Source organism: Falco cherrug, unplaced genomic scaffold (genome assembly GCF_023634085.1).
Source record: "Falco cherrug isolate bFalChe1 unplaced genomic scaffold, bFalChe1.pri scaffold_108, whole genome shotgun sequence".
In the NCBI taxonomy this organism is placed as follows: Eukaryota; Metazoa; Chordata; class Aves; order Falconiformes; family Falconidae; genus Falco; species Falco cherrug.
Window position 1 is genome coordinate 73,795 of NW_026599301.1, and position 141,714 is coordinate 215,508.

Below are 141,714 nucleotides of genomic sequence, written 5' to 3' on the forward strand. Positions count from 1 at the left end.
ACACAGCAGTATCTGCGAGGGCACATCAGGGGTAGGCTGTCCTGCAGAGGAAGGGCAAAGCAAGAGCCACAGCAAGGCTGGCAGGGTCTGTGACCACACAGGCCAGGGATCAGCCCCACAGGCCCTCACCAAGAAGAGCAGAAGAGTTCTGGGGACAGTAAGCAGAGTGCGCCAAGAGTGCAGATCACCAGGCCGGTCCATAGGGATGGGCAGGTCTGCAGTCCTACTGGGCCGTCACGTCCATGGGTGAGGGTCAGGGCTGAGAGCAGTGAAGGCCCAGCACAGGCCTGGCTGCAGCTTGAGGCCGTGGCAGCATCGTCGGGCTCCGACGGATGCATTCCCTCTTGGAAGAGAGGGGAGTAACGCCACCATCACTCGGAACAGCTCTGTGCAGTTGGCCTTGCCCAAGGTCACCCCCTGAAGGCTGTCTCGGGCACGAGTTGAGCAGGAGGCAGGTGGGGGTTTGCTTTTCGGAATGGTGTCTTTGCTTCCCAGGGCACAATGCAGTGTGAGGTGGTGCGGAAGAAACCCTGTAACTTGTTGCTTACTAATATCTGACTCAGTCCGTCTTTCCCTTGTCATGGAGGCCCAGAAGTAGAGTTCCCAGAAGTGCTTCTGAGGTTGCTCTGGGTGATAGATTCTGGTTTTTAATTTTGCATCCTTTCTGTCTAATAATAAACAAACAGTTCCTGTTGTGCCCTTAACACTATATCCACAGGACCCATCAGCACTCCCTTATCTTCCAAGCCTGAAACTGAATTTCAGCCCAGGCAGCTACCAAAGTCCCTACCAACTAAAACTGGGTAATCACGGGGGGGTTTAATACCATTCTGAAACATTTGACATTGCACAGGAACTGTAGGGTCTCCTGGTCTTGGCTGGGGAATGACCTGTAAAAAACCCAAGTTTTTGTGGCTGAGCATGCGTGCACTTGAAAAAGGACTAGAGAAGAAATACTTCCTCCTGGAAAGAGCACAGAGATGGATTGTGTTTACTCTGTATTGCCACCTTGTAAATAAATTCCTGCCTTTCTTCTAATGTTTGGAAGAAAACAAATACACCCAATTAAAAAATGCATTTTGCTCTCCATTCCCCCATTAAATGGTCAGACTGATTACAGAGGTGCTCTTGAAATGGCTGCTGCTCATAGCCATTTCCCAAAACTCATAGAATTCAGGTTTTGCAACCTGAATTTACTTGGCTGTGTTTTCAACAAAAGTCTTTTTTCTGTCTTTTTAAAATTATTATTTATTATAGCTTTTCCTTCTAGGGATCATGTCTACAATAACAGAACGCTGCTAATACACTGAGGATCAGCTAAGGAAAGTGACTGTACATCAGCCACTTTGGTCGGCGAGAACACTGCCAGAGCGAATAGGCTTGATAAAGCTGTGAAGGCTCATTCCAGAAAGCAAAATGAAGGTTTTAGGAGCTGTACCATTATTAGCGATGAAGAAAAAGAAGGTATTTCAAAGGGCTGAATCTTCTCCCTAAAAAGTGGTACCAGATTCCTGTCCTGTTGTCATCAATATTTTCACTGCTAATCACAGTGAAGTGTGTCCCTCTCTCTGATTGAGGATTTCTTTCCCATCTCTCCGTTTTTCACAAACTCATTGGCAAGAGACAGTTTCTAAGAGGAAGAAGTGTGCTGCCAAGGTGTTCCATGAGTCAAACCATCTAGGGTATACTGGACTGTGACATCACCCCAAAACCTTATGGTAATTATAATAAGGTTTCACCACGCTGAACTACCTAGCGGCATCACCACAGCAGTAGAATAGGAGGATGGTTCCCAACTTATCTACACCAAAGGCGTGACCTGTCTTTTGATTTCTGGACCACGTTTCCATACCCTCAGTGCGCGTTTGTGTTCTTTTGTGGCAGTGCCAGCTCGGCCACATTTACTGGAAAGTAACTTTCTGACCCTGTCATGGCAAGGCAGGTAACTAGATGGTGCCTACAGCCCCCCCCAGCCCCCCTCCCGCTATATTAACCCTTGCTGTTTGTTCCTTTGGCATCCATTTGCCCAGGGCTAACGATGGCACACAAGCAGGACTGCTCAACAAGCTAGGAGGCAAATTGCTCGCAGAGCTGTTTTGGCCATAACTCCCTGACGAGATGCCCTTGCCCTGAACGACAAGCGCTTCCCAGTTTGAGCCATTTGCTTTTAAAACCGACTCGCCCGAGCCCCCCAGCGTGCTCGCAGCGCGGGCCCCGCCGGGGCCAGCGGGGAGCTGCTGCTGCCCGGTACGCCGGCACCCCCCGGGCTTCCCGGCAGCGGCCCGAGTGCTCTGCGGGGGGCGCAGCGCCGCCGCCACCCGCCGCGCCTCTCGCTGCCCCCGGCCCCGCTCGGCAGCGCCGCGGCCGGGCACCGCGCAGGAGCCGCCGGGCACCGCGGGGCAGGAAGTGACGTCACTCGCGCTGGACACGCGCCGGAGCAGACCCCGCCCCCGCCAGCAGAGCCCGCCGGCCGTTTAACCGCCGCGCTCGCCGCTGAGGGAGGCGCTGTCCGCCGCTGCCGCGCTGAGGAGCAGCCTGTGCGCTCGGCTTCCCGCCCTCTGGTGGTTCGCTCCGTAGACAGCCGTACCGGGCCGCTGCCCGGGGCCCCGACCCCCCGGTCCCTGCCCCGGGGTCCCCCCCCGATCCCCCTGCCCCGGGGGCCCCCCCGATCCCCCGATCCCCCTGCCCCGGGGGCCCCCCCGATCCCCCGATCCCCCTGCCCCGGGGCCCCCCCCGATCCCCCTGCCCCGGGGCCCCCCCCGATCCCCCGATCCCCCTGCCCCGGGGCCCCCCCCCGATCCCCCGTCCCTGCCCCGGGGGCCCCCCCCCGATCCCCCGTCCCTGCCCCGGAGGCCCCCCCCGATCCCCCGTCCCTGCCCCGGAGGCCCCCCCGGATCCCCCGTCCCTGCCCCGGGGGCCCCCCCGATCCCCCGTCCCTGCCCCGGCCCACCGGCTGCCTCCCGCCGTCCCTTCCCTGAGGCGGGACCGTGCCCGCGCCCCTGCCGCGGGATGAAGAGGTTTTTCGGGTTCGGGAGGAAGAAGAAGGGGCAGCCGGCAGCGTCCGGCAGCGCCGCCAAGCCCTTCCCCACCGGTGCCTACGAGCTCCGGCTGCAGGAGCTGGGCAAGCTGCACCGTGCGGCCGCCCGTGGCGACCTGGGTCAGGTGCGGCAGAGACTGAAGAAATGCGGCATCGACGAGCGGGACACGGCGGAGCGGTAAGCGGCGGGGGGGCAGCAGCGCCGGGCGGTGCTGGGGCGGGGTGCGGGGGGGGTTGCGGGCAGCGCCGGGACCCGCAGGTGCAGCTGCAGCCGCCGGCAGCTCAAGGGCGCTGGGAGCGAACGGCAGCATCGCTGCGGGGAGCCTCAGCCTGGGCGGGGAGCCAGGCCTGTGCTGCCAGGAGCCCTTGGAGTCGGCCGAGCATCCCCCGTCTTGCCCCGGCCCCCTCCGTGCCCTCGTTCCCGGGGGTGCTGCCTTGCCTGGGGGCGCAGGAGCGTCAGGGGGCCGGCAGCAGCCTGGCCGGGGGGGTTGCAGAAGGAGCCTCAGGGCCATTCTCCAGGCTCGCTTGGAAGGCAGAGTGCATGCACCTCCGAGGCCTCGGCGTGCGGGGTTAGTAGTTGAGCTGAGCAAGCTGCACTGCCTCAGCTGGAGTAAAAGAGGGTAAGCACTGCGTTTAGGAAAGGGTAAATGTGCTGTGTATTGGTGCTGTGTGGACGGTTGCCTGATGTGCCTTTTGTGACTGTGATGTTGCAGCCAAAGCAACATCAGTCTGATTTTAGGTGGCAGTTACTTTGCCGTTTGCTCTGTGGCCTTGGTACAGCTAATTAGTGCCTTGGTTTGGAAAATCTGGGCAGTGCCATGCAGAGGGAGCTGCTGCTTCTGGCAGGTGGTGTGATGTGTGCTTTTGAGTCAAGCACAGCAAGTACTTGGCAGTTATATTTTAGGGAGAAGCCCTGGGCTGCAGCATAGCTCCTCATGATCCACCGTAAGCATAAGGGAATCAGCTGAAGTTTTTGGGTCTTGGATGTTTTGAGCTGTTAATGCCTTTTCTGAAAAGACTCTGAGTCAAAACATCCATGACATTCAGAGGAGATGCTGGTTTAATCGGAGTACTTCAGCATCCTGGGCTGTCTTTTTCTGAAGACTGGACTTTTGCCAGCCAGCTAGCTTATTGCCCTGAAAACACCTGAAACTGTCTAGATTTGTAGGAAGGCGATGAAGAGTGCAGCCAGTCAGCACGTGGGCTGTGTGCCTGAGTGTTGCCAGCCAGTATTTGTTTATGCAGCTGCAGGTGGGGGATGCCATTTAAGGTGGCTTGAGTGCACTTCTGTGCATAATTCAGCTGCCAGAGTCAAGGTGCCCGATGGCATTTATGGAAATAGTTCGGAAAGTTTCTCTCTTTTTCTTCTTACTGCTTCCTGATTCAGTCAGCAGTCAGTCACCAGCTCTTAGCAGACCCTGGTACGAAATTTCGCTAGTTTTTGCGTTTCAAGTTCATCTTGTCTAGAAAGCTTCTTTTCCTCTGAAGGGTTTCCTTCTGTGTGCCGGGCAATTATCAGTGTTATAACAGGACAAATAAAGTCACAAACTGTAAAAAACCAAGCCGGGGGTGGGGGGGGGAGAGGGAGGGAAGAAAGAAAAGGCAGCATACTATGATGAGCACGGTGGTGGTTTTGCCGTGATAATGCCCAGTGCTGAAAAGCGAGGCTGAGAGCAATTTGGTGGCCAGAGCCTGCCTACTTGCTGCAGCCACTGCCCTCTGTACCAGCCATGAGGGTTGCAAGGCCACCTGTGCCCTCTTAGTGCTTGTGGGTGTGATGTGTGTTGTGAGTGACCACCAGATGCAGTTGCGTTTCAGGGCTTCGTGTTGGAAGACTTGGTATCATTGGAAATAGAGGTGAAGAATAGGAAATAATGCAAAGTAACGGCAACAATGTGTGCATTGGTTGTATGAATATCTCAGGTTTGCTGCTCAGGATTTCCAAAAGCAAAATCCTGCACCAGGAACATGGCAAGGATCACACCAACAGGTTCCTTCCATAAAGTGGGTCCTGTAGCCCATAAGACCTCCCGAAAGTACGCTTGATACAGCATCAGTTAGGAGCAGGCAGCTTTCAGAGGTGGTCTAGCAAAACCTTCAGCCTCACTGACAGAGACGGGCACAACTCTGTAGTTGGAAGCACTGTGGGCACAATGCCAGCTAGTCATGGATCCTGGGTCAGAGCTCATCGCTAAGGGAGATTGACCCTGTCAGCTGCCTGTCAGACTGAACTCCAGCGCTCTCATTGCTTGGCTTGTAGCTGCTGGGTTGTCGGCTCAAGGGCCATTCAAAGTGTGTACTGCCAGCCTGCTGTTTCCCAGTGGGGTTGTTTCGTGGCTGCTCAGGCATCAGCAGTTCTCTTCTACTCTGTAGGTGATCAGCGTAGCAGCAGCAGGAGCAGGAACAGAATCTGGGCAGTGTCCCCAGGGCTGGGTGGCAGAAGAACTTCGGTGTTACTGGAGGCCTCTTGCAGGGACAGGCAACCCTGAGCACTGGTGTTCTCTGCCAGCCTGTTCCCTGAAGTGGATCTTCTGTGGAGCACAGCAGGCCTCGCTCCAAGCAGAGCCGTCTCCTGTTGACGGACTGAGAGGCTTGGTTGAGGAGGACAGCAACAAGTCCAAGTTTTCTGAAGGCTTTTCTGTTTGCAGAACTGATAGTGACTACTTGACGTCTGTCATGCTTCCTAGTGGTTGGTAGTAGCAGCTTTCAGATGATTGTGGACTCCTTCATAACCAGTTCTGGTTAGCTTTCAGATAATCTCAGTCAGTCGTTTCTTCAGAGATGAAGAATCCCGCATGTTTCCATGGGAATTTCTCAAAAAGTGGTGGTAGTTGCTCTTGAGCTACTCCTCTGTCAGTGCTCCAGTCTGTTCCCTGTCTGTAGCAAGACATTCCAAATTCTTTGAAGTTTTCTGTATTTCTCTCATCCTCATCTTTGTTGCAGTGGAGGAGGATGTCAGCTGCCCTGTAGCAAGTATCTGTGTTACAGATTACTGTGTTTCTGCATCACCTGCCACTGCATTTGTGTACCTCTCCCTTTCCATTCCCCCTTAGCCAGGGAGCTGTTGTGCTCCTGTCTCAGCAAGGTACCCAAACAATTGCAAGGCTAGTTGAGCTTTCCTAAATACAGAGAAGGACCTGCCTGCAGCGATGTGGTTCAGAACCAGTGCTGGTGTTCCCCTCAGTTCTTGAGGAACTGTGGGATTGTTACTGCATCTCCTTCAAGGGAGGAAGGTCCCAGCTGTTTTCTAGCTTGTTTTCTGCTCTGTTGGGACAGGTGTCCTGCAGAGCAGCAGGTGCTTTGCTTTTGCACAGAGTGAAGCTTGTGCTGATTTGTGCCTCTGATTTAGGGGGAAACACATGCAAGGACTTTCTGGGCAATTTCTTTCAGTATAAGTAGGCTGGTTAATTGACATCAGACCTAAGATGTTCTGTGGTTTGAAGGAGGGGTTTTTTGTTTGTTTTTTTTTCCTCTGGCAAGGCTTTAACTTGAAGAAAAGAGTTTCATTTTCTTATGCTGGTCATGTATTATGGAAACACAGTATTCCCTCCCTGGAGAGGACTTCCTCTGTAGTAGGCTTATTATGACTATCGTAGTTACACGTATCTGAAGGGTCGGGTATTACTTTCCTGTACTCAGGCTTACAGCGTTCTGCTGTCTGGTTTGCTGCATGTAATGGGGGGCACTTTGGTGCAAGTGAGTACTTGGTTTTGTTGCAGTAGTAAGCAAGCTAGAGAAAAAGCAGAAATCCTCGAAGTGCAGGGAAACGCTAATACTCTTTATATAAAGCCCATCTACATCTCTGAGACACTTCTGGCACGTGAATAATCCTAGAACTTAGAGGGTTGCTTGCCATAGTTCTCAGATTCCCAAGCTTTGGTCTTTTTTGCTGTGCCACAGGTGTAGTCCTGCTGGAGGCAGTGACCACCACCTGGGCACAGGAATCTGTGCAGATTAAGTTCTAGAGTGAAGGAAATGGCAGCTTACTAAGCAGATGCTGCGGAGGGGTTTTGCTGGCCAGTCTCGGGTGTTTGGTGCGCAACTGCTGTTACTGGTAACAGAATGAGAAATCTTTTCTTAAGCTTGCTTTGTGCAAAGTGAAACTTGTGGTCATAACAATTTACCACAGCCTGAAATTATTTCTCTAGTTGTCTGTTTGTGCTAATTTAATATGTTTAACTTTTAGGACACCTCTGCATCTCGCTTCTGCGAATGGCCATGTGAATGTTGTTACATATCTCGTAGAAAACAAGTGTAAACTAAATCTTACTGACAGTGACAACAGATCACCACTGATGAAGGTATGTGGAATATGTTATGCTCTTTCAAGTGGGGCTTGTCAACTGTGCATTAAATGAGAGGTGGCTGGAAGGATTCTTTACACAGCTCTGTGTAGAAGCATGCATGTTGTAATCAGCGTGGAATAGGCATATGTTAGCTCAGCTTTGAAGGTGCTCTTATTTTCCAGCATTGGGAAGCTGGGGCAATTGTAACAGAGTGCTGGCAGTTCTTCCTTTTTTGCGTGTTGTTCCCAGGCTGTACAGTGCCAGCAAGAAGAATGTGTAGCTATTCTGCTAGAGCACGGTGCCAACCCCCATCTGGCGGATGCTGACGGCAACACTGCCCTTCACCTTGCTGTCCGATCTCCTAATACAACCGTAGCGGGGCTGTTACTTGAGCATAATGCCAATATTGATGCTCGGAATAAGGTAAATTTTTGTATTTGTTGAAGAAGTTCTTTCAAAAAGTTGTACTAGTATTTCTCTTGTAGGGTTTTTTTTCTTTTATTTTTAAATGTATTTATCTGTCCTTTCAGGAGGGAAACACTCCGCTTATTCTTGCTATCTCTGAACGTCATGAAGATATAGCAGAGTTTCTTCTGCAGAGAGGAGCTGATGTGCATGCTCGAGATCACTGTGAAAGGTGAGTGGTTTGTCAAAACTCTGCATGGGTCTCTTTAGTATTCTTTAGGTTGGATTAATCAGAGGCATGAGAGTGAGCTCTGAAAAAACCCGGGGAGCCACACAGCAGCTATTTCTGTGTGACTTGTGAAAGCACATCTGCGCTTGGCTGTTGTCATACCTCAGTGGGTGCTTTCCTCGTTGAGGGTTACAAGAAGGCATTGTCTGTGGTGGCCCTTCTGGCAGGAAACATGCTGTTAGCTCAGCAGCACTGCCTCAATTTGAAAAAACATCTCCTGCATAGTGGCGTAGTTTGTACGTGAGTGTTGTCTATGTGGAAGCTTTGTCTGAAGATCGAACGTTTGCTTGTTTTGACTCCCTCTTGCATTTTATGGTTGCTCTTAATATTTAATGAAAACTGCTTTTTCTTTTGCTCATTCAGTAATGAGGAAAGTAGTTTTTGAGAGCAAACAGGAATAAAAATAATTACAGTGTCTGTGTCAAATGATCTACTTCATAACATATTTTTGGTGTTTCAGAACCCCACTTATGACTGCAGCATCTGGTGGACAGCTTAATTTAATAAAAGTTCTTCTTCGATATGGTGCTGATCTTTTCCATAAAGACAGTAACGGATGGACAGCTGAGGATTATGCTGTTACTCATGGATATTCTAGGTAAATTTTTGACTTTATTGTTAGAATAGGTTGTCAGTTGTCAGTGTGGCTTTTGAATGTTTTTGGTAATAGCAGCAAGGTTTAATGGTGTGTTGAAAGCTTCAGGACAGACAGTGCTCGGCGACGTCTTCTGATACGTATTGTTCCCTGTGTCTACTATTAATCTGGATGTTGAAGAAAATTTCCGCCCCGAATTGTCTGTTAGATGTCAAGTTTTGATGCTAAACTTGCACCTGCCCAATACAAACTCTAAAACATGTCTGCATCCTACAGTTACCCAGAGGTAGAATGTGGCAAACTGAAATGCATGTCAGTCCTCTCCTCAGACCAGCACCATTGTCCTTACTGACTTCCACTGCAATGAGCAGGAACTACCAGCCTTTTCTTTCAGAGATCTAACATATCCCTTTTGTTAAAATCTTAAGCAGTTTCACCCCTCTTATGGATAGCTTTGTACCTGTGCGTATCCCTTCTCTAAGGTGGTTATGTGTGCTTAACAGCTAGGCTGAAAATATTGTGCCGAGCTGGAGCTAATAGCTTCATAGGTGTGGATATGCACCTCTAGAGTGAACGTGACTGTAGTGAATATTGAAGTAGGTAGTAGCCGTGCAGTAAGTTCTGTGTGTATTACTCTCAGTGAATGCATACAAGTATATGAATTCCTACGGCTATGAATACGTGTAGGGTGGATAAGTGGCTGTTAACTGTTCTATTAAACTGTATAAGCAAGTATGTGGTTGTTTTTACCAAATACGTTTCTTCTCTTTCCCTATATAGTCTTTGTACACAACTGGTGGCATACGCATTCTGGGGAGACAGAGACGAAGGTGGTGCACAAGGCGACACAGTACCTGGCATTCCTCACCGGGCCGGAGCTGCTGGCTTGACGTTGGGTGCACCTGCTGTGGACAGAGGAGGTAGGATCTTTAATCACGCAGGAGCTCACGAGGAAAATCACTGTGGCCTTTTCTTTAGGGGGTTTGTGTTGTCAGCGCTCGCTGTGTTCGCCGTTGACTTTAGGGGAGGCATCAGGTGGAGTAGCACAAGAAGCTTTGTGAATATGCTGACTTGTTGCTGGTTGGAGGTGCTTCTTGTCAGGGGTGAGGACAGCTGCGGTTTGTGTGCTACGGGCCCACGTACGGGGTTGTTGCGTTCTGCCTGCCAGATTGCCCATCTGTCTAGGTTTTCATACCGAGAGAGAAGGGGGACAGGGAAGGAACTAGGTGAGTGGTTTTGGGTTTGGGGTGTGTACTTGTACCTGTAGATGGCCATTCAGATTGTGAAAACAAATTGCAAAAGGTTCATCCTGAGTAGTTGTTCATCTTCCTGTGATTGGGAAGCAACAGATGAGTTAGCAGGACTGTACATGTCTTGTTGATTTCCACTGAGTTTGTGCAGTGGTGTTTTAATATTAATGGTTTCACCTGCACTAAGCTGCTTTTAGTGAGTTGTCTTATTTCTCAGCATCAGTTACGGTTGTTTCTGTGTAGGTGCTGTAGAGACATACTTAGGAAAAATCGTCTTGGAAAAGTCACTTGGTTAGAAACAATAATGCAACTTCTGTGTGTACTGTATCTTCATGGACATAGTTTGATTCCAGTAAAAATAAATAACACTTCTACTTCCAGTAATTTTATGAAATAAACGTTAAAAAGTCCATATTAACTTGTGATCCAGAAAAAAAATTGAATTGCCTTGTTATCAAAAAATTAGCTCCTTCAGTGAGTTCATTTTAAATTAAAAAAACCAAACAAACAACTCCTTAATTTTTAAGATCCAGTCTATGCTTATGAGCTCATATAGCCCTAGAGGAATCTTAGAAAACTAATCTTTTAATATAGATCGAACTTCTTGTACTTTACATCTCAGGCCCTACAGTGGGAAGTTCTATCCTTTCTGTTTTTTTTAAGGGTGTTACATCAGAACTTTGTGGCAAATGGGCAGCAGACAGTGTTCAAACACAGTTTATTACTCCTTTTTTAAATATGTCGTGAAATATGAGCAAAACATGGGCTATTTTTCCGAGTTCACTTTTCCCAGATAGGGGAATTTAATTTAGAGCCAAACTTTGTTCCTTTGACTTGGGACTAGTTATTTTGATCTAGTCAGCGATGTGTAAAGTTTCTTGATAGACTGAAGGAAGATGCGGAGGTTTTTATATTTTATTTTATTTTTGGAAAGGGCTTGGTACAGGTAGTTTAATCAACAAAATGTTGCTTTTACCCAAACAGCACTCTGTGGCTGCCTCCTGTGCACATAGATAATTGCTGTGGTACCACATTGTGATGACTGACAGGCCCGGGTTATTTTAAAATATGTGGCTTGAAGAATAATACTGTTGTGTGATTCCAAAATTGATATGCCCTCAGGGAAATAGGGGTTCTTGAACCAAGTGATTTGCTCGGTTCCTTGAAGACAGTAATACTACTAGCATAAGTCCACAATGTTATGGGAAATCCTCACTTGAAGAGGCATAGTAAGTGTGAAGAGCATATTTATGTGGGTTAAGGACTTGGGAAGAGAAAGTGTGCTGTGTTCTCAAACTGTTCATAGTAGGGCTTGTTTTTCTTGAGTAGTACGAATCTTTTTCTCCTTGTGCTCAGTCTCCTGGAAAATGACCCCGGCCTGTTGAGTGAGAGGGATTAGTAGCATGCAGGGAACACTTGGTGGCATTGATTCTGCGGTCTCTTGCTTGCACACACAAAGCACAGGTCCTGCATCCTGAGTCCCTTTGACAGGCTGCAGTAAAAGCTTTGAAGCCCCTGTTAGAGGAGAAGCTAGACTGATCTTGAGACAACGGAGGAATACCCACTTTGAATTCTTTGTTTTAATCTTGCTCTTCATTCCTATTTTTCTGGGATCTTCAATGTAGTCCTTCCTCCTTTTGCTACTTTTGCACTTGTTGAACATTGTTCAAAATACTCGCCTCTAGTGAGCAAGTCGGTATATTTAAGAAGTTGGCTCATGCTTATTTGAGTGTATACTTTTTGTCAGAACACGAACCTTTTTGTTGATTACAGACAGACTTGCAAAAACCTCCAAATGAATGGCTTCCACCTCTAGCATATCGAATGACAGACTTTTCAGATTTGAAGTTGAAATTTCTTTGGCAAAAAGTAATTATGCATTTTTTCTAAAAGCGAGGGTTCAGATTTCTAGTATGTCTTCAGTGGCAGCTTTTTTTAGCTGCTGCACTGCGTATTGGTGTATTGTTCCTACAGAAACCATTGGTTTTTCGTCATAGAGCTCTTGGAAAAGAAACGAGTGCTTCAGTGTGCTTTATATCTGCTGTATCACCTTTTAAGAAAATTGAGAAATGGAGAAGGAATGAGAAACAATCTTGAGGTCCTTTTTTTCACTCTTACGTGTGTGTTTTTGATAGGAGTCCTCTTGCCACGTCCATTCCATGTATTTGTGGTAACATCAATATAAGCAGGACTCCCTGTTGCTCTGAGGCAAATGTTACGGCCTTGTCACACAGACGTTTGGTGTTGGGTAGCTGCAATAACAGAACCACACCATTCTTACTAAGTAGGATGGGTAGAGCAGGCAGATGGTGATTTGTATTCTAAAGCTTCTGTTCCACAGCACATAGACACGCGTACACACACAAGCACACATGCATGACACTCACAGCAGTCAGTGCACCCGTTCTGGTCCAGTTGTGGCCTGCCCTATAGCCCTGGGGGAACAGGGTATTCACTCTGACTGCTTGTCATGCCTGCGTTCTGGCTGGTGGCGTAGCTTCTCTCTGTGAACAGTTCAGCATGGTCAAATCAATATATGCAGGGCTTTTACCTCAAACTGAGGTAGGAGGGGGCTGTGTCTGCATCAGGCGCCATCTGACACAACCGGCTAGCATATCTCCAAAGTTTGTTGGCACCTACAGATTTTTGGGATGCTTAGACGGAGGGATTTTAAGTGTGCTGTATGTATAAAACACTCTACAAATACGAAGGAATTGCATTGGTAGTCAGTGCTGGGCAAGGACTAGTCAAGCTGAGAGAAATGCAAAGTTGGCAGGACAGTAAACTGCCACGAATCTGTTTCGGTGTTTCAAAATATTGGAATATAGGTATTCTACAATGGAGCAAGTAAATGAAGTTACACTGTTTGACACTGTCCCTTAAGAGTAGAGTTCTGTAGGTTGTGATAGGTTTGGCTTCTACTTCTTGTAACTGTAGAGTAGGCTGATGGTCACAGTACATTCTCCCATTGCTACAGCTTTGTTAATGTACTGGTTAGGTTTTCTGAATTTCTGGGAATTCACATTTATTCTGGTGTCCTTGTTTGGTCTGTCCTTGAAAAGGCTTTCCCTAAATGGATATAGGAATGCCACAATCTCCTAGCCAGACATCAAGAACGGGAAAACCAAAGAAAGGTATTCTATACAGTAGCATTTCAACTGTGAAACATGTTGCGTGATGTACAAATACTAACACACCTGTGATGTTTATTATCTTGGAGGTCTCTATTCTGATGGTTTTGGTTTTATAAATTAGGTTTGAGAGCAGGCTTGGGGTGCTTTTTGTTGGCATGTTTTGCACAGGTCCTTTATTACTGAATTGAGTGATTGCTTTGTGTCATTAGTGATAGTAAATAATATTATTTAAAAAAAAAAGCTCTTCTGTTACTCCAAAATGAAAATGGACTTCAATTAAAGTAGAAACAAGTGATCCCTAGATACTACTTTTCTAGATCCCACTTCTACGGTAGGGCATCAAGATCTGTCTGAAAACTATCTCATAAACTTTCTCTCTTGCTTTTTAAAGGAGAATGGGAACTGGTTTTGATCATTGCTTGAAGTTACTATACATGGAAAGCAAAAGTTCAGATAACTTACTCAACATGATATGCCCTTTGTTTTCTTTTCCTTTTAATGATTTTGTCTAAGACCTCGGTTTGGCTCTCATCATACAACTTTATAGAAGGCTACCAATCTCCTATTTATAAGCAACTTCATTTTGTGATGATAGTTAACGAGAACTAATTATCGAGGACTTGAGGAGTGCTGAAATAGATACGATGTGGAGGCTCTATTTGTTTTTTTCCTTTCTGTCCTGGGAATTGAAGAGGCCTTTTATTTCATCTTAGTTGTTGATAATTGAGAGGTTTTCGCACTCTTCAGGCTGGATTCCTAGAGTTCAGGTTTCTTTAGTGCATCAGTGGTGTGCTAGAGTGCGCTATGGTTGAGTTTGCAACATGTGCATCTGGGCCACGCTGCCGTTCAGAGGGATCTTGACAAGCTGGGTAAATGGGCTGTCAGGCCTGTCTTAACAGAATTCAGCAAGGGCAGATGCCAAGTCCTGCACATGGAAAGGAACAACCATTTGCTACAGCACGTGCTGGAGCTGCCTGGCTGGAGAGCTGCTTTGCTGGGAATAGCCAGAGGGTCTTGGCAGAAAGTGAGCTGAGAATGAGCCAGCAGGGTGCCCTGCCGGCTGAGAGGGTTAACGGTGTCCTGGGCGGTATGAAGAGCAGCGTAGCCAGGAGACTGAGGGAGGGGATTGTACGCTGCTACCTGGCAGTCCCTGGCTTGTGTCCAGCTCCCTGGGTATAATTTTGAGCCCCCAGTGCAAGAGAGAGTGGTCTTTCATCCGTGAGCGAGTTCGGTGGAGGGCCATCAAACTTTGCCAGGAGCAGGACTACTTGCCTTTTGGGGAGAGACTGGGGGAACTGGGCTTGTTCAGTGTAGAGAGGAGATGACTTTGAAGGGGACCCAGCAGCAGCTTGCAGCACGTGTGAGGAGAAGCCGGAGACAGGTGCCTCCCAGTGGTGCGTGACAGGAAGCAAAGGTACAAGAGGCATAAATGGAAACAAGAGAATTTCTAATGGAATGTGGGCAGCTTCACCATGGTGAGAACAGTAAAACAGAGAGGTTGTGCAGTCTCCCTCCTTGAATGGTTCAAGATCAGACTGGAAAATTCCTGTGAGCCTAGTCTGACCTCAGAGCTGAGTCCGCTTTGAGGAGGCGGTTGGCTGAGAGACTTGCCGAGGTCCCTTGTGACCTGATTTATCCTGTGGTCCTGTGTGCCAGTTGCTTTCTTAATTGATGAAAGCTTGGAGCGTAGTATAGATTGCCCTGGTTACGCCTGTCTTGCCTGTTGACTATCCTTTTTGGTGCAGCATAGAGACCTGCTGGGGATTTTTCTACCTGAGGATAGGCATTAGATCTTGGTTATGCTTTTTGATGTTTTTTACCTTTTCAGGATAACCTGTAAGTGGGTAGAGCACCAGCTAGTAGAGTATATAAACCAGTAAAATCTCTGTCAACAGTGTGTGCTTGTGTGTGCAGTATGAGTACTTCAGCAGTTCATTTATTTACTGTCTTGCTAAAGCACCAGTATTTTGTTAACTGTTTATTAACGTAGCCTATTCATGCTATGCTGGGCTTTTTTTAGTTTAGAGGTAGTTCTTAAACTTTTAGGTATAAAAGTTCAAAGGAGATATAACTCTAGTCTTTTTTGTTTTGTCAATTCAGTGTGACTTGAAAAAGCAGTTGTTTGGAAAAGCATTCATTCATTCATGCTGTCTTATGTAAAGTTGACTCCCCAAAGTTTCATTCTGCTATGACATGTAGAGTTGTCCAGGTTAAATGTTTGTATGTGCTGGTTGGTTTTTAGCATGCCAAATCTAATTTCAACATGTCAATTAATGTTTGAACAGCAACAGACGACTTGTCGCAAGGAGACTCAATCGGGTAAGACTTTAAACATACCCAGCACATACCTGAGGAATGATTGGAGAGACGCAGTACTCATTTTGCTTTACTTTTTAAGAAGCTTGGAGAAAGAGGGGAGCGATGTCAGTTGGCGTGCTTCTGAGGAAGAGCTCGATTTTTCTCCCAAGGTATGGTGTATTTACAGTAAATGTCCTGTAAAAATAAGTGATCTGAAGGCAAGTTTTCTGGGGGATTGAAAGAAACTACAGTTCTAGCCAATATTGTTTTCTCCTTAGAAGCAGTCTCTGACCTGCCAGCCTTTTTTCTGCTGTGAGTTTTTCCTAAAAGACCTGTAGCTGTGGCAGAGCATGCAGCAGATTTGTGGTTTGAGGCAAAAGAGCCATAGGCGACGAGATAAACCCCCACAGTTTTGTTTGTTCTTGGTCATTTGAGTCAGATTTTAAGTTTATAAGTTACTAATATAACCTGCTCTGTTCTTCCTCAAACACTGTTAATGTTTCCTGTAGATTTCGTGATAGAATCCTAACTGATAAAGGGCACTTTTTAATGAAGATGTACTGAAATTCTTCATCACCTAGTTCTCCTCTCCTCCTCCTCAGGTTACTCAAGAGTGCTCAGCGGATGAGTTACTCAAACGGGTCATCTTTTTTTCTTCTATTGAGATGGCATTCTGTGCTTGCATGTAATCTCACACTGCATGTTTTCCCTCTTTTTTTTTTTTTTTTTTGAATATGCTTAGGCAGTATTCTTTTTGTCAGCTACAAGCTCTCAGGCCTATTTTTTTTTTTGCTAGTGTTCTGAAGAATTATTAACTTCTGCAGTGATGTCTGGAGCATCAGTTCTGTTGCTCTGGGATTCTGCAGCGATGAGGAACAGGTGTTCTAATTCAACCTACTCTGCAATACTGGAGATGCAAGCATGTTTGGTTTTAACATGATTTCATTTTCTTGCACTGATTTAAATATAAATTATGCATTTTTTGGGCATGTTTTTGAAATTTCAGGATATTCTGGTGAGTGTACTTGCAGGGACTAATTAACGCAGTAAGTCTAGGGTTCTTAACAGTTACTTCCCTTGTGCACACTTGCAAGTAAGCATCCAGAAGCTGCGATCTTAAATATAACTGAATTTTACTGAAGTACTACAAATATTAAACCCGGATTTTTTAGAACTGCTATGCATGTAACCATAGTTTTGGGCACAATTTTCAGAAGGGTGCCTGCACGGTATTTTGGGGGGTGAAATACTCACTGAATTGCATACGTGAGGAGTGTTTTTGTACTTAGAAGTACAGGATGGAGCCAGCACATGACCATTATCAAAAGGACAGCCTGATGACATTTAGTGTTCAAGATTTGATGTGAACAAAAGATTTGTTGTTGTCGTTAGTGGTTTTTTTTAAAAAAATAATTGTTTTTTGGCTTCTTTATTTACAGAAGCTGCAGAAGCCAAACTTGACATTCTTAATGAATGTTTCCCAGCAGTTCAGGAAAAACAGTAAGCTATTTGGAAAAGATTGCATAGTATGCTAATATATAAAAGTAGATTTGCTAAGTCGTTTTTTAAACATTTCTTTTCCTATGGTAAATGAGAAAAGTAGCATTTTGAAAACACAGCACTTAGTCACTTCAGAAAACGTAAGTCATGTTGTTAAAACGAAGCTATTAATCCCCTCCTAAGCCTCTGTCCCTGGCCAAGTCCTTCCTCCATCCTGCCCATCCTTGACTTGGTTCCTTTTCCAGACATTCCCAGATTACTCCATTAATCTGGTAACATGCCTGTTGCCATTTCCATAACTCCTTTTGTTGTTTTGACATAACTGCCATGTCTCCAAAGACGGTGAATAATGAAGTATCTTGCAAGTCGGTACCAAAGCAAACTGTCTTTCAAAATCTAAATAATTTGCAAGATAAACAAGAAAGTTGGAACAAGAAAAGCATGATTCGGGTGAAGTTTCACAGAAATGATGACTCTGAGATGACAAACTGGAAAAAAGAGACACCTCAGCTTCTCTCAGATAGTTGTGGTCTTAAGGAGAAAAAGTCAAGCTTCAGTAATGGCTTTGAAAGTGATAATAGTTCTTTGTCAGCAGGAAAAAAACCAATGCTTGAAAGTCAAAGACCAAACTCTGTCTTTCTTGAACATGTGGATGATGAAGATACAGAAGAAGAGCAATGTGAAGTAGATAATAAAGTGTGTGAAGCGCTGAAACAAGGAAGTGAACACTTGTGCTTGAATAGGCATGAAGAAAACGTAAGAGCAGCATTTCACTCGAGCACCAAAGTAAGTTATATAAGGATGATTCAATCACAAAGGTATTTTCTAAGGGTAATAAAGGTAAGAACCAAAAGGTAAACTGGATTTCTGTTAATACTTCACGTATATCCATCTTTTGATCTTCCTTTTTTTATATTAGAAAATGCCTTTACTCCTAGCCAAAGCAGTTTCTTAGGTATAAGAACAGCGTTGGGCAGTATTTTCAATATTTTTTTAATTGGTTGCAGTGGTTTTGCAGGAAAACAAATAGGCAGTATAATTTTTCTGAAATAAATTCAGTTTTTCTCAGCTGTATGTACAGTTTTTTATCTGTCAAGATTTATTGCTATTTAGTAAAATACCTGGTGTGATGGCTGAAAGTGAGGAACCAACAAGTTTGAGTCAGATTGAGAGCAGGAAGTTAGTGATTTTCCTGGAGCAAAGTAGAGGAAAAGGAGCGTGTTCCAAAACAATGTAACTGAAATGAAAGCTAGAGTTAGGCTGACAGGAAGAATTGCTTCTCAGGAGCTTTGCAGAGCCAGGGCTAATGACTTAGGGCTAATGTCATTGCTGTCTCCTCAGAGATTCCCATGGAAAAACTGAAGGTGTTGTAAAACAAAGCTCGACAAAGTTTCCCTGTTGTCTTACACAGGAAAAGCATTTTTAAAGTTGTCGATGGGTGGCTAAGAAGGTGCTTGTTTCTGCTATTTCCAGCTGTTTGGTCAATCTCTTCTAGGAAAAATCACCTGAACGGGAAGAAGAGGAGAAGGAGCAGGAAAAGGAAAACACTGGTGAGGAGCTACGAACTGCAGTTGTTGAGGGTGTGAAAAATTCTATTTGTAATGATAGCCATCAAGTCCACAGTGCTTCCAAAGACGACACTGGTGAGAGAAGTGAGTTAGTAAATACTGATCCCAGTTCTTCCTCTATAAATATTAATGCACAGTAAATGAACTGAAATGGTGCTTGACTTCTGAAACAGTAAGTTTTTCCCTTGCCTGTGAACCCTAGTGGGCATTGGCAAGGAGGAAAGTAGCTTTTGTTCCTTTTCGTTCGTTCCTGAAGAACAAATTGTGGCCTTGGATTCCAAACGATGCTAAATGGAGCAGGTGTCATTCTTGGTTTTGTTGCTGTGTTCTCCCTGAAGCGATCAGAACAAAACGCACGGTTGAAAAAGAGGAGGATTAGAGAGTCTTGGTGTGACAGTAGTATTCCCCTTTCTGGCCCGTGCTGTCAGACTGAAAAGTTGTGATTGCTCTTGGCTGAAGCCTGGGAAAGATTTGAGTCAATCTGAGAGAAAGCTGTTCTGTTCCAGTGCCTCACCTTGTCCAGTTTTAAAACGTAGAAAGTCTCTCCAGTGCCACACTTGTGTGTGCTCGAAAGCATTGCCCCGTCAGTCAGGGCTGAGCACTCCGGTACTCACCTCGGGTCTTGGAGCAGGAGGAGAAGGCACACTTTGCATTGTCTGTCTGCAGAGAGTAGAGTGGTGTGGTAGATGTTACCAGAGCGTGTGTAGCTGCTGATCAAATGCTACAGAGCGGGCCTGGCAGAACCTGCTGTATTCCAGGTGTTGTGCCTATACGTGCTCTTCTGTCGGTGCATTTTAGCATAAGCCTGCATTTGGCACAGTGTAAGTAGTCCTAGCTGAGGCTGGAACCAGCAGTTCCCCTCTGCTAGGACGGGTGCCCTCACTGGTCCCTAGCTCCTTTCCCGTTTTTGTGTGCGTGTCTCCACGAGAGCGAATCCTGAATCAGTTTTACCTAACGGACTAGCTTAAAACAGAGAAATGAAGATAGTTTAATCTGGCCAGGAACCTACTGAGACTGAGCCTTGCGTGTGCCTAGTAGAGAAGAGATTGGGATGTTGGCCCCTGAGATAGAGACAAGTTGTGTGTTTGGGGTGAGATTTTGGGCTGTGAGCCTCTCCTCTTTTTAAATGGCAATGCTTAGGTGTCTACCTACTGGGAAGGTGCAGGGTAAAAACTGCTAGTCAAGGAAGATCTTTTCTGGTAGCGCTACAAAAGGAGCATTGTTTCTTGCTGATCTTAGCGTGAAGATGTGTCGGGTGGTGTTTCTATGGTACTTCTTGTACAGTGGATAGTGGTAGTCAGTGGAAAATTCTGGAGCTGTAGACTGGAGAGCAGGTGACCTAGAACACTATGCCACAGGGCTGCAGCGTGGGGGAGCCTCTTCCTGAGCGTGACACAAACCCGTGTTCACTGCTGCTTGTAGCTGTGTCAGCTGTTGTGCATAGCCATCTCCTGCTGGAGAGGAGGCAAGAGAGGTGGCGATCCAAAGGAAATAGCGTGGTATGTTGTGTGCTGGGTGTGAAGAAACCCTCGAATTCAACACTCGCTCCTTAGTTTGTCCTCAGCAACAGAACCGCTGTGCACCTTTTGGGCGCAGGGGTGATGGGGAAAAGCAGAGTGAAATAGAAGGGCTCAGTGTCTCCCCTCTTCCTGCGTTTGTAGGTGCCCTGACTGCAGTGGGAGCAGAGGAAGAGGAAGATGCTGAATCTCCCTGGGATTCTGAGGTATTCCCTGTGAAGGACACCGGGGTTCCCAGTGGGGCGGGGGTGGGGAGCGAGATCCAGAAGCACTCGGAGCTTGGGCCCTGCCGCGGCTGAGGCTTATTTCCCCTTCTCCTGGTTCTGCTGTATGTTTGTAACTGGGGGCCCTTGAAATACTTGTGCTGTGTGCTAGCTGCTCAGCGAGGCTTGGGGTGAAGGTAGGTCGAGCTAATGATTTGGGTCTCGTGGCAACTGGCCCTTGCAGTTGGGTTTCTAGTACAGTATTGCGGCAGTGAAGTTTCTTGCTGCTTAAAATAGTCTGAGCTTCTCAGCGGGGCTGGCGGGATTGTTGCTTTTTCACCACACAACTCTGTTCCGCTGACGTGTTCAGTGGTTGCCCTTAGGGTCTGCAGCCTAGACGATGAGCTGCTTTGGGAAAGAGCCTTTCTACCTTTTTGGCCCTTTTTGAGAGTAATGTTCAACAGAGATACCGCACGTGCTGGCTGTGTTTGCCCTTTTAGTTCTTCCTGTCTGTGGTAATGGGTTAGAAGAAAGCGAGCAGAGTCTGTAGCTTACGCCCTCTGACTTTTCTTGTGAGGAAGAAGGAACTCTTCCCCACCCGCTTCTTAAAAATACAAGGCTCAAATGCTGCTGCGTTGTTTTGGGGTTTGTTTTTTTTTGTAGAGCCTTGGTTTCTGTAAGCTTTGTCTTGCTTGTCTTTGTTCAGCCCTTGCAACCGGGAGTAGCAATGTGTTCGCTCCCCACTGCAGGACGTGTGCCTGGGGAACATCAGCACAAATTTGAGTATCGGGTACGAGTTCAGTCGAAAGTTGGGCCCCCCCCAGACCTGCGGTTACGGGTTCGCAACCCACAGCTCGAGTTACCGTGTTAATTCTCTCTTGCGGCTGTGCAGTTTGCCAGCGTGACAGACTAGTTTAGATGAGTTGTGAGGTTTTTGCCCAAGATCTGAAAACACACAAGTCTGCTGTGATTTTCCAATATACTGTGCCTTGACGTGCCCTTTCCAAGGGGCTGATCAAAGGCTTTTGTGATTCCATGCTGTGCAAGTTGGCTTAGCAGGAACATTTTGCGTAGAAATGAGTTGAGAATTTGTACCGATGCTCACGCCTGTGTGTTACGCTCTACAGACGGATTCTGAAAGTCCGGAAGAAGGATCACCTGGTGTGTTGCTTCCAGCTGCAGACAGACACGGAGCACGCTCGCGGATTGTTTCAGGGGAGCGCCACACTGGTAACTTCGTGGTGGACTAAATGTTTGTCTGTAAACACGTATAGGCTGAAGTGAGCTTTTATCGATGTCTGCCTTAGGAATGCGCTTACGGTGTGGGTGCGCGCTATAGCAGTGAAGTGCTTAGTATTTGTTAATTAACACCAGCTCTCACGGCGCTTGCTGGCAAGTTGTAAGGGAAGTTACCTCGTTTGCGTTGCGTGTGTCCTTTGGATGTGTTTGTATCTCCTTGGGTTCGGGTTCTTGTGGCATAGTGCTGAAAGTGTATGTGGTTTAGGGCTGACCTGTCTGAACACCTGAACGTTCTTGGATGATAACGTAGCAGGAGAAAGCTATGATCTGGCCAAGCACTTTCCCCCCGTCTTAATTTTTGATACCTTGCTGTTATGCTTTGCCTAGGAGCTAAAATGTGACTGAAAGTTCAGGGTTTGTTGTGAAGGGCTTCTGCCTGTAGTTTGTGCCGCTGTCTCTTGAGCATCTGGAGTGTAGAATGGCAGGGAAGTTTTGCTGTTGGCGTAGAACTCTCATCTGAAGGATTTCTCCTTTACTAAACGGTCAGTCCTGCTTGTAGTGTAAGTATGATAGAATAGCTGAAGAAGCGTATCCAGTTTTAGTTTAGTAAGCTGGAAGCAAAACTTTAAAAGCTCCTGGGAGCTTGTAAATCCCCTTGCTGAGTAGTTGTCATGCTTTGTATGATTCTACTAAGAGAAGTTTAAAGTCAGCGTAAAAAGGAGGTAAAAGGTGATTACGCTAATCTTTCTAAGGTTTTTCTGTACTGCTAGACCACCAAGTTTACTGAAATCAAATGCTGTTTGCTTTTTAACCGCTTTTGTAAACATGAAAATTTTGCTGTGGAGCCCTTCTTAGTAACATTTCGTGCACTTCTTTCATGAGAGGACTCAAACTGTAAGATGACTAAAGCAGAGGACTTGAGAAATATAGGTGGGCCAGTAGATTGTGTGGGTTTGTAAATGATTTCCATGTTGGCCAAAAAATTTTTTAAAAATTACATATTTGGAACTGTGCTATAAATGCAGATTACAACCAATTGTAAGGTGTTGGTTTTTTTCCTTTCCACACAAGCTAGACCCGAACAACCTGATAAGAACTAGTTTGCTTCTACCTCATTGAATGATGTGTATGAGGTGTCTGTGTCCGCGCCCACGTTTCCTCTGTCCCATCAATGGAAAGGAAAATACTCCTCGACATTAAACACTTGTAGGATAATCGCAGTCGTAGTGCTGCTGGCCTGTTTTATGGTAATTCGTTACAGCAGACCAGCTTTGGCTTTTGAAATAATCTTTGTAGAAGGCAGGATTCAGCTCCTCAAAATAAGTATTTTGATCTTGTTGTTGTGTTAACAAGCATGTCCTTCCTGCTTCCTATGGATTGTCCTAGTTCTGTGAGTATTATTTCTTAAATCCAAGGCGCACGATGGGAAGCGTGCGTTGTCCATTTCTTGTATACCGATACAAATGCTGGATGTTGAAGTGGATTGAATGTTAAGTATCGCAGTCTCGATGGAATAAAGCTTGCGAGTAATACTTAGTTGTAGAAACTGCTGATGTTGAATGGAGTGAAAGGTACCTTCAATTAAATGAAGTAACACTTCCCAAAACGTTTTTTTACCTCCAGGCATTTTGGAGAACCCCGACAATTCCCAGGTAAGTATTTGTTTGTGTCAGACTGACTACTTGTCCTGCTCGTTAAATATTATGTAGTTACTTTAAGTTTGATTTTTTTTTTTTTTTTTTTTTTTTTTTTTTTGTCGTCATTGGGTTGTCTTTCATAGCTGAAGACCCCTGCATCTGTTTTGGAAATGAATGAAACCTCTCCTAAAAAAATGCAGCAGAAATCAGGTAATGTTCACGGCATGTAGTTCTGGGTTTAGCTTCGTAATCTTTCTAGACGGGAGTATTTAATAAAGCATCTGATTGATTTGTTTTGCGGATCTGTTGGAGGAATTTGGTTTAGGACACGCAGAAGATGTTGAAGGTGTTCATAACAATCTCTTTGTAGTGTTCTTTTATGAACAGACCCATTGTACTTGCAATTTTCTTTCTAATACGAAATTAATGGCTCTAGCAAGGCATCCCGGGAGCAGGTGGTGTGCTGAAATATACCTCGGTGTATGCGTTTGCTCCCTCCTCTAGCCTGCTGTTCAGCACTGTCCATACCCTTCCATGATGTACGCTTCCTACACCGTACTTGCTGTCATCTCCCCTTTTCAGGCAGTCCTGAAAGTCTGCTTTTCTTTCAGGGGCTCAACCCCCACCCCCCCCACCCCCCCCCCCATTCCTGATTGTCTTGGTCCTTTGAGCATGTGCTGTGGCTGATTCCAGGCTAGGGGGCTGTAGGCTAGGCTGTCCAGGAGCTGCAGGTGAGCCACAAAGGGGAATTCTTGGGCTCGTGCCGTAGCTGTAGTTTGCAGGAATTATTACTTGCCTGGCTTTATCTCTACCTGTCTGGCAGTCGTTTTGAAACATGTACAAACACGTTCCTCTGAGGCTTCCCTCTCTTGTTTCATGGAAAATGACCAGCAGGCTCAGAGGCAGGGGAGGGAGGTGAGGAAGAGAGGCAAGATGGGAGGAAATGAGTGTCAGCGTGTTGTCAGGAATTCTTTTTTCTTTGGAAACAAGGCTAAAGTTGAGGCGGCTAGCTGGTCGGCTATGTATTGGGGAGAGGGTATGTAACCTTAATGGGGGTTTTTTGTTTCTTTGTTCTGAGGTTTATTGATTTGTATAGTTGATAATTTGTGTTGTATTTTGTATTAATCACGCTTGTTAATCGGATGAGAAACAATTTGCCATTCAGGTTTTAGAGTTTCTGCAATTGGCTATTGACAATATAAACCAGAGAGAGGTGAACAGATATGCAGAAAAGTAAGCGGACTTGGAACTCTTTGTATTCTCTACTTAGAAGTTACAAGTTCTTTGGCATCTGTGCTTTAGGCGAAGAAAAAAACCAGTATTGTTGTTCTTTTGACAATAATAGAGATGAAACTTCTCTCTAGGAGATGTATCTTCCTCCTTCTCCTCTCGCTCTTCTCCCTCTCCTGTATTTGCAATGGGTAAGCAACAGGTCCTCTCTTGCCCTTTATTTTGCAGTGACGGTGTTCTGGTAAGACACACAAATACTTGTTAGAGGTTGTTCAGTTAAAACTTGAGTTTTGGTTATGCGTGTATTCCACAGTAATGTGAAGCGTAGCCCCACAACGGACCGGTATGTTACGATATTCCCGACACAGAAAGGTTGCCTTTTCGTGGCTCATTTCATGGCGGCTGTTCTTCCTGCGTGGCTTTATTCAGCTGCGTCATGCTGGTTTTTAGCCATATGTTACCTTGAAGGTCAGGTGCCAAGAAGTAGGTGTAGATGTAAAAATTTCTTTCTTTCAAACATTTTATGTTTGGATTTGGGTTTAAGGAATTTAGGTTGCTTCGGCAAAGCATCATGATTCCTGCAGCACAAATATTTCTGACTCTAAAAGGGTTGAAATGCCATCCTTGACAACTTGATTTCCTAAATCTGGAGAACAGGTACAGTATCTTTCACAATTAAATGTTCAGTGAGGGCTGGAATTTCCCATTCTATTTACTTTGTTACTGTCGCATAGTAATACATTCTTAAAATCTCTTTTTGAGGCAAAGTAGTGGTGTTCTCGTGTTTTCTGTATAGAAGAGTAGCTGCTGTCCACTGCAATCTGCAAAAAGTCATTATGTAAGAGAGTTTATGAGGAGGGAAGCCTCAGAATAGAGTGGAGAGGTGAGGACTAATTGGAAAGAGCTCAGATGACCAGAAGTCATTTTTCAATGCTAGCTAGAAGAGCAGACAGAGTAAAAGGTGGGGGATTCGCATCTTTTTGTGTGCGCTGCACTGCAGGCATCCGTTAATAAAAATGCATGGTAGCAATAGATGACAGGCAACAATACTGGAATCTGGTTTACCCTGTGAATTTTTTATATACGTTTTTTTGAATGGTGGTCTCTTCAGAAGCCTCGGAGTAGGGTTCTGCCAGTGTTTTGACTAAGAATTTCTCCCTGTGCTAAAAGCGAAGAACTCTTGACAGCGAGGAGTCATCCTCTTTCACAATGTTGACAGAAGCCAATAGAAGCCAGTGTTGGCAGAAAATAGACTCGTGAATTACTGCTCCAAGGAAAGAAGAAATTTTACTTGCAACAGCTAATGGGAGAAGTCCTTATCTTTTTAGTTGATGTTTTTGAGTTATTTTTCCAGTGGTTGGAGAAAATAATTACGGACTGGAGTTACTGACACGATGAGAACTGGAATTTTGCAGGTAGAAGAACACTGTAGCCTTTCACCTTTCCTGCTTCTTCCTTGTTCTGTACCCATCATACAGAAATGTCAAGATTGATTAAACCCTATGGAAAAGGGTTCTTAGGGGCTCCAACGTTGTTAAAATCTTACCTAAAAAGGGAGACTTCAGGCTCAGATAGCTGCTGCTGAAAACTTTCCCGTTGACCGTGATGGGCAAGGCTGCAGAGGAGTTAAGGGTTGCTTTTCATTCTAGCAGCATGGCGCCTAGTTTTGAAGTGACTGCACTCTGAAACAGAATCCGAAAGACGAAGACACCTACGTACTCTGAACAGAGAATGTGACTTGCATCCTTAGAAGGCCCGTACAAAAGAAAACCCTGGGTGCTCGCAGGTCTGCTTTTATCCAGCTTTCAGGCAGATACGGTTGACCAGAAAAGCTGGTCATTCAGCCTGTGCTGTGCACAGGGGAGGTGTCACAGCTCTCCTGCATCCACAAAATATCTAAGTCTATCTTCTAAGCAAAATTGTGGTGCCCATGTTACATGATGGGAGTGATGGCGCATATCAAGTTGTATGGTAGGAAGCTGCCTGCATTTTTCTGTTTGTGACCTGAGTGAACACTGGTGAAGTGACAGAAGAAGTCTGGTAAGCGTACCTTCATGGAAGCAGAGTAGGAGCAGCCCCGTCTGTCTGACCGACTGACCACCCGCTGCTGTACTTGGGTGGAGAGGCTCCTAGGAGTAGCACATAGACAATGAAAGTTTGTGAAAGGAGTCACCTGCAGGAGAAAATGCCAAAAGCGAGGTTGGCCCTGTGATTCATCAATAGTAGACCCTTTTGTATTTTTATGATCTTCTGGATTTTCTTCCTGTCTTGCTCGCTTTTCTTGTGCGAAGAATGTTGCGTCCCTCTCTAGCAGCAAAGCTTTGTGCATAGCCGTCTCCTGCTGGAGAGGAGGCAAGAGGTGGCGATCCAAAGGAAATAGCGTGGTATGTTGTGTGCTGGGTGTGAAGAAACCCTCGAATTCAACACTCGCTCCTTAGTTTGTCCTCAGCAACAGAACCGCTGTGCACCTTTTGGGCGCAGGGGTGATGGGGAAAAGCAGAGTGAAATAGAAGGGCTCAGTGTCTCCCCTCTTCCTGCATTTGTAGGTGCCCTGACTGCAGTGGGAGCAGAGGAAGAGGAAGATGCTGAATCTCCCTGGGATTCTGAGGTATTCCCTGTGAAGGACACCGGGGTTCCCAGTGGGGCGGGGGTGGGGAGCGAGATCCAGAAGCACTCGGAGCTTGGGCCCTGCCGCGGCTGAGGCTTATTTCCCCTTCTCCTGGTTCTGCTGTATGTTTGTAACTGGGGGCCCTTGAAATACTTGTGCTGTGTGCTAGCTGCTCAGCGAGGCTTGGGGTGAAGGTAGGTCGAGCTAATGATTTGGGTCTCGTGGCAGCTGGCCCTTGCAGTTGGGTTTCTAGTACAGTATTGCGGCAGTGAAGTTTCTTGCTGCTTAAAATAGTCTGAGCTTCTCAGCGGGGCTGGCGGGATTGTTGCTTTTTCACCACACAACTCTGTTCCGCTGACGTGTTCAGTGGTTGCCCTTAGGGTCTGCAGCCTAGACGATGAGCTGCTTTGGGAAAGAGCCTTTCTACCTTTTTGGCCCTTTTTGAGAGTAATGTTCAACAGAGATACCGCACGTGCTGGCTGTGTTGGCCCTTTTAGTTCTTCCTGTCTGTGGTAATGGGTTAGAAGAAAGCGAGCAGAGTCTGTAGCTTACGCCCTCTGACTTTTCTTGTGAGGAAGAAGGAACTCTTCCCCACCCGCTTCTTAAAAATACAAGGCTCAAATGCTGCTGGGTTGTTTTGGTTTTTTTTTTTTTTTGTAGAGCCTTGGTTTCTGTAAGCTTTGTCTTGCTTGTCTTTGTTCAGCCCTTGCAACCGGGAGTAGCAATGTGTTCGCTCCCCACTGCAGGACGTGTGCCTGGGGAACATCAGCACAAATTTGAGTATCGGGTACGAGTTCAGTCGAAAGTTGGGCCCCCCCCAGACCTGCGGTTACGGGTTCGCAACCCACAGCTCGAGTTACCGTGTTAATTCTCTCTTGCGGCTGTGCAGTTTGCCAGCGTGACAGACTAGTTTAGATGAGTTGTGAGGTTTTTGCCCAAGATCTGAAAACACACAAGTCTGCTGTGATTTTCCAATATACTGTGCCTTGACGTGCCCTTTCCAAGGGGCTGATCAAAGGCTTTTGTGATTCCATGCTGTGCAAGTTGGCTTAGCAGGAACATTTTGCGTAGAAATGAGTTGAGAATTTGTACCGATGCTCACGCCCGTGTGTTACGCTCTACAGACGGATTCTGAAAGTCCGGAAGAAGGATCACCTGGTGTGTTGCTTCCAGCTGCAGACAGACACGGAGCACGCTCGCGGATTGTTTCAGGGGAGCGCCACACTGGTAACTTCGTGGTGGACTAAATGTTTGTCTGTAAACACGTATAGGCTGAAGTGAGCTTTTATCGATGTCTGCCTTAGGAATGCGCTTACGGTGTGGGTGCGCGCTATAGCAGTGAAGTGCTTAGTATTTGTTAATTAACACCAGCTCTCACGGCGCTTGCTGGCAAGTTGTAAGGGAAGTTACCTTGTTTGCGTTGCGTGTGTCCTTTGGATGTGTTTGTATCTCCTTGGGTTCGGGTTCTTGTGGCATAGTGCTGAAAGTGTATGTGGTTTAGGGCTGACCTGTCTGAACACCTGAACGTTCTTGGATGATAACGTAGCAGGAGAAAGCTATGATCTGGCCAAGCACTTTCCCCCCGTCTTAATTTTTGATACCTTGCTGTTATGCTTTGCCTAGGAGCTAAAATGTGACTGAAAGTTCAGGGTTTGTTGTGAAGGGCTTCTGCCTGTAGTTTGTGCCGCTGTCTCTTGAGCATCTGGAGTGTAGAATGGCAGGGAAGTTTTGCTGTTGGCGTAGAACTCTCATCTGAAGGATTTCTCCTTTACTAAACGGTCAGTCCTGCTTGTAGTGTAAGTATGATAGAATAGCTGAAGAAGCGTATCCAGTTTTAGTTTAGTAAGCTGGAAGCAAAACTTTAAAAGCTCCTGGGAGCTTGTAAATCCCCTTGCTGAGTAGTTGTCATGCTTTGTATGATTCTACTAAGAGAAGTTTAAAGTCAGCGTAAAAAGGAGGTAAAAGGTGATTACGCTAATCTTTCTAAGGTTTTTCTGTACTGCTAGACCACCAAGTTTACTGAAATCAAATGCTGTTTGCTTTTTAACCGCTTTTGTAAACATGAAAATTTTGCTGTGGAGCCCTTCTTAGTAACATTTCGTGCACTTCTTTCATGAGAGGACTCAAACTGTAAGATGACTAAAGCAGAGGACTTGAGAAATATAGGTGGGCCAGTAGATTGTGTGGGTTTGTAAATGATTTCCATGTTGGCCAAAAAATTTTTTAAAAATTACATATTTGGAACTGTGCTATAAATGCAGATTACAACCAATTGTAAGGTGTTGGTTTTTTTCCTTTCCACACAAGCTAGACCCGAACAACCTGATAAGAACTAGTTTGCTTCTACCTCATTGAATGATGTGTATGAGGTGTCTGTGTCCGCACCCACGTTTCCTCTGTCCCATCAATGGAAAGGAAAATACTCCTCGACATTAAACACTTGTAGGATAATCGCAGTCGTAGTGCTGCTGGCCTGTTTTATGGTAATTCGTTACAGCAGACCAGCTTTGGCTTTTGAAATAATCTTTGTAGAAGGCAGGATTCAGCTCCTCAAAATAAGTATTTTGATCTTGTTGTTGTGTTAACAAGCATGTCCTTCCTGCTTCCTATGGATTGTCCTAGTTCTGTGAGTATTATTTCTTAAATCCAAGGCGCACGATGGGAAGCGTGCGTTGTCCATTTCTTGTATACCGATACAAATGCTGGATGTTGAAGTGGATTGAATGTTAAGTATCGCAGTCTCGATGGAATAAAGCTTGCGAGTAATACTTAGTTGTAGAAACTGCTGATGTTGAATGGAGTGAAAGGTACCTTCAATTAAATGAAGTAACACTTCCCAAAACGTTTTTTTACCTCCAGGCATTTTGGAGAACCCCGACAATTCCCAGGTAAGTATTTGTTTGTGTCAGACTGACTACTTGTCCTGCTCGTTAAATATTATGTAGTTACTTTAAGTTTGATTTTTTTTTTTTTTTTTTTTTTTGTCGTCATTGGGTTGTCTTTCATAGCTGAAGACCCCTGCATCTGTTTTGGAAATGAATGAAACCTCTCCTAAAAAATTGCAGCAGAAATCAGGTAATGTTCACGGCATGTAGTTCTGGGTTTAGCTTCGTAATCTTTCTAGACGGGAGTATTTAATAAAGCATCTGATTGATTTGTTTTGCGGATCTGTTGGAGGAATTTGGTTTAGGACACGCAGAAGATGTTGAAGGTGTTCATAACAATCTCTTTGTAGTGTTCTTTTATGAACAGACCCATTGTACTTGCAATTTTCTTTCTAATACGAAATTAATGGCTCTAGCAAGGCATCCCGGGAGCAGGTGGTGTGCTGAAATATACCTCGGTGTATGCGTTTGCTCCCTCCTCTAGCCTGCTGTTCAGCACTGTCCATACCCTTCCATGATGTACGCTTCCTACACCGTACTTGCTGTCATCTCCCCTTTTCAGGCAGTCCTGAAAGTCTGCTTTTCTTTCAGGGGCTCAACACCCCCCCCCCCTTCCTGATTGTCTTGGTCCTTTGAGCATGTGCTGTGGCTGATTCCAGGCTAGGGGGCTGTAGGCTAGGCTGTCCAGGAGCTGCAGGTGAGCCACAAAGGGGAATTCTTGGGCTCGTGCCGTAGCTGTAGTTTGCAGGAATTATTACTTGCCTGGCTTTATCTCTACCTGTCTGGCAGTCGTTTTGAAACATGTACAAACACGTTCCTCTGAGGCTTCCCTCTCTTGTTTCATGGAAAATGACCAGCAGGCTCAGAGGCAGGGGAGGGAGGTGAGGAAGAGAGGCAAGATGGGAGGAAATGAGTGTCAGCGTGTTGTCAGGAATTCTTTTTTCTTTGGAAACAAGGCTAAAGTTGAGGCGGCTAGCTGGTCGGCTATGTATTGGGGAGAGGGTATGTAACCTTAATGGGGGTTTTTTGTTTCTTTGTTCTGAGGTTTATTGATTTGTATAGTTGATAATTTGTGTTGTATTTTGTATTAATCACGCTTGTTAATCGGATGAGAAACAATTTGCCATTCAGGTTTTAGAGTTTCTGCAATTGGCTATTGACAATATAAACCAGAGAGAGGTGAACAGATATGCAGAAAAGTAAGCGGACTTGGAACTCTTTGTATTCTCTACTTAGAAGTTACAAGTTCTTTGGCATCTGTGCTTTAGGCGAAGAAAAAAACCAGTATTGTTGTTCTTTTGACAATAATAGAGATGAAACTTCTCTCTAGGAGATGTATCTTCCTCCTTCTCCTCTCGCTCTTCTCCCTCTCCTGTATTTGCAATGGGTAAGCAACAGGTCCTCTCTTGCCCTTTATTTTGCAGTGACGGTGTTCTGGTAAGACACACAAATACTTGTTAGAGGTTGTTCAGTTAAAACTTGAGTTTTGGTTATGCGTGTATTCCACAGTAATGTGAAGCGTAGCCCCACAACGGACCGGTATGTTACGATATTCCCGACACAGAAAGGTTGCCTTTTCGTGGCTCATTTCATGGCGGCTGTTCTTCCTGCGTGGCTTTATTCAGCTGCGTCATGCTGGTTTTTAGCCATATGTTACCTTGAAGGTCAGGTGCCAAGAAGTAGGTGTAGATGTAAAAATTTCTTTCTTTCAAACATTTTATGTTTGGATTTGGGTTTAAGGAATTTAGGTTGCTTCGGCAAAGCATCATGATTCCTGCAGCACAAATATTTCTGACTCTAAAAGGGTTGAAATGCCATCCTTGACAACTTGATTTCCTAAATCTGGAGAACAGGTACAGTATCTTTCACAATTAAATGTTCAGTGAGGGCTGGAATTTCCCATTCTATTTACTTTGTTACTGTCGCATAGTAATACATTCTTAAAATCTCTTTTTGAGGCAAAGTAGTGGTGTTCTCGTGTTTTCTGTATAGAAGAGTAGCTGCTGTCCACTGCAATCTGCAAAAAGTCATTATGTAAGAGAGTTTATGAGGAGGGAAGCCTCAGAATAGAGTGGAGAGGTGAGGACTAATTGGAAAGAGCTCAGATGACCAGAAGTCATTTTTCAATGCTAGCTAGAAGAGCAGACAGAGTAAAAGGTGGGGGATTCGCATCTTTTTGTGTGCGCTGCACTGCAGGCATCCGTTAATAAAAATGCATGGTAGCAATAGATGACAGGCAACAATACTGGAATCTGGTTTACCCTGTGAATTTTTTATATACGTTTTTTTGAATGGTGGTCTCTTCAGAAGCCTTGGAGTAGGGTTCTGCCAGTGTTTTGACTAAGAATTTCTCCCTGTGCTAAAAGCGAAGAACTCTTGACAGCGAGGAGTCATCCTCTTTCACAATGTTGACAGAAGCCAATAGAAGCCAGTGTTGGCAGAAAATAGACTCGTGAATTACTGCTCCAAGGAAAGAAGAAATTTTACTTGCAACAGCTAATGGGAGAAGTCCTTATCTTTTTAGTTGATGTTTTTGAGTTATTTTTCCAGTGGTTGGAGAAAATAATTACGGACTGGAGTTACTGACACGATGAGAACTGGAATTTTGCAGGTAGAAGAACACTGTAGCCTTTCACCTTTCCTGCTTCTTCCTTGTTCTGTACCCATCATACAGAAATGTCAAGATTGATTAAACCCTATGGAAAAGGGTTCTTAGGGGCTCCAACGTTGTTAAAATCTTACCTAAAAAGGGAGACTTCAGGCTCAGATAGCTGCTGCTGAAAACTTTCCCGTTGACCGTGATGGGCAAGGCTGCAGAGGAGTTAAGGGTTGCTTTTCATTCTAGCAGCATGGCGCCTAGTTTTGAAGTGACTGCACTCTGAAACAGAATCCGAAAGACGAAGACACCTACGTACTCTGAACAGAGAATGTGACTTGCATCCTTAGAAGGCCCGTACAAAAGAAAACCCTGGGTGCTCGCAGGTCTGCTTTTATCCAGCTTTCAGGCAGATACGGTTGACCAGAAAAGCTGGTCATTCAGCCTGTGCTGTGCACAGGGGAGGTGTCACAGCTCTCCTGCATCCACAAAATATCTAAGTCTATCTTCTAAGCAAAATTGTGGTGCCCATGTTACATGATGGGAGTGATGGCGCATATCAAGTTGTATGGTAGGAAGCTGCCTGCATTTTTCTGTTTGTGACCTGAGTGAACACTGGTGAAGTGACAGAAGAAGTCTGGTAAGCGTACCTTCATGGAAGCAGAGTAGGAGCAGCCCCGTCTGTCTGACCGACTGACCACCCGCTGCTGTACTTGGGTGGAGAGGCTCCTAGGAGTAGCACATAGACAATGAAAGTTTGTGAAAGGAGTCACCTGCAGGAGAAAATGCCAAAAGCGAGGTTGGCCCTGTGATTCATCAATAGTAGACCCTTTTGTATTTTTATGATCTTCTGGATTTTCTTCCTGTCTTGCTCGCTTTTCTTGTGCGAAGAATGTTGCGTCCCTCTCTAGCAGCAAAGCTTTGTGCATAGCCGTCTCCTGCTGGAGAGGAGGCAAGAGGTGGCGATCCAAAGGAAATAGCGTGGTATGTTGTGTGCTGGGTGTGAAGAAACCCTCGAATTCAACACTCGCTCCTTAGTTTGTCCTCAGCAACAGAACCGCTGTGCACCTTTTGGGCGCAGGGGTGATGGGGAAAAGCAGAGTGAAATAGAAGGGCTCAGTGTCTCCCCTCTTCCTGCGTTTGTAGGTGCCCTGACTGCAGTGGGAGCAGAGGAAGAGGAAGATGCTGAATCTCCCTGGGATTCTGAGGTATTCCCTGTGAAGGACACCGGGGTTCCCAGTGGGGCGGGGGTGGGGAGCGAGATCCAGAAGCACTCGGAGCTTGGGCCCTGCCGCGGCTGAGGCTTATTTCCCCTTCTCCTGGTTCTGCTGTATGTTTGTAACTGGGGGCCCTTGAAATACTTGTGCTGTGTGCTAGCTGCTCAGCGAGGCTTGGGGTGAAGGTAGGTCGAGCTAATGATTTGGGTCTCGTGGCAACTGGCCCTTGCAGTTGGGTTTCTAGTACAGTATTGCGGCAGTGAAGTTCCTTGCTGCTTAAAATAGTCTGAGCTTCTCAGCGGGGCTGGCGGGATTGTTGCTTTTTCACCACACAACTCTGTTCCGCTGACGTGTTCAGTGGTTGCCCTTAGGGTCTGCAGCCTAGACGATGAGCTGCTTTGGGAAAGAGCCTTTCTACCGTTTTGGCCCTTTTTGAGAGTAATGTTCAACAGAGATACCGCACGTGCTGGCTGTGTTTGCCCTTTTAGTTCTTCCTGTCTGTGGTAATGGGTTAGAAGAAAGCGAGCAGAGTCTGTAGCTTACGCCCTCTGACTTTTCTTGTGAGGAAGAAGGAACTCTTCCCCACCCGCTTCTTAAAAATACAAGGCTCAAATGCTGCTGGGTTGTTTTGGTTTTTTTTTTTTTTTTGTAGAGCCTTGGTTTCTGTAAGCTTTGTCTTGCTTGTCTTTGTTCAGCCCTTGCAACCGGGAGTAGCAATGTGTTCGCTCCCCACTGCAGGACGTGTGCCTGGGGAACATCAGCACAAATTTGAGTATCGGGTACGAGTTCAGTCGAAAGTTGGGCCCCCCCCAGACCTGCGGTTACGGGTTCGCAACCCACAGCTCGAGTTACCGTGTTAATTCTCTCTTGCGGCTGTGCAGTTTGCCAGCGTGACAGACTAGTTTAGATGAGTTGTGAGGTTTTTGCCCAAGATCTGAAAACACACAAGTCTGCTGTGATTTTCCAATATACTGTGCCTTGACGTGCCCTTTCCAAGGGGCTGATCAAAGGCTTTTGTGATTCCATGCTGTGCAAGTTGGCTTAGCAGGAACATTTTGCGTAGAAATGAGTTGAGAATTTGTACCGATGCTCACGCCCGTGTGTTATGCTCTACAGACGGATTCTGAAAGTCCGGAAGAAGGATCACCTGGTGTGTTGCTTCCAGCTGCAGACAGACACGGAGCACGCTCGCGGATTGTTTCAGGGGAGCGCCACACTGGTAACTTCGTGGTGGACTAAATGTTTGTCTGTAAACACGTATAGGCTGAAGTGAGCTTTTATCGATGTCTGCCTTAGGAATGCGCTTACGGTGTGGGTGCGCGCTATAGCAGTGAAGTGCTTAGTATTTGTTAATTAACACCAGCTCTCACGGCGCTTGCTGGCAAGTTGTAAGGGAAGTTACCTTGTTTGCGTTGCGTGTGTCCTTTGGATGTGTTTGTATCTCCTTGGGTTCGGGTTCTTGTGGCATAGTGCTGAAAGTGTATGTGGTTTAGGGCTGACCTGTCTGAACACCTGAACGTTCTTGGATGATAACGTAGCAGGAGAAAGCTATGATCTGGCCAAGCACTTTCCCCCCGTCTTAATTTTTGATACCTTGCTGTTATGCTTTGCCTAGGAGCTAAAATGTGACTGAAAGTTCAGGGTTTGTTGTGAAGGGCTTCTGCCTGTAGTTTGTGCCGCTGTCTCTTGAGCATCTGGAGTGTAGAATGGCAGGGAAGTTTTGCTGTTGGCGTAGAACTCTCATCTGAAGGATTTCTCCTTTACTAAACGGTCAGTCCTGCTTGTAGTGTAAGTATGATAGAATAGCTGAAGAAGCGTATCCAGTTTTAGTTTAGTAAGCTGGAAGCAAAACTTTAAAAGCTCCTGGGAGCTTGTAAATCCCCTTGCTGAGTAGTTGTCATGCTTTGTATGATTCTACTAAGAGAAGTTTAAAGTCAGCGTAAAAAGGAGGTAAAAGGTGATTACGCTAATCTTTCTAAGGTTTTTCTGTACTGCTAGACCACCAAGTTTACTGAAATCAAATGCTGTTTGCTTTTTAACCGCTTTTGTAAACATGAAAATTTTGCTGTGGAGCCCTTCTTAGTAACATTTCGTGCACTTCTTTCATGAGAGGACTCAAACTGTAAGATGACTAAAGCAGAGGACTTGAGAAATATAGGTGGGCCAGTAGATTGTGTGGGTTTGTAAATGATTTCCATGTTGGCCAAAAAATTTTTTAAAAATTACATATTTGGAACTGTGCTATAAATGCAGATTACAACCAATTGTAAGGTGTTGGTTTTTTTCCTTTCCACACAAGCTAGACCCGAACAACCTGATAAGAACTAGTTTGCTTCTACCTCATTGAATGATGTGTATGAGGTGTCTGTGTCCGCACCCACGTTTCCTCTGTCCCATCAATGGAAAGGAAAATACTCCTCGACATTAAACACTTGTAGGATAATCGCAGTCGTAGTGCTGCTGGCCTGTTTTATGGTAATTCGTTACAGCAGACCAGCTTTGGCTTTTGAAATAATCTTTGTAGAAGGCAGGATTCAGCTCCTCAAAATAAGTATTTTGATCTTGTTGTTGTGTTAACAAGCATGTCCTTCCTGCTTCCTATGGATTGTCCTAGTTCTGTGAGTATTATTTCTTAAATCCAAGGCGCACGATGGGAAGCGTGCGTTGTCCATTTCTTGTATACCGATACAAATGCTGGATGTTGAAGTGGATTGAATGTTAAGTATCGCAGTCTCGATGGAATAAAGCTTGCGAGTAATACTTAGTTGTAGAAACTGCTGATGTTGAATGGAGTGAAAGGTACCTTCAATTAAATGAAGTAACACTTCCCAAAACGTTTTTTTACCTCCAGGCATTTTGGAGAACCCCGACAATTCCCAGGTAAGTATTTGTTTGTGTCAGACTGACTACTTGTCCTGCTCGTTAAATATTATGTAGTTACTTTAAGTTTGATTTTTTTTATTTTTTTTTTTTTTGTCGTCATTGGGTTGTCTTTCATAGCTGAAGACCCCTGCATCTGTTTTGGAAATGAATGAAACCTCTCCTAAAAAATTGCAGCAGAAATCAGGTAATGTTCACGGCATGTAGTTCTGGGTTTAGCTTCGTAATCTTTCTAGACGGGAGTATTTAATAAAGCATCTGATTGATTTGTTTTGCGGATCTGTTGGAGGAATTTGGTTTAGGACACGCAGAAGATGTTGAAGGTGTTCATAACAATCTCTTTGTAGTGTTCTTTTATGAACAGACCCATTGTACTTGCAATTTTCTTTCTAATACGAAATTAATGGCTCTAGCAAGGCATCCCGGGAGCAGGTGGTGTGCTGAAATATACCTCGGTGTATGCGTTTGCTCCCTCCTCTAGCCTGCTGTTCAGCACTGTCCATACCCTTCCATGATGTACGCTTCCTACACCGTACTTGCTGTCATCTCCCCTTTTCAGGCAGTCCTGAAAGTCTGCTTTTCTTTCAGGGGCTCAACACCCCCCCCCCCTTCCTGATTGTCTTGGTCCTTTGAGCATGTGCTGTGGCTGATTCCAGGCTAGGGGGCTGTAGGCTAGGCTGTCCAGGAGCTGCAGGTGAGCCACAAAGGGGAATTCTTGGGCTCGTGCCGTAGCTGTAGTTTGCAGGAATTATTACTTGCCTGGCTTTATCTCTACCTGTCTGGCAGTCGTTTTGAAACATGTACAAACACGTTCCTCTGAGGCTTCCCTCTCTTGTTTCATGGAAAATGACCAGCAGGCTCAGAGGCAGGGGAGGGAGGTGAGGAAGAGAGGCAAGATGGGAGGAAATGAGTGTCAGCGTGTTGTCAGGAATTCTTTTTTCTTTGGAAACAAGGCTAAAGTTGAGGCGGCTAGCTGGTCGGCTATGTATTGGGGAGAGGGTATGTAACCTTAATGGGGGTTTTTTGTTTCTTTGTTCTGAGGTTTATTGATTTGTATAGTTGATAATTTGTGTTGTATTTTGTATTAATCACGCTTGTTAATCGGATGAGAAACAATTTGCCATTCAGGTTTTAGAGTTTCTGCAATTGGCTATTGACAATATAAACCAGAGAGAGGTGAACAGATATGCAGAAAAGTAAGCGGACTTGGAACTCTTTGTATTCTCTACTTAGAAGTTACAAGTTCTTTGGCATCTGTGCTTTAGGCGAAGAAAAAAACCAGTATTGTTGTTCTTTTGACAATAATAGAGATGAAACTTCTCTCTAGGAGATGTATCTTCCTCCTTCTCCTCTCGCTCTTCTCCCTCTCCTGTATTTGCAATGGGTAAGCAACAGGTCCTCTCTTGCCCTTTATTTTGCAGTGACGGTGTTCTGGTAAGACACACAAATACTTGTTAGAGGTTGTTCAGTTAAAACTTGAGTTTTGGTTATGCGTGTATTCCACAGTAATGTGAAGCGTAGCCCCACAACGGACCGGTATGTTACGATATTCCCGACACAGAAAGGTTGCCTTTTCGTGGCTCATTTCATGGCGGCTGTTCTTCCTGCGTGGCTTTATTCAGCTGCGTCATGCTGGTTTTTAGCCATATGTTACCTTGAAGGTCAGGTGCCAAGAAGTAGGTGTAGATGTAAAAATTTCTTTCTTTCAAACATTTTATGTTTGGATTTGGGTTTAAGGAATTTAGGTTGCTTCGGCAAAGCATCATGATTCCTGCAGCACAAATATTTCTGACTCTAAAAGGGTTGAAATGCCATCCTTGACAACTTGATTTCCTAAATCTGGAGAACAGGTACAGTATCTTTCACAATTAAATGTTCAGTGAGGGCTGGAATTTCCCATTCTATTTACTTTGTTACTGTCGCATAGTAATACATTCTTAAAATCTCTTTTTGAGGCAAAGTAGTGGTGTTCTCGTGTTTTCTGTATAGAAGAGTAGCTGCTGTCCACTGCAATCTGCAAAAAGTCATTATGTAAGAGAGTTTATGAGGAGGGAAGCCTCAGAATAGAGTGGAGAGGTGAGGACTAATTGGAAAGAGCTCAGATGACCAGAAGTCATTTTTCAATGCTAGCTAGAAGAGCAGACAGAGTAAAAGGTGGGGGATTCGCATCTTTTTGTGTGCGCTGCACTGCAGGCATCCGTTAATAAAAATGCATGGTAGCAATAGATGACAGGCAACAATACTGGAATCTGGTTTACCCTGTGAATTTTTTATATACGTTTTTTTGAATGGTGGTCTCTTCAGAAGCCTTGGAGTAGGGTTCTGCCAGTGTTTTGACTAAGAATTTCTCCCTGTGCTAAAAGCGAAGAACTCTTGACAGCGAGGAGTCATCCTCTTTCACAATGTTGACAGAAGCCAATAGAAGCCAGTGTTGGCAGAAAATAGACTCGTGAATTACTGCTCCAAGGAAAGAAGAAATTTTACTTGCAACAGCTAATGGGAGAAGTCCTTATCTTTTTAGTTGATGTTTTTGAGTTATTTTTCCAGTGGTTGGAGAAAATAATTACGGACTGGAGTTACTGACACGATGAGAACTGGAATTTTGCAGGTAGAAGAACACTGTAGCCTTTCACCTTTCCTGCTTCTTCCTTGTTCTGTACCCATCATACAGAAATGTCAAGATTGATTAAACCCTATGGAAAAGGGTTCTTAGGGGCTCCAACGTTGTTAAAATCTTACCTAAAAAGGGAGACTTCAGGCTCAGATAGCTGCTGCTGAAAACTTTCCCGTTGACCGTGATGGGCAAGGCTGCAGAGGAGTTAAGGGTTGCTTTTCATTCTAGCAGCATGGCGCCTAGTTTTGAAGTGACTGCACTCTGAAACAGAATCCGAAAGACGAAGACACCTACGTACTCTGAACAGAGAATGTGACTTGCATCCTTAGAAGGCCCGTACAAAAGAAAACCCTGGGTGCTCGCAGGTCTGCTTTTATCCAGCTTTCAGGCAGATACGGTTGACCAGAAAAGCTGGTCATTCAGCCTGTGCTGTGCACAGGGGAGGTGTCACAGCTCTCCTGCATCCACAAAATATCTAAGTCTATCTTCTAAGCAAAATTGTGGTGCCCATGTTACATGATGGGAGTGATGGCGCATATCAAGTTGTATGGTAGGAAGCTGCCTGCATTTTTCTGTTTGTGACCTGAGTGAACACTGGTGAAGTGACAGAAGAAGTCTGGTAAGCGTACCTTCATGGAAGCAGAGTAGGAGCAGCCCCATCTGTCTGACCGACTGACCACCCGCTGCTGTACTTGGGTGGAGAGGCTCCTAGGAGTAGCACATAGACAATGAAAGTTTGTGAAAGGAGTCACCTGCAGGAGAAAATGCCAAAAGCGAGGTTGGCCCTGTGATTCATCAATAGTAGACCCTTTTGTATTTTTATGATCTTCTGGATTTTCTTCCTGTCTTGCTCGCTTTTCTTGTGCGAAGAATGTTGCGTCCCTCTCTAGCAGCAAAGCTTTGTGCATAGCCGTCTCCTGCTGGAGAGGAGGCAAGAGGTGGCGATCCAAAGGAAATAGCGTGGTATGTTGTGTGCTGGGTGTGAAGAAACCCTCGAATTCAACACTCGCTCCTTAGTTTGTCCTCAGCAACAGAACCGCTGTGCACCTTTTGGGCGCAGGGGTGATGGGGAAAAGCAGAGTGAAATAGAAGGGCTCAGTGTCTCCCCTCTTCCTGCGTTTGTAGGTGCCCTGACTGCAGTGGGAGCAGAGGAAGAGGAAGATGCTGAATCTCCCTGGGATTCTGAGGTATTCCCTGTGAAGGACACCGGGGTTCCCAGTGGGGCGGGGGTGGGGAGCGAGATCCAGAAGCACTCGGAGCTTGGGCCCTGCCGCGGCTGAGGCTTATTTCCCCTTCTCCTGGTTCTGCTGTATGTTTGTAACTGGGGGCCCTTGAAATACTTGTGCTGTGTGCTAGCTGCTCAGCGAGGCTTGGGGTGAAGGTAGGTCGAGCTAATGATTTGGGTCTCGTGGCAACGGGCCCTTGCAGTTGGGTTTCTAGTACAGTATTGCGGCAGTGAAGTTTCTTGCTGCTTAAAATAGTCTGAGCTTCTCAGCGGGGCTGGCGGGATTGTTGCTTTTTCACCACACAACTCTGTTCCGCTGACGTGTTCAGTGGTTGCCCTTAGGGTCTGCAGCCTAGACGATGAGCTGCTTTGGGAAAGAGCCTTTCTACCTTTTTGGCCCTTTTTGAGAGTAATGTTCAACAGAGATACCGCACGTGCTGGCTGTGTTTGCCCTTTTAGTTCTTCCTGTCTGTGGTAATGGGTTAGAAGAAAGCGAGCAGAGTCTGTAGCTTACGCCCTCTGACTTTTCTTGTGAGGAAGAAGGAACTCTTCCCCACCCGCTTCTTAAAAATACAAGGCTCAAATGCTGCTGGGTTGTTTTGGTTTTGTTTTTTTTTTTTTTGTAGAGCCTTGGTTTCTGTAAGCTTTGTCTTGCTTGTCTTTGTTCAGCCCTTGCAACCGGGAGTAGCAATGTGTTCGCTCCCCACTGCAGGACGTGTGCCTGGGGAACATCAGCACAAATTTGAGTATCGGGTACGAGTTCAGTCGAAAGTTGGGCCCCCCCCAGACCTGCGGTTACGGGTTCGCAACCCACAGCTCGAGTTACCGTGTTAATTCTCTCTTGCGGCTGTGCAGTTTGCCAGCGTGACAGACTAGTTTAGATGAGTTGTGAGGTTTTTGCCCAAGATCTGAAAACACACAAGTCTGCTGTGATTTTCCAATATACTGTGCCTTGACGTGCCCTTTCCAAGGGGCTGATCAAAGGCTTTTGTGATTCCATGCTGTGCAAGTTGGCTTAGCAGGAACATTTTGCGTAGAAATGAGTTGAGAATTTGTACCGATGCTCACGCCCGTGTGTTATGCTCTACAGACGGATTCTGAAAGCCCGGAAGAAGGATCACCTGGTGTGTTGCTTCCAGCTGCAGACAGACACGGAGCACGCTTGCGGATTGTTTCAGGGGAGCGCCACACTGGTAACTTCGTGGTGGACTAAATGTTTGTCTGTAAACACGTATAGGCTGAAGTGAGCTTTTATCGATGTCTGCCTTAGGAATGCGCTTACGGTGCGGGTGCGCGCTATAGCAGTGAAGTGCTTAGTATTTGTTAATTAACACCAGCTCTCACGGCGCTTGCTGGCAAGTTGTAAGGGAAGTTACCTTGTTTGCGTTGCGTGTGTCCTTTGGATGTGTTTGTATCTCCTTGGGTTCGGGTTCTTGTGGCATAGTGCTGAAAGTGTATGTGGTTTAGGGCTGACCTGTCTGAACACCTGAACGTTCTTGGATGATAACGTAGCAGGAGAAAGCTATGATCTGGCCAAGCACTTTCCCCCCGTCTTAATTTTTGATACCTTGCTGTTATGCTTTGCCTAGGAGCTAAAATGTGACTGAAAGTTCAGGGTTTGTTGTGAAGGGCTTCTGCCTGTAGTTTGTGCCGCTGTCTCTTGAGCATCTGGAGTGTAGAATGGCAGGGAAGTTTTGCTGTTGGCGTAGAACTCTCATCTGAAGGATTTCTCCTTTACTAAATGGTCAGTCCTGCATGTAGTTTTTTTTCTTATTTTGTGTTAAGATTGTTGTCACAAGTAGGGTGATTCAAGATGCACTTTAGGTGTAAGTAAGTAATATGAAGTCATGCTGTTTATAGAAATGTGTGGTTTTTCACTGCAGGTGAGAACTCGGGATCTACCTTTCATACGTCATCATCAGGTGAAAAAGAAGACATGAAGGATGGCATTGAATATTATGGTGTGCAGGTATGTAAACCCAAATATTTTGGATTGCAGTCTGATTCAGTAGGCTGTATTATACACTAAGGTAAAGAAAACTTACCAGTCAGTGAATAATGCTTATGGGACGTCCTGTAGGTGAAGGCTGCGTTACAGTCTGAAGGAAAGCTGGATACAGTCTTCTTATGGTGGGGTAAAATCCTTGTCACTATGTCGGATGCTTGCTGTTACACTGATTTTTTTTTCAGTTGGTTTGCTTAAATTTTGAGGGGTGTTTTTCCTCTTGTGCACTGCTGAGAAACAGTGCGGGCAAATGCGGGTTTTATTGCCTGTGCAAAATGCACGTTCAAGTGAAGAGGGAGATTTGTCTGTAATAGGCTGATCTGTTTGATGAAACATGCCGGTCTTCCTCTTTGTAAGACAAGGATCAAAGAGAACACCTTGAGATGTGGTGACCTTTCTGAGGCTTCCCCAGCCTCTGCAAAATACGCTCTTGTTTGGCCACGCGAAGTGTTTGAAAAGGGTTTCTCAGAGGGTATCCTAGAGGGGAATAAGGCAGGCGTCCCGCTTGTGTTGGGCGTGCGGGGCAGGGCTGCACAGCGGGGTCTGGCGTCCTCTGGAACACCCGAAGGGACAGCGTAGCAAATGATTTCCACCCCACAGCCGGGCATCACGAGAGAGGGACGTGCCTAATTCTAGCAGGCAAAGCGCAGGACTTAAGGCTGTTGCAAGGCGGTAGTAGTTGGCCAGTGAGCTTGGGAAGGGGGAGGGTGAGACAGGTGGTGTCTGGCTGAGGTGCTCCTTCCCTCTTGTGAGCGGAGGGGTCTTTGCCGCGGGGGAACAGGGCCTGGCTGACGAGAGGAGCGTGAGGGTCTCAGCCCGCTGGGACACCAAGGCTGCAGGCCCTGTTCAGAAGGCACCACGAGCCGAGGAGGCGTGTGGGCAGGACTGTGACACGGGGCAGAAGCAGTCGGAGCTGTTGAGAAACAGAGCGTGGGGACAGGGGCTTGAGGGGGCTGGGTAGGGTTAAGGCGTGGTGCGATTTTCCTGCGAGCTTGGGTTCCTGATTCCTGGGGTGAGGGCAGGAGCAGGCAGGTTTCCCTAATAAATCCTTTCCTTTGCACCTTGGAGTGGAATTTATTATTTCTGAAGCTTGGGTGAAGAAATAATCCTCCCTTAGCCAGTTCTCTGTGTGGTGAACGGTAAAAAGCTTGTCATGTTCATTCCCGTTGGGTTAGCTTAGGTGGCCGGGGACTGTGCAATGCCAGACGGTAGAGCGCGATGGAGGGAGGAGGGTGGGTGAGGAAAATGTTGGCAGTTTAATGAAAAATGGTATTAAAGCAATAAAGCGTGAAAAATAAACATGCTCTGTGACAAATGCCGGCGGTTACAGAAAGCAAGCAGGCTAAAAGGTAAAAGCAACCCTAATGCCTAGGCAAACCTAACCCAAGAAACTGCTGACTCTGAGTCCTTCTCTTGTTAAGAAGATGGTGTGCAGTGAACCTTTCATTTAGTGTCCCTTGATTTTTGTAGTGAAAATGGCTTTCAAAATGCCTTATTTCTATTATAGGATGAGTTTGCAACAGAAATTGCATAGATTAACTGTAATATTTTTTCTTGATAATCTTTCTGTCTGTACCTGTTTACTTAAGGATAAATATATTTTAGAAACTACCAACTTGATAGAAAAACCAGCACATGAAAATCACACTGATAAGGCAGAAATTTTACATCAGAAATTTCACAGCAGAAAATGAGGAATTGCACAGTGCTGACAAGCAGTTAAGTCCAAAACCTTGGGAAGAAAGATATGCAAGAATGTGAGTTGAAAATGAGAAAAGGGAATTGAAAACAAATTGTAAAAATGTTACAGCAGAGCTAAAGCAGCTGCCTGGTGAAATTCATGAAACTGGGAAAACTCCTTCCCTTGTGGAAGAAATGTCAGAAGATGGCTTCAGTGCTGAGCTGAAGAGTTCTCATGTTGTTTTGTCTCATGCAACAGAATCAAGTAACAACTTAGAAAGTAAAGGTGAATTTGGAGATACTAAACTTATGCTAGGTGGAAAAGTACCCAAAATGGAAACTGTAATCCGAGTCTTGGTGTCCTTTCTGATCAAGATAACTGAAATGCAAACATGGAAGATACCTGGAGTACAGATGAAGAAGATTGCACAACCAATATCAGTGATACAAAGATGCCTCTAGCAAAAGGAGAGAGAGAAAAAAAGCGCCTCCTATGGAAACGGAAGAGAATGAAAATGGAAGTAGTAGAAATGCAGTGGGAGGTCCTGAATACTCCCCGAGATACAGCTTTAAAACAAGTCTTTTGGATGACATTTCTAATATTATTCCTAAAATAAGACAGTTCCTACACGTGGTGAAAATGCACTTCTTGTAACAGAGAGGGAACTTGGAAAAGACTCTGGATTTAGTGATGATGTTCCCAGGGACTGCTTTATCGACAACAAAATAGGAGAAACAGAAATGGAAAGTCTTTTTGCAAGTGCTCAGCAATCATGTGTCATGCTGAAAAGGAATCTTGATGAAGAACTAAACCAAGATACGGGAAGATTTAAGGGTAAGGTAGGAATGCTGCAAATAGTATTCCTGGCTTTGGAGAAAGAGAAGGTACAGCTGCCAGAAGAGGTGGTTCACCTGCTACTCTTTAATCTCGCTCCGGATCAACGGTGCTGCTCACTTTAGCTATTCGTCACGAAGGGGAGATGCTTCCTACAAACTGGGGTTTGTTCTAATGGAAATAGGTGACTGGTGAAGAAAGAGGGCAGTGGAGAGTTGTCTTTTCCCCCATTTTTGGAAAACGGAATGCATTATTGTTCCAGTTTAACAGTAGGTGGCACTTGGTTCCAGTGCAAGTAGTTATCTCTTCATTGCCATAAAAAGAAATCCATACAATTACATCAGTTCTGATTCTGAATCAAAGAATGAAAATAGCTTCTGGACAGGGTCTTGACTACTAATTCATGTGCTGTGCTATCTGCGTGGTGTGTCTTCATTGCCTTTCACTAAAATTCCTCTTTCCTGTGAAACCAGTTGTGTTTGTGGGTTTGGGATCTTTTTTTCTTTCCTCTCCTTGTTCGCAGATCCACTTGATTTTTTTCTGGTGGTGTTACAACGAACATTGTGCAGTCCTCCTAACGCTTTGTCCATCAGTAATGTTTTCACTTTTTTCTTGTTCCTGTTTTAAGAGACACTATTGTTTTCTTTCTAAGGGCTGTATTTTTGTTATGTCTTGCATGATGAGTGAATTCAAAGTACTTTCAATGGCATAATACACTTTGTAGTGTAATTTTGTGAAAATGCTTCTCTATGAATTAAAAAAAATCATTTTATATTATTTCAGGGGTAAACCCTGAATTAATCAATCTTGGATGTGGTGTTTCTGTCTTCTAGAAATACGTGAAGCTTAACTTTGTTTTTATAGGTTAAGAAGGCAAAAAGCAAACAAAGATGTTCAAAAGTGCAGGCGGTGGCAAAACAGGAGTGTGTGGATAAATTAATTAACATCACTAATTGTCAAATGAAACAAAAGATTACTGTAAGGAAGAATGACTGTTTGAAAATGGAGAGTGAAAACACGATAGAAGAAAAAGACAAAAGGAGTTTTTCATCTGGGGAGAGCTCAAAATTGATTAAAGTGCCAATGAAAGGGTAAGCTAAGGAAATAATCTCTAGCTCTTATTTGTAGTGCTATGTAAGTGTCTTAGGTTTTCTGATACTGTGGTAGTTGAAGTAGTTTCCTCAGTGGTGAAAGCCATAGTGAGTAGTCCACTGCTTCTCAAAAAATGAAGAAAAATTCTTTTTTGACAAAATGAAGCGCACGATGGAGGTTCAAATTTATTGCCTGCTCTAAAAAAAGAAAAGGGGAAACCAAAAGAAAACCCCCACCTAAATTCCTGTGATTTCCATGTCAACACTGAGGTAAAATGCATCTTCAAAACCAGAACTGAAGACTGGAGAAAGCAGTTATTTTTGTAGGAAAAGGCCACCTAGAAAAGAAAAGTAGGAACTTGGGGTTTGCTACTCCTCCCTTTTCTAGGTGATTTTAGTGATCTCTGTGCAGTTGGTGTTTTCCTTTTCATTAAGTTAATATGCCCTTTGTCAGGAGAGGGGAAAAGATGATATTACCAAACCAATCTCAAAAGTCTAAAGAAGGCACACGTATTTTTATGCAGACCTAAGCAGGAGCTTTTTCTGTCTGTCCTTCAAAGGAATCTCTGCTCTAGGTGCTTTCTGTACCGTGGCTATTGGGTATAGTCCAGCTTAACCTGGATCTAGCTCAGATTCCACGTGTCCCCCTCACTCCTAGGGGAAGGGTTTTAAATACTTGGGCATATTCCACGATCTTTACAGTCAAGTCTGTGATTTTATCATAGATATTTTTTGTCTCGGTTGTTTCTGGACATCATCTTAAGTATGTCTGTTTCACAGAAATATTTTTTATAAACCTATTCACTTGGTGATTTTTTTTCTTTCTTTCTGTGTAATGCAGTAAAATTGCCCTGAATGCCAAAGGTGCAAAGGAAAGTAAAAGACAGCCTTCAAAGCAGAAGGCTCATCAGCAGATGAGCTCTTCCAGTGGCAATCATGGTCAAGTACCGGATGAGAGCACTTCCAGTGAAACATCTGAGGATGAAGGAAGGTGTGCATATAAGGAATGTTGAAAATAAAACTTACTTAATGATAAAAATTGGCCTGAGAGCTAGAGGCTAGTTTGGGTTTTTGTTGTGTGTTTAGGTTTTTTGTAAACCTGACGCCTATGAAGATTCTTGTTCTTTCATGTGACCACCTGATGTTCTTTCTTGTTCTTTCTTGTTCTTTCCTGTGACTACCTGATGCGCTTTGTGTTGACAAACACTTCACTTTTGTTTAGAGTGCTTTTGAACATGCTGGCCAAGTCAACAATGAGGTCACGTGCACAAATTCTGATTAATTACATGAGTGTGTGCACAGGCATAGAAGTATTTCATGTGTTTAAAAAGGGTGAGGTATCTCAGTTTTTTTCACTGCAGGTACCTCAGGATTTTTTTGCCCTGCTCCCCGCTCCACCTTTTCTCTTGCAGCTGTTCCCTCCTGACTTCTTGCCCACCCTGAACTTACTTGTGTGGGTTGTGGCAAAGTGCGAAAGAGAAGTTGTTGACACTGTTCAGCCCTAGCTAAAAATCTGGTGTGTTAGCAACACTGTTTTGGTCAGAAATCTAACGCACAGCCCTGTGTGGGCTGCTGTGAAGAAAATAAACTGCATCCCAGCCAGACCCAGGACACCAGAGAATCCAAAATTACAGTTCTTTGACCTGTAGGAGAAGGATTCTCAGTACTGAAGAGAGCTGAACCCCTGGTATTAAACAGGGAATGCACGTAACCGTATAGCTCCATGTCTGTAGCTGTAAGATTTCTGTCACTTTGCGTGAAGTTTAGGGAACAGTTATTTCAACTGTTTGCTTAATATCTTGCGGAAAAATTAGCCTTCCAGTAGACATTAATAGCACACAATAATTGTTTCAGTCTTGAACTATATCTAGCAAAGTTACTATACCAGATTTTAGTTTAATTCAGTTCTGCAATTAAGTTTTCAAAGCTACGGTAGGTATTATTCATAATGCAAAGTAAGCATTTCAGTACTGAAATATATTTCTGTTTTCTAGACCTGCAGCAACAACCAGGAGTGAAAGGAACGAGGTACTGTAAAACTAGTTTCTTGGTAAACAGTCTCTATCAGCTTTTAATCACTTCGATGGGAGCAGTGTTTATGTAGTGATCAACCAGATGTACAAATTGCTGCTGGTACGCAGCTTTATTGTATTTGAGACAAATCTGTGGGCTGTGAAGGAGAGAATGAATCATTCCTGCATTTGTAATGGTCTGTAATACTAGACAGTGGAATTACAGAAAGTACTGTATTTTTTGTAGGTCAGCATACCAATGGAAGTAACTGATGGCCCTGGTTTAACTCACTCATCTGACCCAACTTCAGAGGATGTCCGGTTAGAAGCTTCAGCCTACAAGGAGACTATGCTGCTGTTGGAAGAGCTTAGCGTGGTTCATAGGGGTATGTTTTCAAGTCTCTGTCTTCAGCTGTTACAAGTTCCCCTTAAAACATGATTTCTTTGTAGGCACTCCTAAGTATTTTAATTTCATATTTTGATATAGTATCTCTTTGTGACTAGAGATCCCCCTCAAAAGCTGTGAAACTGTCACCTAACCTGAGATGTTGCCTGCATTACCAGCCGATGTGCCTTACGTTATCATTGGTTCTCTGTCTAGTCAGAGCTGGAGAAGCAGTTTCTTGCAAAGTACAGTTCAGCTCCTTCTAATGCGGTCATCAAAAGTCAGCAAGAGCTTTTTCTTCTTTATATCCCCTTGATGTGGTTTAAGCCCAGCCACACCTAAACACCTAAGCACCACACAGCCACTCACTTGTTCCACCCCAGTGGGGTGGGGGAGAGCATCGGAAAGGGAAAAGTGAGAAAACTCATGGGTCGGCACGAAAACAGTTTAATAGCAAAAGCCACGCACGCAAGCAAAGCAAAGCAAGGAATTCATCCAGCACGTCCCATGGGCAGGCGGGTGTTCAGCCATCTCCAGGACAGCAGGGCTCCGTCACGCATAACAAATACTTGGGAAGACAAAGTGCCATCACTCTGGATGTCCCTCCCTTCCTTCGTCCTCCCCCAGCTTTATATGCTGAGCATGATGCCGCGTGGCATGGCACATCCCTTGGGTCAGCTGGGGTCAGCTGTCCCAGCCATGTCCCGGCCCGGCTCCTTGCGTACCCCCAGCCTGCTCGCTGGTGGGGTGGGGTGAGGAGCAGGAAAGGCCTTGGCTCTGTGTGGGCGCTGCTGGGCCATAACGAACACATCCCCGTGCTACCAACCCTCTTTGCGGCACAACTGTAAAACATGGCCCCGTACCAGCGACTGCGAAGAAAATTAACACTATCCCAGCCACAACCAGCACCCCCCTCAACAGCTAATGACAAAGAGTACAGCAAAATAATGGCTTTGCTTAAAAATAATAAGTACATATATATAACAAATTTCAACTGTCATACGATGCTTGCATATGTGCACAAGGCATTATATAAACATAAGCATCACTTACTAGGGCTCTTAAACTATGCTAAAATTTCATTAGGCAAGTGTTAACCTTGGCCGAAGGCCAAACTCCCCCCCCAGTGCTGCCACTGCCCCTCCTTGACAAAACGGGGCGAAAAAGCTGGTGGGTCAGTGTGAAGGCAGGGCTGTCACTTCCCAGTGACTGTCACTGGCAAAACAGACTCCACCGATTAAAATACATTTGGATAGTGAGAAACAAAGACCCCAAACCTGAGAAGGACACGTCGGCACCCCCCCTGCTCAAGCTCTGCTGCGCTCCTTCCCTGCCACCTCCCCAGGCAGCGCGGGGAGGCTGCGGTCGGCAGTCGGGACGTAGCAGTTTCTCTGCTGCTCCTTCCTCGTCCCTTTTCCCTGCTCCAGTGTGAGTCCTCCCCCAGGCTGCAGTCCTTTGGGGAAAATCTCCTCCAGCCTGGGCCCTCCATGGGTCGCAGGTCCTTCGGGAAGGATCCGCCTGCTCTGGCACGGGGTCCTCCGCAGCACTGCGCTGTGGGTATCTGCTCCAGCATGGTTCTCTCCGGGGCTGCAGGGGAATCTCTGCTCTGGCACCTGGAGCAGCACCTCTCCCTCCTCCTTCGCTGACCTGGGTGTTCGTTTGCGGGGCTGGTTTTCACATGCTTTTCCCCTTCTCTGCCCGTGTGGTGGTTTCGCCCTTTCCTACGTTTGTTTTTCCTGAGGAGCTGCCAGCACGGCTGAGAGGCTCAGCTGTGCCCTGCGGTGCGTCCATTGAAACCGTCCATGGCCAGCACGGGGCGACCCCTGGCTTCTTCTCACAGGGACCTTCCCACTAACCTGCCACCTGCACCTAATGCAGCAAAGCGTTGAACAGCTTATACATTGGGCAGTATTTGTGCAGCTTTGTGTCTTTTCTGTCTCAAAACAGGTTCTGCTACTTTGTTGAAAATGCAAAACATGCTTCTTGAATATGAACAGAGAATAGAACGTCAGAAAAATCGGAATAAAGCGCTCTCAAGAGAAGTGAGGAAATTGGAAGATGAAAGGGAGGAGTCACAGTTCAGAGCGGAGAAGACTCAAGATTTGAAATCCGTGTTGGCTCACCAAGAAGCGGAATGGAAAAGGGGTATCCAAAGCCTTAAGTATGTAAATTGTGGTCTGATAATGTATTATCTTGTCAGTGGTTTTGTTCCGAAAGACACTGATGGTGCAGGCAACAGGATGAGAAGTTTCCAGTCTTTTGGGTTTGGGTTTTTTGAATCCCGTGGGCCAGTTATGCTATGAAGTACATAATGTGAGAGGGGAAAAACGTCCGGATACCAGCTCCATGTACAGTCTTCTGGATGTTGTTCTAACTTTGTTTTCTAGCAAGAAAAGAGCAAGAGAGTGTGTACGGGGAAATCAGATTTATAAGAGAGATCTGAGAGATGGTTGGGTGTGGGTTTTTTTTTCGTTTTGTCCTCGCAGCTTCAGTTGGCCTATAATACTAGGATTTCTGGTAACTCCACCCAGTGCAAGTCAAACCAGAGCTTAGAGCATTTGTTTGCTTACCTGTTTGTTTGTTGGAAAGGTCAAGTTTGGGATTGCCCCTTTCCCCACACTCCTGAGCTAGACCCGGAGGTGTGAGGTTTCTCATCGCTGTTGACATCACGTCAGACAGGGGTGGCCAGCAGGCACCGTAGGCAGTTGAGCAAGGACAACTGCAGAGCCCTGGCCTGGGAGGGGAGATCTCCTCGTGGTGATCCCCGGTGGGATGGCGTGGCTGGGGAGCTGGCCCAGCAGGGCCAGGCGGCCCAGGCAGAGAGCGAGCTCAGCAGGAGCCACCGTGAGCTGGCAGCTGGGGCGGCCCGCAGCGGCCTGGGCTGTCTGGGGGGCAGCAGTGCCAGGGCACTGGGGGCAGGGAGTGCCCACCCCTCCTCAGGGCTTGCTGAGCTGTGTCTCGAGCCCGGGGTCCGGTTTTTGGCCGCCCAGCCCAGGAGATCTTGCCCAGCCCGTGTGAGGTCGGCAGGGAGATGCCGGGCTGGCGCGGGGGCAGGAGCACCAGCCCTGTGAGGGGAGGCTGCGGGAGCTGGGCCTGGGGGAGTTGGGCCTCCCAGCGCGGGGGAGGGGAGTACGAGGAAGACGAGGCCGGTCCCAGCTTGGCCTGGGTTTGACTTCAGCAGGTGTTCAAAATCCTCAAGCATCTGTCAAGTATAAAGAAGTAGTATTTTCATTCTAAGTGAATTCTCCAAGCAGCGTTAATTTGTACTTTCGAAAGTTACACTTTTTATGAAATTACACTAGAAGTTATATGTAAAGCTTTTTCCTTGCAATATACGCCATTCAAATACAAACGTTTGTCAGTCTTTCAAGTAATTTTAGTGGTGGTTGATTCTTGTTTTGCAGAATTTCTAAAGCAGGCTTTCAATTGGCAGTTCTTCCCTTACGCTGACACTTGATTTTTTAAATTTTTTTTTTTGTTCACTGTTGCGAGTATATGGGAAAAAATAGTCAAAATAATGATCAAACACAAAGCTGCTTGCTTGTTTGGGTACCGTGGGCACACCATGGACCGTTTTTTACCATGTCAGTGCTTATTGCTGATTGTTTCAGTTGGTAAAGAAGCTGACCTTCCATAAGGCTTTCCTTGTAAGTCAGCTTCAAAATGAAATTGCTGTAGTTTCTCCCAGAGGTAGATCCGACTGGGGTTTAAAACTGTTTTTAATCGTATTCAGCTTAAACCCCATGCATTTCTGAATCTGGTTTTGAACACTGACATCCTTCTGGAGTAAACAGAAGCTGCTTGTTCTGCCTGTGGTCAGCAGTTGTTTTAGACTTACAGAAGGCTTGCTGAAAAATTGTTGGGTCTGCCATAGGTAAGTGGCGTGCTGATTCACCAGTATTGCTTCTGGTCACTGAATCCGTAATGTGTAGGCAATGCTCAGTATACTAAGAAAATGTATACTAACCATAGTAAAAGTTTACGATGCTTTGATCTGATGAGACAACAAACTCCTTTTTCAGCAAAATGGCTGTAATATGAAGATGGATTTTTTAAATTTTATTATAGAAGTGTGCACACTGGTGTGTGTTTCCCTATACAAACTTACAAATAACTGATAAATCACTCAAAGTTTTTTTTTCTGTATCTTGTAAACTGATACCATGCACAATGGCATGAAGTTAGAATTCTTTAAAAAGTTGAAAAGTACAGTAAAAATATGAACTCTGAAAACGTTTAACATTTTTTATGGTTTGAGTTGTCTCTGCAAGTTCATCATGTGGAATATCTACTTTTATATCAGTGCTTTTGTTTCTCAAATACTCCGTTAAATCCCAGATCTTCTTTGAAACAAGAAGAAGAAAAGAGGCTCAGAGTAGAAGTGCTGTGTGAGAAAAGGAGAGAAGACCTCCGAAGGAAAGAAGATCAATGTTGTAAAGAGATGGAGGAGAAACAGAAACTTGAGTTACAGTCTAGGAATTTAGAAATGGAGTTAAGAACACTGAGAAGGCTCTTGAAACAGGTCTATTAAATAATGAATTAAACTCTTTGTCTTATTTTCTGCTTCTTTTCAATTGTATTCCAGTATGCCTAGAGAAGGAGGCGCTTTGTTCACGGAAGAGGCGTTGGATAACAGTTGTCAAATTTTGAGAACAGTAGAGTACAGTTGGTTCACAATTGGGTGGTTGGTTTTTTTTTTTTTGCTTTGCAGTTTATTATTCCCTTTTTCCTTTTTCAAAATTTAGGTTTCATTTGTATTTCAGGCAAAGCCTGACCTTTTTTTGAATTACTACAAAACATCCTGTATTTCGCCTTCTTAAATTTTCATAAGAAAATTTAAATTTATTTATTTATAGGTGGATTATCATAACGGTGGGGAATCAAAAATGTTTTCAAGTATGCAAGGGAGAATGGGAAGATGTATTGCTAGCTCTGTTTTTTCTTAAGATGCAAGCAGTTTTATTGTATTACTGCAGGTTGAAGAGGAACGTGATGAAACACAGAGACAGCGCTCTCAGGAAAAGAGGGCCAGAGCCCTTCAAGAAGGAATTTTGAACAACCACCTTGGGAGACAAAAGGGACTAGAAGAAGAGACAAGAAGATCTATCGGAAAAAAATCAGAGGTAAGCAGATTTTTTTTCTAATAAATTACATTTCACCATGTTTGTTTTAAAGTCATAATAAATCTTACATAACTTTTTCTGTTTCTTGATGTTTATTTACTGTTTACCAGTGTAACTTATCTGGGTAAATACCTTTCTTGTTTTCTCTTATGTCTAAAAGTTCTGGAAAGCAGCATCACTCCTGTATGTACCTGAATTACTTGTGCAAGTCGGAAGCTAATAGAAGACACTATTTACACCGTTTCTTAACCTATCTGTTATTTTCCATTTCATAGACATTTTGTCATCGCTTTTTAGGCTTTCTAGCAGTGAAACACCTAGCTACCTATGGCAAGGTTGACCAGGAAGAAAGTTGTTTGACAGTGTTTGTGTTTCCATTGCTTTTATTTTTTAATTAGTTATTCCCTTATTGAACTTACTTCAAGTATGCCTTTCTTTGCCACCTCCACATAACTAAAATTTTATGATCGACTCTCAGCAATGAATTCAACTCTCTGTAAGAGTTAGAGTAACTGGAGGAGAAAAAGCAATCATAAACACTGTATTAAAAAAGATCTTGAAAAGAGTTTACTGAATTTCCTAAAGAATGTGCAGTGCCTTGAAGCCTTTTTGTTCTTGGCTGTGCTGCCCAATAAATGTAGGGTGAATGTGTTTAAGTGGGAAAAAGTTATACATACAATAAAGAGGAAATATACAGGACTATTGCATTCCGGGGGTGATTGAGTCTTATAGCTAACTTTCAGTAATACAAAAGGATAAGTGTTCAGAAGACATTTGAGAAGGAAAATACCCTTTCTGGCCTTGTTTTTACCAGATCTGTAGCACAACTAATTCAACCTTAAAGGCAGTATTATAAAGGCATGCACATACAAGAAAGCGCTGTCATTTTAAAAGCTTTGGTTGCTGGTTTAAGGGGGGAAAAAAACGTAACTGTATATTTGGGATGTTCATTTAGGTTTTAAGGCTATGTTGCACTTCCGTTGGGTACGTACGTTGTACATGTGCATGGGTTCACAGAGTAGCTTATTGCCTGAAACTTCATCTTCGAAGTCATGCTTCGGTACTAGAAATGTTAAAATGCAGTTTATTGCTGCAGGTTTTTTGTAGATTCATTTCCCAATTGGCTCTTTATTCATTTTCCCTGTCATTCAGGAATCCAGCACTGATAGAGAACAGGATCTGTTGTACAAGAATCAGTTACTACAAGATGAGATTGCTATGCTAAGGCTAGAACTCACTCAAGTAAGACTTAGGCACCAGGAGGAACAAGGAAAATATTTAAAGGAAAATGAGACCTTGAAAGAAAAAAATGAAGCTCTCAAAAAGGAACTTAAACTGCACAAGGAAGCATTAAGACAAATGTTTTTTCAGTTCAACGCGGAGCTGGACTTAGTAAAGAGAGAATCTGCAGTGCTGACTTCCAAACTTGAGCAGACAAACAAAAGCAAAGACAGACTAGAGACAGAAATTGAATCATTGCGTTCCTCCCTGAACGCTGCAGTTCAAGAACTTGAACTTCATTTGTCATCAGAAAGCAATGCTGAACGAAGATTTCCCAGAGAACGTGATGAATGCCTTTGCTTGCAAGTCGAGCTCCATCGTGACCTCTCTGACGTGCAAGAAACCAACAAGAGCTTGTCTCTGCAGCTGTGTAAAGCTAAAAGCAAAGCTAATAGGCTAGAAAATGAGCTTCACCAGTTGAAGCAAATGCTCGGAGAAAAAGCTTTGCTTTTAGAAATGACAAAAAAGAATTAAGTCAAGGCCAGTGTCGGGCAAAGGAATGTGATCATGCTCGACAACTTGAGAAAGATCCAGTAAGCAAACTTGTAATAAAACAGGAGTCCCTGCAGGAGCGATTGGCCCAGCTCCAGAGTGAAAACCTTTTTACTCCATCAGCAATGGGAAGAGATGCAGAACAAGAGGATCATGAAAGAAAAAATAGCGGATTATGGGCAGGAGCATTTTAATGACATTTTCAACAAACTTAGAGCTGATACAGAAAAGCAAGTTTATCTAATAGAAGAGCGAAACAAGGATTTAAATGCCAAGCGTACTGATTTAAGGGAACAAGTCTTTAAATACGAGACTGACGTAGTAGAAAGACAGGTAAAGTATATGCGTAGAAAGAACAATTTAAAGTTTGTCCGTTCTTGAAATTAGTTTGTTCCTCCAATGTATCCGGTGTAAGTTACATGCATGGGACCAAAGAATACTCATTTGTTCTGGTTTGTTATGTTTCCCTCGGAATTGCGGAAAGTTTTGGCAACGGGGATATTAGTCCTCAGATCTAAGCAGAGAACAGAAAAAAGGTATCCAAGTCTAAGCTTTGATCAAGAAAGGTGATTCTTCTCTAGAACTTTTTTCCATCTATTTTCCTTAGTCCATGTTATGCCCTATAGAATAGTCTAAAGTATTTGATGGTTTTGATGTAAGTATTGCACTGATGACATGAATGAGAGTGGTATAAAAGGAGGAACCATCCAATACACGAGGGCTGAGAAATGAAGATGCAGAGAAGTGAAGTGGTTGGGGCTAGATTTATATGAAGCTTCTATAGAGGGGAAAAAAGAGGTTCTCTGTAAGCTGCTATCAAGATTGAAGAGTATTAGTAATGTCCAGCTGTTGATTTCTGTATGTGTTTTGAGGGTTCTGAGGGGCCTGCCTGTTCCTCAAAGTTCATGTCAGACGGTGACCTTAAGCTTTCTCTTCTATGATGTGTAGCCACACTCCAGCAGTACTGTCAATCATTGTAAACTGTGACTTGCTTTGTATTCTTACTACCAAAATAATGGGTTCCTTTTGAAGATCATGTGAGAGAGTGTGTGTGTGTATATGTATATAGCTATATATATATAATGAGCTATCCAGATTTTTGTAAACCTAATCTATCAGTATTTCTAAAACGAGCTGAGTAAGAAGACTACAAGAGGATGTGATTCAACATACCCTTAAAGTGTATCTCAAAGGAGCTTTCAGATATTTGTATTCATTTAATTGTATTTGTATAGTGAAGAAACAGAAGAAAGAACAATCTAACACAAAGTCCTGCCTTCAGTCACCGGAGTAATATTTGCAGTCAAACTGTGGCTCTTAGATCACAACAGATTTCTTTGGGTTTTGTTAGGCAAAAAATACCCGATTGCAGTGTGTTCCTGTGTATTGTTCAAGGAAGAACAATACCTGAGCCTTTTTTATGTGTTAGGAAACAGGAATCCTCATGAACAGCTGCTGATAGTCAAAGGTGCTCAGCTGAGAAAGATGATGAGAGGTCATCATCTGTGCAGATGCCTGCTGGTGGCAGGCAAAATTTCATACTTTTGGGTTCAATCTAGACAGGTCTAACCGTATAACAAAATAAGTTAAAGGCATACTTCGTGTTCTTAGAACTTTCTTCATGCTAATTTAACTGTTTCGTTAGGGCATGTTTGGACAACTGCAGCAGGAGCTTGCTGCTGCACTTAAAAAGCAATCTATGCCAGAAGCTTCACTTGAAGTTACTACGCGCTACCACAGTGACCTGGAGAGAGACAAGCTGCGCTTGCAAAAGGAGTTGGAAAAAAAGGTGAAAACTAAGGTAGTTAATGTCTGTAACTATATGAATAAATCTGAGTGTAGCTGTTGAAAGCAGGAGCGAATGTTGTCCTTTTGCACCACCTTTTGCAGTGTTCTTACGAAAACTGAAGTATAGAGGGAACCAGAGGAGCTTTGCAGGAAAGCTGTAGGGTGATTCTGTGTGTGTGTGCATGTCATCTTATCCCCCAAAGTTGTAACCTCATCCTGTCGCTTCTAGAGTATTCCTTCTTCCCACCAGCTCCAGCTGCTGTTCTTGGTTATGGTTCCTAAGGTGTGTTTTACACTCCACACCAACCTTGGCCATAGGTCTTGGATGGGTGGAGGAGAGCTTAGGCCTGTTTCTGTGTAAGTTACTGCATTCTCCTGCGCTCTTGTCTTTTCCGGCCACCTTACTTTTTCTTCTGCCACTGTTGCTTTCACAGACGCAGAAGCAGAACATGCTGGCTCTGACATCCAAGGACTTGCACAGCACGTGGGAGGAGCACTTGAAGTCAAGATCCCACCTTGAAGAGCGCGTTGCTCAGCTGGACGAGGAGAAGGCTGAACTGTTGCAACAGGTGAGCCCAGAAAATTCTCCGGGCACCGAGCCAATACCCAGGAGAACCACGTGCACCTTCTGGTCAGGTTCTTACATATCATTGTTTTCTGTTATCCCTGCCATTCAGGCTGCGAGTACCTTATCGTTTGGGGGTCATGGAGGAAGCAAATAAAAGCTAGATGGGTATCCTTGTGTAAGTTCTGGAGTGGCTCTGTTGGGAAGAGTTCCCAGTGTGGTTTGCTATCAGTTGAGCACATCGAGCAAGGCCACAGTTCCCAATTCTTCCTTGGATTTTGTGTGGTCATCTTCTGACCCCTTGGTTTCTGGGCAGGTTTAAAATGCTTGATGTTTCCAGTGCGTGTGTGGAGGAGCTGCTGTATGTTTTCAGCGTAGCGGGAGCTTAAAAGCCTTGCAGAAAAACATACTGAAGGAATGCTGGGTAAATGAACGAGTGCTTGGGAAACAAGCAGTGCCTGCCAGTTGCCAAGGGACAGCCTTCCCCTTTTCTCCTTTTCTGTAGAGGGAAAATGGAAGTACAAAGTCAAAACAGCTGCCAGCTCTCCTCTGGTGTGGCTGAGAAAACACCAAGAGGAGGAAAACCAGCATGTGGCTAAGTAAATGGCCACACAGAAGAGGTGGAGGTAATGGCCGAGGGGAATAAAATGTTGAAGAACTCCAAAAGATCAGATTCCTCCACAAGCCCCTGCCTGCTGGTTGCTGGAAGATCCCATGAAAGCTTTGGATGGATCCATGTTCTCCCATGAAGTGCATACCTACGTAATCCCTACTATGAGCAGAGGCACTGCCAAAAGTGTTCTCCAGCATCTTTTCCACCTGTTATGTCTAGAAGAGGATGGCCTTTGCTTCAGCGAGGGCATCTGTTTCTGTAGTTACGTATTGGTCTGTTTGATGTGAAACCTGAAGGGATGGAATATCCTCAGGAATTCCGTCCCATGGCATTCTGTGGAACGTGGCTAACGGATAGAGACGTCCGGCAGCTTCTCTGTGGAGAGCGCTAGATGCACAGACTGTACGTAGGTATTTTTCCTGTGCTCTGTTTGTGTGATACACTTTCAAAAGAGAAAAGAAAGATGTGAGAGTGAAAGAAAGGAAGTGAAGAAGCTGGTAGAGTTGAAACGCCCAGCTGAACTACGTCTGGCCCAAGAAATGAAAAGAAACCTCGATCTGCAGAAAGACTGTAAGAGGGACGGCTTTTTAGCGTGGTGAAGAGGTATCCCTGCGTAGAAGTCATGTTTTATTAAACTTTAGTGTAAAAATAGGTGTACCTAACTGTGAGCAGATGCCGGCCTCGTGTTAGTTCTTGCAAGGTACTTCTGTACACCACCCCCTAGTTTTCACTAGCTGCCAAAACAACTGCAGGTGCAGGTTGCCCTGCAGTTCTCCTGGGAAAAAGGGAGTCTTTCATACCTCTTTTCAGGTGAAATCTGGACTCTCCAAGTGTATGTGGCACAGGAATACTGTTTTTTCCTGGTAATTCCTAGTGTGTCAAGCACGTTAAAGATGAAGCAAGCTGTGTCTGTGCTGTTTACATGAGAGTATGTGAAAAAGTCCAGTTTTGTTCCTTTGCTTCATTGTTTTCATGACTAGTTTGCTGTGCAGGTTGAAGAGGCTGCTGAGCAGAGCTACGAAGGAACTAAGGGTGTATGAGGAGAGAGGGGGACTGTCCCAGCTTAATTTGCAGGGAGAAGTGAAGAACAGGTATTCTGAAGTGGTCAATGAAATTGGCAGATTAAGAACAAAGGTGAGCTTTATTTTGTTTGGGTTATTGTGGTGTTTTTTCTTGTGAAACCTTTGTTCTTTCTTTATACTTCTTTTCATATTGTTGACTTTTTTTCTTGGCTGTATTTCTGAAATTATTTGGCTGTTTTTTGATGTTCCTTCTATGGTCACAGTAGTAGGCGACTGTAATACTGATGTAGCTCTTAGGGGTAAAGACGGAAGTGTTACGTACACAGCAGTATCTGCGAGGGCACATCAGGGGTAGGCTGTCCTGCAGAGGAAGGGCAAAGCAAGAGCCGCAGCAAGGCTGGCAGGGTCTGTGACCACACAGGCCAGGGATCAGCCCCACAGGCCCTCACCAAGAAGAGCAGAAGAGTTCTGGGGACAGTAAGCAGAGTGCGCCAAGAGTGCAGATCACCAGGCCGGTCCATAGGGATGGGCAGGTCTGCAGTCCTACTGGGCCGTCACGTCCATGGGTGAGGGTCAGGGCTGAGAGCAGTGAAGGCCCAGCACAGGCCTGGCTGCAGCTTGAGGCCGTGGCAGCATCGTCGGGCTCCGACGGATGCATTCCCTCTCGGAAGAGAGGGGAGTAACGCCACCATCACTCGGAACAGCTCTGTGCAGTTGGCCTTGCCCAAGGTCACCCCCTGAAGGCTGTCTCGGGCACGAGTTGAGCAGGAGGCAGGTGGGGGTTTGCTTTTCGGAATGGTGTCTTTGCTTCCCAGGGCACAATGCAGTGTGAGGTGGTGCGGAAGAAACCCTGTAACTTGTTGCTTACTAGTAGCTGACTCAGTCCGTCTTTCCTGGTCTTAGAGACCCACAAATGGTTTTGAGGTTGCTCTGCGGCGAATGAAGAGACGGGACGCAGCTTGATGCAAGCAAATGTCAATTTATTGTACAGAAGCACACGTTTTTATACACTTTCAGAAGCTGCGCGTTTTAAACTAATTGGTTCTTGAAGCTAAGCCTTGCATACTAGGCAATCCCTGATTGGTGGTTAACTACCAGCAATTAACAGCAAGGTGTTACCTTTCCTTGGCGCCATCCGTCTCCCACTCCCCTGTGCTCTGCAAACATGCCTCATCATGTTAATTGTTGTCTAGACAAGCTCGAGCACATTCCCCTCAGCTAACTGATTGCCGCGCATGGTCCTAGTTTCCAGCCCGCTCCTGCATTGCTCTGGCCGTTCGGTAGCATGTGACCTTTTAGCTGCTTCTCCGCTCATTACTGAGATAGCTGTGTTTCAAAGTTATGCTCCTTTTTAGAAGATATTATTGTAGAACGAGTCGACTGCCTTGACAGTGGCTCATTTTTAGTTCACAGGTTAGCAGCATATTTGTGTTCCTGTTGGAAGAGTTATTTTGAATGACAGGGAATGGAATTACGTTTGGGCAATTTTAAATAAGTGTAAAGTTTCTACGTATTTTAGAGACTTTCAAGTGTTGACTCTGCTGGTTTCCCCCACTTTTTTAAAAATAAAAGATGATGGGATATCATGTTTTATGGTTAATAGGTATAGACGATGGCTGTTTCTGGAGGGGGAAAGAAGGGGATAGAGCTGTAGTTGACCATTGGGACCTATGGGAAGTCTGATATTTCCTGGAAATCTTTTGAAAACAAACTGCAGCTTTGACCTAAAGAGACTGTCTTCTGCCACCACTGCTGCAAAAGCGGTGTTCTGAACTGCTACTTCCAGATCGTTTAGCGTAATGGAAGAGAAGGGTACCCGTTTCTTGCCTTGTCAGTTCTGTGACAAAGCTTTGACCGTGTGACAGCATGTGACAATTCCTCTGAAGCGTGACACATGGTTCTTTTTCTGATGAAACCAGAATGTGGCTGTGATGTAACTGGGTATGGGTGTGTTTGATTTCCTATGATCGTATGAACACCTCGCAGAAGAATAGCCCTAGTGCTTTTCAGCCTAGCCCTGCGGGTGTCATGCCGCTGGTTTGGTACCTCTCGGTCCGTGACCCACTGCAGAACTGAGGAAGGATGGGAACCTGAGGAATGCTGTCAGAAATTATGTGAAAGCTGTTCTTGTTTTAAAAGAAGAGCCTGGTTTCACTTTTGTGATAAATAGTCTTGATGGCCAACTCCTTTACCAATTTTCACAGATTTGACTAATTTTAGATCCCTCTGAGTTCCCTGTTTTTTTCCCCTTTCCTGTCTACAGGTTGATGAACTTTCCCAGCAGCTGGAGATAGAGCCTAAAAAAGGCATGCAGCTAGAAGCACAAAATCATGATTTGCGAGAGGAGTTGTCCACCATGCGTGGGAACCATGAAAAACTGGAGAAGAGCAAAAGCCAGCTGAAAGAAGAGGTGGCTAATCTCAAACACCATATGGAGACTAACATGGTGGATCGCAGCCAAATAGAACAATACAAAAGAGAGGTGGAAGAACGAGCTGCACAAGAAATAAGACAAAAACTGCAAGAAGTCAACCTGATTTTGCAGGTAAGTTAATTTCTTATGTGTGTCTGTTATAGACTTCTGTTTTGGTTGTCATTTTTGGGGGCGGGGGGTGGTGCCTGATTCCGTGTGTTATGCTGTACTTCTGTTTTTCCTGAAGGGCAGTGGGAGAAGGGAATATGGTTGGGCAAGACGCTTTCATGTGCGTGCAGTGTGCCTGCAGGCCCTGAATCAAAAACTTGCCAAGGTAGAATTTCATTTTGCAGTTCTTGGAGGGGTATCACTGTCCTCTGGTCTTGTTCTCATTGTTTATCCTTGAATGGGTATTGCAACTTAGAGTTGTCACAGCCAGGCATACACATCTTCCTTAGTCATTGCACAAGGGGCAACGCTCAGAAAAGAAGTCACCAAAGCTGCAGGGTGGGGGCTGGGGGTGCGGCATCTCCATAATTTCTTTGAGGAATGCTATGCCCTGTCCTACAGAGATTGTGTTCTTCCATCAGTAGCTTTGATGAAGAATAGTGCTAAGATGGGGGTTCTTTCTGAATGAAAAGAATCATTTAGTGTGGTAGTTCCAGGGTTCTGCCCTGGTCGCTGATGGCAGTGAGGAGGCACAGTTGCCTCGCTGAATAGAGCTGGGCCCTTGAAATTGGGTACGTGCAATTGACTGGCGAGGGGAGTTCTCTTTTTCTTTGCGGTGGTTGAAAGTGTGTATCTACTTCAGATGCAGGCAGCCTCCCAGGACAGATTAGAACAAATCAGAGCCAGTCGTCATGCTTTGCTGACAAGCCAGCTAGAACACAGAATTGGAGACCTCGAACGTGAATTGGACAGGATAAAAAATACCCAACGAGACAGTATTTTTCAAAAAGAATCTGTACAGGCAGAAGCGGAAAAGTACAAAGACCTGTATCTGGAGGAAGTTAAAAATGGAAGGTGCCTAGGAAATAAACTGGAAGGGTAAGTCCATGCATTTTTGGCGTGATAATAAGATACTACTTTTTCCTCAAGCAGTTTTCTTCGTTAAATACCTTTTCTACATCTGGTCAGCATTATGCATAAGATAGCATATTTGTGATGAAAGTACCTTAAGGCTCCCCCCTCTTCACTGGAACTATCTTCGTTTCTCTTCAGTGTTCCAGCAGTAACACCACCGATCATGGGCATTAATAGGATATTTTTGAAGTTGAGTTTGTTTTAACAGGCAGCCTTTTTGCCAGTCTCTAATCTCCTCTTCTTATTCTAAGTACGGCAGAAAAGAGAATGTCATGTCCTTTACTGCTTGAATAAGGATAGGCCCTTCAGAGAACGGCATTTGGTGCTATGAAGAAGAACAACAAAAATCTTTTGGCTTCCATTTTAGCCGCATGTCATAGGTTTCAGCTTGCTTTGGGAAAGGAAGGGAAGCCCAGAGTTCTTACGCCGGTGATGTACCTTTCAGGAAGAGCTATGTAAACACACGGTGTGCACAGACTGCTTTGAGGCCTTAATGCTGAGAAGTCCAAAGAATTGGTTAACTCTTGCTGCTTCCTGCAGGTAGTGTGGCTACCTAGAAATAGGCTCTTCAAAAAACCTCAGATCAAATTATGGACATTTTTTTTGAACTCTCTTAATCCCTTCCACTTTCAGAAGTCAGATAATAGTCAAAGACCTGGAGGGTAACTTTGCGGAAGTGTTATTACCAAAGATAATTCTTTGTATGCTTCTGAATGTTTCAGAGCTAATGAGAGATGAGCAGAAGCCAACGCTAAGCTCCTTCAGGAGTGCCATAGAAGCAAACCTTTAATTGCAAGCAGCGCTGTCAGTGGTCCAGTTCTGTATTCAACTGAACTGGGACATATTAGCAACAATCCGGCACTGAATAGAAGTCTAAATCTAGGAGGAAGCTTCCTAACCCCGACCGGGAATACGTTACCATCAAGAAACAGAGTTGAAGCCTATGTGGCTAAGGTAAGCGTTTTTAAATACTGTTCTCAACTAGTGTTGAAGAGTATCTGTAAGCAAGGTTGTGCTTTTCAGTCTAAAGTTAGAATCCATTTCTAGTTCCAAACCATATGCTCTAATATGCTACACCAAATTGCTCATCAAACCAGTATACAACTAGGTGGTAGAAATGAAGACTTCTGGTCATTAGGGTTATAAAATTTCCAGAAGCGCTCAAAGACCAAAAAATACTGAGTTCTAAATGATGAACTGCGCAACAGGTTTTTTTTGCAAGTTCTCTTTTGCAAGAGAAACTGTGGTGAAGAATACTGTGGCATAGGAAGCTCCCAAATAAGCTCTTCAGTAAAATTTAATGCGGATGCCCCATCCCTGGCAGTGCTCAAGGCCAGGCTGGGTGGCGCTTGGAGCAACCCGGTCTAGTGGAAGGTGTCCCTGCCCATGGCAGGGGGGCTGGAACTGGATGATCTTTAAGGTCCCTTCCAACCCAAGCCATTCTGTGGATGACCTTTTTTAAAACAGCTATCTTTATGATGAGTGCAAAATCCCATCAGACTTCTTTGTTTGAGACACCTTTTCCCCCTTCACTGATGTTCATGCTAGCAGTTTCTTCACCGGAACTGGTTTTAGTACAATACCAACAAAGGGATGCTTCAAAACTAGGATGGTATGAACAGGGCACGTTACTTCTCACTTGAGTGCGGGACGAATGCTGTGCCTCGGAGGCATTTGATTTTGTGGGTCCTGCTATGTGGTGTTATATGTAACTGCTCCTCAGGAAGTCTACAGAGCTTTCTAATTTGGTAAAAAGCTGCAACCTCTGCAATACCTCTGGTCAAAATATGCCCTGTAATTAGCAGTCAGCATGATAGCACATCCCTCACAGAATGGTAAACGTGGTATCATGAGACTTGGAAACAGATGTCAGTAGTTGTAATCGGTTTCCCACCTAGCATAGGACTGAGGCATGGGCAAGCTTACCTGTTCAGTCAGTGTCTGTCCCTCGCACATTCTGTTGTTGAATGGATGTGAGAAGCATTTGGTCACCTTTAAGCCTTACCCTGGTTCAGTGGTCCCACCTACATTGGAAAGAATCCATTTAAAATAACGTGTCTACATACTGCACCTGGTTTAAGAAAAAGAAAAAACCAAACCAAACAACAAAACAAAAATAGACAAAGCAGTGTGTAGGTAGTGCATAGCAGCGGCAGTTAAGAGATGAACTTTTCTGTATCGTTGTGAATGTGGTTTTTGTGTCAGAGGGGTGGACATAACACTACCTAAAGAACGTGGGAGGCAATTAGTACTGTACCACCTGCAGGGATTATTCTGCACGCAAGCAGCAGAAAGGAGGCGAAATTCAGGGATCCACTGCAAAACTGAAGTAAGGAGAAAGCCAGGACAAGGGAACAAGAGGGACAGGGAGCAGGGAGCAAGTGAGGGCAGGGAAAAAAGAGAGAGAGATGGGAGCGAGATGTTACAAGAAGAAAAAGGCAAAGGAGGAAACCATCCCACTTCTAGGAAAAAAGCTGTCCTAGTTTAAAAGAAAAGGGTTTAACAGTTGTGGTTTCTTTTTTTGAAGAAGAAACAGGAAAAAAAAATAACCTCCCTGTTACTAAATCCAGCTGCACATCTTTTTATGGTATTTCTTCCTGTAATCACCAGTTAGGGAACGACTGAGACTAATTGTAGTGTCACTGCTTGTAGCCTCGAGTCACCTGACGTTCAGTGTATTCAGGGAAGTCTTAAAACCTGATCTTCTCTGGAGTCCTTCAGAAGAAAGGAACTGAGTTCTCAGAGGTGCAGTAGTTGCTAGAGGACTAGGCGAGTATTTCGCTTAGAACTGCGGGCTTAATTGTTCTCAGTCGGGTGCAGTATGTCATGTGCATAACATGCATCTGAGAAAAGAGGCTTGAATTGCAACATAAGACTTTGAAGTCAGGAAGTAACAAAAGGGAAAAACTGCATGTATCCCTCTGCATACAATAATGGGTGGCAAATCTCAATCAGTTTCCAAATGCAAAATCACCAGATGCACAGTCTGTGCTGTCATTTCCGCAGGAGTCCCGTGCCATTCAGGAGGCAAGTTGGAGCATGAGGGAAGAAATCAGAGATTATAGTGTTAGTCTATTTTGAAATGCTTTGCTGGTTGTGCTGCCTGGTATTCTGTCTGTTCACCAGACTGTTTCAAAGCAGAAGAATTTCTCTGACTCTAAGCCTTTTCTTCACTTCACTGTTTACTTCAGTTATGCCTCAGCTTTGTTTTGCCACTAACCTGGTTCCCTTCTACAGAATTTGCCTTGCCTTTAAATTCAGGATGCGCAGTGCTGCCTTGGCTGGAGATGACAAATGTTTCTGCCACTGAAGCTCTAAATGACAGGGAGTTAAGAAGCTGAAATTGCAGTGTGCCTCAGGCAGTCCTTTTGCACTACTTTTTTTAGTCAAAGCTCTCTGCAGATTTGGTGTTCCTTGTAGTAGCTTCCTCAAGGTGAGAAGGGCTATTGGAAGTAGGGAACATGCCAGCCATTCTGAAGAGGAAGATGTTTGTGTAAATTTCGTTTGTGCACAAGCTTTGAAATAGCTTCAGGGGCAAAGAGGTGAAAATAGTTCACACTGCTCTTATTCAAAATGATGGTGATCATTGGTCCTGCAGCTGTTGGAAAAAACACTGGTAAATGATGCTGACAAGAGGAAGGAGTGCTCCACTAGCAAGTGGACACAGTTTCTTCTTTAGACTTAACTAAGGAATTTGGTGTTTAAAGGCTTGAAAGATTGCACCGTTTTCCTAAACATGAGGCATGACTATCAGTGATTACACATAGAGCCGTACATGTTGAAGATGGTAATATCACAAGTTCAGCAAAAAATGAGCGTGTTATTCTTAAAAGAGCATAAAGAAATGTGTTCCATTCCAGTATAGCCCCTTCCCCTTTATCAAATATATACGCTACAGAAATGAATAACCTTGAAGTGCAAAAGGATCTTTAAAAATAGAAAAAAGTTCATATTGGCACAAGCTTATTAACCAGTAGAATCCCAATCCCATGCAAATGTCTTCGGGTTTTTTTGGTGTTTTTTATTTGTATTAGAGCTTCAGTAATGTGGAATAAATTACAAGTACTTGACAAATTCTGTGCATGTCATTAGACAGTGACTGTAGCAACTAGCAATTCAGCATTTCAGACCTGCTCCCTTAGTCCATAGCCTAAGGCAAGGAATGTCTCCTGCAAGTGCTGCAAGGAGGTTTTGGGACTGGAGTCCTGCTGTTAGGTTTAACAAATGTCAAGCTTAAATCCTAACAGCTGTGCCAAAGGCTGGTGAAAATGAACGTGCGTGTCTTGACAGACAAGAACAGTGAACTCTGCAACCAGGGTGAATCAGTGGGTAAATGAAACCAGTTTAATGTGGGAAGGGAAATGTCTGCTTCCTCTTCATCTTTCAATTTCTGTTCCGTTTCTGATTTGGCTTTCTGCACTCTTGTAGCAGTCTTTGTTGTTAGCTTTTTTACTTGCTTCATTTACATGTAGGCCACGTTCTTGTTTCTCACTGAAGACCTGTGAACATAAGGCCATTTTTCTTTCTTCTTCAGCTCCTTCATCAAAAATCTGTCCCTCTCTCTTCTCTGCAGCCAGATACATGGCAAGGTTTGCAGCCAGCATTGTTTAATGTTGGGATGGTATTTTATACTGGAAATGTTGTCTGTTTACGCTGTTAGGTTTTGATTAAAACTTACTGATGTATTCACATTTTCCTAACACTGCGCATATTTTGAACTTTAGTTTGTCCAAGGGAAAGAATGACTGCTGCAGGGGACTTCTCTGCTTTATGTATTTGTAGCGCAAGGGCTTCGGTGGTAGTTAACCGTCTGTGAGGTGTAGCGCAAGGGCTTCGGTGGTAGTTAACCGTCTGTGAGGTGTAGCGCAAGGGCTTCGGTGGTAGTTAACCGTCTGTGAGGTGTAGCGCAAGGGCTTCGGTGGTAGTTAACCGTCTGTGAGGTGTAGCGCAAGGGCTTCGGTGGTAGTTAACCGTCTGTGAGGTGTAGCGCAAGGGCTTCGGTGGTAGTTAACCGTCTGTGAGGTGTAGCGCAAGGGCTTCGGTGGTAGTTAACCGTCTGTGAGGTGTAGCGCAAGGGCTTCGGTGGTAGTTAACCGTCTGTGAGGTGTAGCGCAAGGGCTTCGGTGGTAGTTAACCGTCTGTGAGGTGTAGCGCAAGGGCTTCGGTGGTAGTTAACCGTCTGTGAGGTGTAGCGCAAGGGCTTCGGTGGTAGTTAACCGTCTGTGAGAGGTAGCGCAAGGGCTTCGGTGGTAGTTAACCGTCTGTGAGATGATAGTCTATGGATTTAATCTGTTATAATGGAACTTTGAGCTCTAGGAGTAGGCTGGTTTACCCTCCTTGCCACTTCTGATATACAAAAAGTTCTTGGTGGTCGCAGCAGTTGTGTCTAGGAACTCAACTTCAGAACAGTACTGGTACTCCAGACTCGGAGCATCATTTCACGGAGTCTTACAGGATCCAGCTTACTCTGTGCTAAAGCAGCCTGTGTGGATAAGTAGTAAGTCAACACCACTTTCTGAAAAAGAACTGTTGAGAAGGTGCCTGCTGCAAATGAACACCTGGTGTGTTACCGCCTGAAGAGGTGTGCAGTGAGGTGAGAAGTACCTGCTCAGGAGGTTTGGGACACTCGGCTGTGATGCCTTTCCCAGGGGTTTGGGGGGAAGGAGAAAAGTGGAGGCAAGTTAAGGTCCTCGGAGGTGTATTTTGCCTGGCTCTTCATTCATTCCCTTGTCAGAAATCAGTGTGTTGGCTTTATTTCCGCCTGTTTCTCTTCCCTCAGACATGGATGAGAATCACAAAGACGTTGATGGAATGAATAAGAGGAAAACAAGACCTTTTTCTTCTCTTGATTGATTTGTACATGTTGCGGAGGGTCCTGTGGACCTTCTAGTCATTGTGAAGACTCAGGAAACCAGGGAAAGTGGTTTCTTCTAACACCACTAAGTACTACGACTTTGCTTGGGCTTGGTCCTGGGTTTGGGCCGTATTTTGGTCTAGGCATTAGTTTTCCTGCTTTTCTCTGTTACCTGTGTCTCGTCTCAGGAGTTAGGGGGTCCTTTCTCCCCAGGATTTTGCTTCTGCTTGTACCTGCTTGAAAACAATTAGAGATTTGGGGGGTCCTTTTCCATTGTTCATGCAGCTCTGTTGGCACAGAGTATTTCAATGAAGTATCACAGAGTGGTGCTTCTCCTGCAGGATCCGGTGAATTTGGTCCCAGCTTTCCCTGTGTTCCTGGAGAGAGAGCCCTTCCCTCCGCTTCGCTGGTTTACAGCCCCGCTCCTCTGACCCTTGCAGTTACTGCCTGTTACTGCTCCTCTTGTGAGGGTAAGCAGAGTGGTTTCCTTCCTGAGGCTCTTGCTCTCTCTGTGTCCTGTTGAGTACCCTGTGCAGTGTTTCCGTTCTTCTTCTTGTTGTTACGCTGCTAGGTGGGTCTGCTCATTTCATAAAATAAATGCTCCTTCCCCCAGGAATTCAGTACTAAAATCAAGAGAGTCACAGAAGGAGTGAGGGTGGAAAGGGGCCTCTAGAGATGATCTAGTCCGACCTCACCCCTGCTCAAAGCAGGGTCAGCCGTAGCAGGTTTCTCACTGTTCTGTCCAGCCAGGTGTTGTACATCTCCAAGGATGGACCCTCCACAACCTTTTCTGAGCAACTTGTTCCAGTGGCTGTCCATGCTTACAATTTTTTAAAAAATAATAATTATAAAATCCTTGTGTTAAAATTTCCTCTATCTGGATTTGTGCCTATTCCTCTTGTTCTTTTGCTTGGCACCGCTGAGAAGAGTCTGGCTCCATCTTCTGTACTCCCCCCACCAGGTACTTATACGCATAGATAAGGTCCCCCTGAGCTTTCCTGTTCTCCAGCAAAGAAACAGTTGCAGCTCTCAGCCTCTGCATATAGCTCACAAGGTCCAAGCCCTGCAGCATCTTCATGGCCGTCGTAGCCCTGGAAGCTGTATGATACGTGTTTGGAAATTCACTTCTGTGTGTCACAAATTTGATGGGAAAAATGTAGGAGTAGCAAGTACCATCAAACGTAAACAACAGCATATAGCGCTTGGACTGTGACTCTTAAATTAGGAGATGTGATTCCTTCTTGTGAAGGCTTCTGAAGGCAGAATCATAAGTGAGAATAACTTAATTGGTAACAATACCCACTTTCTAGGGGAGAAGAGGCGTAAGTGCTCCTTTGCAGTGATCCAGGCTGATTCCAGCTACATAATAAACCCCACAGCACTCGCTGCGTAGAAGCTGTAGCTGCGGTTGTTTTTCTTAGTACACAGTTTGCAAGAAAAAATTGTGTGTGCTTTTATATTTTTATAAATGTGTGTCGTGGTATTTGCAATAACAATAAAGAAGTTTTGGCGTCATCTGTAGGAGCTCTTTCAATTTCCCATCTTAAGGTGGAGAAAAGAAGAATATTGGCACACGCTTTTTTCTGTACAAATGGTGTATGTCAATCCTGCAGCAGCTGCTGGTGCAGCTCTTCTCTCTGTGAAGTTGCAGAAGCCAGCCTCAACTGGCTGATTTGTCCCTGTGGGTGGCATTTGTACATATCTCGGCATGTAGCTGACATTCTGTTCGTGTGTTTGATGATAAACTTCAGCCGTACCTTCACTGCTATAACTGCGCTAGGCTTTCTTGCTTTCTTCCTGTGTATTTTGTTAAATGCCCAGTAATAATCCAGCTGGCGAGTTACAAATTGTTTTGTTAACGTTGCTGAGCAATGAGGCAGCTGCAGCCCGACTGACCAAAAGTTTCTCTTCAAGAAAAATCAAACCCCAAACCAAGGTGTGTCTACTTGGAATTATATTTTTAGGTTTTCTCTCATTATGTGTGGATTTTAAGAATGTTTTAGAAGTTTAATATTAGAAAAATGTGACTGTTAAAGTATTAACTATATTTTCTGTATAATTCTAGGTACGGCAGGAACTAGATGAAAGAATCGCTAAAGAACTTAAACAAGGTAATGTGTCACTGTTAGGGGCATTTTTAAGGAAAAAGAGGAGTGTTCCTAACTCCTGAATGTAATGGCTTGAAAGCTGTCAAGTTCCTGTGCTAAGCACAGGGAGGTTTTTCTGCTAGCTTTCCAGTTTAGACTTGAATGTGAAAATTTCCTGCTTACCAAAAGATTGTGTAGAATGTTATGCCGTTGCCTGAAAAAGACAAGTGCAGAGAAAACTAACCCGCTTCCTCTACACGGGTGCACTTGGCTTAAGCTGAAGTCACGTTTTTCTAGAGTGAATCCTTGAGCACAAACATCAAACGTAAAAGAAGCCCTGAGAGAAGACGTTTATAGACTTCAGCCATCGCTGCTTCTTCCATGTGCGTCGGTTGCATTCCGCACTACATCATACCGTGCACATTCTCTGCTGTTGGGTCTGGATTTTTGCTGTTTCTTGTCCATTGCTTGTATTTGTAGCTTATATGTTGCAGTCTTTTTTGAATAAGCAAGAAAAATATAATCAGTGATGAAAGATACCCTTTCTTTGGGAAAAGATCATTTAGTAGCACTTAGGCAAACATCAGATGAGTTGAATGCTTTTAACACATAGCATGAAACATGCTCTATAATATGAGGCCAGGTGTCGAAAGAGGAATTCCACCTGTTTCAGGGTAGTCGTTCCTCCAGAGTCACTGCTTTGCTTTGCAGTGACTGGTGCTATTTCAAAGCAGGTAGCCCCTGCGAGAATTTCCTTCTGTTCCTGCATGCTTTTGGTAATACAGAGAGTGTTCAGCTGTAGCTTCGCAGCTCGTTCCGTGTGTCCGAATGGACACAAAGCCGTTGCATTTCATCCGTGTGCATTTTGAACCTGACTGTGCATCTGCTAGGTGTCATAGAGTGTGTTTGGTTTCAGGACCTTGTCGGAAAAATGTGGCTGGAGAAGAACAGGAAAGGTGGGCTTGCTTTCGTTGAGTATGTGTTTTTGTGGAGGAAAGAGGGTTTTGCCAGGGTGAGTTACAAAGACGCCCCTCAAAGAAAGTGCCAGGCTAGGAGACTTGTCCTGGCCTGACTGCATTGCAAAGGTGTTTGCGTTTTCACCGGCGGATTCTTTTTAAGTTTGTCACAGAGAAGGCAGAAGCTGGTTTTTAGGAGCAGAGTTCCAATAAATCACTGCTTTGAACATTCAAGGAAAACAGATACTGGAGGTTCGTGAGGTCTGCAGGGGGGCTCAGTTTAGCACTGGTGCAAGCAGGAGTCATTTGTGGATTCCCTGAAGATGTTCAATGTGTAGCCTATAGAATTTCTGTCACTGGCTTTAGAAATACTGTTGGCTGGTAGGCAAATGTGGAAAAAGATTGTTTCTTCCTTTGTGCCTAGCCCTTTGATTGTTATGTCCCCTTGGAAGTTTTTAAATCTCTTTCTGGACTGTAGTCTCTCCAGTTATCCATGATGTTTTCATAGTGACTGATTTGGCCCTGTCTAGTGTAAAAGCAACACCGGAATGTTGTTTCTCTTCTCCCTAGCCACTGCTGAACTTGAAGCTGGATCTGCTGGAGCTTCTCCCATGGTATCTTCTGACGGATCTTCAGAAAGTATCCACGTTGACAGGATCCCCTTTGCAGGGCAGTACAGGAGCACCGCGATGTTTTAACCAAAAATTACCTGATTTGAACAAAATGCTGGGAAAAAAGCTCTGGAAATCATTTTGTTTACATAGTGCGTCTATAGTTTCTCATCCCACAGTTCAGATGGGAAAATGTGTTTACTGCAGTCCGAATGTGAATTCTAAGTCTATTAAATGGATGTCAAGCACATTGCACTTGCCTGTTGGTTTATTGATGCATAGGTGTTTTATTTTGCACTCGCCACAAGAAGCACACCTATTTTTGTCGGACTAGCAGAATGACTCACCTTGATTCTTGAGCGTGACAGAATTGTCAAAATGTTTCTTGTTAACGTAGAAGCATTATTTTTTCTCCACTGATGTTCTGTGTTTTAACAAAAGCATTCCCTTTGTTCTGCTTAATCCTTTCACCCTATGTGTTTTTAATGTTTCCAGTGTTACTTTAATGCTTAGGACATCATTTGATGTGATTTGAGCCTGCTGCTTCAGTCCAGATGCCGTGACTGCTTCTGCCGATAAAGTGAAATCTTTACCAGTGGTCATGCTGGAGGACGGGGCACTTCACATTGCTGTCACCTTATGCGCCTTAGGTTTAACATTACTGTGAGTGTGTAGCAGTGCCAAGAGAGTTACGTGGTGGGTTTGGTATGTTTGTTTTGGATCACAGGACCACGGAACGGCTGAGGTTGGAAGGGACCTCTGGAGGTCATCCGTTCTAGCTCCCCTGCTCAGGGAAGGCCGCCCAGAGCTGGTTGCCCAGGACCATGCTGGCTTTTGAGTATCTCCCAGGATGGAGCCTCCATGGGCAGCCTGTGCCAGTGCCCAGTCACCCTGATCGGAAAGAGGCATTTCCTGACGTTCAGCCCCAGCCCTCCGTGTTTCCGTTTGTGCCCGTGGCCCCTCACGGTATTCATCTTGGGGTTTGTGTTAAAGGCCGCTGCAGCTGTAGACGTTCCCAGTTACTACATCGGCAGCTGCGCTGTACCTGAAACACTTCATGTGCGGGAAAAATGAATGTTAAAATACTAACTTCCAGTCTCCTCAGTACTTTCCAAACCTTGTATGATAGGGCAGCCAATCTTTTTGTTGCTGCTAGCAGCTGACGATACGGTGGCGGTAGCCCAGATGGTAGCCAGTGTTCTGGGACATTTGTGTCAATAAAAGAGCAGGTTTACTTATTTCAGGGAGTTACCTGTTACTGAAGATCTGCGTTGTCATTTCCTGTGCACAGAAGTCAGCAGTGATCAGAAGATGACAGAACAAAGTCCCAGTTCTGGGAAAGGAAGAATGGTTGTCCCGAGATCAATTAAGACTGGAAAAATCTGGGGGTTTTACCCACTAATTCAAGGACCTGAGTTAACAGGCAGTGAGGAAAGCAATGAATGTTGCTGTGACGCTGTTCCTCTTTATATGAATACATATTTGTGAAGTTAATATACTGTATTTAATTCCAGGTATTCTGTTTCAGCTTGAAATTTAATAAACTTTGTCATCTAATATACATCTTTGTTTTATCGTTCCCCTTCTTGACATCGCTTTCTACCCCTTTCCCTAACCGTACAGCTCTCCAGAGCGCTCTGCTCCTTTCAGCTCTGTTCGCCGCTGCACCTTCAGCCTGTCCTGGAGGCCAGGCAAAAGGCCAGCATGTGTGTATGTCCTTTTCCACAACTGTGTTAAGACCCCAGGCTGGTGTTGGGGTACTCGTGATCAGTTCCCAGACTTTCCCTGTATTTTAGAGCAGTCCTCCTTGTGGTTTGGGCAGAAGGTAGCAGGTGAGCTTCTGGTGGCCGTGGAACGCTGGGAAATCGCACAGGTTTTGATCCCCTGCAAAGGAAAAAGGTGTAAAGAAACTTCTCCAGCCTGCACCAGAGTGGTCAAAGAGAAGTTCAGCTTTTGCTGCTTTCTAGTGTCTCTCCACAGAGGAAGCAGGGACAGAACATCTTGACATTCACGTTGTGTTGTCAGTCACTGTGATAAACTCAGACGTGGCCTGTGCTCAAGTTTCTTCACCGCTCTCTGCTGCCAGCTCTTAGTGAGAGGGGAGAGCTCTTGGCTGGTGGAGCAGCAGAGCAGAAATTCGGTGTTGGCATCTGCCATAACCGGCATTGATGGCAGTTATGGTGAGGCGTGAGGGCGGTACAGAGAAGGCCAGGCAATTCCTGCGCTCGAAAGTCCATCCCCAGTGTCACTGTGGGGACACTCCTGATGAAGCAGGAGAGGGCATGGCACTTAGGGGAGGCTCTGAGGCCTGGAAGACAGGGAATGTCTGTCCCATCTTCAAGAAGGGCAAGCCCGAGGAGCTGGGAACTGCAGCCTCACCGTGCTGCCTGGGAAGGTGGCGGAGCACGTACTCTGGAAGCCGTTTCCAAAGATTGGGGACAAGAAGTTGGTAGGGAGGAGTCAGCATGGGTTTGCACAGGGTGAAATCATGCCGCACTAACCTGGTACCTTTCTAGCGATGTGTGAGTAACTGAGTGGACAGAGGAAGAGCAGTGCGTGCTGCTTACCTTGGCTTTAGCAAGGCTTTCTCTGGCTTGTGCCCTAACAGTCAAGTTCAGGTTCAGGAACTTCCTGATCTCTTTCCAAAGGAGAAAGCAAGCGTGTTTCTTGATTTCTTTGCCCAGGTACATTAGAAACCCTTTGGGGTCAGTAGCTACAAGAAGGTTGCAGATCTTTGCAGTCAGTTGTATGGAATAAACAATCCTGTTTCAGAAAACCTTATTATGCCAGTTGCTTTTTCCTCATGAGCAAATGTGTCAGGAGTTTCCCAGGTTTTGCTGTCTTCAAAATACCACGTTGAATTGTGGCTACAAAACATTAGTTTTTCAGTTTCTCATTGGCAGAGCAGCGGTTGAGTAGTGCTGCTGCAGCACTAGTATGTCTACCCAGCAAGGCCTGACTCCTGAAACATCCAGGCATTTGCTTATGATTCATTGCTGATCGCTGCCACTCCATTCCACTGATGCTCTGCAGAGGGAACAGTTTAGAAAAGCCTTGAAAACAATTCATTAATGCAATAAACATAAAGGACAAATCAGAGACAGGGCAGCTGTCTTCTCCTTTTTGATGTTCCAGCACAGGCACTAGAAATGGGTAAGCCCTTGCTGAATGAGGGATGGGTGAGCTGCAGCTGCTTGTATTGTCTGTGACAGCCATGAAACACTACATTCTTGAAATACAAACGTGAAAATCTGGTAACTCATTTCTTTTTTTCTCTATAAACCGACACCTTCCTGCTGAAGTTCATCATTTTCATATTGACCATCTTTGTGATAATAGAACCATGAACTTGACCTGTCTTTGCCGTGTTTGATCACACAGTCTTATGATTGGATGCGAAGAAAAATCACGGTTACCTCAGTCATAACCAGTGGGGATTAATGAAAGGGGAAAAGATCAGGTTATTGTATTTTCTTGAAGAGAAACCTTGGGTCGTTCTCTGCTTTCTGTTGCAGTACAAAGATTCCACGAAAAAAAAATCTCGGGAGGGGCGGAGAGAGGAAAACTTTGAGCTCATGCAGTTGGTAGGACAGCTTGACCTACATACCACTGAATACTCCATTGGAAAACTCAGGAGAACCGTCTATTGCTAGAATTCTCGGTTATAGTAGCTGAAATACTTTTGTGACTCTGAAAATGATAAAATAATTCTTGAACATAAACCAGATTTTAGCTGAGAGAAGGAAAGATTTACACAGTTAATTTACTACTCCCGTTTATGATACCTGCTTGTGTATCTTTTAGCTACGTAAGGGTACCAGAATGGGTTTGACTTTTACATAGCAGCTGGGGGGGAGGCAGCGGTGTGTTTTGCCAGAACATATTTTTCATTGGTAAAGCTGCTCTGCTCAATGAGAGACTATCACCAGAGCTGTCCGTTGTGTTGGGTTTTTTAAAGTGATTTATTAATCAAAGATGTATTGTCTGGCAATTTTTTATAGTTATGTGTTGGCTGCAGCAAGTGCTTTTGGACAAAAAAGGAACAAGAATATTTTTTCATTCTCCATTTTATTTTCAAGACTAGAATTCTTCAAAGCTACTTTTGGTATTTTTAGTTTCAAATCAACATTTTCAGAGCAAATTAAGTTGTGTAAAATTAAGCAAACGGGAAAGCAAAACTGTTTGCAGTAGTTTGCTGCTTTTCTTGGTGTGGTTTTGGCTTTGGGCAGCCTCAAAACTGTTTGGGTTTGCTTTGTATTGTTCTCTACCTCTTACTTTCCCCCAGACATACTCATTGAGCTTGGACAATCCGTGACTCCTACTGCTCAAAGGCTGTTGTCTTACGCAAGCAGCTTCTTTCTTACAGACTTCCATGAAACTCAATTTTATCTTTTTTTCTTTGTTAGTAATCCAGATTAAAAGGTTAACAGGAACTGTAGAGTTACATATAGCTTTACAAGCAAGAACTTAAATAGTTAGGCATACTGACTGCAAGGGGGAAGTCAGGATAAAAAAAAAGTAAACCAAATAATACTGTGGCTAAGAGATGAAAAACATATTACTGCATTTGCGAAAATGGTAGCAATTTTTATGGTAAGTAATATTTTTTTCTCAAAGTGACTACAGTTGAATGTGATTTACAGAAATGAGCTGTGGTGTTTTGTTGGGTTTTTTCCCCTTTTCCCTGTTAGTGGGCAGGAAAGAATCAAAGTGCAGGGAGTTTTTTATTGCTGCACTTGAGTATGGTCTTTTTGAACAACCTGCCTGCCAAGTTTGTTAGGAATCTTACTTAGATGGCACTGTTTGTTACACTTGTTAGAATATTGCCAAATAGTAGCTTGAAATGTGTAGGTGAAGTTGCACTGATAGCTGAGCTGATTTAACAGCTCAACAGTGCCAAACAAAACTCTTCCTCTTTTCTGCCGGTGTGCCTTCCACCTCCCCTTGTATAAGCTTCGTTCAGAATGCTCTAAGACGCTGCAGCTCACTAAACTATTAGACAAAAGAAAAGTTCTTTGCCAGATTGTAGAGCTGGATCAGCTTAGCACAAGGGCTAAAGAGCACCAAAAATGGCTGAATGCGGAACTAAAAGTTGGTGCATGGGGACGAAGGAGGAGTTTAGGTTTTGAAGAGGATCTGATTCTTCATCCTTTAGTGGACCTGAGCTATTAAGTTGGCTCCAAGGTATGTAATGCTACCGTTTGAGAAGCTGAATTGTACAACATGTTTTTCAGGAAAAAATGTTGTGCCCAGAAGTTGTGGTAAATTCTTCTGAGTCCCTGTCATGTGTCCGCCTGCCCCCCCGTCAAAACTAAATGCATGATCTGAGTCGATCTGTCCTCTTTAAGACTATACGTATTTTCTTCTGATCTGTTTCTGTTATTTTTTAGAAAGTCTTGTCTTTTTTTGTTGTTGTTGTTTGAATTGCTGATGCAGTAGCTACCAGAAGGCGGAAGATGACCTCACCAAAAGCCAAGAAAGGCACAGCATCCAGAAGGGGAGTCCAGAAGTAAATTATAGATGGAACAACAAATTAAGTTGCTCTTTGCCTTACCTCTGGGTTGTCTTTTTTTTTCAGTTACTGTAGCACTGGAATCTGTTTCTTTCCTTTTAAAGTGATGAATCCTGAAATGTTGTTTGTACCTGTTTTGAAGAATACATGTTTTATTAAAATAGATGTTTATTAAATAGCTGTTTTATTAAAATATTTGCATGATTTATGAATACTTCAATACGAATGCAAAGTTTTGCCAACTTTGAAGTGAGGATGTGTTTTCTTTATATACACAAATCCATGTCTTAAAGGCAAACTAAAGTGCTTTTTTCTGCTTTATAATGTAGAAATAAAGCTTTATTTACTTTTGTTGTGGGTACTTTATAAAGAACAGTGGTGTTGCATCTGATTTCTTCTAATTTTGAGTAAGTCCTATTGAGGGCCACTTAGATGTACACCAAGAGGAAGTCTGAAATGGTAGAGACACCTTTCAAATATTTTTCAAGTGTTTGAATTAAAAAAAGAGAATGTAAGACAAAAGTCACGTCCTTGCATTCCAGTTTGTTACAAAATATGTTTAAACAATTATTTGGAGAACAGGTAGTGAATGTTAGTTATTTTTTTCATAGTATTTGTGTTTGTGTCACTTTTCTAATTACTCAGATTTTCTCTGGAAAGGAGGAGACCAGCATTTCAGGCATAGGGCCCAGGGAAAAGAGAAGAACAAACCAAAACCCAAGGTCCATTCTCAACTGCCCCCTCAGGTTTTCTTTTTATGTTAGTGAAAAGCTGTAATTATTAATAATTTTGTAAAGTGTCTAGTTCCAGTGGAAGCTTGACTCACATGTGCTTCTCATAACAAAATTATGGTTTACCTTTTTTTCATAGTTGAGAAGCATGTAACCTTCCAAAACCTTTCTTAAAAGTACTTCCTTGCCTGGCTTTGAGTCGTTTTCAGAGTTGGAAGTAAAAAAATGCAGTGTTTAATTTTGGTGTGAAATACCACTACTTTACATTTAGATACTGCAAAAAAAAAAAAAAAAAGTTAGGGCATGAACATTATTCTTATCAGGGAGAGTGCTTTATGAAGTTCGGCAAACCAAAATGAATGCGTGTGAGCCAGTGGGTGGTGTATTTGTGTGGATGTCCAGTGCTCTGCTAGCTTGATTTTATGTCTGAATCGTTACTGAAATAAATATGTTGTAGCATAAAATGTTGAATGAATGCTGAGGTTATGTTTTGAAAACAAGGGAATCCATTTTTTCTAAATAAAACTGGAATAACATATTTAAAAGTTCGTTTCTACTCTGACCGCTATACAGACTCAATCAGCAAAGTGTGGCTGGTGACTTTAAGCATAGCATTCTTTTCATTTCAGATGCAAAAACAGGACTGCTAAAGCCTCTCTCATATTTAAAACTCCTCAAACCAAACTATCATTTTAATGACTTCGTTTAATCATTTTGTTCAAAAAGTATGTTACACTCTTCCGAAGAACTGTTGTCAGGAAAGCATATGGTATTCTCTTGCTGTCTTGCATACTCAAAGTTAATGTCATCCTTTTGTACTTTAGTTGTTTGACATTTTAATTGTTTTAGAAACTTACTTACCAGTAAACTTTCTCTTTATTTTGAAGGTTACAAGCAGTGTGTTTTCTTTTGAGACTGCCAAAGCCAAATGCAGGAAACACAGATATTTCCATATATTTGAAATGTATGTTCTGAGGTGCAGATTTCGTAAGCCATCCCTGCCTCTTCCCACCCCAAAAAAGTCCTGGAAAAAGTTTGTACTGGCAAGTGTTCTGCAAAGAAAAAGGGTGCTTTCCATCCGAGGTGAATGTTGTTTCAGGGCTTGCCGTTGCTCACAAGAGACTGCAAAACTACAGTCTTGGCAAGCAAGAACGTCTTTGGCTCACTGTGAACTGCAATGATGTTTTAAAGCGTGGGATGGTCAGGATAAGCGAAGCGGAAGGCTGTGATAATCCCTGTAGTGCTACTGTACATACCGCGTGCTGTATGTGCTTGCACACGTGTGTGTTGTTTTGCAGAACAGGGATAGGGAAACAGTAGGATTTTGTTGCCATCCCTGTTTGAAAGTGAAGCCCCCAACACAAAAGAAGCAAGCTGCCTTTAGACTGCATCTACTGCTCCTGATGGCTCCAGATGTGTGTAAATATTAGAGAACAGCAGGGTCCTGCATTCCCAGAGCCACGTGAGCAGTGCCGTGAAGACAAGTGTCCTTGCTGGTATTGCAGTCATACTCCCAAGCTCTCCTGCTGTTTCCAATCTGTGCGCGCAGCCGTGAAAAAAACGGACTGACATTTCCAGCACAGCAGGGAGACTCTTGAGTAGGGAATGTAAAAGACTCCGCTACCTATGTTTCAGAGTGGCCACTATACATGATAAATCTTCACAGGAGAGCTAGTCGGCACTTCAGCTGATGGTGTAATGAGGCTATTGATAATGAAGCACGGAATGCTTCTTTCAGTGCTTGAACGCTTTGCAGACATTGTTTCTATATTTTTTTTCCTTAATCTAAAATATCTGGCGAGAGAATCAAATTCAGGATGGGTATAAGATATTTTTTAGATGGTGCTGCTTTGCTAATTTTTACAGGAATATTTCCCAATAAGTTAATCTAAAATGATAATGTAATTCCCTATGTCTGTTACAGCTAGCATTAAGAAGGGGGTCAGTTGCTTTCCTGAGTAGTTTGACAGACTTTACTCACTGTTTTATCCTGGTGAGCTGCCAGATTTGGGATGCCATAATAACAGTAATGCAATTAGGTTTTCTGCACATTGTCTGGTTGACTTCTTAGTTAAGAGTTTCTTTCCCTTTGGGAATAAGACTAGACAGACTGTCATTTGCTATTACTAATTCTGCTTAGCATTATCACTGGAGCTTTTTTGTAATTAGCTGTCTTAGTTGGCTCTTAAATTTTAATAGCCAATTGAAGCTACATTTTAGCCAAGTTCCCTATCTAAATTGCATTCAGTCCATTAACAAAGTTGGATCAAAGGCTCTTAAAACAAAAGCCAGTAGATGTGGTTAGCACTCCCATGTTTGCAGCAGTAGCAGTACCAGCCTCCAATGAACATTCTCAAGAAATGGCACTTCCTTCTAGCAAAGGAAGTGAACAAAGAATGACGAAAATTTGTTTTGGGAACAAAGGCTGATTATGCAGAATACTTGTAGAAAAAAAATAAAATTGAAGTGCGTCTTTTCTGGAAGAAGGTGGGGGAGATGCAGAAGGGGGAAATTAATGGTTCTGCTCAGACTTGACAGGTTCTGGAAAAGCCAAATAAATGAAGCTATGTTTTTCTCCATTTCAGCTGATCAAAATTATTAGCAAAACCATCTGAAGCACCTTCTGGTGGAATCGTCATCTTGCTGAGTTTAGTTTGTAAAACATCCTGCCAGACATTAAAAAAACCTGTAAGCATGCCAGCACATAGGCTCAGAGCACCGCTTCTCTAGTTGATAGACCCTATAATTTTCTTTTATACTGAAGACCATGGCTGGATACCTCAGCCTCCCAAATAATTTAATGTAACATCAGTCTGAATTTTTTATCCCTAATAACACTTGTTTAAATTAGATTTTTCTCCTCTTTTCTTTCTTTAAGGTGTAGACAGGAGATTAACAGCCTTTGGATCATCCCGTGACAAATAATGGCTTTCTCAGACTTTTCTGCTTTTAAAAAAATAAATAAATCTTTACTGCTGTGAAGACATCAAATATTAATACTGCTACAGTTTTAATACAGAGTCTACTAGTTGCTGATGAGTTGTTTCAAGGATGGTTTGGTTTGCAATGCCCTGTATGTGTGACGATAGGTAAGTATCAGTAGCTTCATTGCAGGAGGTGTGAGGCAAACCCCAGATTATGTCTGAATAATCAGTGTGTGTGTGTGTATATATATGTGTGTATATATATATATGTATATGCTTTTACCAGCATATATAGTGGGACATCTAAATTAGAGTTTCCAGAGTGCACCACTTCCATTGTTCAGTAAGACGTAGAGCTGGAGCTCTTTGAACATGAGTTGGATCCTGTTGCTTGTAGCTGACCTGCAGTATCAAACCGACTGGAGATGCTCTGTGGCAGGAAGTGCCGGTTCCTTCATCTCTCTTGCTGTTCTGGGGGTGCTGGGCTCTCTGTGGTGGTGCAGTACTCAAAGGGAGAAGGAATCTCATCTGTCTGACGGTTGATTTTCATGATGTCCTTTCTCACAGGTAGGGAGAAAGCAGATGTGGTGGGATCAACTTCTCTGGAAATTCCTAGAGTCCTAGTTGATCTCATGGATAGCTTTATGCAACCGCATGCTAACTCACATGCATTTCAGTTTTCTTCCCCCATATTTTCAAGACTGAGCAACTGAAGATTTAGAAAGGTGATTCTATGAATTCTTGCTCCATTTTAGGCCTTCTTTATCTCTGTAGATGATACCTCTATAGCAACAGTTTTGGGGGTTTGTGTGTCTTGTTGTCTGGGTTGTTTTTTTTTTTCCTTTTCTCCTGAAGTGATACATAAAAAAGGGAATATACTATTTCTGTGAACTGTTTTGCCTGGATGCAGAGTAAGCCGGACAGCTTAGAAAAATGCAGCAGCTCTAATTGGATGCTACAGACTAGTTTTTCTCTGCACTGATGTGCCATGTTTTTAAACGTGAAGTCAACCCGCTGTATTACACTTGTACTTCTTTCTAGTTGTCTGTGTTTCATCTCATCTCAATCAAAACCTGTCTTCTTTCAGACTAGAGCATATCCTGCTCATATAGGCTTTCATGCCAGATTTTAATGCCCTTGCATCTAGGTCTACTGCATACAAATAACTGAAGTATTTTCAAATGGACCTCAAGTTCCACAACTGCCTAAGCTGCTGACAAGTGAATCCTGACAGCTTTTTCTCCATCATTGTGAATGCTGCAACAAGCCAAAATTGAGGCTTTGCATTTTCTCAGGGATATCCCAAACAGTAAAAGGGTTGTGGAGGAACTGTTATTTGATGGGAGAAAGATTGCCTCCCGTATTTCTGCCCCTTGTGTTGGCAGGTCAGCTTTCCAACCCTGCAGACCTTAGCTGCTGTGATGGGTTTTCATAAGTATACTCGAAAGAAAAGTGACAAGAGCACAGTGAGACAGCTGTGAAGTGTAGTAGAAGTGAAAAGAAAATAGACGTTTATGAACTTTCCGGAACTAATTCCTTTTGCCGAACCACTCCAGACAGGAAGAAGCTGGCACAGTGGTAATCTGCATCTGCAGCTCCTGAGAGAAGGAAAATGCTTCTTTGGCAAATGGAGCAAGAAACCTAGAAAATTAAGGATTAATATGTTCATTTATAGAGAAGCAGTGAGAACACAGTAACATGAAATACAACCAAGGAGGATGCATTTAGAAGACAAAAGAGCCCTGGAAGGGAAGGTACTTAGCTTTGTTAGAATGCAAAGTATAACACACAGTCCTTGGAACTGGTGAGTTGCACAGCTGAATGTTAAAAGAAATTAGTTCATACCACAAGAAATACACGATCTGTGCCTTGAAAACCTGAAGGTACTTTTCTTTTCTGCCAGGAGAGGAGTGGAACACTGGATCTACTTGAAAGTAAGTAACCCTCCAGCTAATTTTGTCTATCTGCTGCTAAACTTCAACAAAAATAGTCTTATTAATAAACTGAATTCCTTTCTGAAAACAGATATATCTATAAAAATGCCTTTATTCCTGCATTCTCACTAATCTGTCGTTATGGAAATGTTTCCTTTGGAATGATGAAGGTGGATCTGCACTAGCACATGTGCAGTCCCTGACTCACTTCTAATAATGCTTGGTGATAGCCATAGAGAAAGGTATAGAGTAAACGGCACCACATTCAGAAGACAATATGGTGCTGAAAATATCTGGACATGGTCTAACAGCTAGTTCCTTTTGTCACCGATGGAGCTGATGATCAGTAATTTGTAGGATTTGGGGCTTTTTTAATCAGTGTTGTCAAACCTGGGATGAGGTGGAATTTAAAACTCTCTCTTATCCAGACCAAATGTTATTTGATACACCACTTGAGAGACTGACAACATTTTTTGCCTCTGTTATCTTCATACATTAGCTGGTTCCATGTGTGGCAGTGAGTTACCTCACTGATTGCTTATTTCCTTTCCTCAAGTCCAAGCCCTCCTAAAAACAGCTTTGAAACTTGTCATCCATTTCTGGTGTAAGTGCAACACAAGGTTTTCTCGAAATCTGACCAGAATACTTTTTTCTCTGTGTGGAAACTATTCTGTTTTGGGGATGAATTCCATTGTTTCTATGGAAAGCTTGAGTTTTCTGAGGTGGTAGCGCCCAAGATATCATTTGAAGCCAGTAAGAGCTGCAGTTCTCCGGTATCACTGAAAATCAGGTTTATGTTCCTCTAAAAATACACCCCTTGCCTGCAAGAAAGATGATGATATTTTTGGCTGTTTAGCACACTGCTGATGTATCTTTAAGAGCAGTGATAGAAGCAAAATTGCAAGAGAGGCCCTAAAACAGAATGAGCAATTTGTTAATGAAATTGCATGCTGCAAGACTGTAACTCTTAAGCTAACCCACAGAACTTGTGCTTGAACTTGACATTCCAAAATTAAAGGTACTGTGAGCAAGGCAATGAGGAACCACAGGCATGAGAAACAAATGTATTGAAATGGGTCATGTTTGTGCTGTGTTCTTCACAGTTTTTGCCTGTCGGCTTTGTTTTAAGCTCTTTCAAGAGGTGGTTGTCTTCTTACCCGTGTGCATAGTACCTCGGGTACTAGAATGTGAGATGTTGAGTGCTGATGGTGAAGTGAATTTTCTTTTATCAGGTATTTTGCTTACTTCATGTCAATATACTTCTTCCTTCTGCCTTCCAAGAGAATTTTTTGGTTATTCCAACCAGTAGTTTAGCTTTATTAGACTAATTATTTAGCCTCATTAAGCTAATTATTAGCTTTATTGAAATTGACATTGCCCTGAAGAGCACTGAAAATGAGAGGAGCCACAGCAGACCTGAGGCACTGGCAGGCATTGAAACAGGCCAGGGCACACCAGAGCGTTGTGCTTAGAGCTGAGGAAATGGAATTGCTTTCCTGGACAGGCTCTCTGATTCTTGCCTAGGGTTGAAGTTCCAAGGTGTGGGCCTTTCCCACAGCAATGGTTGCCTTGTTGCTTCCTCTTCACCACAAAACAAGACAGAGCCATCCACCTTGGCTCTTCCCTTCATCTCTGTCAGTTCTATTCAACCTCATTTCTTCCCCCTTTAAGTGCAGACAATGTTAACTGCTAGTTGATGCACTTGTGATCATACAACTGATGTCTAATCAGAGCCGTGCTTGCAGTGTTCAGAGCCCTGGGACCAGAAGTAAGAGTCCTGCACAGGTACTGGGGGAAAAAGGTGGAGGAATTAAACTTCGATATGTCTTTGATCATTCAGACTCTGAAGAAACTCGGAACAAATCATTGCTGCATCTTTCTGTTTTCAGAACAAGGTTTTTGAGAGCAGTCAAATTCAACGATTACTGTTCTGGAAATTTAAACAGATCACTAAAATACATTAATATTTTTGCTTCCTCCTCATCAAAGTATTTGATTACCATTTGATGGTTGGAGGACTTCACAGTCAGAAACCTTTTGCCTCTCACTGTTGTATCGTTTGCAAAGAAAAAGTAGAGTTCAAGACCTGCCCCAGAATTCATGCCTACTTTCTAGCTCCTTTTGAGAGGTCGAGGGGTGTTAAGAGTAGCACATAGCCTACAGAGGGCATACACAGAAGTGATACCAAAAGGAATGTGAACTGTTTCTGAAATGTCTAAGAGCACCTCTGATGCGGAGCACAGTTCTGAGAATTAGGGCATGCTCTTCCTCTACAGTTCTTTGCTGTGGAAGAAATGGACAAGTCAGTGGATTAATTATGTAAAACTTGTATTTAGTTTTGCTTCCCATTAATGTGATGAGGATAGCATGCATGGGAATTTGTTTTTACATTCAGGATGTCTTACAGTTAGCCTATTTTACCAAAGTTAAGATTCAGTCCATTCTCCGTCTGACTTTTCTGTTCTTATCAGCAATCCTGACACTTTACTGATGAGATATAAATATGAAATGGAAGACTCTACAAGCTCAAATGCAGCAAAAGAGCTTTTTATAGGGCTATTTTCCCCCTTAAGCTGCTCTGTTCTGCCTACCCTAAAAAACAAGCAAGCACCAGAAGAGAAGAATTAACAGCAAACAAAATGATATAAAGGGAGACATTTTTCACCTGTCCTTTTTAGAGGGGTAATTGAAAGAGACAGAAGTCAACTAAATTTAGTACACTAAACCAATGTACAGTGCTGTGAGTTCCTCAACCTAGTGGATCAAATACAGTTCTTTAAATCCTTCCCATTGCAAATGCAAGGAGAGAGAATAAAAAGAGGCTTTGTTTTCAGAGTTGTTATTCAGTTAACTGTAAAATAATTTCCAAAGATAAAAAGATGTCCTTAATGCTTTACACAGTGTGGATTCAGGTTGGAATCTTTTTGTTCTGCAAAAAGTTTCCATCACCAGAATCTCTTTTCTTCCTTGTTCAGGCATTTGAAACCCACATTCAGACCTGTCAAGTCTTACACTTGGAGAATGAGACTCATTCAGTTGATTCCTGTCTCACATGTTTCTATAGATAGCCTGGATACCAGTCAGAGAGCAGATTCGCTTTACAACAAAGTTAATCTAATGGGTTCATGGGGTCAGTAGCACAGTCCTGCTTCCTTCTGCTGCTCCCTAGTTACGTGTTCCTGCCCCCTTTACTGTGCCAGTGTTGCTCATTCGAGCCTGTGGTGAGCTGGCTAAACCTGCTGAGTGTACATCCCTTTTTTTAAACAGGGGTCAGGGTGGTGGTGGTGTTTGTTTTCAGAAGGAAATTTTAAAGGCCCTTTTTATCTAAGAAATAAATATTTTTCCCTGGCCCGTAATACTTTAATGTCATCTGTTACTGGACTGGACGTGAACCATTCTGGTACTGGCCAAAAGTAGTTGTTGGGCAGCTCTGAATACATGTTCTGTCCTAAGAGCCCTACACTCTCTGAGAAATTCCCTTCTGCCTTCAGACAGTAGAGAATTAGCCAAATACCTGATCAAGCTGCATCATTGCCCCTCATCACTGGTATTTTCCTATTGAGAAATACACATCATAAGTTGCATGTGAAAGTCAATTATGGAAAGCAAACTTAGGCAGGCCGAAAGAAGAAATGAAATCCCCTCAATTACCTCCATTTTCTGGCATTGCTTCTAGTACTGGAGCCTCAAGCATCACTAGGTGTTGTCACTCTCAGCATGGCACTCGCACCACACTTTGCTGCTCTTCTGCTAAGCAGGTCACAGGGTTAACTCCAGAATGTCCATTTCAAGCTATTAACTTTGTAATCAGAAGTGTTGGGGAATATGATGAACTGGTTTAGAAAAATTTCCAGGGCTGTCAAGATGCACTTGGCTTGCCCCATGACTCCTAGAGACATGCAGTGGAAGCTGAATGATTGGGAGGGACAAATTGGAACCAGTTTGCTTCCTGGCTACCCTGTATGGGTTCTTGTATTATAATAAATGTATGCTTATACAGTGGGTGGATTTGATTTTTCATGAAATGGATTACCAGTAAGTCTATGAGGTGGTCATGACATTATCTTTTACAGTAACATTGAAAGGAAACAAAATACACATCCCTTCACAGAAAAGCAGTGGTCCCCAGGAAAGTCTTTTTGTGTTGGAAGGATAATGAGATCCTTCAGAATTTTAGGCCTTCACCTGAAATGTGCGTGCCTGAAGCTTTGTGTGTTATAATTATGAAGGGAAGGCATTCTTCCCACAAGTGTACTACTTGTTGGAGAGAAAGAGAAATTACAAAGAATGTGGAGTGTAAAATCAGTCTTGATGTTTTAAATAGTATTGACCGGGGACTCTAAAGATTTCCATGGACTGCTTGATAGAGTAGAAGGAGACAATAGAGAATTTTCTGCATGCTGGCTTTGCAGAAACATGTTCTATATTTGAGTGTTTTATTGAGTGCAGCAACAGAGTATACAAAACATTTGGGATCAATAATGATTTCGTACACCTTTCTTCCAACGTTCCTAAGCTATTTTTCAAACATTGAGCCTTATGGCCTTAGGAGGAGGAACTCATATCTAGGTCCCAGGTACCCTCTTCCTTTTAAAGGCAGGGAAACGGGACCAGCAACACTGTTCATATTGCGCAGCACTACATGCTAAGTCAAGTGGTAAACTGCATATGAAATCCCCACCCAGCACATGCCACTTCATCTCCTGGTCCTTCATACAAGTCCTGAAAAGCATTTGTTCCTTGTTCACTGACCAGCTAAATTATTTAGGAGCAAAGTTAGTGCCCTGTGGAGGCCTTGTGGAGTAAAACAGCCTCAGTCTGTTCAGTCAAAGCTAAGGAGCTATCTGTAGTGGAAGTTATACAGGTTCTTCTCTAAACTCCTTTATCTGCCACGAATGAAGAGCAGTGTGGGTATGTCCTGCATTATTTCTCTTGGTCAGTTGCTCTTAAATACCAGGGGTTGCATTGAACTCATCATGTGGCCTCCCCTGGGCTGGGAATTACATTAATCACCTTAAGATAGTAAATGCATGTGCTGCATCAACCAAGCATTCACGTGGCTGACAATTTCCCTTTACAAAAGCCCTTTAACAGTTAAAATATAATTACCTGGGCAGACATGAGATGATTGACTGACTAGGTTGTATCATCACCTTAACTGTAATTCTAGGACTCCGCTAGCGTTATGAAGGGCAGAAATCAGCACATTTCTGCCTCTTTATCTGAGGGAAACTTCCTAATGCTTACAGCAGGGTGCTGGGAGTCAGCATGGTGCTGGTTTCAGTGTCTGCCTCTGTTGCTGAGACTGGATTTGGTTTGGAGCTTTTCTCAACTCTCTTTAAGAAACAGGGAAAACTCAATAGTCTGTTTCCAATAACTTTGTACTTTATAGTGCAAAAGCAAATTCTGATTCTTTAATTATTTGCAACAATAAGTGCAATCTCTCTCATTACATTCTTGAAACCTTCCTCTTTGTATGAGTATGGACATTGAGCTGGTATATATTTTCTTGGCATTTTGAGGATCTAGTCTTTTCAAAATGATAGCTGTTATTTTATAGGAAGCTGCTAGTACATCATTAATAAAAGATCAGGTATGTTTACCTTTCGAAATATTTGTTTAAAATTTGTCAGTTTTCTAGTAATTCTATGATTGCAATAGGTTCATAAGTTTGTGGGAAGAATTCTAAATATATATTTATAGAGGATGTTTTCTCAAAAAGGGAAATAACAATGCTCAGCCTAAGGTTAAAAAGCAATAAAGGTCTTCCGTTGTTTTTACAAGTCTGATTTAAATGAAAGGTGTTTTGTAATGCTAGTAAAAATAGCTTGAGATGTACGCAGTCTGAGCCTCCTTCTCCACAAGGAGCATTTACAAAAATGTAGCCGTGGGCCTTTGCCTGCATAAAGAAATTTCTGTCATTGCTGGACTACTCGCTGACCTTGTAGTCTTCTGTGCCACATTGCAGAAAAGCAGTGTGCTTATTTAATAAATCTTCACGTGTATTCAGGACTTAAAGCCAGGTCCCGCCAATAAACCACTGGCCTCGACTGACTCCGGTGGGGACCAGTGGTGTAGTGGAAAGACCTTTCAGTAAGCTGAGAAGAGCCCAGAGCGGGGGTCAGGGCCGAGTGGTTGTACTGACGGGAGCCTACATAAAGCTGTAGAGATGTGCCACGAGTCGGGTCTGCAGAGAACTCCACTTGCAGCCAGTTTGTGGCAACGAAGAAGAGGAATTTTGCTAGCAAGTAGTAAGAAAGGAGCTACAAACTGTTTTCAAAAGAAAAGCAAGCTTTAAGCAAGAGGTCTTAGTCTTCCGCCAGAAGGAAGAGGGCTCGGTACTGGGTTGGCCCAAGGCCTCAGGCCGGGCTGCGCCCCCCTGGCACGGCGCAGTAAGGGGGCACACAGCTGCAGTCAGGAGCTTCTTGCAGGCCTGGACCTGTCGTGGTTTGAAGGTGTGTTTTTGAAAGAATATTTGCGCTCGCAATTAACCTTCTCAGCTTCTTGCTTCTCTGTTGCGTTACCTCTGAAAGGGTTAACAGGGGAAGGAGCTACACAGCTGAGAGACTTCAGAGGGAAGGGGGCCCCAGGGCTGGGAAGGGCTGTGCCCCCCAGGAGGGCCTGGGCAGAGGTGGGGCTCTGCCAGCTGGGTCACTCATCTGGGAGTATGGTTCAGAGGCCCCAGGCCAGAAAGAATAACCGACTGCTCGTCCCGTACCCCCTCCTTTTGCCTTTTCAGTGGCGCTAGGGACCTGTTGAAGCCCTGGAGACTGAGGGGTGTCAGCGCAGAAGCCCGTGGGCTGAGCGACGCCATAGGCGGGCAGCATCAGAGGCCTTTCAGCCTTACCCCGCACACATCCATGGAAGAGCTCCTTCTCTGAGGCCCTCTGCACCCTCCCTGTGCCATGGGTCCCGCCACCCTGCCATCGGCCCTGGACACCGTGTGGGAGAGCCAGGCTCATGGGGGGACTGCTGCGCCCACAGCCCCTGCCAGCTGCTCACTGGTCCCTTGGCAAGCACTGCTGTTCTGGAGCTAGTTTGGGGGGTTTGGGGTTTTTTTTTCTTTTGTCTTCAAATGCCTTCAAAAGATAATTACAAGGAGTTAAGGCCATTCGCTCAAGTTACTTTTAATCCTCACAGTGGTTATAATGAAGTGAGTACTGCACATCCATTTTACTAAAACAGGGTACGAGGACACACTTGACTTTCTCTCTGCAGACGAAAAAGGACAGATCGTTAAGAAAACAGATCTGCTTTGGAAGAGCTGCAGACTGAGTCTTTTAGATCAGCTGAGATCTTCGGTAAAGGGCTTTTGGATGCTTCCTTTCCCCCCGTTTGGTGCTGATCCCAGAGTCATTGCAGGTTTTATCTCAAAGCAGACGGGCTTACTTCCACAAGAACACCAGTAAAAGCATGCTAGTGAATAGGAGAGATGTCCATAAGAGAAAAGGAGGTAGAAACATCCCTTACCATGAACAAACACTTTTCTGAAGATTTCCACTTTGCAATACTGGCAGGTGCCATTCCCTCATGGTTCAGGTGAGTGTTGGGGATTTGGGCGTTTAGGTGCTGGCTGGCTTGCCTCAAGCTGAGTGCCCAAGGTACTGGTAGAGGACAGATGTTTTCACATTCAGATCCTCCTTTCCCAGTTCTTGACTGCTCAGAAGTGGCAGCACACATGCAGATGCACACTCACTCACTATTTCCTGAAAAATTGGCTTCTCAGAGCTGCTCTTGAAGGAAGCGTTGTCGTGCAGTCTCTTACAGAGGAACCAACGACAGGGATTTAAATCAAGCCCTTCCTGTGTGTCGGAAGAGTACGTAACTCCCTATCCAGAGTGCATTTTGAAGCTGAGATTACATTGCAGCTTTCAAGCTAGATATGTTTTATATAAAATAATTATGCGGTCTTGTGTTTAAGATACTCACTCAAGTTTCAGCCTTTGGTCTAGGAAATACTTATTTCCCAAAGTGGAACAATGTCCCTAGGAGAGATTCATACCTCAAATAGCCTTATTGCTTCAGGGCTGGGGTGCTGTCCTGGGAGACTGAAAACAGGGCTGTTCCATTCCAAGTGATCTACCCAAGCATTGCAATTTGTGAATAGAAGTCAGAGGTGACAATGGGGCAGGTTGGCATCAGCACTTTTGTAACAATTTAGACTTTCATTTTCTCTGCTCTTTTTTTTTTTTTTTTTTTTTTTAAGGGGGTGGGGGGAAGTTACCATAATGATTCATTTCAGTCCAAAGAAAATGCAGTGATTTTATCTTTGCTACAGAAAACACAAAAATATATTTGGTTCGGATGCATTTGATTTTTGTCTATTTATTCTTTTGTTTTGGTTCACCTGGTAAATAATATTCTCAAATATGATTAGAGGAGTTATGCAGAGATTCATTGAGCAGAAACTGGTTCATAATTTCATAAATCTTTGCTCAATTGACTTGGAATTGTCTGTCAAAGCTTTGATTGACATGACAACATTATGATGCATTTTTGTCCATGGTGACTCATCCAACATCCTTTGCTAGGATGGAAGAGAATTACATTGCTTTTTCATATCTACTGAGGGGTACAAACACCAGGAAGGGATGGGGATAAATTACTAATATGCATGAATCTTTTGCTTTTGTGTCATCCTGCCATCCATCATGTCTTTCCCCAAGTTTCTTAATGTCAGGACTCACTAGGATGAAAGTCTTAAGTTAAAGGTAACTGGGGATTGAAGCTCTTGCATCACCTTAACACAAAAGCACCATCGATAAGGTTTTGCTTCACTGTTCTGCAATTCAAGGGGACTTTGAAGTCCACATATGTAAATGACCTAAGTAAACTCTGAATGACCACTAAAAATAAACCTGTTTGCTATTTATTATTTTATAGCACTACTGAATATGTTTGTTACTTCAGAGATGTGAAAAGAGAAGACCTCATCCTTAGTTGTCTCTGCAGAGCATTTGCAGACAAAGAAGTCAGCATGCACTGGTACGATCCTTATTATAATCATACTACTACTCCACTACATTTTCAGAGTAATGAAAATATATTCTCCTTTTGGAATTACGGGATTCAATCCTTTGCCCTGTGTTAAACAGATAGTAGCTCAGACTAAGTGGTTTTAGTAATCCTTCATCCTTTGAAAAATGTTAACCAAATCTACTACTACGAGTTACAAAAAATGCCATGGCTGTATTAAGGTGTTTCACAAAAGAACTTTTGAACTCTGGATTATCATGAAAAGCTCATTCAGAAAAGAGCAAAATAGTTAATTTTGTAGTGAGAGTGAAACACGTTCTTTGAATTTCCCAAAGAAGGTTTTCCTGTGGTAAACTCAGCCAGGTGAGATCTCAGGAGGAATAGTAACCAGAAATTGATTCCGGTGATGTTTAGACTTGCAGTTTGCTGGTTTGAAATGTGCCACATAAACTGACTGACAAAAATGTTTATTTTCAATTAGGTGTCACTGATGGAGCATCTGTACTTCTTTGAGAGGGTGCAGTGCACTCCAGTCCTGCATTGTTATGTTCTGCCACCGTTAATTCAGAAGTCAGTGCTGATTTCTGCTTCACGTTCTCCTATGGCAGCCTATTTAAGGCTTTAATTTGCCATGACACAAGACAGGTATCAGTCTGTTTCCTTTCCTTTCTCACTGTATCCCAACTTGAACTGAGCTTTTGGTGGGCTCACCCCGTGCTTCCCTTATTATCACATTTAAGGCATCCAGGTGGGGAGACAGAATGGAATAAGGCACCAGCCCTCCATCTGTTAAAAAACAAGAAAAAAAAGAGAAATGAAATACAAGGTTTTATTGTTCTTTAAGTAAGAACAGATACTGTCTGCATGTCAAGGCCAAACTATATGCTACTAAATCTATCCTTTGAAGTCTTCCATTGGGCTGACCAAGGATAGATGACAAACTGTTATCATTTGATATGGGATTAGGTCAAGTCGAAGTTCAAGTTTGAAGGTAACAGCGAGAGTCTCAGTTCAGCTGTCAAATGTATTAGTTTATATAATGAATAGCACATAGTCAGCATCTTTGCTACTGTTCTGCTAGTGGGGAGATTCATTTAGCCACAGATCTCCACACTCTTTAGAAGTCTAAAATGGCAATACGTATCTGTTCTAACTTAGTATCTGAATATCAATGCAATCTTTATTCTTTTGGAGAAGAAAAGAATTTAGGTCTAGGATGTACTGGCCTAAAATATAAGACAATTATTTTTTGATGCATTTTCATCAATTGCCTCTGTGTTTCTGTTTTCTTTGCCTATTTGCCAAACGCCTATCACGTGAATTTATCAGGACATTTAAGCTTTTGAAGATACTTCAAGGACAAAATGCTTAAAAGTTTTTATGATGGCTGGATGAAAAGTGGGATGATGCAAAAAACAAGGGTTCCTTTTGTCACTTTTCACTAAGCTTGTAGAATGTAAGTTATACAGAGATATTATAAAATGGCGCATATGCATAGCGTCTTAGCCATAATGGAAAATGTGTGTCAAGGTAACACAGTTGATTTGGTAACACATCTGTAGCGAGAATGATGTTGCTGTCTGCTGGGAGAGGGAGTGAGTAAGACATTCTGCCCCTCTACCCCTTGCCCTTAACATATTCTTATCATGTCTGAGACATGACCTCTCCAGAGGGATTCAGGTAAATCTTTGCATTTAATAGCTCAACAGGATTTCCTGTCCAGGCTTTTACACAGTGTCCTCTTGAGATCGTGTAAATGGCCATCATTCATAACATCCTACAGCAAGGCTTTCCACCAGTTTAACTACATATTGTATAAAGATTCACCCTGTTTTGGTCAGTGTGAACTTGCCTCCTGCAAGCTTCATTGGCTGAACCCTAATTGTCCCACAGGGAAAGAAAATAAACGATAAGCTTCTCTGGCTATTTATGCTTTTATATGCCTCTGTCACATATTGGAGCTTTTCTGGGCTGAAGAGTCCTGGTCTGCACAGTCTTCCTTCACATGGAAGATACTCCATACCCGTGATCTTTGCTGTTCTCCTATGAGCTTTTTCCCACTCTGTCTTTATGAGATGAGGCAAATAAAGCAACACATTTAATAACTGGGTGCAAAATACATCTAAACAGTTTCTCAGTTTTGTTAGCAGCTTCTGCAGTTCTTGACAGTTGCTCCATCCTGAATAACTTCATATTATTTGTAAAGATTGATACCTCATCTGTCATTGATACCTACTCCTAAGTTGCTCGTGAAGGCGAAAAACGGCCTTCTGACCATTTACTGAACGTTTACCCTTATCTTCTGTTCCCTGTCTTTTACCCAGTTATTTAACCATGCAACTGCCTTCCTCCTTGTAATGTCTGAATTTCCTTAAGAGCCTTTGGTGAAGGACCTTGCCAAAAGCCTTCTGGAAAACCAGCAGTCAAGCCCGTATCAATATGCTTGTCAACTCCTAGAACCTGCAGGTTGGTGAGACAGGACCGCTCATCACAAAAGCCACACGACTCTGGCTCAGTATCTGATATAATGGTCCAAATCTGCATTAGATACAAATTAAACTTCTAATATAAAACCAAAAAGTCCCAGACATTTGATGTGCGGAAGGAAGAAGACAAAACAGGGCAGTCGGTAATCCTATTGGAGAAGAGTGCTTCAGCAGAGATGGTGACAAATTATGGAGGATTAAGAAATATTTCAGAGGGAAATAGAAGTAGCAGTGATGAAATTTAACTTGGAGTAAGCAAACACACATTAGCCTAAAATAATCCCATACTTCAATTACTGAGCACAACTACTGTGCTCTGAGTAGGCAGAACCTTTCCACAGGAGCAACATAAATAGCAATATCAATTTCTGCCCAGCCTCCACCAGAAGTTAACAATACAGGTAACGTATTTTTTAAATGAGCAGAGCAAAATCAAACATATGACATCTTTATATTCTTCAATGCTACTGTTGTATTTGAAATTATTTGCTAAAGCAAAGATTTTAAGACAAAGGGACTAGCTGAAATGGTAGCAGGAAAAATAAGCTTTAGAGGTCCTTTTACTGTAATATTTAGCAGTGTGAATGGAGGGAAAGAAAAGGAAGGATGCAGCGTGTTTTACAATTATTGGGAAATATATTTAACATGTGTAAGTAAACTGTGGGATTCACTGCTGCAGGAGGCAAAATGTCTGTGATGACCTTGAATGATTAAATGACACATCCCAAAATATTGTGAAGGAAATCATATGGGCAAGGCCACAAACAGGAGTCAGAAAAAATTATTCCACATTAATCTGTAATACTAGAGAACTGACTAACAACAATAGGAATTATTGGTCTTTGAAGAACTTTTCACTGGATGGATCAGAACATGGTGGGGGGGTATTGCAAAGTAATAAATATGAAATGTAAAAAAAGTTTCTATTTTTCAAATGCTAGCTTACCCCCCCCTAAATTATAGAAGCAGCTAAGCCAAGCAATGTGTGATCAGGCAGCTAGCTGTCTGCAATATTTATGGGTGTCATGGGAATAACAGTAAATGTCAGAACTGAATGTATGCTGTCATGGCCACTAATGCAAAGCCACAGCAACTTAACTTTTTCCGGTCTTCTTTTTGGTGATACAAGGCTTTAAATGGTTTTAAAAGCATTTAGAGAGTTCTTTGTTAAAAACCTTATAAATGTCCAAATTCTGGCATGTTTAAAAGATTTTGCATTAACGTATTATGCTAAACTGTCTGAGAACGGCTATGCATCATTGTAAGTATCAGCCTGGCTTATTCATCTCCCAGACACTGTGAATTTGGACAATGAAGCCAAATCCAGATTTCTCATTTTGTTGTACCTGCCCTGACTTCAGTGGAGGACCTTCTTGAGCATGATCACAGGATTAACTGAATACAGGAACTTAAGAGCACATTCTGTGCAACACACACACACACACACACACACCCCCACACACCCATCCCTCAAAATACAAAATCAGACAAAATTCCTGGCAATGTGTGCAGAAGTCCTGATTTGGTCATTCTACAACCTTGGCGAAGAGTGAGCTACCAACTCTTCCTTGAAGATGATCATACTCTGATCTTACAGTCATTGATACATGAGAGTTTCAAAGATGTGTAAAGAGAACAATGAATTTCACTGCAACAATGATGTAGCCAGGAGATAGCTTTTAAGGACCAGATTATATGAGCATGTAACAAAGCCACTGACTTCCCTATTGTCATATTTTGTTTGTCATTTTACATATTGTCATATTAAAATAATGTTATCGATTTGTTAATAAGTTAAGATTGATTGACTTTGATTGATTAATTGATTTTATAAAATCATTTTATAAAATTGAAATATAGAAGGATAAGAAATATTTTTAATGAAACTTATAGTTGCACAGTAAAAGCCACTATGAGATCTTCTGTACATCCTGTACCAAGGCTAGAAGAAGGGGCTGGAACCATTGTTAAAACTTAGGTAATAACTTTAGGGTTTGAAAGGTTTCTTTGTATTTGACCAGTCTTCTGTATGCAGAGGTGTATTGAAATGTCAGAATATGAGATGAATGGGAACTGGGGAGAGTCGACTGGAACAGCTTGTGGTTACCTGCCAAGAAACCGTGAACTTTAGTAAAAGGTAATTCCGGCAGGGGGAGATCGCGACCACCGACTCATACACCACCTACCCAAATCGTACCCCAGACCCATTTCTAGACCTTTCTAAGCTCTACTGCGCAGAATCGGATATAGGAGGAGAGTATGTTAATGATTTACTGGAAATATTATGATTATGCATGAATACTTAATGAATATGTATGAATAAGTTCTATATATGGTGTCTAATTTTGAGACCTGGTGTGTGTTGATCGTGAGGGGACTCGCTCACGCACCTGGTCGTTAATAAAGAAGTGTCTGCTTATCTACATCACATTGGTGTCGATAAGTTCTTCATTCCGAGATTTCGGTAACAATAACAGTAATTTTTCATTTCTGTGATTGGTTTGTAAGGAACAAAACTTTGGGTTTATCTTGCCTGAGGTAATTCAGATATTTACCCACCTGGATCTGAAATACCTGTGTTCTTATGATCCAGCCACTTGTCCTACTCTTGGGAACACTTCAAAATTTTTCCGAAGTATGTCAAAAAAGATGATCTGTGTGAATGAATAATTACAAGAAACAGTCATGTAAGGCTTGTCCTACCCTTAAAACTTTTTGTATCAGAAGATGCTTATCTAGCCAAATTGCTTTGCAACTCTGGCTGACCAGAACACACCTGTGGCTACCGTAGCTCAGCTGACAGATAGTATCTTATTAAGCTGCATTAGCTTGGTGGATTAGGACAACTGACTAAATTCCTGCGCTCCGCACCCAAAAATCATGAGAGTAGTGCATGAATTTTCGGGAGCATGAATTTATAGAGCACTCGTCTTGATAAACATCAAAGTCATCAACCCTCTTTCCTCCACAGACAATGGAGTAGAGCCCTATGCTGGGAGCCCTCACCAGCATCTTCTGGTTCTCAAATGCTGACTTAGGGGGGCTGCCTGTCCTTGGAGTGAGTGTGCCCTGGGCTTGGGGGGTGTCACCTCGGTACCCTTCCTGCCCCCCCCCCCCCCCAGCCCCGCAGACTGCTCACCCATCAGACCCCAATTCACAGCACAGAAGGGTGCTGTCTGCATCCTGCTGACCCCACACCAGGGAACAGCAGGGAGTGAAATGAAACCAGTTTTATAGGGAGTGCAATTAAAGGAAGCAAGAAGTTCATCATCCCCCTTTAACAGGTGGTGAGTTTAGGTAAGCTGCTCTGATGACAGAACTGCTGTGCAGTTGGATAGCCACAGACTTCTGAACTTTGTGGAAGATAGGTCTTTGGTTTACATTTTGGTCACAAAGGATTTTTCTTCCCACTGAAAAAACACCTCAGTAACTTATAATAGTATTTAAATGCAGTCATTTTGGTGCTGGTGAACACTCTGCAACAGACTGACAGCATGATAGTCTTAACAGGTCTATCTTGTAGAAATCTTTCTGATTTCTCAGAATATATTTTACAGTATTTCTTAGTGTAATAATATTATCTTCAACCTCAGCTTTTAAAAAGGTTTTGGGGAAAAAAAATCCTGCAACAAAATTAGAAAATTCTAACATGTTTTATGGCAACAGTTTTAAATTAAACTGTTTCAGCATTAAAATTCCATTAGAAGTGGGACAAAACCTCCCAGCATAAAGACAACTATCTAGGGATTCAATTACTGAAACTGCTTGCAATCAACTTATTTCAGTGGAATATCCTTTTTTCAAGCTTACAAGAAAAAAAAAAAATTGAAATAAATCAGAGAAGTCAACACCAAAGTTTCTCTACATCACAAAGCAATAAGGCAATTTAATATGGTATTAACACATGAAACAGAGGTTAACTATGCTTTTCAAAGATCACTTAAAACAGAACTGAGAAAAATGGGCTGATGATATGTTCTTAGGCTTCTGTTCTAAAATTGTCATGTTCCATAGTTTCAGATGAGTCAGCTGAGTAGGAAAGTTGGTTGTCTTGTACTATGCTCGTGCTTCCGGACCTAATCCCATCCGTAATTAAAAATAGATGATTTGCCAAAATTTGTCAGATCTGAAAACAGTTTTGAGTTTAGTCTTATCTGACTTATTAGCAAAGCATCTAGGTCCTTCTTTCCTTCCTAACTAAGATGACATGGATAGAAATATTCAATGTTTACTTATGTTGACTCAGAACAAATTAAAATGTAGTAGTATGAGACTCTGCCTTAGCTGTGTTACAAGAGGTCTGGAGCTCAAAGATTTGTACTGCTATACATCAACAAGAAAATAATATCCATCCTACTGTACTAGCTGATTATTTTTTTAGCTAGAAAAAAAAATGTAAGAAAAATCACGTTTTCTTCCAAAATGTTAATTCTCTAGGGAATGTTTTTCAACGGTTCTTTGTTATCTTCCTAACAAAACTGAAAATAATTACAGCAACACTTCTTACCACTCACAAATCTAACACGCATATAATCATGGTAAGAGCAGTTATTTTCCAGCTTTATATTATATATGTACATTCCTCTTATGCATTTAGAGGTGGACTTTTTCAGCCCAGGAAGGGTGACTGTACGTAGCGTGTCTGGCCTTCTCAAATTACAGGCTTGATAATGTAAACTGGTCACTTCCTCAACTAACTGGTAGCTGAACAAAAGCACACATTGATTTAAATTTTCCAGGTGATGAAAAATCCTCCACTTAAGCTGGTAAGACCTTCCAGGGATTAAGTGCTGCCTTTACTAACAGTAGTATGTCCTTGGATGGTAGTCAGGGTCAGCACACCGCATGGAAATGCAGCCGTCCTTGCCCTGACATACAGTAGACAAGCTAACAATACCATTTTTGTTCAGCTCTGCAGAATCAGTTTGCAAAATGTATAATTTACATCGTTAAGTTGGTAGGGTTTTTTTGTACTATATATATGTATAAGCAAGAGAAATGTAGAAAACTAGGAGGTTATTACAAAAGGTTGGAATGGAGGTTAAGTACTGGCAGAAGAGGATTATGAATTTCTGGCAAAGGCCCCCCTTCTCGTCTGTAAAATGGACACATCTCTGTTGTCCCGCAGCAGGGAAGGAGGAAGAAAGCTAGCTGCAGAGAAAGGCACAGCTGTGAGAGAGGCACACACCAGAGAGTAACTGCCATGGTACATGGCAAACAGGGGCGGGCGGGCTAACAGCAATTTGAGTTCACATGGGTGAAAAAGAAGGAAAGCACTGAGTTCATATGTCAATGACACAAATTAGTAATAAGCTATTTCTTCTTGCAGCTCCCATCACCCTTGGCTAATAACAATCTTTGATGATTAAAGTAACGATTAAAGTCCTCAGGACCAAATTTAACCCACTGACCAAGAAGTGGCAAATGAATCCGCTCTTGTGGCTGAAGTCAAGAATGGCCGGTGGTACCAAAGGGACCGATGTTTCTGTGTGTTAGTTTTAGGGAATCATGCTCTGCATTTCACTTATGGACTACGTATTGCTGGCTCTGCCCTGAGTTACGGATGATACACTAAAAACCTCACCTGTCCCACCATCAGGTAGTCATGGTCTTCTGGCACTCTTGCTGCACAGGGGGAGAGAAACCCAGATTCATTTAACTGAAGTAATGCAAAAGACAACCTCAGGAATGCCAAGAAGAATTTTTTGTGAAATGGACATTTTTCTGGATTTTTCAGATTTGCATTCAATATGCTTTACTTAAGTTTTAGCTGTTTACACTGAGCAACATAATTCTTAATAAATTATTACCTAGGGGAAAAAAATTGCAAAGCCTCTTGGGAAGACGACAGCATGAGCTTATTAGAATTGCAGGCCATTAATTCCTTGGGTAAAGCAGCATCCTTCTGTGGTGCTGGATTTAGCTTTGATGACAACATTGACAAAATTTCTGCTTCTGGTTTAATTTGAAGTGTGAAACTCTGTTAAGCAACCCAACCCAAACATCATTTTCCTCACTTCAGCTATGCAGAAGAGCAGAGGGATTTTGCTTTCAGTTTAAAAATAGGAACAGTTTCCCATCAGTTTATTCAATTTTGCCCCCTTTCTGGAACTTACTGCGCTTTTACTTGCCTTGGTGGTTAGGGGCTGTGCTGTAAACCAAAGCAATAAGGATGACTTTAGTTAAAGAAGAGGTTTGGTTTTGTACCTTCTTGCTAGAAATCTTACGACAACTCCAAGGTAATGTATTTGAGGTCACGAAACACACAGGTGCTCAGTCTTCTCACTCCTGCCTTGCTTTGAGGGCAGCCAAGACAGAGGAATGTCATTTTCTTCCGCCACTGCTGGTGAGCTGTGGGCAAGATGCAAGCAGAGAGAGAGATCACCGCACTCTTCCTTCCCCGGCTCCCTGCTCTTCTTTGCCTTTCGGTTCATAGCAGATTCCTGTTCTGCAGCGCTAAGGATGGTTCTGCTGGTTCCTGCAGTCTGCCTGCAGTCACAGCTGACAGCACAAGGCAGAGGAGAGGGCAGATCTGCACCAGTGCAGCTCAGGCACCGCCTCAGAGCTGTGCCAGCGCACAGTGCAAGCACTCGCAGTGACAAAGGTGCCGCTTAAGAGTTCTGGTCTTTGTGAATATAGCTAATCTTGTTCTTTTTCTTTTTTCCTCTCTTATTTCTTCACACACACGCACACCCCCACACCCTCCCTTAGCCAAGTAACATTGTGGTACCCAAAACATCCTGTGGCAATTAGTACCCCGGTTTCCCTGTGATTAAGTACCTGATTTGATTTCTCCTATTTGAAATCCTCCATGAGTCGTGCTTGCCTCCTTTACACTAACTACAACTTTACTACCTATGTTTTTATACAATAACCGCCCCTCTGAAGATTCCTTCTTCAGTATTTCCTTCCGCTGAAGCTAGTTCTTACCCTCGCTGCTGATTTTCTCTGCCCCATTTTAACCCCACCTGATCTGTTCTGGCGTGGGGATCAGAGCTGCACAGGTCTGGGGGTTTTTAGGGCAAATGTGACACAATTCCCGATTTGTTCCGCGTTCCTCTGCGCTCCTTATAAATTTGCTTTTCCTTTTGTGAACTGCCAGTGGTTTTTAAGCCGACACTTTTGCTCTGCCGGCAGCATTCCTCCCGGCGGGGTACGCACCAGCCCGGGGTGCCCTCGGCACATGGAGCAACTCCCCAGCTCTCGCCGCCCGCACGCCGCGGCAGCCGCGGCGGCCCGGGCAGGTCCGGCTGCTCAGCAGAACCCGCCCCCGCCCCGCCCCTCCCGAGACCGCCCCGCCCCTCCCGAGACCGCCCCTCCCCTCCCGAGACCGCCCCGCCCCTCCCGAGACCGCCCCTCCCCTCCCGAGACCGCCCCGCCCCTCCCGGGATCGCCCCTCCCCTCCCGAGACCGCCCCTCCCTGGGATGCGATGTGTCACGTGGCCCTGCGGCCCCGCCCCCTTTCCCGCGCGCGGTCCCGGTGCGGCGGGCAGCCATGGCGGGGCGCGGGGCCGCGGAGCGCGTGTTCCCCGCTCTGCCCCGCCTGCAGCCGCTTTCCACGGCCCGGCGTCCACCCGCGCCGTGGTTCGAGGACCTCCAGGCTGCCCCCGGGGCGGCTGTGGGCTGGCGGCGGGGCCGCCCCGAGCGGCAGCTTCCGGCCCCGGGCCTCAGCCGCCCGGTCGCTCACGGAAGCTACGGGAGATGCTGGTGGCAGCGGAGCTGAAGGGCCGGCGGGGTGAGGGGACCGGCGGGGCGGAGGGGGTGGCCGAGGGGACCGGCGGGGCGGAGGGGGATGGCTGAGGGACATGGCCCGGCTGAGGGGACTTGGGGAGCTAAATGGACGGCGGGAGCTGAGGGGGATGGCGGGGCTGAGGGGGGCGGCGGGGTTGAGGGCACCGGCGAGCTGAGGGGGGGCCGGGCTGCGGCCGTGCCGTGCCGAGGGACCGGGGCGCTGCGCGGACCAGCGCCGCGGCGGGGCTGAGGGCCGGGGGCCGCGGGGGAAGCGGAGGAGCGGGGCGGCGGTTGAGCGCGGCGTTGGTGCCACCTACCGACACGGACGCGTCGCAGCAGCCCGGCCCCGTCAGTGCCGACACCTTCCCCGCCAGGCTGCGGCGGCTGGTCAGCAGCCCGCGCTGCCGCTCCGTTCGCTGGGGTGCCTCCGGCCGGGGGCTGGTCATCAACCAGCCGCGCTGTGAGTGCGAGCTGCTGGGCGCCGGCATGGGATTTGAAAATCAGCACTCCCCTGAGGGAGAAGGGTTACCTGTCCTTGCCGGTGGCATCTCAGTTCACCTGGTGTAGGGAAGCTGTTGTCGTTTATGCAGGTAGATCTGCTGCCAGTAAGCATGAGTAGCATGGTTCACGTGTATTTCAGGCTGCCTGTAGACTACAGTACAGTCTCCATTGCGTACTACACTAAGAACACCCTTGCCCGATCTCTGTGGAGCTGGCACAGCTCTACCAGGTGAACGTTACTGCTTCTTGCCCGTCGGTAAGGATGCCCATCAGTAGGGGTGCTTAATAAGCTGTCATTAAATGTGTGCGAGACAGTGAGTCATGTGAAGTGATAACTAGAGCATCCTGTTAGTTTTGTGCAAAGGAGGCAAGGCCTGGTAGTAAGATTTTTGTCAGTTGTCTCCTGAAAAAGAATTCACAAGCTATGCAGTTTTTAAAACGGATTGCATGAGTAGGTGAGAGCTAATTAGAAAATAATACTGCTGAAAAGCCCTACAACGTGTTTTCTTTCTTTCTAACGCTCTTTGAGAGGATCTGAGTTTTCCCAAGACAAGTCTGAGCCCTCAGGATTATTCCACACATTTTGTATCGGCCCGAAAGCTTTGTAGCTGGCGCTGTGTAAGGCAGATGTGAATATCTCGCTTTGCAGTGCTCTTGGGCTGCTCTAACTGTGGGCTGCTGCCAGAAGAGCACTCCGGCTTCCCATTCCCTTGGTGGCGTGTTAACTGTCATCTTCCTTGCAGCTGATACAGCAACGTGTTGGTTCAGCGCAACGATCGGAGAAGACTTTAACAGCCTTTTTGTGGCTGGCTCTTGGACCCGGGTGATGCACCCCATGGGTGCAGAGCTGTAAGGCGCGGTGTAGGAGGAGCGGCAGGACTGTGCGACCAGGAGAAGGGGAGAAGCAGCTGACGGTACTGCTCTCTGCAGCACCGGCTGGCATTTAGAGCAGAGTAGGGTATCACCATGCTCTTGGTTACTGTGTCAGGGTAGGAACTGTCATCTAATTCAAGTGGTGTTTTCCGTGATGTGTATGGAACTGCACGTGCAATACCAAGAAAACAAAATGAAGCATCGGAGAAGGGATGGAACTTATTTCGGTAGGGAGGCTAGGAAGCATTTAAATTAATGATTTGATGTGAACGTTGTTAATGCTAAGATGAGTCATTGCAGACTTCAATGACATGTGGTTTGTCTGATGTAATGCAGACCACTGGTAAAGGAAATTATGAGAAAGAGATGACCTGTTCATTTTTTGTTCTCTGTTTTGATGGCTGCAGTTTCAGAGTTTTTGCTCTAGGAGTCTCATTTTTCTAGAAAGACAGAACAAGGAAAACATTGGGGTTTCTATGCGGTCAAGTTCTGACAGGCTGACGATGCACTGTTGCGCTCTGTACTGACTATTTAGGGACACGTCTTTGCTGTAAATGTGAGGTGATTTGATAGATAAGAGATACTTGTGTTTGCAAAGCGTCAGTCTGTTCCCAGTGTCTTGCAGCATGTAACGCTGTGTTAAACATTCAGGAGCAATTCCTGTACGGCAACGGGAGGTGGGTAACTTGGCATCCTGTGGTGTCTTGTTTACGTGTTAGAACTAGATAGTCTTCATGTCCCTATCCAAAGGTAAAATATAAACAAAAGGATTTTCATACCCCTGTTCCTTCTCTGTTTATAAATGGTGAAAGTACTGAACAGGGAATAAACAGTCCTATACGTTAAGTCTTAGCAAATTTTCAGGGTCAGCTGGTATTTATTTAGTGATTCTTAATGGTTAAATGTGAACTTGCAGAATAATGACTGTATGTTACTGATTTCTTGAATTAGCTTTCATCAGAGGAGTGCAAGAGGTAAATGTGAGGCTATTTTTAAAAAAAGTCCTTTTGAGCGAGAATTGGAAACTACAGGTCTGAGAAAGCCTGGCTTCTAGATCAACCCTATTGACGTGAACCATCCTGAAACTTGTAATTCTCATGGCTAAATGCAATCCTGCAGGGGAGTCACAAATGCAGTAGTTCTTAGAGAAATCAATGAGCACAGGCGTTCGGGGTGTTACTGTCAGTGTTTCAAGAAAGCCACCAAAACAGAAATTGAGCTGTCATGGTATAAAAGCAAATACCATTTCATGAAACAGTAACTGTCTGAGAGAGGAAACTATAAAATAATAGAGAAGAATGAAAGGACTATCTAGGAAATAACAAAATGGCAAAGTCTGGGATATTTTAGTCTGCACTGAACTAGTTGAGCTGAGAAAAAATTGGCTTTGAAATTTTTTTCTTGACCAAATAAATGACTTGTCATAAAGTACTTGCAAAGTCCATTGGAGGATTTTGACATTGCCCTTCCCTTAGCTGTTTGTGAGCTGTCAGTAGTGGAGTTTGGTCAAATCTTGCTTTATGATGTCCCTTTTTTAGAATGTATTGTCTGATTTAACTTTGTGTTGGCGCTTCGCTCGTGTGCCACACAGCAGTTCCTGCATGCTCGGGTCTAAGAGTACAGTCTCCTTTCTGGATTAAGTACGCTGGAGCAAAGGCGGTCTTCCCAAATAATGTTGTAGAGCCTTGGCTCCTCATATTGCCTTTCTTTGCCTGTGAAAACTCCTTTCCTTAACGCTTGTTTCACTTTATTTTGTACCCACTGCAGGACTGCTGACTGGAGGACAGTTTCATCAACTTTACGGTCAAGGTGTTTTCCCTCCTTACTCCTACACGGCAACCTCGTGCCGAGCCCCCAGCACTTCACCGGCACAAAGATTAGATCCGACTCCAGTCCCTTCCACTTGGATCCAGCAGGGACCACTTGGGTTGCTGCCAGGGCAAGGGGCTTCCCCAGCTTTTCCAGATAAAGGGGCTGCCTTTCCGGTACTCCAGACGCTTCCAACGGGAGCCACGTACACACTCCAGCCTGTGGCTTCTCTTCCGCCACTTCAGCAAGGGACTCAAAGCGTTGCCGCATCCATTGCAAATTGTAGCAGGTCTGCATCTTGAGTGCCGTACTCACAAGCCTGCTATCCAACAGGTATGAAAAAAAAGTTCTGCATTTGCTTTTCAAAAAAGGATTTTAAAGTGAGACTTTCAAATATTTTTCTACAATACTCTGCCATGTGCATATCTCAAGTGAGAATTAGAAAGTGTCAAGTCTAAAAGGAAGATGGACCTTTAAAGCAAAGGAGTTTCTGTTTGGTATTCGTGTCCTTCCTCCAGATTTTGTGTGTCCCCTGGTGATTTTCTGGATAGCCTTTCTGTTGAGGTGAAAGGGCGAGGAGAAGAACATTTGTCCAAAACTGGTCGGTGTGAGGCTAACGTTAATTTTTGTTTTTTTTAATTAAGCAAAACTTGGACAATGATATTAAAGCACTGAGACTTTGTTAAGAAGTAGTATCCTAGGCCTTGGTCTCATGTTTTTCCAGGTTGAGGTTTTAAACTCAAAGATCAGTCAAAAGTATTGTGCAGAACAGGGGTCCTCAAACTTTCTAAACAGGGGGCTGGTGCGCGGATTAGGTGGCCGGCAGTCATCTGCGGCTGCTTGGTTTCCCCCCCCCAACCCCCGGCAGGGTGGTGGTGGTGTGGGGGTTCTGTAAATACGGGGGAGCGGATTGAGGACCCTGGGGGGCCATATCCGGCCTGTGGGCCGTAGTTTGAGGACTCCTGGTGTAGAATATTTCATTCTGCTCATACTATTTTTGTATCTATTTTTTTTTTCTTGCTTAGCTTCTTTATGTTGTATTTTTTTATGCACTGAAGACTAGAAAGTACAAAAGTCTTGGCTCCTTTTTTTTTTCGAAATTATTTCTGCCGTAATTGTCAGTCTCACTTAATCACTTGATTACAAAATAAATCAGTCTCAGTTAAGTGTTTTTATTCTTCAGAAGAGGAGTCGAAGCAAATTACTGTTCTTTTCCTTGCCCTTACCTTGAATTGGAAAAATCACGTGATAGGGTATTTTCTGGGGAGTGGTGGTGTATTTGTTGTGGTTTTGTGGTGTTTTTGTTTAATTTCCGTAAAACTTCTGAAATTCAGAACAGTGACTCTTTCCTTGAACAAACTAAAGCTCAGTTATCATTCTTTCCTTCTGCCTGCTCCTCCTTTGGCAGCCGCACCTTCACAGAGACAGCTAGCTATCCCTGTTTAGAAATCCTACACAGTGAAATCATTACATCTTTTGTGCATCTCTTCTGAGACCTCTGCTGAGAACATTTCAGACAATAATCAACAGTTTCCATAACGTCATTTTTCTCAAGGAAGGGTTCTGAGGAGCTGGGCATTTCTTGTAGACACACTTAAATGTTTGAGACAGGCAACTTCTGCTACGTGCTCCTTATGCAAAGATTACTGTGGTGGCCAGAGTGTGGAGCCTGCCTCACCAGCTGCTAACTATCAAGTCTTCTCCCAGGAGCAGGTGTCCTGAGAGTCATAGAATGGTTTGGGTTGGAAGGGACCTTAAAGATCAGCAAGTTCCCACCCCCCTGCCGTGGGCAGGGACACCTTCTGTTAGACCAGGTTGCTCCAAGCCTCATCCAGAATACTTGCTTCATTAAGGTGGGAGGTGGGAGGTGGTCCCCGCTTTGCGTTTCTATTCGTTACAGAGCATAGGCTGAAACTCATCATGATGAATTGTAGTTGTCTCTGTCTCAGCTAAGGCCCCAGCCCTCTCCCGTAGTCAAGGGAAGGAAAGGGGCGTCTCGGGCGCGATTCACGTTGCTCGGTTTAGAGTTTGTCTTGGGGTAAGATTCCTGGTGTCCTGGAAGTGCCTGTTTTGAAGTACTGCCTGTAGGGGAGCTGAGGGAGACCAGCGTAGATTTAGACATGAATATGGAGATCTCTCTCACTGGATGACGCTCGTTGCTTTAAGTTTAAAGGATAACTTGGCTATGTTGCTCAGGTAGAATCTTCTGGGGTGGGAGGTGGGTGTGAGAACGCGGTGAAAACATACCAAATCTTGCAAGGTGTAATCAAAACTAAAATGCAGAAACTTAGGGAATCTGAGGCGTTCGAAAACTCCAGTGAATTAATCAGCGTTTCTGAGAGCGTAAGTGACATTTCACTGGAGTATGCTAAATCTTTTAATTTTCACTCTCACTCTAGGACTGTCTCAGTGGTTTTACTTCTGTGCCTGTGTATCTCTTAATCTCTCCGCTATCCTTTCTTCTGTCTATTATAACATACAGAATTCTGTCTATTATAACATACAGAATGCTGAAAGCGTGTTTCTTCAGATGTCCACATGAAAAAGTCTGGTTTCCTTCATCATGAGAGCACAGCAGTAAGATTAGTTTGTTTGGAAAGTGATAGTTAATTTTAAGATACGTATTTAATAAGTGAGAGAACTGAAGAATGTATGTTCAATCTTATTCTTGACTCTTTTCATTTCACTTTTGAAGTCCCATTAAATAAAATCAAAGTAGAACTTTGTCAAAAGATTTCTTTTTGTGTGTATTCAAACTTGTTTGTTAACTTCCATGACAAAAAGATTTTCCTGGTTTTTCATTATGATTCTTATTGAAAAGTCAGTAAAATAAAATATGCTCATCTAAGTTTTTCCCCACTAGCCTTAGACCATAATTAGTTTAAGGATTTAGTTCTGTTTACTTTCAACTGTCTGCAAAACCTTTGACAGTAGTAGAATCGCGTCAAAGAAATGCGTTGAAGCTTCATTATCTGAGAGTGTCTAATAATGAAAAATCAGTCGTGGAGACCATGTGAGAAATATTAGTTATTGGTGCCACCTGACAGTGCAAGTCCAGTCGCGCCTTTTGAATGCATCTGTGCCTGTAGGGTTCATTTACCTATGAAGACCTTTCTGGTGAGTGGTAGTTTAGGAGTAGTCATTATATTCTTCGGAATGATACACTCTTGGTTAAGAGAATTCATTTTCTTTGTAAGTCTTAAAATTCACGTGGTCACAAGTGTGTATGAGCACCTAGGCTCAGCTATGTGAATACGCTTTCTGTGGTGTATTGTGACAAGAAACTCAAGCAGCCAAATCAGAGAGGTGATACTAAGACACAAAAGACTCTGATTATGAAGTTTCTGCATGTATGTGTGTGTGTTACCAGTTTTACAATATATATTTTTAATATATCTATACATATCTTAAATATTTTTAAGGTTAAGAAATTGGTCTTAAAATGACTTGGGAGGTAACAATAAATTTCTGGAATGTTGTTTACTGTGTGATTATTGAAATGTTTAATCGAAGTAAGCAATAGAACTCTGCACACCAGGCACAAGTCCCGGCAGTCTGATAGCTGTGTTTGAATTCTTGCAGCCACACCACAGAGCTGCTCAGCAGCAGCCCACACAGATCCTCTGGCTGGCTGTGCTGGTCCTACTGCTTCAGCGTGCACCCACGACAGCTTTGTCCAGGTGAGCGTAGCCTACTGAAAGGAGGTGAAAGCGAAGGAGACCGTATGAATGAACTGCAGGTTTGTACGCTTGTGAAATTAAGGATATAAATTTGAAAATTGATCCGCTTGATAAAGTGAAAGTGATGTGGTTTACAAATACCTATTTCAAAGAACCACTGAATGTTAAACAGGTAGTTTTGTAATTCAGGTTAGGTTTCAGGGTAGCAGCATAATGGGTGTCCTCATCAGTGGAGTGGTTTTGCTTGACTTCACCAGAATCACTTTTAGTTAATGAGCCTGCATTTGTATTGGAAGAATGTTCTTGCCTGGACAAAAAGAGATTCTTTAATATTATGAAAATACTGAGAAGCAGCTCCACTTCTTTGTCTCAGATTCCTGCAGTCCTGAGTTTCATTTGATGAACGAGAAAAACTAAGGTGACTTTGTGGAATGGGCCCCACCTCGGAGATCTCTTATTAAAGATAACTCCAGTACTTCCTGTAAATGCTTTATGTAATTTTAGTGGAAACTGCGCCTTATTTGGAGGGCCTGGCTTATCAGATATCAGAAGATCTGAAGTAAAAATGCAAGAGCTTCCTTTTTTATTACAGCATAACGCATATACTTTTTTCCCCCTCACAGAGGACAAGCGAAGCAAGTTATGCTTATGCATGTTGAAAAAGGGTTGACCTACCCAAGCTTGATCATCCAGTTTCCTGTCTTGCAAATATCAACCTTTCTCTTTTATTCATGACTTCTTTTAAAAAATAAGCTTATCCAAGATGGGCAGGTTATGGCCAGGATAACACGTTAGTGTAAGGCTATAAATAGCCAACAGCCAGTCATGCTGTCGATATTGTAGTATTTATTTTTCGCACAGTGCATCTTTGTCCTCTCACTTTCATTGTGAGCTGCTTTTTTCATCCAGGACATGAGGATCCATCTGAGCGATGGGCAGTCACAATTAAATAGCTTATCTTGGAAGGCCGAGATCCATGGGATAGTAAATCATTCCAAAGGAGTTGTCAAAGGTGGTGTTGTGGCTAGATTGAAGGATAATATACAGTGTCCAAAGGGTCTAGTAAAAATCAGTTGTTTGGAGAAGCGAGTCCGTGGGCAGTGTGTGGAGTCAGAAGAGCTTTAGGCCACTTGCTAGTGGTTGCTTTGTTTCCTGGAAACCCCCAGCAAAAAGCTGCCGAGCATCTGGGCAGACTGCGGGAAGGCGATCCTCTGCGTGAGAAGGCCAAAGGCGAGCAGTGCCCTGTATCAGTTCCACCAGGTCAGTAACCGGCTGTCTCTGAGCAGGGTAACACAGCTATCGTACCGCGTGGATCAACGGGACTTCTAGAGATTTCTGAGTCTTAGCATAGCATAGGTCATTTCTCCTGGAACGTGGTGACAGGCTGTGCAGGTGGTACAGAAGACAGCAGTTTGCCTGCGGTTCTTGCTGAGCTGTGGGGAATAATCAGTTTGCCTTTTGTGTGTTCTGGGGCATATACTTCCCCATACGTCTGCTGGGGGATGTGGCAAGCTGCAGTATTGAGCATCCTGCCCGGCTGGTGTATTGATCATCCATCAGTAACCACTTGCACAAATCCTCAAAAGCGGTAAAATTCATCAGCCCTGGCTCACTAAGCACTTTTGTTGTTCCTCACAAAAAATAGAACTATTGCATGGTGTATTTCCTATCGTTCCACTCAATACCTTCCACCAGTTGCAGGAATTCAGTGCGATGCTGTTGAAGCGTGGTTTGCGGGGCGTTTTAGGCTGTTTGGTCCCGCTGTGTGCTGCTAGATAGGAGTGGCAGAGCCTATACGAAACTGCTGGACCAGTCCCGAAGACAGCAAACCGTATCGGCGCACTAGCAGTCAGCAAGCTGGTTACCAGCCCCGTTTCTGTTGGATCCAGACGATGCTTTGTGGTCTCAGAAGGAAAAGCTGGCACTCTCAGACAAGGAAGCTTAAACCTTGTGCTGTTCCTTACTGGGTCTTGCAGAGAGCATCGCTTTTAAGTTTAGGAGAGATTAAGACAGGCGGAGTTTTTGGGTCTTGGAGGCCAGCTGCTGGGCTTGTACAGTACGCACCTGAGCTGCTGAAAGTGTTAGGTGACCCTGCCTGGAACACGGGCAGACCAGGCCGGTAACTAACTGGTTGGTTGGCTGCAGTTTGCTCTCCAGGAAAAGCTACAGAGAATTACTGCGTGGAATGGCAAGGGGGCAGAGGTGGTTATACCCAGACATGGTGGCTGATGATGGTGTATCTCACCAGGTTTCTGAAATCGGGGTTTCAGAGGTTTGTATTACACTCTCATCACGGTTGGTTACAAAACAGGGAGCTCAGGTACAACTTCTTACCCATTTTTCATTTGGGTTCTCTTAAGTGGGGTTTGGATTAGTGTGATGAATCAGTATCCTTGGGTAGGAACGAGTCTTTTGAGAGACCTCCTGCTATCTTCTGCAACAGCAGTGCTGGCAGCTCACAACCATTAGCTCAATACTTCCCCGCTGCTTTATCATAGATGTGAACTGAGGCTACATATTGGATTTCAGCGATTTTTAAAAATTTTTTTTTCCTGCCCCCACCTCGTTTTGTTTTTTTTTAATAGCAGCCCTGCCGTTTGATTATTGCTATTACCGTGGTTATTAAGCTGTCGGTATTTCCTTGTGGAACTGAAGCAAGAGGTAACGGGAAATGGAAGAAATAGACGTGCAAGAAAAAAGAAGAACAACTTTCTGACCTTAAAAGCAGTCCTAAGTAGTTTGCTTTTATTTGTAATAAGGAATGATAATCAGCCATGTTATTTCAAAAAGAAATCAAGTCTGAACTAATTCCGATGGCCCAAGCACTCAAGCCAGATTTGTGTAGTCCTAGCGGTCCCTGAAAAGGTGTGGTTGTGCTTTAATTCCTGCTCACGCTATGCTAATCTTATAAGTGAAATGCCCATCTTCTCTTTCACCACTTCTGCTAAGTCAGACCATTTTTCCTCTTGAGCTTGCATGACCAGCAAGCTATTAGTCTTTCAGGCCCTGACTTCTCAATCTTTTATCAGTTTTCCTTGTTTCGTTGCTGCCTCCCCCCCATCCTTCTCCAGGTGAACTAAAAGGATTTAAATCGTACCTTTGCGTGGCCCCTTTCTCCTGTTGGAAATACACACGAGATCCTGTAGTGCATCCAAGAGGACAATATGTGCTGTAACAGCTTCAAGCTGAGGTCCCCTAAGAAGAGGCAGAAAAAGCTTCAGTATGGGTGGGTTGGTTGGTCGGTTTTTGGCAGGGATGATCTTATTCCTGGACGGTTTGGTAACCCAGATCTTACTTAGAATCCTGACTACTTATGACACTAAACAAGCAATGCAACAGAAATGAAACACCTTGTTAACATTTTAAAAAAATAGAACTGAAAAAAAAATCAAATGAGAGGAATAGTGTTTGAACCTATCTCATAAAAACATAAAGGTGGCTTAGCCTTTAATGAAAAGATTTAGCTTAACCGAAATTTCTCAAATTCCAGGTTTTATTTCCCCCTCTGTTTCCCCCCACCCTCCACAGTTTGTGGCTATCTACAAACTGGCACATCTACACGAATCCACACTAGGACTTGACTTCACACACCCAGAAGACGGGATCTCATCTCTTTGTGGTATCTCCATCAGGGAGAGGCCAAGTCCTTCACTGGCATTTGATCTGATACGGCTTTCCTAGTAGGTGATCCTGTAGCTTCCTGTTCTCTAATTTACTCGTCTCTGGAAGTAGCTTTTCATTAACCATGACCTCAGCTAGAAGGTCTAAGGATAGTCAGGCACTAAGGACTAATCCTTCACACTGGATCTCTTCCAAAAGAAGGCTGTATTTTAAATAGACCTGAGTTTCTGTTCAACATCATTGTATGACTTGTATTTGTCAGAAGAAATGACCCTTCTAGTGTCCTTTGACAGAGTCACCTCCGGAAGAAGTAGCAGTACAGACACTGGCTGTTAAAATGCCATCTATCATTTCACTTGGGCAGGACTTGCTGCTTTGGAAAAACTCTTTCATTGTCTTCATTCTGTTTTAAAGGTTATTCGATATATAGGAATGCTACTAAAAAAATCATCACTGGATTGCTGATTGTGTCCTGTCGTCCTGTGATGTCATTACAGTGAAAAATTGTAGTAGTGTTCAGACCTGATCTGTGATGGCAAAGGCAGTCTCTGTAGGTTCTACAAGAAGGGTTTCTGACCTGAAATTCTGTCGGGTTTTTATGCAGATTGATGCAGACTTTGAGTTGTGCCTTTGTGGGACCCTGTCATGACAGGAGAGTCCAGATGTGAGGCTGTGACAGGCAGGGCAGTTTTACAGTATTTGCTGTCACCGGTATTTGAACTCCCACTCATCCTGGGACTGGGGCGTTCCTGGGGGGCACCCCTTGTGTAGATGTGCCTATGGACAATCACTTGAGGAGGAAAATGGTATTATTGGTTAAGAAGCGGTGAGTTCCTCAAGTTGTGTTGTCCATATGCACATTTACAGCACGTGGACCTTTTTCTTTTGCTTAAAAATGTTGTGGTTTATACTGATTTATTTATACTACAACAACAGGAATGCTTGAGTTTCAGAAGGAACTGAAGGCAGGTGGATTTTCTCTCTCATTTTCTATTACGTATGTGGCACGTGAAGAGGGTGGTTCTAATGTACCCCCACAGGTCCTACTAAGACCAGAAGTCTCTGATTTGAATGCTTGGGTATATTTAACACCTGCGGTGCAAAGGGTGTGCAGACAATGCATCTGCAGGCATACACCAGCTCCTGGTAAGTAACCTTCTCTCCAGGATAGACCATGAATAGAAGAAAGGAAGCGTGCCAAGAGTGAGGTGGTTAATGAAAACCAAGACAAAGTAGCAGTTGTTTTTTTTTTCTTCTGGTTAAACTTGCTATTTTAACTGAGAATAACAGACAATCTTTCAAGCTTTTGGATAAATGGATAAACAGAATCAATACACATCCTGTCATGGTAATTTTTTATACAAAAGTTCACTGTATTTTGTTTTTTCCAGAATCCTCCAATGCAGTCATCTTATGAAGCTGAACTGATGCCGTCTGACTGGCTATGTAATACATCTGAAGAAAACAAGAAGGCAGAAGTCAGTCTTGAAGCCATGTTTCAGGTTGCCGCTGAGGTGCATTCATCATGCAAAGCTGAAAAGGTGGGAGTGGCACCTGTAGAGAGCCAGAATTCAATCCTGGAGCTTAATGGAAATCAGGCACTGCCTGTTAATAGTTACACACCTTCTTCAACTGAGGAAAGCCAGCTGGAACGTCTCACTCCTGTAACTTCAGACACGTCATTTCTGGTGGCAGCAGATGGAGCACTGGATTTGTCTCCATTGCAGCCTTCTGACATTCTTTGTGCTGCCGATACCACTCTGTCTATAGAAACTGCTGCTGCTGCTAAAATACTACAAGAACTTCTGACCACACAGGAAGCAGATGAAGAACGGAGCAAAGAACCAGATCACCGCCCAGCTGAGTTCTCCCTCATGTTTTTTCAGGAAGAATTGTCCAGTCCAGAGCAGGTAAGGGGTAAAGGGAGGTAAACCAACATCTTTCTTGAGCTAACTATATTTGATAGTAATGCTAGGGTCTGGACCGGTAGCTTTTCAATATTCTTGCCTGCTTAAGAACTGAAGGCTTTTAATGGACAGTGAAGGGTTTGCTTGGTAAAGCAAGATATAAAAAAGAAGATGGAATGAAAAAGTATCCCATGTTTCCCATGTTAATGAGCATGACATGTGTCAGCCTGTTGGCCAAGTTAGGGTGTTCATTTGCATGGGAAACATGCGTAGTGCAGGTGTATTCGTGGTGATGAAGTGGATGCTTTTTTAGGTTGTAACATACCATCTTTAATCTCCAACAAAGAAGAGTATTTTGAGAATTGCCACTGGAGGCAGATTTTTGCTTAAATTTAGATAAACGGTTAGATTGTTTCTGATAAATAGTTGTAAGTTCTGTTTTCTGTGGAAAGTATAGTTTATTGACATTTGACTGGTATAAAGCATCTTCATGGTTTATACTTTGTGGTGTACAACAAGTTGTAATTGTACTGCAGTCTGCCTGTAGCTGGTCTTCCCGGTATGTAAAATTGTAAGTCTCATGAGGAGTGAGGGGCATTCTAGATGTTACTCTGTTAAGGCAGCAAATGCGTGCTCTGCTTTTTTTGTGTGTTTTGTTTTGAAAACAAGGTAAGCTCAGGAGATTGACTGCATCTGTTTCTGCTGCATGAGACCTACCTTGCATGTAGGCACTCAATCTCATTTTTGTGTGTGCATTGAGGCTACTGTTTTATTGTTCTGTCGGTAGCTTGACGCCTTCACTGAAGTTTCTAGATCGGAAATCATCAGCTGGTGCAAACCTCCCATTGTTGCTTTCAGCCAGCGTTATAAAGATTAGTCATCTTCCTCTTGGGTATCTTTCTAGAAAGGGATGTGTATTCTGATCAAGCCTCTGCATAGCTCAAGCCTAGACTAGACTGTTCTGCTCCGTACTGTGTAGGGAAGAGCACATCCCTGTGCTAGTGCATAGAGTTGGCAGCACTCCTTAATTGGTGCCCACTCAATATATTAAGTGTTGACCGCACTTTAAATGTTGTCAGTTTTGAGAATTTTGGAACTGCATTTTTTGAATGATAGGTTGTCCCTTGTTGAAGGCCTTTGGAGTCCGTGACCCGAACCTCCTTGTCAAGAACTGGGGGAATTAAGCACACGAACCACGTAGTTGTTTGGGAGGGAGGTTTTGTATATTTGTGAGAATCCTGATGTTGGTCCTGGACTGTAACTGGTTAAATAACTGGCCTCATTTTTTGAGCAATTGAAGAGCAATTCAGGGACTGTTGAGCGTTTTGTTTGACAGATTCCCTCTTTCTGTTAGAACTACTCTTTAACTAGTCTCCTCCTCCCAAACTCGGAGAGGGAAGGTTAACTTAACCCCTTGCTTGTCCAGAACCTGGGGTCATGCTATGGTGCAGAACTCTCCAGAGGAGGCTTCTGTGCCTGTACTCCTCACATCAGGCTCCAGCACAGTTTTCTTCCTCATCCCTGAGTCCGGAAGCACTCAGGCTTTCAGCGGCTGTTGGTACCATGTGTTTTAGAGCAAGCTTGTGACAGAATAGTGGGCGTGCGCAGAGACCGCTCTGTTCCTCTCTATACGAGCAGAGGGGGAGCAAATTCCTCCAGTGTTCGTACAAGAGCATCAGAACAGCTCTGCTGGGTCAGATCAAAGGTTTGTCTTGCCCAGTGTCAAGTCTCAAAACAACAGCTGTAATCTGATGTGTAGGGAAGAGCAAGAACAAGGCCCGCAAACAGAACAGGGCATTCCTGCTTATACTTTCCAGCTACTTTCAGCCCGAGGACTTGCGATGATGCTGTGTACTTCATCTTGGGTTTCTGCTCTGTGGACTGAAGTCAGCCCTTGAAACCGTCGGTTTTAGCATACGGGACCTTTTGACCAGGCTGGTACTTTGCTCACGAGCTATTCCTGCACGAAGAGCTTCCTTTTGTGCGTGGCTGTTAGTAGTTTCATGTGATGCTTCCCCATTTCCGTCTCAGAAGGGACATTCAGCTGTCATCCCTGGCTGCTTACTGCATGTCACTTGTGACTTTCCGCATCGCTTATCACAGCCGCCTCAGTAGTCGCCTTTCCTGACTGTACAGCCCTGCTGTAGCTTCCTCTGCGTGGCAGCTGCTCTGCACCTCTGGTTAGCGTTGGAATTGTTCTCAACTTTTTCTAGTACATCCTCTTCTGAAATGAAGAGAACATTTTTACAGTGACACAAAGATGTTTGCTGTTTTGTTTTCTGTTTCGTTCAGGTATTTCCCAGCATTTAATTACTCTTGTGACCAGCACTGAGCCTTGAACTCTCTTCCTCATAGAAGTAACAGTTTAGTAGAAACCTGCTTTATTCTGCTTTCCCGATTTCCTAAAAGACAGCAAATTAAAGAGCAGTTCTTTACATGAAAAGAGTTAGTACGTTCAACAGTTCAGATCCAGTGTTGCCCTCTCAGCCTCAGTGAATTTCTGTCCTAGACTTTTACAGGCTTTGGCCTTTAATGGGCACCTCTTTGTGTATTCTAGTTTTCTGATCTCATATTTTGCTTAATATGATAATTTGCAAGAGGTTGTTTCAATTTAGCAACCTTAATTCTGAGTTAAAAACGCTTACTATGTCAACTGTCTAGGCAGTGTTCAACACCTGTTGGATGCCCTTTTGGAGAAGAATAGCTTTTATTTTGTTTTATTGGTTTTACATTAGTTTTATTACAAGATAACATTGAGTGATCTTTGGTTTTATTTCTTTTGTTGTTGTGTTGTGTGTTTTTTTTAAGGAGAATACTAGTGTTAAAAGTGAATCCAGGACAGCGGAGACAGAAGAGAGGCAATTCACTTCAGGAGCTGAGCCTGTGAATGAATCTGTAGGATAGACAGATTCATCTGTAAAATCTTTCTCCAGGAAAAGACGCGGTTCAGACACAGGCAACTCTCTCGGTAAGAAAGATTCTACATTTTCTCAGAGATTACAGCGACAGCTACTCTGAAACTAACTATTACAGAAAGGGGAGAGTTGACGAATTTAGTTGTTGTCTGCCGTGTAAGTACCTCATTGTTCCTTCAGTTAAAATATTAAACTTGTACAACCTCTAGCGAGAACGGCTCCCACCAGGGCAGCGTGCCCCCTGGGCTTTGCCGGGGATGTGCAAGAAGAGTTCGTTGCATGTGACAAACTGACAGGGGGCAGGAGGCGATGAAGAGGTCCGCCAGGCAGCTCGCTTTCCAAATGCAGACGTTCATCTCCCCCCCGAGCTCTCCCCATGGCCAACCCCACGGATCCCACACAATTCAGCCACCCGCCCCATCTCCCTGAGGGGAGCAGGTTTGCAGGCGCTTGCCTGACCTGCAGCTGCTCCATCTGCCTCTCCAAGGCCGCCACTTTCATCTCCCAGCTCTTCCTCAGCTGCTCCTCTTGCCGCAGCACCTCTGACTTCTCAGACAGCTCGTTCATCAGCTTGCCGCACCACTCCTGTAACCTGGCCACCTCAGCGTTTTGCCTGCACCAACAGAAGCAGCGTTATTCCAGCCCGCAGGCCAGTCAAGCATCCCTGGCGTTACCCAGGGGGAACACAACCTCCTGGTGGGCCTGATAACAGGGCTTGAAACATCTCAACGGTTGTGTTGGCCTGCTCCTCGGACACGCCTGGTCCTTCAGGGATGGGGTGGAAGGAGCCGATATGCGACGAGCGAGGGGAAGCAAGCAGCCGACTCAATATGAGTGATAAAGCAAGCTTCGATTTATTATGGCACGATTATGTCTTATATACAGTTCCAGTTAATTATGCCTACAATCTGCTGATTGGCTAAGCTCTAAAGGGTTACACTTTCATCCGTCCTCCTATTTGCGGTTTCTGCGGATAGCTAACTACATATATTTTTTTTTCCTCTCTTGTCTACGCGAATTCCTCAAAGTTATTTACAACATTAGGCACAAGGTCAGCATGACCTTATCTCTCTTCCCTTATTAGCAAGCCTGGTAATTTTCCATTTTTAGCAAGCCTGGTAATTTTCCATTTTTAGCAAGCCTGGTAATTTTCCATTTTTAGCAAGCCTGGTAATTTTCCATTTTTAGCAAGCCTGGTAATTTTCCATTTTTAGCAAGCCTGGTAATTTTCCATTTTTAGCAAGCCTGGTAATTTCTTGCTGCGACCTAGCTTGGTTCACTCCAGACTTATGTCAAAAGCTGTATCACACAGTCCTTCTATGTAACCGTGGCCGTTCTCTTTCATCCATTCTGCAACACCGATACATCAATTTCAAAAGCTCAGTTTCCATCACAGGAGACATTTCTTTCTCATGAAGTAGAAGACGCAAGGATCTGTGTTCCCAGACACAGGAGAAAGCACTCTAAGCAGCTGGAGTCTGCTTGGTAATTAATTGACTGCGGCGAATGAAGAGACGGGACGCAGCTTGATGCAAGCAAGTTGTCCATTTATTAGTGATTTTCTTACAATTATATATGTTTCTATCTTCTACATATTACACACTGATTGGTTAAATCTTAAGCGTAAAAAACACTGGTTGACATTTAAGGCACACCGTTAGAACAATAGGTACTTACTAGTTTATCTTGACCTAGCAATAATTTCTATTCCAAGGTTAGGGAGTTTCTTTCTACGCGGCTTTCTTAATTACATATCGGCACCATCCGTTCCCTTATCTGGCTACTTGTTTCTCTGTCCGTCTGGCTGCCTCCTCAACTGTGACGGCTCAGGGGTCTGCAGTTAGCTTGCTCCTTTGCTCCCAGGGCTTGTGCCCTACAAGTTCTAACAAGTCTCTATTCATCAGGCTATCAGTACTTGGACTCTTGTCCTTGAGGCCTTGTCCTCCATCTCCCCCTTCCTGTTGCACAAAAAGAACTCTTGAAATTGAACGAGTTGTTAATTTTCATAAGCATTGTAAAAGACAAGGTATAAGTAATAAAACAAACAACAAAGCAACTAAAGCATATATAATCATCTTCACTAAACTTCTTAACCATCCTGAAATGCCCCAACCACTAAACAGTTTATCTAACCAATCCCAAGTATCACTTTGTTGAAGATGAGAAACTCCATCCTTCAATCTTTGGATGCTAGCATGAATTGATTCCGAATGATCTAAAAGGTTCATGCAACACATCCCTTCAAACTCTTCACAACCGTGACCTTGTGCCAGAAGCAAAAAATCTATTGCAGCTCTATTTTGTAATGTCGCGTGGCGAACACTATCAACATCTAATAAAAGACCAGACAGGGCACTGCTTGTGGCATTAGTTTGTTTGGCAAGCCAACAGCCAAGCTTATCTAATGTCGCTAGAGCCTTTCCTGCAGCAGCTCCAGGCAACAGAAGAGATGCAGTAAAGCGTTGGCCAAAGGACCAAAATTGCATGTTATCATCACAATCGGAGGCAAATGCATGAACGCCGCGCTTTGTCCTTCGAGAGTAGCGATGTTGTAAAATCATAGATGTGTTAGGAGTCAGGACAGAAAGTCGCCCTAAACTACGCGGACCTCCTTTTATATGAGAAGGAATGACAGGCCATGCTCGATCACCACAAATAAAAAATACTCCAGCAGGTAGTGAGAGCGGAGCATTGCTAGATTTAGACAAGTTGTTAGCAGTGTAATTACACCAGATACTTGCACTTCTAAAAACAGGATGAATAGGGGAAACGTCCCATGCCCTAGATTGATTCTTTTCTGTGTAGTTAAATTTTATGCAAAAATCCATTTTTACTGAACCAAGGAGTTCAATTTCCTGTGGTTCCAGAGTAGCAAGTGGGAGATGTGGTATCCATACATCCCAATTGTCTGTCACATTTTTTGATACGTTTTTGGGTGGAAAAAGACTTTGAAGGTCCCTAATACAGGCCATTCATCTAATGGTAAGCCCACAAGACAGGTGGAAAAAGGCTGATCCGGAGAGGCCATAGCAAGACACAGAGTATCCTGTCCAGTCAAGTTCGCCAACGTGACCCAAACATTTACCTTTGGTAGAAAAGGGGGATAAGAGCTACCTTCAATAGGCCAAGGTCCAGATGTGAACATCATTATCCATATTACTGACAATGCTTGTTTCTCCTTTTCTTTTTCCATCGTCTTTTTACAACCATCCATTTTTCTGGTCGTACTGTCCACGACCAAGGCACTGCAATTGATTGTCCACACTCTAATCCTACAATAATGTTCTTGTTAATAATATAAATTCTGCTTGCTAATGCAATATATTGAAACAACAACCGTGCAATAGCCCGTACTTCTAGGCTTTCAATCAATGATAAAAAATTTGCAAACACTAAGTTTGACAAAATCTCAGAACCTAACCCTATAACTCCCTCTAATTCCAAAAGAGGTTTTCCCATAAAACATTCAGCCCACTGTATCTGATTAAACCTTAATATTTGATTATTACACTCAGAACACATCCAATGACCCCATCTGTCCCTTAGTCTTACAACTCGCCAGCGATCGTGATCACAGAGTTCACAATGAATCTTGATCCACGGTCGACAGAATGGTCCGTGTTCATAGCAACATAACTGTAGAAATCGAGACGCTGTCCAATCTGGCTCATGACAGTGTCGTTGAAAGTCGATGTAAGGGAAGATAATATCTGCTAGTGGTGCCGTCAGCGCGTTGGGGATCTGGTCTGGTCCAAACGTATTACCTTTGTTAAGTGGTTTAATCCAGGGCGATATTGTCCATTCCAAGCGCTGTAAAAAGCGAAATCTAGATGCTATATCCTGAATTTGTTTACCTGACATTAATGCAAAACAGAAATCCTCACGCAGTTTTTATTTCATTCTGTAGGGTCGGTGTCGGTATCAGTTGTCTGCGGTAAAGGTTCACGGAAAGGTCGTACATTCTTTGCTGGGATCCATCTGGGTCCTTTTTCTGTGGAGACGCAAGCATAACCTTTTCCCCATGTAACAAGAGGATATGGTCCCATAATTTTACCTGTTTCTGGATCTCGGACCAATACTGGGGCTTTAACCCGTGCCTCGAAAGAGGTATTTGCAGTGAAATGTCGAACTATCGGTGGGTTGTTATCTATTAAAGAACAATTTAAAAAATTAAAAACATACAATGCTTTCTGTAACCGTTCCTCCGGAATAGCCATTCCCATTCCCCCTTTTTGTTGTTGCAATAGACGTTTTAGAGACTGATGAGACCGTTCAATGAGAGATTGACCAGTGGGGGAATGAGGAATGCCAGTAATATGAGTTATACCCCATAGGGCAAAAAAGGTTTTTATAGTTGTTGAAACATAAGCTGGACCATTATCTGTCTTTATCTTTGAGGGAATACCCAAAGTAGCAAAAGCACGCATTAGATGTCTACGAACATCTCGTGCCTTTTCTCCTGTGTGACAAGAGGCAAACAAGGCACCTGAAAATGTATCAATGGAAGAGTGGATATATTTAAGGTTACCAAATTCAGAATCATGTGTGACATCTGTTTGCCATAATGGTAGGCTTTGTAATCCTCTAGGGTTAACTCCTGCAGCAACTGATGGGAAAGAATGTTTTTGACAATCAGGACAGATAGCAATAATATTTGACGCTTGTTGAGAAGGAAGGTCAAACTGTCGTTTAAGAGCTCCAGCATTTCGATGGAAAAAAGAGTGACTTAGTTTAGCTTGTGCAATGCGGTCTGGCAGTACTTGAACTGGTAACGTCAATAGATCAGCTCGTCGATTGCCTTCTGCAAGAAAACCAGGTAGTGAGGTGTGAGATCGATCTAATATGCATAACAAAATAAGGCGCAGATCGAGAGTCCAAAAGGAAAACAAGTTCCTGTAACAGGGTAAAGAGTTGTGAATGTGAAACACTCCGCAGCACAGAAGCTTCGGCTCGTGTAACAATACCTGCAACATAAGCGGAATCAGTAACAAGGTTGAGTGGTACGTTCCATTTTCGGAAAACACGAACAACTGCATTCAGTTCTACTATTTGAGGTGAACCGGAGACTGTCTCTATGTCCGAGTCCCATCGTCTCCATTGATCATCCCACCATAGGAGAACAGATTTATGTGATTTGCCTGATCCATCTGTAAACACAGTAAGCGCCTGTAAGGGTTGTTTGCTTCTTTTGGGTTTTAACATCAGACGAAAGTCAATGTTAAACAGTTTGTGTGAAGGTGGATGGGAAGTTATTTCACCTGTATAGTCAGCAAGTGCCATAACAAAGGTGTCTGATTGCCGATAAAGCCATTGTAAGTATACTGTTGTTATTGGTAGGCCAATACAGACAAAATCCTTCCCTGATAAGGTTAACCGGCGTGATCTAGCTTTAACAATCAGAGAGGCAAACATTTCATGTTGTGTCAAAATAGTTTTTGTAGACTGGTTAGGTAAAAAGACCCATTCAATAATTAACAGGGGGTCTGAGTTCTGAAGGTCCCATTGAAATATCAGGGCATGAGGCTGTCGAGCAGGGTTTAAAATAATCAAGTAAAAAGGTAATTCAGGGGCCCATCGGTGGGCCTGTCGAGAAGCGATAGCTGAGGCAACCTTTTGTAAAGATGTATCTGCTTCAGGGTTAAGATTACGTGGAGAGCAAAGATTAGTGTCCCCTTTTAGTAGTTCAAACAGAGGACCCAAGTCTGTATTAGAAATTCCCAATAGTGGTCGAACCCAATTTATTGTTCCCAGTAATTTTTGTGCATCATGCAGGTTTCTTACATTGGTATTGATCTGCAATGGTTGAGGAATAATAGTTTGTGCTCTTATTCGCCAGCCCAGATATTTCCAAGGGGGAAACTGTTGGACCTTTTCTGGTGCTATAGAGAGACCTGCCGAACTCACGGCATCTGTGACAAGGGCTACAGCTTTCTCCATGACTTCGTGATGTTGTGCTGCCACTAAAAGGTCATCCATATAATGATACAATAACACAGTAGGCATAGCATTTCAGACAGGACTGAGTATTTTTGCAACGTACCATTGACACATTGTAGGGCTATTTTTCATACCTTGTGGCAGTCCAACCCACTGATACCTCTGCAACGGAGCTTGCATGTTGATGCTTGGAATTGAAAAGGCAAATTTCGGGGCATCATCTGGATGTAACGGGATACTGAAAAAACAATCTTTAAGATCTATGACAGTTAGATGCCAGTGTCGAGGGATCATAGTCGGGGACGGGAGCCCGGGTTGGAGGGCTCCCGTATCTTCCATAGCATCATTAATTTTTCTGAGATCATGGAGCAAGCGCCACTTGCCAGTTTGTTTTTTAATAACAAAACCTGGTGAATTCCATGGGCTAGTAGAAGGTACAATGTGTCCCTTGGACAGTTGTTCTGAGACTAAGTTTTGAAGTGCACGAAGTTTTTCCAAAGGAAGGGGCCATTGATCCACCCAAATAGGAACATCAGTCTTCCAGGTTATTTTTAGGGTGTCGCGCACTTCAATGGTCCTATCTAAAAATGTGTACGGATAGACATTCCCCATTGTGACAATACATCACGTCCCCACAAAACCATAGGGACAGGCAGCACAAAAGGTTTAACAGAAGCCACATGTCCCTCTGGTCCTTGAATTCGAATTAGTTCCAAACTCTGACGACTGTTACCGGCCCCCCCTATCCCAGCCAGTGCCTGAGAGACATTAGTCAGTGGCCATTGCGGAGGCCATTTGGCTTGAGAAATTACTGTGACATCAGCTCCAGTGTCAGTGATCCCATTTAGTGCTATTTGTTGGTCACTGTAAATAAGGGTACACTGATACATAGGTCGCTGTGGAGAAATGGATTGTACCCACAAAATGTGAGGGAACCCTGTAGATCCAAAACCTCCTCTCCTCTGCGGAGGGTGATCAGAGGTAAGAGAGCTTACCCCTGCCGGGATCAAAATCAATTGCGCTATTCTACTACCTTGAGGTATCGTACAAGGTGGAAATGGAGTCCATGCCATGATTTTGATTTCGTCCACACTGTCAGAGTCAATAACACCTGGTAAAACAAAGAGACCAGACAATGTTGTGGAAGATCTACCAATTAACAGAGCTTGTGTATCGGGGGGTAGTGGTCCTTTGACATTTGTTGATAATAAATGAACCGAGGAATCGAGCAGTGTTACTGTGTGTGAGGTTGCCAGGTCCAATCCGGCGCTGCCTGAGGTTGCTGGACAGAGACTTGAGGTGTCGGTGCTTCTCTCCGAGCTTGTTGAAATGTCAGCTGTGGCACTTGTGTCTGCACGCGTCGCTGCCCCGCGCTGGGTGGTCGGTTTCCCTGTATCGGTTGCCCCTGGAAGTCATACTTAGATCGACACTGATTAGCATAATGACGCCCTTTCCGACATGTCGGACAAACTCCAGGACCAGGAGGTTGTTGTCTATTCCCTGCAGCCCGAGCAAGACAATTTCTCTTTAAATGGCCAGGCTTACCACAACCATAGCAATTCCCCACAGCATGCATCGCTGCAAAAGCAGCAGCCATAGCTTCAAACTTGTGGTCAACCGTACCGATTCGGTTACATGCTTCCACCATTTCCACCAGAGTGGGGTTCGGGTTGGGAAGAGACTTCAGTAGCCTTTTACAATCGGCATTAGCATTTTCAACAGCTAGTTTTGTTAGCAATATATCCCGAGCTTCCGCATTATCTACTTGACGTTCCAAAGCCTGTTTTAGTCTATCAATAAACTGCATATAAGGTTCTCGAGACTCCTGAGTGATGTTAGTCAAAGCTTTTTGCGGCTTTTGTACGTCAGGAACCTGGAAAAAAGCCTTTTTCGCCTCTTCTCTAATTGCCTCGAGCGCCGCACGGGGGCAGTGTTGAGCCCGCGCTACCGGATCAGCACGTGCCCCGGTGCCCGTACGATGCTCTATTGTCAGTGCAGCTAATGCAGCACCATTATGGTTAACGTACGTGAGCAGGAGTGCTTGCAGTCCCCTCTCCAGTGCGACTCCCATAACGTGTACTGAGTCGGGGTTAGTAGCAATCGTGCTAAAGATTTCAAATCACGAGGAGTCATGACATAAGTATCAAACACAGAAGATAACAGGCTTATAAAATAGGGAGAAGAAATACCATGTAACCGTGCGGCGCAGTTCTTTAACAACCGAAAAAGAGCGAGCCTCCCATCGTGCTCCCCCTGCCCGACCCTGAGAATACAAGACCGGAGCAACTATAGTTTTAGCCATTTCTAAATCCCCCTCCTTTAAGGCTTGTTTCTTTATTTTTGCCCACACATCACGCAGATCAGGAGGGTATAAATCAGGTTCTTGTTCAGGCTCTACGGGTCCCGGGTCAAAGGGGTCGTCTTCTGGCGGATACTCCACTGCATTGACACCCAGGGGTTTAGAGCACTGTGATTTAGACGCTGATAAGGACAGGGCTATAGGAGCTTGCGACTCCTCCTCCTCTCCTTCCTCTGCCTTTTCTTTCTGTGCTTTCAGAGTCTCAAAAATAACTCTCCATGAAGAGAGCAGACGGTGGGACTCAGTATTGCCTTTTGTCGCAGAATCCCACAATTTCACCCCTGTATCGTCCCAAAGTTCCTGCATGAAAATTGTAGTTGCAGTCACTGCAGGCATATTTACTTGCACCCACTTAAGCATTGCTTTAAGGTCATGCCCAGAAATACTTTTCTTATGTTTGTTAAGGAGACCTTTTGTAAGCACATATAGGTCTCTTTCTGGGGATGAAGCCTGATTCCCCATTACGGATTTCCCACAGCTCACCTCTCAACTCCGGAGGGATTTATGGCCATCCGGCTCCCGCTTCCTTTCAGTGGATCATTCAAAGTTCTGTGGGATTCGCTGCATGTCGCTCAGTTAGGCGATTCGAGAGCCCTCCACGTCAGATCCTTCACCGGATCACGTCGGGGTCACCAATTTGCGGCGAATGAAGAGACGGGACGCAGCTTGATGCAAGCAAGTTGTCCATTTATTAGTGATTTTCTTACAATTATATATGTTTCTACCTTCTACATATTACACACTGACTGGTTAAATCTTAAGCGTAAAAAACACTGATTGGTTGACATTTAAGGCACACCGTTAGAACAATAGGTACTTACTAGTTTATCTTGACCCAGCAATAATTTTTATTCCAAGGTTAGGGAGTTTCTTTCTACGCGGCTTTCTTAATTACATATCGGCACCATCCGTTCCCTTATCTGGCTACTTGTTTCTCTGTCCGTCTGGCTGCCTCCTCAACTGTGACGGCTCAGGGGTCTGCAGTTAGCTTGTTCCTTGGTTCCCAGGGCTTGTGCCCTACAAGTTCTAACAAGTCTCTATTCATCAGGCTATCAGTACTTGGACTCTTGTCCTTGAGGCCTTGTCCTACAATTGACCACTGTTAATCACCAGGCAGTGGGGGTGGGGGTGGGTGGTGGGCTCTCAGCTTGCCATTCCCTCAGCCAGAATTCAGCAGGACCCCTTTTTCTTGCCTGATCAGAGACAGGTCACGCACATACCCCAGAGCCCAAGTGTGATTTGCACATCCCTTCTCCATCGTGACCCCCAAAGCTGCAGTGCTGGGGGGACAGGACACGTGTCTACCCAGTCCTGCCTGCGTGGAATCTCTGGTGTGTCTAATATAGAGGCTGAGCACACGCAGACTTCTCTGGGAACAAAATGGAGGCGGGTCTGGCCTTCATCCCCCTTCCTGGCCTTGGTTCTTCACACACCCCAGAGGTACTCTGGGGGCCTTTTCCCCCCACCAGCTCCTCAAATCCCACTGATGTCAGCGCCGGGCTCAGCAGCTTTATTGTGAGGAGGCAGGCACCAAGCTGTGACGTGGTCTCTGCCATTTCCCAATAAACCAACTTGAAAATTTCATTTAAAAAGAAGAAAACCCAGGCGAAAAAAGGGTGGGTTTGTGTGGAGTTTCAACAGGAAAGCCACAAGAAGGGGAGAGAGAAGGCTGAAGAGCCTGGCAGTGCCCAAGGACCACCACCACGCAGCACCCGCAGGGACAGAATTTCAGGGGTGCGCTGAGGCTTAAGAGAGCAGGAGCAGCCTGCGCTGGGCTGGCGAGGCTGTGCTGCTCTGCCCTGTCCCCACGCTCAGCCTGACCCTGTGGCAGGGGACCTCGGGGTGCACCGCCAGTGTGAGAACACTCGTGGCTGGAAGGGAAGGCTTCTCTCCTTTGCGTATCTTGGAGAAAAAACAGAGGGGGTGGCTGTTTGCAGCACAGCAAGCAAGGCGGGGAGTAAAGGATCTGCTCCCGGCCACAGCAGGGTCCTTCTTCAGTGACTCCAAACACCTGGCTGGCTTGCAAACTTAATAAAAAATTAGTAAATAATAACCCGGAAAATGAAGCAAGAATAAGCTCTTTTCACTACATCATTGTAAATGAGTCGACACCCAGAAATACACAAAAGGATACGTGCCAAGAGCCACCCATCAAAGAGAGGCTTCCTTCCATGCTGGGTCTCACTTTCACACTTCTTGCACTCCAACAAACAAAAAAACCCAAAACAAACCAAAAAAAGTAAAAAAAGAAAGAAAAAAAAATTTCACCAGTTGATGTACAAACAGAGTCTTCCCTTTTCACAGATTTGTGGGTTCTGCCTGCCCCGATGTGGTCGGTGCGGTGCCCTTGGGAACAAACGGTAGCTGTACAAAACAGTATGACGATTTTCTTACAAACATACGCCTGCAGTGTTTACTGGTTGGGTTTTTGTGTCTGGGGTTTTTTTTAAGTTTCAAAACTAGGTTTTAGGTCACGAATGGCTTGCAACTTTTTTCTACAGTAAATCAGGCATATATTTTTAGTTTTCGTTTTAGGAATGTGTAAGGCATTTTGGTAAGGTGACAGTAAGGTCTAGGTCACAGACTGGTCAGACTGAAGTCCCTTCCTTCACGCTGTCCTCTTCCCCCTGGAGAAGGAAAAGAGAGGTGGGTTACTCAACTGGGTCTCAACCTTATTCTCGTGGCAGCTCAAGCATCAAAGCGTTTCACAGATGGGCCAGGTCCTGCCTTTTGAGAAGGGAGAACCATGGCCACCATCTCCTGTGCTCCCAGAGCTTCCCAAAAGCCACCCAGATGGTTTCTGGCAGCAAGTGCCACCTTGTCTCCGGTTTTCAACCACCGCCTGACACGCGCTTCCCCCTGCCCTCCACCAGCACCAAGGGGAGGGATGGCTGCGGCCACCACAAGTACCGTTTCCTGAAGCTGTTCTTTACACTTCTTCAGTCTCCCTTTGGCCAGTTGGTCCTGGGTAACCTTCAGTCGCTCCTGTAGTTTGCTTGCTGCCTGGCCCCGGTTCTTTTTTTTTTTTCCTAGTTTTTCCTACATGGGAGTCAAAAGAAGGCGTCTGCCTGAGTCTCCCTTGGCCATCTGGCGACTCCCCCCTCCAAAACATCTGGGGTCACCTCAGGTCTCCACTGAGCTGCCTCGGTGGCCACAAGCCAGCGATGCGCCACTGCTCCAGCAGCGTGCTCAGAGGCTCTACCTGGGAGGTGTCCTTTAAACACCCCTAAACCCCCAAATCCAGCCACACCCCGGTGACAATAACAAAGCCACAAGCTCTACCTCCTGCACCAAGGGCTTCAGAGTCGAGAGGGAGCACCCACGTCCTCGTGAGCACCCGCTGGCAGGGGCCACTGGGTTTCCTCTCTCACCTGAGGCTACCACCCAGCACGGTGCACCGCCTAGGCTTCCCCCCCCACCCTCACACCCGGCGGGAGCAGGTTTGCAGGCGCTTGCCTGACCTGCAGCTGCTCCATCTGCCTCTCCAAGGCCGCCACTTTCATCTTCCGGCTCTTCCTCAGCTGCTCCTCTTGCCGCAGCACCTCTGACTTCTCAGACAGCTCGTTCATCAGCTTGCCGCACCACTCCTGTAACCTGGCCACCTCAGCATTTTGCCTGCACCAACAGAAGCAGCGTTATTCCAGTCCGCAGGCCAGTCAAGCATCCCTGGCGTTACCCGGGGGGAACACAACCTCCTGTGGGTCTGATAACAGGGCTTGAAACATCTCAACGGTTGTGTTGGCCTGCTCCTCGGACACGCCTGGTCCTTCAGGGATGGGGTGGAAGGAGCCAATACATCAATTTCAAAAGCTCCTTTTCCATCACAGGATGTTCCCAGACACAGGAGAAAGCACTCTAAGCAGCTGGAGTCTGCTCGGTAATTAATTGACCACTGTTAATCACCAGCCATTTCAGACTTTCTACAAAAAGGAGCGCCAAATTCTTCTCCCTAGCTCCTGGTTGTTCTGTATGCACCAGGCAGGTCTCGGTTCTCTGCAGCACCGCTCCTATCAAAGAGCCAGCGACATTTCTTCTGAAGTTGGTGAGCACAAGCTCTCCGAAGTGTGGAGAAATGCTGCAGCGCCTTCTGGTCCCCTCTGCCCCCTCCGCTAGCATCAGCACAGGTGACTCCAAAGCAGAGAGGGCTTCCCCTGCCCTTCCACTTGGGAAAAGCATCCTTGTTTCCCCTGCCAGGCCCACAGAAGCCATTTGGCAATCTCTTCCTCACTCCCTCCTCTACCTCCAGCTAGCTGGGGCGTCTGTAGAAGCACCCTCCAGAAAGGGGGTGGCCAAGCCTGATGGACAGCCCCCCCCAGGGCTTGCCAGAGGGCGGCCCCAGGCTCTGCCCCCACCCCCAGCCCTAGTCTTACTTGCTCTCCATCTGACTTCTGATCTGGCAGAAGGCATCGCTCAGGATGGAGTTCTCCTGCTGCAGGCGAGCCAGCTGCGTGTCGGGGCCATTCTCCAGCTGCTCCTGCAGGGTGCGGATCTAGGGAGAGACCAACAGGGGTTAATGCCGCCGCTGCCAGCCCCTCAGCTCTCCCCTGAGGAGCCCACTCCATGGGCAACAGGGACGGGCAAGGAAGCCACAGCGAGCTGTCTGCTGATGCTGACAGCCCCTGCGGCTGCTGCATCCCGTGAGGATGCTCCCACATCCCTCTTCTAGCGTGAGCACCACGGCTCAGGAGCACTGCGGGGCTCTCGCCCCTCCCCGAGGCTCTGGCCCCCTCGTCCACCTCGGTCTTCTCCAAAAGACCAGGCAGCTGCCACCGAGGGCCAGCCGGCAGCCAGCGGAGGAAGCTGCAGAGCACCGCGTGGGGCTCACCTTGCCCTGCAGCTGCTGCGTTTCGCTGACATGGTCCTGGTAGCTGGCCTGCACGCGTGCCTGCACCGCTGCCATCTCCTGCTCGCGGGCCAGCAGCTGCTCCTTCAGCTTGCCCTCCACGGCCGTCGCCTTGGCCCGCTCGGCCGCCAGCTCCTTCGAGGAGAGAAGCCACCCGGTCAGTTTCAGCGCAGGAACCTCCCTGCTTTAAGGGGACTCGAAACAAGTGGCCTCCTGGCTCAGAAGACTTTAAGAAGTGTAACCCTTTCGGCGCTGCCCCCAGGCCCAGCTACACCCTTCCGCACTTCCATTTCCTCCTGCATTAAGCTTTGGGCTCAGTGGCCACTGGATGCCACTGTTGTTCCACACTGGGCCAGCTAGGAGACAGGCGTGACAGCCTGGAATTTTATTGCCCTCCCCGGCCCCAGGATCAATATCATCACATCAAGTCTGGGGCAAAGCAGGAAAAAAAAAAAATGAAAACACCCCCACAAACCAAACACCCCCCCCCTCCGCCCCCTGCCAAGGCAGGGGTGCTCTCTTGGCCGGCTGGGTGATGCCGTGCCGCTGCCCTGGGCTGCCTGCACAGGCCGGGGCTTAGCACAGCACTCAGTGCACAGGGTGGCTTCGCCCTCTCCTCTCCTGCCTGCAGGCAGATGGACCTGCTGCAGCAGGGTCCTGGCGGCTGCGGGGCAGGAGGTGCTGAGCACGACGCGCCGGGGGTCCCTTCTGACTTCAACACCCAACGAGAGGTGGAGGCAAGGGGCTGAGTCAGGCAAGGGGGCTGTAAATAGCACCAGGCTCCTTAAAAAGGGACTGATCAACACCTTCTCAGCTCAGGGGCTCTGCCAAGAGATGAGAAGGGCTTTACTGTCCTCCGGAAAGCAGCAGAAAGCTGCAGTCTCTTACGGGCACGGCTTTAGCCCCCTCCAGCTGCGGCTGCCAACAGGGCACGTGCCTCCCCGGGCTGGATCAGGCCCAGGAGAGGAGCTCAGGTGGGCATCTCCTCCCCTTTTGGGGGAGAAAACAGCAAATGGATGAAGGGCCCAGAGAACCCCTGGGCTTCACCTCCAAGGGCGGGTAAGACGCAGGGAGGGGGAGGCACACGGCGAGCCGTGAGGCGCAGAGCCCGTGCCAGGGGTGCCGGGAGGGCTGCGCGGCACTTACCTGACTCAGCTCCTCCACCTTGTTTCTGGCAGCGGCTGCAGCCTCCTGCTTGGTGGCGAGCTGCTTCTCCTTCTCCTCCAGCTGGCGTTTCAGGACAGTGACAGGGTCACCCTTCTGCTTGGCCTGCCGGCGCAGGGTGGCACATCAGCGGGGACCACCACCTCCGCATCCAACCCCTCCACCCCACACGCACAGGGTCCTGCCCTCTGCCCCAGGGAAAATTCAGCTCCTGTCTCTAAGGCTGCCCCTCGGGGGACAGCCTGCCCGAAAACGGGCTGCCTTCACCCCTCCGCACCCCCGGAGGCTTGGCCCAGCCCTGGTGGACACGGCGCTGCTGGCAGCCCTACCGCATGCCAGGTGTCCTGGACGATGCCCGCTTTCTCCGTCAGGATCTCGATGAGCCGCTGGGCCTCCCCCTCGCCGAACACCGTGCTGCTGACAGTGGACACAAGCGTCTTGTAGGGCAGGTAGAGGGGCCCATCCGAGTCCGCAGGTGCTGGGGAGGAGAGAGGAGGTGTTGGGAGCGCTCGAGCCAACGGCAGGGCTGAGTAGCATCGCCTCAGTTGACTTCAACCCCATAACTGCCATTTCACGCCAGCAACCGCCCAGATGTCCACAGCCAAGTTTGATACCTCTCTAACTGAAAGCAACGTGACGAGCGCTGGGGACGGCGCTCACCACAGACAAGCGTTCCCTGAGCCAGCTGCCACCTCTGCCTGGCTCTGCTACTGCTCCCGCCGCCCTGCCACCGCCCTCCATCACACTGATCGATTCCAGACGGAGCTGGGCACGCTTTGCTAAAGCCAGGGAGCAGAGACGTGGTGGGCATCAGAAGCTGGACTCCATTGTGACACAGCCTCGCTGGGGGACTGTCGCTCCACGCAGCGGTGCCAGTGATGCAGAGCAGCAAGGTCATCTCCTGCCTTTCACCAGGCAGGTTCGTTCCAGCTCTTTGCTAAGGGAACGAGATGACTCCAGCCCTTCTCCGATCCCTCTGCCGGCTTACCCGACGGGGATATATGCAGAGGAACTTGGCCTTACCTGGCTCGCTCTTCTTCTTGGATGCAGCCACCTTCTTGACAGGTCCATTATGCTTCTGCTCCTCATGGGCTGGAAGAACATTGCTTTTCTTTAGGGTGACACAGCGGACCACTGGAGCACTTTGGTGCGCCTCTGGGACCTGTCCATTAGGTTTCTCTTGATGTTTCTTTCCTTTTCCTTTTTTCTCAACAGCTTCCTCTTTCTTCTTTTTCTCTTTTTCCTTCTGCTGAGTCTTCTTAAGCCCTTTGCCTTGCTTGGCCAAGGCTTCCTCAGAAGGACGGAGGACCTTCTCCGTGAAGGTGAACACCAGGAAGATCCCGACGGCCGATACCACCATCAAACCTCCAAAGAGCGCAACATTCAGCATCTGAGGGTCATAGACATCCATCCTGCCTTATTCTTCTGTGCCTGCAAGACACCACAACAACAGTTAGTGGGGAAAACAAAGAGGCGCAACGGCCTCTCTGTGAGCAGCGAGTTTCCCATGTCCATCTGTGTTGTGTGGGCAACCTGCTGACACCCCCCGCCCCCTCCCAGGTTTGCGCTCCTCTGCTGCGCTGCCTGCGCACGGTGCTCCAGCCACACCGCAGGGGCTGCTTGCGCTGGCTGCAGCAAGCTCCAGAAGAACCAAAGAGGGGGAAGAAAAAACCAGGGATGCAATCAGAGACAGCCACGAGCAAAGTGCCCATGCCATGTCCAATGGGACGCTTTTGCACGACCCTGGGCAATCCCTGCAGCCCTGCGGCAGTAAGAGAGCCCGTTTCCAGACTGCCTGGTGCAGTTTGGCCAAGACCTGGGCTCTCCCTGGGCCACCTGGCCTTATCTCTGCACCCAGGCGCAGGTGGAAGTGCATCCAGGGTCTCAGCTCTGGAACAGAACACCCCCCTGGAAGGGGAAAGCATGCACGGGAGAGCTTTCCCCAGCTTTGCAACAGCCCTGGCCACCTCCCTTTGCCACCCGCACCCTGCGGCACTGCTGGCCTCTGCCCAGCCTGGCAGGGAGGACACACAGTGACCACATCCCACTGGGTCGCTGCTCACAGCCTCCAGTGACGAGAACCACCCCAGCAATGATGCTACAGACGCCACACAGAGAACCAAGATGCTACCATCTCCTTGCAATGCAAACACCAGGAAAAGGCCTAAGTTCAAGCCAACAAAGCGCAAAAGCATGGTCATTAACCATCTCATCTCCCCAGCAGATGCCCACAGGAAGAAAGGAGACTTGCAAAGGGAGCACTGGATGTGGTGCTTCTCTTTCCACCTCTGCTGTTAACTGGCGGGCATCCGTTCCCACCCTCCTCTCCACGCTCAGGTTCTCCACCCATAACACACGGAGCCGCAGGGAGACTGTACTGCCTGGTCTGAGACCTGGCAGGCAGGGTGCAGCCCCACGCGGAGGAAGATGCTGCTGCCTCCACTCTTCTTAATCGCTAACCGAACCCCGTCCCGAGTCTGGAAGCCAGGCTCTTCCCCGCTGTCCCACTCGTGTGTTTCCCCCATGGGCATCACCTTCATGTGGCTCACAACTCCCCCCCCCCCCGATGCTGCAGTCAGGCAGTTCATCTGCGCAGGGGCACTCCCCAGGAGGTGCCAGGCTGCGCTTTCTCGTGATCAATGCATCAAGCCCTCGGCTATCAGGAGTTCCCATCCCCGCGCTGAACTGTCAACATCATTGAATTTCCTCTTTAAGAGGTTGTGGGCTGGGGACGGAGGGAGTGGCTGGAAAGGGAGGAGGCAAAAATAAGAATAAAACTAAGGAGATCAGCATCTTTTCAAAACCTCAGTGCTCACAGGGAGAGACCTCAGAGCCTTTCCCTTTCTCACAGCCGACAGCAGTGAACTCACTCCCAGCCGAATCCGCACTGGTGCAGCGAGGGGGTGACAGTGCAATGAAAACGTCGTCTCCAACCCCCAGGGGGGTTGTTGAGGGCTGTTTCAACCAGCAGCCCAGCTCTCCCTGCCCGCCTCGCCAAGCATCCCAGACAAAGCAGCAGAGAGCCGGCAGGCGGGCAGGCTGCCAACGCCAGCTGGAACCAGCCTCCCCCCGGCAGGACCAACTTTCTACACCAGGGCACCGCGCGAGATCCCAGCTGATACTACAGGCATCGCTATCCCGGTCCGTCCCAGTCGTTTGGGATTTCAGCGGCCTCAGCCGGCTCCATCCCAGCACAGCTGGTGCCAGCCCCCTCCCTCCTGACAACGCAGCATCACTTTGGCATGGTCCCCATCGGGACAGAGGGATTATTCCTAACCTGCAGGGTGAAAAGGGATGGATTTCCTCTTCCTGGCAGCAAACAGAAACGAGGGTCCAGAGAACATGTACCCACGTCCTTCTGCGGGCTTTAGGGCCAGACCAATGTGCCCCGGAGCTGACCGGGGCGGAGCTGAGCGCCCTGCAATCCTCACCTGGCAACCCCAACAATGCGCTGGTACCAACAGAGCTGCTGACCTCACAGTGCCACCGCGTCACACTTAGATCAAAATTCGCCACTCCAGCTTAGGGCAAGGGCATCACTGACTGCTGGTAAATGCTCTCCAGCCCCGTCAGCTGCTCCCGCCACCTCCCAAAGCAGCTGGATGCTGGATTGGCCTTTGGTTTTTGGTTGTGGATGGCTGGGGTTTTTGAGATACTAGTGAGAGATGAGAACTTCACAAGTGAAATGCCCTGCGATGCAGCTCAAATGAGCTCTGGCTAAAACTTACACTGTCTGACTGAATTTTAGAGGCACTAGAACTGTGCGCAGGACAAGAGCAGGTTTGGCAGTGTCTGTGACACCACAGCTGTGCCATGCAGAGCAGCACATCTGCACCGTACAGGCTAGAAACCATTAGATTCCTTCTAGAGCTGCTGCTGTGGCAGAGGACGTTCAAGCCTGTGTCTGTTGAAAGACACGATCTCAAACACCCTGTGCAACAGCAGGAATTAACAATGCGCTTGATCTAGAGATGTGGTTGTGATTACTCATTTCAAAAGGCATTGCATCTCCACGTGGAGAAGCAAAGTTCTGTTCAGCCTGTCAGACACCATTAACCAAGGAGTAAACATCTTGCTGCAGCATTCAGAGATTTCATGCTCAGTCGGCCTGGCTTGTAGCCAGAGAGTGCCGACCCCCTTCAGTTCCTCCTGCTGCACTGGGCCAAAATCTTGCAGCCTGCAAGACAGACAGGGTCGTTGTGCAGCAGTGCCAGCCTTCACACGACAGCTGGCCAGTGGACTGGAACTAGCCAGGGAGGCTGTGCTGCACAGGTGGAAGTTAAAAAAAAAAAAAAAAAAAAAGAAATCCTGAAGAAATTCAGCTTTTCTCCACATCAGACGGCTTGGGTTGGGCTCCCTGATCTCCAAAAAAAGAATCCATTGTTGATTCCTTGGAGCAGCAAAGCCTTTCTGGTCTCTACAGCCCAGATGCTCACTCTGATTCTTTCACCCACCTCTCCAGAGCCAGCGGGAGCCGAGTCAGCCATTGGAGCCTGCCTGCGTGTAGCTTCCTCACCCGCCATACCCAGGGTAGCCCTAGAAAGGAGAGATGCGCTCCTGAGAGAGCCTGCAGCGAAAAGGGGAACAGTCTGAGCACGGATGGAGTGAAAACGTTCTCCCCGGTATTTCTGCATTGCTATTTGGCGTGTAGCCAGATGTCTGCTCTGACACACGTCAGAGAAAACCATCCAAATGCCTAAGCTAAGGCAGGACTTACCTGCTTGGTGACCCGATGGCCTCTTCTAATGTTACTACCAAGTACATTTGATCGATTACTAGCATGCTGGAATACCACATTGAGTGTTTTGCCTCTTTTTTTAGGCATCAAGCATGAATGCCAAGCAAATGGGCCAGAGGACCTGCCCCAAGCTTGCATTGCTGAGAAGCCAGGAGGCTCCCTGGTCGTAGCTTTTGAAGCAAGTCCCGTGTAGATGTCATGCAGTGCCACAACTCTACAGGCATCCCATGTTTTAACAGATCAGTTATGTAAAGCAACCACTCTAGGCAAGGGTTTCACTAACTGCAGGGAAGCTGTCTGGTAGGATAAAGCACATTTTGGAGATGTAGCTCGTACGTACAAATGACCCTCAACAAATCAAATCTAAGGATTTCTCTTGGTTTATTAATATCTGCATTGGTTGTCCAGCAGCCCAATACTGTCCCCAATGGATTAACGCTAAAGGTCTCCAAAAATGTTGGTCCAACGCTGCAAAGTGTCAATGTATCATGGGATGAAAGGGGGGAGGGGGTGGGGGTGTGAGAACAAACTGGTTCCTGTTCTTAATTTTCCGAGTTGTAAAAAGCAAAATTCAGTCAGTCTTTTTGAGGCTGCTGGTCAAATGGCCAAACTCAGGAACAGTTTCCCCTGTAACCACTTTATACAGAACTGAAAACCTGTAGTGAAAGTTAGGCTAAAACAACCTGTTGGCACAAAAACTGGGTTACATTCTTAGTGCTAGCAGTTGCAGAGCAGTACTAATAAAGGCCAATCCTGAAGTGAAACAGACATAAAACAGACACATTTTTCTGGAGAAATAGTCCTAATCCACTCTTGTAAACTCACGGTGCAGTAATAATATTTAAAGGTTCACTTGTTCTAGAGGTTCAATGTTCTTGTTATGAAGTGCCTTGAGTTCTCCTTCAGCCTGAGGGATTCTATCAACTACTTTTCTGTTGACATAGTTTAATTTAGAACTACCTTCGTTTCTCTAATACACACTTACTAGCGGGTCAGATGCTTCTGAGGCTTCTACTAATGCCGATACTTCTATCAGAGCGCTCCAGTTCTATGGGTAGTACAGTGAAAAGAAACCACATCTCAAAAAGTGGTATTCTCAGCCCCAGTCTTTGGTCACTTGGTCCGTTTGTTCATAATCACTATTGATCTAACTTGGTAGAACCAATCAGCCTGACTAATATGGCTTGATCTGGGCTTTTTGTCTGTTAGCTTCTTTAATTCTGTAGAAATGCATGGAAATACCACCTAGACAGTCTGACCTGAAACTGAAATGCCTTTTGTATGGGGGGTGGAGAGCATTCCTGTGCCAGCTCCAGAGATCTTAAAAGGCTTCCACGTTTCACCGGTGGTTGCTTAAAGCTGTTTCCTTTGTGCAGTGTGTACATGGGAGTTGCATAGAGTTTTCCTGTATGTCTGTAGAGAAGAAGAAGAAAGAAAAAAACAAAACAAACCCCTTAGCCTCCCGTGCGTTACTGGGATATGTTCTGTGCATGCCAAATTCAAACAGCCTAAATAAATGGGCTTTCCCTCCCCTGGGTCAGCGAGTGACTCCTCTGCAGCCTGCGGACTAGCCCTCCTGCAGCGGGGCCAGCGCTGCCGGCTGAGCGTGCCAGTGCCCCGCGTCAGCCGGGGGCTCGGGAGGCTGGTACGCGCCTGCTGCAGCTGCCGCACGGGGAGAAAGGATGGGGGTACGGGGCGGGGGGAGCAGGCTGGAAGTAAGAGCTGGCGGAGGTGGATGGAGTGGGGCGCGGGGAAGCAGGTTCACCTGCCTGCTGAGTGACGGCCAGCCTGCCGCGGGCTCTAGCTCCCTGGCAGCGCCTGCTCTCGGCCCGGGGGGCTTCAGACCCAAACGTCCACGCCTTGGGGAGCTTCCTGGGAAACTTGTTGCAGTCCGAGCAGGAGAAACCCTGCACATGTCAGTCACTTCCCCCGAGAGAACTGGGGGGGCTTTCTCTGGCCGGCCGCTGGAGCCCAGGCGCTTCCAGGCCGCCCCCTCCCCTGAGCTCTGGGCAGCTGTGTGGGGACAGAGCGGCACTGTCCCCACCGCTCCCGGCACAGCAGCGGGCTGCGCTGGCTCAGCCGCAGGGCCAGGGAAATGGTGGTCCGTGACCTCTCGCAGCATGTGCCCGCTCTGGCCACACTGCGCGGTTCAAACCTTGAATTCAAAGGCAGGCAGCGACGGACTGCTCTGACTTGGCACCCACACAGGTCACAGCGTTGGGAGCACAAGGGTTTCTGATGCAAAGAGACCCACCAGAGCGAAGCTTTGTGACTTCCAAGAAAAGCAAAGCGGCCTGGTTTGAGCTGGGGCTTTTCGCTTGTGTTTCAGTCAGTGCTGAGCTCACCCAAAAGCGGCTCGTCGTCGTCCTCATCAAGGGCTCCTCCTTGCCGAGGTGTCTGCAGGACTGGTCTCTGTCCAAAGTCCAGGTTGAGAAGGAAATGTGGTGACACAGCGGGACTGGTGCTGCCTGACAAACAACGGGAACTCTGAATAGTGAATGCTGTACCACTTATCTAAAGGATGACGCACCTATGTTTAGTTAAAAGTCGGGAGATGTCCGAGGACCCTTACTGCCACATGACGGATGCACAGACTGCTAAGTCCTTGGGTTGGTTATCTTCAGAAGGGACATTCTGTCTTAGATTCCTGTTGTACGTGCAACGTGGCAAAGACAAAGACTTTAAACATGGCCCCTGAGGAATAGAGTCTGCGCAGAGACAACTCCTCAAGGACATTGTGCAGGCACGAGATATGTAAATGAATTCTCAGAATTGTAACAAATATGTAAACCATTTCTTGGAAAACTAATGAATAGGTCTGAGTAGCTTGTATCAAGGGGGGACTGAAAAGTCACCTCGGGGTGCATGACTTTGGTGGCGCGATCCCCCATGCACCCAGCGCTGCCGAATAAAGATAACCTCCGCTCGCCTGCGTATTGCTGACTGATTCTTCAAATCACCCTCTCCTGACAAAGGGCATATTAACTTAATGAAAAGGAAAACACCAACTGCACGGAGATCACTAAAATCACCTAGAAAAGGGAGTAGTAGCAAACCCCAAGTTCCTACTTTTCTAGGTGGCCATTTCCTACAAAAATAACTGCTTTTCCCAGTCTGCTTTTCTTTCTGGTTTTGAAGATGCATTTTGCCTCAGTACTGACAAGGAAATCACAGGAATTTGGATGGGGTTTTTGTTTGGTTTTTTTTTCCTTTTCTTTTTTTTAGAGCAGGCCATAAATTTGAACCTCCATCATGAGCTTAGTGTTTTCTAAGAAGAATTTTTCTTCACTTTTTGAAAAGCAGTGGACTACTCACTATGGCTTTCACCACTGAGGAAACTACTTCAACTACCACAGTATCAGAAAACCTAAGACACTTACATAGCACTACATATAAGAGCTAGAGATTATCTCCTTAGCTTACCCTTTCATTGGCACTTTAATCAATTTTGAGCTCTCCCCAGATGAAAAACTCTTTTTGTCTTTTTCTTCTATCGTGTTTTCATTCTCCATTTTCACTCATTCTTCCTTACAGTAATCTTTTGTTTCATTTGCCGATTAGTGATGTTATTTAATTTATCCACACATTCCTGTTTTGCCACCGCCTGCACTTTTGAACATCTTTGTTTGCTTTTTCCTTCTTAACCTATAAAAACAAAGTTAAGCTTCACGTATTTCTAGAAGACAGAAACACCACATCCAAGATTGATTAATTCAGGGTTTACCCCTGAAATAATATAAAATGATCTTTTTTTTAATTCATAGAGAAGCATTTTCACAAAATTACACTACAAAGTGTATTATGCCATTGAAAGTACTTTGAATTCACTCATCATGCAAGAGATAACAAAAATACAGCCCTTAGAAAGAAAACAATAGTGTCTCTTAAAACAGGAACAAGAAAAAAGTGAAAACATTACTGATGGACAAAGCGTTAGGAGGACTGCACAATGTTAGTTGTAACACCACCAGAAAAAAATCAAGTGGATCTGCGAACAAGGAGAGGAAAGAAAAAAAGATCCCAAACCCACAAACACAACTGTTTTCACAGGAAAGAGGAATTTTAGTGAAAGGCAATGAAGACACACCACGCAGATAGCACAGCACATGAATTAGTAGTCAGGACCCTGTTCAGAAGCTATTTTCATTCTTTGATTCAGAATCAGAACTGATATAATTGTATGGATTTCTTTTTATGGCAATGAAGAGATAACTACTTGCACTGGAACCAAGTGCCACCTATTGTTAAACTGGAACAATAATGCATTCCGTTTTCCAAAAATGGGGAAAAAAGACAACCCTCCACTGCCCTCTTTATTCACAAGTCACCTATTCCCATTAGAACAAACCCCAGTTCGTAGGAAGCATCTTCCCGTCGTGACCAATAGCTCAAGTGAACAGGAAATACTCTGCCTGGCTCCAGAAGGCTGCGGGTCTCCCCAGGCTCTTTTACACACGCTCCGTCGCTGCTATCGCTTCAGCAGCGGTTTTACCTCCCAACAGAGACTTCCTTAAAAACATGTTCTGACTTTCCCGAACAGTGGATTGTATCTCACAGTTTCATTGACTTGCACAGCAGAATCCTGCAGTTTCCGTTGAAGCTAACGAAGACCGTGTGCTTTCAAACCCAAGCACATCCAGCACCTCCACCATAACTCTGAGTTAGAGCTATTGCCTAAACCACTACAGGCTGCGCACGCTGCCCGTGCCAGCCCTGGCTAGCCCAGCCCTGTTTTACCGATTCATCCAGGCACTTGCATCAGTGCCTCTGACTTGGTGCATTTACACATGAGAAACCAGGCCTTTCTGACCAACACCCATGCTCTTTAACTGCACCGGTTATTTTTAAATTAATGACACATTACTAATTAAAGTGACCAAGACAAGTCAGAACTACAGCTCGGTTGTAGTCAAAATCACATGCGCCGCAGATTTTCCCTGGATTTCTTCACAGCATCACCTATG

The 141,714-nt window shown here is 45.0% G+C and overlaps 3 protein-coding genes, 1 long non-coding RNA gene and 1 pseudogene across 5 annotated transcripts; 3 read left to right on the forward strand and 2 right to left on the reverse strand.

The window, feature by feature from the left end:
• Positions 1 to 2,906: 2,906 nt before the first annotated feature.
• LOC129735021 (ankyrin repeat domain-containing protein 26-like) lies at positions 2,907 to 72,216 on the forward strand (annotated as a pseudogene).
• On the forward strand, positions 23,095 to 29,476 carry LOC129735031 (uncharacterized). Its single transcript, XR_008730503.1, has 3 exons — positions 23,095 to 23,168; positions 26,735 to 26,796; positions 27,921 to 29,476. It is a non-coding gene; the product is annotated as an uncharacterized LOC129735031 (long non-coding RNA).
• Positions 72,217 to 109,192: 36,976 nt separating the features above from the next.
• On the forward strand, positions 109,193 to 118,507 carry LOC129735030 (heat shock factor protein 5-like). The gene is made up of 3 exons (XM_055700414.1): positions 109,193 to 109,325; positions 114,279 to 114,797; positions 117,603 to 118,507. The coding sequence occupies exons 1-3, from the start codon at positions 109,311 to 109,313 to the stop codon at positions 117,696 to 117,698; spliced, it is 630 nt and encodes a 209-aa protein (XP_055556389.1). The 5' UTR covers positions 109,193 to 109,310; the 3' UTR covers positions 117,699 to 118,507.
• A 9,917-nt stretch (positions 118,508 to 128,424) lies between these two features.
• On the reverse strand, positions 128,425 to 129,803 carry LOC129735029 (ribosome-binding protein 1-like). Of its 2 annotated transcripts, XM_055700413.1 has the most exons (3): positions 129,467 to 129,803; positions 128,916 to 129,044; positions 128,425 to 128,632 (listed from the first exon to the last, which is right to left on the reverse strand). In XM_055700413.1, the coding sequence occupies exons 1-3, from the start codon at positions 129,572 to 129,574 to the stop codon at positions 128,594 to 128,596; spliced, it is 276 nt and encodes a 91-aa protein (XP_055556388.1). In that variant the 5' UTR covers positions 129,575 to 129,803; the 3' UTR covers positions 128,425 to 128,593. The 2 variants fall into 2 exon arrangements, with proteins under 2 accessions (XP_055556388.1, XP_055556387.1); XM_055700412.1 differs by lacking the exon at positions 128,425 to 128,632 and having other exon boundaries at positions 128,640 to 129,044.
• A 568-nt stretch (positions 129,804 to 130,371) lies between these two features.
• LOC129735028 (ribosome-binding protein 1-like) lies at positions 130,372 to 137,945 on the reverse strand. Its single transcript, XM_055700411.1, has 7 exons — positions 137,736 to 137,945; positions 136,467 to 136,548; positions 133,036 to 133,443; positions 132,342 to 132,490; positions 131,995 to 132,117; positions 130,831 to 130,983; positions 130,372 to 130,494 (listed from the first exon to the last, which is right to left on the reverse strand). The coding sequence occupies exons 3-7, from the start codon at positions 133,421 to 133,423 to the stop codon at positions 130,372 to 130,374; spliced, it is 936 nt and encodes a 311-aa protein (XP_055556386.1). The 5' UTR covers positions 133,424 to 133,443; positions 136,467 to 136,548; positions 137,736 to 137,945.
• Positions 137,946 to 141,714: the final 3,769 nt, after the last annotated feature.

What these genes read in the sequence shown, in the direction of transcription:
- LOC129735030 (XM_055700414.1), top strand. An exon ending in AATTGTCCAGTCCAGAGCAG is followed by an intron (nt 114,798 to 117,602) that starts GTAAGGGGTAAA and finishes GTTTTTTTTAAG; the next exon opens with GAGAATACTAGTGTTAAAAG.
- LOC129735028 (XM_055700411.1), bottom strand. Translation starts at nt 133,423, where the DNA reads ATGGATGTCTATGACCCTCAGATGCTGAATGTTGCGCTCTTTGGAGGT. An exon ending in CAAGAAGAAGAGCGAGCCAG is followed by an intron (nt 132,491 to 133,035) that starts GTAAGGCCAAGT and finishes TCTCCTCCCCAG; the next exon opens with CACCTGCGGACTCGGATGGG. An exon ending in AGGTGGAGGAGCTGAGTCAG is followed by an intron (nt 130,984 to 131,994) that starts GTAAGTGCCGCG and finishes CTCTCCTCGAAG; the next exon opens with GAGCTGGCGGCCGAGCGGGC.
- LOC129735029 (XM_055700412.1), bottom strand. Translation starts at nt 129,574, where the DNA reads ATGAACGAGCTGTCTGAGAAGTCAGAGGTGCTGCGGCAAGAGGAGCAG. An exon ending in GGCAGATGGAGCAGCTGCAG is followed by an intron (nt 129,045 to 129,466) that starts GTCAGGCAAGCG and finishes ACTCCCATGTAG; the next exon opens with GAAAAACTAGGAAAAAAAAA.